The 144,179-nt window shown below is 48.5% G+C and overlaps 1 long non-coding RNA gene across 1 annotated transcript; it reads right to left on the bottom strand.

Annotated features, from left to right (window-relative positions):
* Positions 1 to 18,899: 18,899 nt before the first annotated feature.
* LOC135058265 (uncharacterized) lies at positions 18,900 to 119,430 on the bottom strand. Its single transcript, XR_010244714.1, has 4 exons — positions 119,342 to 119,430; positions 75,042 to 75,208; positions 27,672 to 27,788; positions 18,900 to 20,071 (listed from the first exon to the last, which is right to left on the bottom strand). It is a non-coding gene; the product is annotated as an uncharacterized LOC135058265 (long non-coding RNA).
* Between the last annotated feature and the right edge of the window lie 24,749 nt (positions 119,431 to 144,179).

Here is a 144,179-nt window from a genome sequence, read left to right on the forward strand (position 1 = left end):
TGTGTCACCTTGTGTGACTGTCTGTGTGTCTCCTGTGTGCATCAGTCTGACTGTCTGTGTGTCCCCTTGTGTGTCTCCTGTGTGCATCTGTCTGACTGTCTGTGTGTCCCATTGTGTGTCTGTCTGTGTGCATCTGTCTGTGTGTCCCCTTGTGTGACTGTCTATGTGTCCCCTTGTGTGTCAGTCTGTTTGTCTCCTGTGTGTCACCTTGTGTGACTGTCTCTGTGTCTCATGTGTGCATCAGTCTGACTGTCTGTGTGTCCCGTTGTGTGACTGTCTGTGTGTCTCCTGTGTGCATCAGTCTGACTGTCTGTGTGTCCCCTTGTGTGTCTGTCTGTGTGTCTCCTGTGTGCATCTGTCTGACTGTCTGTGTGTCCCCTTGTGTGACTGTGTGTCTCCTGTGTGACTGTCTCCTGTGTGCATCTGTCTGACTGTCTGTGTGTCCCCTTGTGTGACTGTCTGTGTGTCTCCTTTGTGCATCTGTCTGACTGTCTGTGTGTCCCCTTGTGTGACTGTCTGTGTGTCTCCTGTGTGCATCTGTCTGACTGTCTGTGTGTCCCATTGTGTGTCTGTCTGTGTGCATCTGTCTGTGTGTCCCCTTGTGTGACTGTCTATGTGTCCCCTTGTGTGTCTGTCTGTTTGTCTCCTGTGTGTCACCTTGTGTGACTGTCTGTGTGTCTCCTGTGTGCATCAGTCTGACTGTCTGTGTGTCCCCTTGTGTGTCTGTCTGTGTGTCTCCTGTGTGCATCTGTCTGACTGTCTGTGTGTCACCTTGTGTGTCTCCTGTGTGCATCTGTCTGACTGTCTGTGTGTCCCCTTGTGTGACTGTCTGTGTGTCTCCTGTGTGACTGTCTCCTGTGTGCATCTGTCTGACTGTCTGTGTGTCCCCTTGTGTGACTGTCTCTCTGTCTCCTGTGTGCATCTGTCTGACTGTCTGTGTGTCCCCTTGTGTGACTGTCTCTCTGTCTCCTGTGTGCATCTGTCTGACTGTCTGTGTGTCCCCTTGTGTGTCTGTCTGTGTGTCTCCTGTGTGCATCTGTCTGTGTGTCCCCTTGTGTGACTGTCTATGTGTCCCCTTGTGTGTCTGTCTGTTTGTCTCCTGTGTGTCACCTTGTGTGACTGTCTCTGTGTCTCCTGTGTGCATCTGTCTGACTGTCTGTGTGTCCCTTTGTGTGTCTGTCTGTGTGTCTCCTGTGTGCATCAGTCTGACTGTCTGTGTGTCCCCGTGTGTGACTGTCTCTGTGTCTCCTGTGTGCATCAGTCTGACTGTCTGTGTGTCCCCTTGTGTGACTGTCTGTGTGTCTCCTGTGTGCATCTGTGTGACTGTCTGTGTGTCCCCTTGTGTGTCTGTCTGTGTGTCTCCTGTGTGCATCAGTCTGACTGTCTGTATGTCCCCTTGTGTGACTGTCTCTGTGTCTCCTGTGTGCATCTGTCTGGCTGTCTTTGTGTCCCCTTGTGTGACTGTCTGTGTGTCTCCTGTGTGCATCTGTGTGACTGTCTGTGTGTCCCCTTGTGTGACTGTCTGTGTGTCTTCTGTGTGCATCTGTCTGTCTGTGTGTCCCCTTGTGTGACTGTCTGTGTGTCCCCTTGTGTGTCTGTCTGTGTGTGACATGAGTGAGGTGGGAGGCACAGCCATCATTCTATTTGCTTTTTTAAAATATTTAGCACCCTAAAAAGACACATTAAGCTCGACCTCTTTAAAATTGTATATTGTGTATTCTATTAAAAATGAGCATCTACAATTAGAATTACAGCTCATTTAAACCTTGCAAAATCCCCAAAACTTTGGGACCTTGGCGGCCACCATCCATCAGGTACATTTACCATTGCGCCATGTTGGCCACTGCGCATATCTCTGTGCGACCATTCCCAGATGGGCTAGCTGCATCATCACGTGGAGAGAGATAAAATGGTAAGTGATAAAGTACCAGCCAACCAGCTCCTAGCTGTCATTAAACACTGTCTGTAACATGTAAGTTAGGAGCTGATTGGCTGGTACTTTATCTCTCTATTTTATCACTCTCCACGCGATGATGCATCTAGAATCTCTCCCCCGCATCAGTATGTGGAAGAGATCGTGCAGTGAAACCGTCCAATGGGGGTAATTCAGACCTGATCGCTAGGCTGCATTTTCGTACAGGTCTAAACTGCGCATGCGTATGCACCGCAATGTGCAAGCGTGTCGCACGGGTACAAAGCGGATCGCCGCTCAGCGATGGGTTTGTGCGAAGAATCCATTCGCACGGCCGATCGCAAGGCGATTGACAGGAAGAAGGCGTTTATGGGTGGCTACTCACCGTTTTCTGGGAGTGGTAGGGAAAACGCAGGCGTGTCCAAGCGTTTGCAGGGCGGGTGTCTGACGTCAATTCCGGCCCCGGACAGGTTGAAGTGATCGCAGCGGCTGAGTAAGTCCAGAGCTACTGAGAAACTGCACAAAAATGTTTTTGCACAGCTCGGCTGCACATGCGATCGCACACTTGCAAAGCTAAAATACGCTCCTCTGTGGGCGGCGACTATGCGTTCGCACAGCTGCAAAAAACAGCGAGTGATCAACTCAGAATGACCCCCCAGAGTTAGATTTGGGTGGGTTTGTTTCTGTGCAGGGTAAATACTGTCTGCTTTAGTTTTACACTGCAATTTAGATTTCAGTTTGAACACACCCCACCCAAATCTAACTCTCTCTGCACATGTTATATCTGCCCCACCTGCAGTGCACATAGGGGGTCATTCCGAGTTGTTCGCTCGTTGACGATTTTCGCTATACTGCGATTAGTCGCTTACTGCGCATGCGCAAGGTTCGCAGATCGCATGCGCTTAGTTATTTTACACAAAAGTTAGGTATTTTACTCACGGCATAACAAAGCTTTTTCATCACTGTGCTGATCGGAGTGTGATTGACAGGAAGTGGGTGTTTCTGGGCGGAAACTGGACGTTTTATGGGAGTGTGCGGAAAAACGCAGGCGTTCGAGTTGCAAAATGCAGGAGTGGCTGGAGAAACAAGGGAGTGGTTGGAGAAACGGGGGAGTGTCTGGGCGAACGCTGGGTGTGTTTGTGACGTCAAACCAGGAACGAAAAGGACTGAGCTGGTCGCAATGGCTGAGTAAGTCTGGAGCTACTCAGAAACTGCTAAGAAATTTCTATTCGCAATTCTGCGAATCTTTCGTTCGCACTTCTGCAAAGCTAAGATTCACTCACAGAGGGCGGCGGCTTAGCGTGTGCAATGCTGCTAAAAGCAGATAGCGAGCGAACAACTCGGAATCACCCCCATGGTTTTGCCCATCTGCTAACAAATTTGCTGCTACGATCAGGTCTGAATTACCCCCCATGTGCGTCACTGCGCAGCTTCTGTCCGCCAAGTGTGAAAGTCCCTGAACCAACAATTATTGTACTTGAAGTTTAGGCCACGCTGGCAATAACTTTTCATTGTCCCGGCATTATACTGTAACTAATGGCAGTAGGACTATGGGTGTGATTCCGAGATGGACGCAATGGCAATGTTTTACGTGGAGCGATTTTTGGCTTCGTACACGAGCGGCGGATCTCAGACTCCTCCAGTGGCTGTGTCAATGCGAATCCCGGCGACTGAGACATTTGCACATTTTTTTACACAGCCACTGCGTGCTAAATCGCAGCTGCGGCGGCATTTACGTACATCCCTATGTGACTGCAGCACCAAGAGCTTCTATTCAGGAATCAGGGACCTGGCATGACAGAGGAGCGGGCAGTGGCAAACGCAGGAGTTGCATGAGGGGGGTTTCCAGAACTGGGTGGAGCCAAGCACGGGGGTGGGGACTGAGGTGACCCAGTATATGCAGGGTCCGTAAAACTAGTGTGTGTGTATATATATATAAATATATATACATATGTACACATATATATACACCGTATACACACACACACACACACACACACACACACACACACACACACACACACACACACACACACACACACACACATATATACATATACATATTCACATAGCATATTAAACATGCATGCATATATATATATATATACATACATACAGTACACGTATATATATACATGTGTGTGTTTATATGTATGTATATACATGTGTATATATGTATGCACATGGATATATATGTACTATAATTAAAATAAAGTAAACTTTCATTAAGCACTTACAAGTGCCACCAGGAAGACACCCTTTTTGTGGAGGAGTGGGGGGGTTCTGGGTGCTCGGAAACCCCCCCTGCGTGCGCCACTGGCGGGGTACCAATGCATTGCCACAGTTCAGGTAATTTTGCTGGAGAAACTCACCCACAGTATACGGTCTGGGACGGGTGTGACCGCACCGCCGTAAATCCTTTCATAATAAGTAGTTTGCTTCTTTAAACAATAGTTTCAATTTAAAGTTTATTACTCTGCAATGAACCTTAAGGCCCAACACGGAGAGCTTCCCGGCTATAAATCACCATTGCTTTGCTGGAAGAGACACCGCGGACGGCTTTCCCTTCATTCCTGTCCTCCGTATTAATTAGGATAAGTGTCGTCGAGGAAATATGTTTTCCATTCAGCTCCGAGCGATAGCACCGTTATCCGTGGTCCTTAATAAATTCCCCCAAAACAAGCTAATAAATGTAAGTATCTCAGAATGTGCCAGATTATCCGGTGCCATCAGGTTCACATTACTCTGCTGCTCCGGCACACCTGGACTGTATTACAGTTTAATACAAACTAAACAGTCCCTGGGAGAGGCCACAGAGAGGGCTCGGCGTAAAATAATATACTGACTAAATAGCAGTAAGTGACCTTTTCTTCTCATTACAAAAACATGGCTTTAGGAACTCGCAGCAGACTGACCCCCAGAACCCAGGGCAACGATCTGACCACAAATTGTTTAGGGTCATCCGATGTACCCGTGAACTAATGTGATGTTCTTAGTGCTTTGTACAATACATGCTCCCATGCCCATCAGAGCTGCTCGTTTCAGGTCAGCAGGAGGAACCGGTAAACTTACTGACGCTCTGTGGGGATGTGTGTCAGTAAATGCGTACACCGCTCCGTGAGCTGTGCTCCTCTGTGATGGGGTCACCGACACTCTAATGTTAAGTGAAGAGAAGAAGGTTTGGTCATAGGTCACTCTGCTATTACGCCTGTTAGGAGAAGACTGGAACTGACGCGTTTCATGACGGAACAGATTAATGGATCAAACAGGCTGCACCGGTAACACGATGCTACATAAATCTTTTATTAACCTTTGCCCTCACATCTCCTTGCGTGGCATAATTACTGTACTATAGATGCTTTTGTCATCCTGCCAGGAATCTTGTACGGGAGAAATAGGAATCAGAGCTGGTCAAGTGATTTCATCTGGGGGAGGAACCAGTATAGTTACTCTGTATGGGTGTGTGTGTGTGTGCGCGCGCGCGCGTGTGTGTGTGTGTGAATAAATGCTTACACACTCTGTGCTGTGTCGTGACACTTGATGGGGTGCTTCCGGCTGGGGTCCAGGACCAATTCAAATTATGTTCAGTGTAATAGGTAAAACCAGAGCCGGTGGCTGCAGTGCCAATCATAACATATGTGGACAAACAGAAGTGAATCCTGTCCCTCACCACACAACTGACCCTAAAGATGACATAGAAACACAATTCACTAAAATTAATATTTTATTCGGAATTTCACAATAAGAGACTTTTAGCCTAGGGGCGCCGTGAAAAAAAATTCTGATACTCTAGGGGGGGCGTAAGTCCAAAACGTTTTGGGAACCACTAACGTAGACATTGTTAAAATGCTGGGAAGCTATGTGTCGGCATTCTCAGAATATTGGGGGTCATTCCGAGTTGATCGCTAGCTGCCGTTGTTGGCAGTGCAGCGATCAGATCAGGCAAAAAATCGGCTGTTCTGCGCATGCGTATGGGCCGCAGTACGCACGCGCAAAGTACTTTCACACAAAACTATGCAGTTTCACACAAGGCCGAGCGACTCTTTTCAGTCGCTCGGCTGATCGGTGAGTGATTGACAGGAAAGGGGCGTTTCTGGGAGGTAACTGACCGTTTTCCGGGAGTGTGCTAAAAACCGCAGGCATGTCAGAAGATAACGCAGGCGTGCCTGGTGAAACGGGGGAGTGGCTGGCTGAACGCAGGGCGTGTTTGTGACGTCAAAGTAGGATCTAAACTGTCTGCAGTGATCGCAAGATAGGAGTAGGTCTGGAGCTACTCAGAAACTGCATGAAAAGATTTTCGAGCAGTTCTGCTAACCTTTCGTTTGCACTTCTGCTAAGATAAGATACACTCCCAAAGGGCGGCGGCCTAGCATTTGCACTGCTGCTAAAAGCAGCTAGCGAGCGATCAACTCGGAATGAGGGCCATTGACAGATGACTGTGGGGAGAGGGGAGGTAACGGGGGGGGGGGGGGGATGGTTAGGGATAGGCTGTGGTGGAAGGGTAGGGTTAAGATGTGGTGTTAGGGGTTAGGTTTAGGCTGCGGGGGTGGGGGAGGGGGTTAGGAGGTAGGGATTAAGTTTAGGGATAGTGGAGAATTAGTTGCCAGAGGAGGAATGGAGATCTGACCCGGAAGTGATGTCACAGAATCGCCAGGACTATTTCAAGATTAAGTGTTACTATATGTTGGTAAATACTTGATGCACATAGAGGGCAATCCTCAGCCGCAAGGAGGTTTATGTGTCGACATTCTATCATATTGATGTTACCTCACTGTCTACATGATGAAATTCGGCGATATGACTGATGACATTTTGGGCCTAATTGAGGTAGGATCGCAAAATTTGCGATTCACAATCAGGGAGATTATCAAACAACTGCACATACATTGTGCATGCGCTAGCAAATACAGCGACAGAAAATGCGCACACATTGTGACCGAAATGCAGCTGCTGTTTGAGTGATAGGAGGCGGGCGTTTCTGGCCCAGTCTTAAAAACGCAGGCGTGCCCAGGCGTTTTTAAGGAGATACTCTGACGTCAGCGATGACCACTTCCAGCCTCTTGTTTAGCAAAAATTGAGGACGACCTCGCCTGGTGCAGATAGAAAAAGCTTCAGTGTTCCAGTAATTGCGTATGGTTTTACGATCAGCCCACATATTGCGATGCATTCGCAATTTTTACGATGGGTGGTTTTTCTGGGCGGCGACTAATTGATCGCAGAAACTGCTTTTTAGCAGAAACTTACTGAATCGGTCCTTTACACCCATCACATGAAATTGGACATAACGTTTAACAACAAATGTGCTGAACTAATTGGCTCTGATGCCGCATATTGCGTACAACACATTAAAAAGTAAAAAATATCATTGCTTCAGAGAGAGAAAAGAATAATAAAAATGTAATAACCGTTACATCACTAATAACGATATGGCCAATCAGATTGTTTGCTTAAGAGTCAGGCCTGAGAACAATTGGATGAAAGTCAAACAGTGCCAGATTGTGCAGATGTGGTGGTTCTTCTGGAGGTTGGTCTTATGCGCTGGGTAACAAAGGCGGCTGGTTCCGTTTAGCTGATACAGACGTCAGCGCAGCCCTTGGTCACCATTACAGATGGGTCATTCATTATGGGGCTGTTTGGTTTGTCAGGCCAGATTGTTTGACCAAATTGCCACTTGGCCGGCATCGAGCAGAACATACAGTACATACACTAAATATTATTCACAGAAAGGGCCTGCTTCAGAGCTGCACGTTACGTCAGGACCTGCACGTGGCTGATGCTTCCGGTCTGTGCAAGAGTCCCGTCACGATGCACATCCTGATGCCTAGCGCACAATGACGCCGATCGGAATTGCGCACCTATCCGTACAGTTTTAGTGAGCGTTTCTGGGTGGTAACAGGAAGGTGGCCAATGATGTAGTGACACTGACTCCGGCAGCCATTTTTCAGATTTGGCGCCTCCATATGGCGGGTGCATTCTCCGATGGTACGTCTTAATACGCAGAGCGGCATCTCAGTAGAAAACTCGTTGCTTGCGGAATTAACATAAATATGCATTATCGGCTGCGTCAAAAGATGTTCTCTCACCTTCTCCCAGAGGCTCTAGCGCAGCTTTCGGGATCCGGCAGTAATGTGACCAGCACCTCCCCTCCCCCTAGTACCTATCCCTAACCTTTACCACCCGCAAACTAACCCTGACCTCCTGCCGCAACCTAACCCTGACTTCCTGCCGCAGCCTAACCCTCCCAGTGCCGGCTGGCCCTAACCGTCTGCATCCTCAGACATATCACATGGCGGCATGGTGTCTTTGACTGTTTGACCATGTCTACAGTCTAATGACAACTTGGTGTCGACATTGTGAATATCAGAAAGGTTACCGTCGACCGTGTGGCTGGATACCCCCCCTTAAAGTGTACCAGGTTTGAACAATCTAACAATCAGAGCCTAAGTAAATATATATATAAACACATACAATTCTAGTGCAAATATATGACCCTCCTATGCGCAAATTAGTTGTTGGCGAGGGTCGACCTGTGGGCTTACGATCATATTTGGTCCTTGTGAGTTTAGTAATGGTCTGATCAAGCTTCTCATGAGGTCAGGGAGCGTGCTTCTGCCGGTATGTGGGGGGTTCTTAAGCTCATTTATACGTTTAAACATGGCCTAAAAGATGAGTCTTCTTCTGTTGCAGGTACTGTATGTCACTTGTGAGTACAGAAGAAATGATGAAGCTCTTGTAAATAATGAATAAACATTGTTTGGTTACGTGCGGTTATCGGTTACGTACGGTTTTAATAAACTGGCCCCTCAGTGCAGTGAGGAATCCCTGACCAGCAAGAATGGGGTTTGAGCATGAGGAATAAGACCCACAATATCACAAAGTTTTCTATTCAGACGCTCAGCAAAAATAATCAAAATCAAAACATTGAGCTTATGGGTTGGGTCTGCACAATACCGACAGCGGTATCCCGGCATATAGACGCCCAGTGGAGTGGAGAGCGCAGCAAAGACCCTTGCGGTTTAGTCCCTGTTGGTCGGCATGCCATAGTGAGGGCCCGGTCACATAACTACATCCCAAGCTTATCTGTCACTGTTAGGTTCAGTTGTGGCTTTGGATGTGGTTGTGTCTCTGCTCGCTCACGTCACTTCTGCTGGCCGCCGCCACCAGCACTGGTTCTCCCTGCCGCATCCACTCCTGCAGAAGAGGAGGAAGGAAAGGCGTCCGGGCGGAGTAAGTGGAAGACAAGTGGGAGAAGCTGTGGCGCAAAGGGAGAGAGGCCAGAAAAAGGAACAGATGAGAGTGGGACAGTGGGAGACACACATACAAACAGGGAGAAGAACTGGGACAGGCACCCATTACCTGATGTGACCACTGCAATGATGGAACTAGTGAGTGGTGGGCCAAGGTGTAAAAATATAATTTGAGGACCCCTTCCTCCACCCCAGCTCAACTTCACAGTATGTCACATGACAATGGCTGACAGGGAGAGGCACAGGGTGACAGCGTAAGGGAGGGCGTAGACAGAGGGTAATGAGAGGCAGAGAGTAACAGGGGGAGTCAGTGGGTGACAGGGAGAGGCAGAGGATGACGGCGTAAGGGAGGGTGTAGGCAGAGGGTAATGAGAGGAAGAGAGTGACAGGTAGAGGCAGAGAGTGAGAGGGGGAGTCAGTGGGTGACAGGGAGAGGCAGAGGGTGACAGCGTAAGGGAGGGCGTAGGCAGAGGATAATGAGAGGCAGAGAGTGACAGGTAGAGGCAGCGAGTGACAGGGGGAGGTAGTGAGTGACAGGGGGAGTCAGTGGGTGACAGGGAGAGGCAGAGAGTGACAGGGAGAAGCAGCGGGTGACAGGAGGAGGTAGTGAGAGACAGGGGGAGTCAGTAGATGTCAGGGAGAGGCAGTAGGTGATAGGGGGAGATAGTGAGTGACGGGGAGTCAGTGGATGTTAGGGAGAGGCAGTGGGTAGAGGGTACAAACACAATGTCCTGAGTGGTTCGGAGAACAGGGGGAATGTACTTTGGTGGAGATCAAGTCATTGCTGGTCTGGGCAGCAGTGGGCCCCTTAGTTCTCAGGGGCCCCAGTGCAATGCACCTGCTGCACCAATGGTAGTTCCGCCTCTGGACGGCTGAGATAAACACATGTAGGCACACAGGGACAGTTGTGGAGACATTGATACTTAAACAGAATTGGAGAATGGGGGACAGTCCGGCAATCAAAGAGGGGAGTAGACACACACATGTGGAGGCAGTTAAGGAGTAATGTACACATACAAACTTGGAGACAGACACACGGGGGAGGGGAGGGATAGGGGAGGCGGACACATACACACTGGGGGGGGAGCAAAGAGCAACAGGCACAAACAGCAGATGCTTGCCCCAGCCAATGGAGAAAGGTGCAGGGAAGCAGAGAATGGAGGGGAGGATGGGGCGGGGGTGGGGGAGGTCAGGGCACACTGATAAGCGGCGCAACCTGCGCTGCCTCTTTAAGACTACACTCAGCGCAAACTACAACAGTACCAGCCCAAATCATTGAGTTTGGTACAAGTACAACCTGCCATTATGCAGGTGGGGGAGGGGATTTCCACTCCTGCTGGGAAAACTCCCAGTATACTATGGCAAGTCTTCCCCTATTGTCACACATGCACTTACATTATACACAATGATGCGGACAGTTTCCCTTTAAACAACTTATATCCCTCCGTCACCCCCAGGGAAATAACATTGAGTTATAGCAACAATCTCTCTAACCCCAGCCTGATACAGTGTATGTATCATTATCCCCAAACACATTGTAAAGCCAAGGGCCACAAAATATCTACGTTATATCTTCATTTTAATTGTACACGGAAGCTTTTACGAGAGAGGCGTGTGGGAGAAGCTTCGGCCCGTCCTTCTACGACGCTCAATGCGAGGTTGCTGGGAAATTGGCTTCTCTGTGATTCCTGAGGACCGCCACTCTCCCTGATGTTCTCCAGGACTGGACGGATAATGGTGTGAACATCATATCTTCCCTGGCGCTATCCCCATTCTCTCACTTATCCCAGGCCCTTAACTCTTACCTGTAAGAGCCATCATTTATTTATTCCAATGAATGTGCTGCACATAGAAGCCAGTATTGATTCATAATACCTCCGTTATGTATTTGCCTCCTATTTAATGTGTAGATGAGCGGGTTCGGTTCCTCAGAATCCGAACCCGCCCGAACTTCATTTTTTTTTACACGGGGCCGAGCGACTCGGATCTTCCCGCCTTGCTCGGTTAACCCGAGCGCGCCCGAACGTCATCATCCCGCTGTCGGATTCTCGCGAGGCTCGGATTCTATCGCGAGACTCGGATTCTATATAAGGAGCCGCGCGTCGCCGCCATTTTCACACGTGCATTGAGATTCATAGGGAGAGGACGTGGCTGGCGTCCTCTCCGTTTATAGAGAAGAGAGTGAGACTAGAGTAGAGAGAGACACAGTAGTAATTTTGGGGAGCATTAGGAGGAGTACTACTACTTGCTGAAGTGATAGATAGTGTGACTGTATAATGTATATCTGACTTGTGGGGGAGACACTGACAGTGGGGAGCAGTTAGAGTCTGAGAGCAGGACTCAGGAGTACATATAACGTACAGTGCACACTTTTGCTGCCAGAGTGCCACACTGCCATTGTGACCACACTGACCACCAGTATAATATATATTGTGATTGTCTGCTTAGGAGTACTACTTGCAAGTTGCTGATAGTGTGACCAGTGACCTGACCACCAGTTTAATAATCACCACCAGTTTAATATATATATATATATATATAATTGTATATAATATATATATAATATTGTATACCACCTACCCGTTTTTTTTTTTCTTTCTTCTTCTTTATACATACTACTATAGTAGCTTACTGTAGCAGTCTGCGGTGCTGCTGAGCTGACAGTGTCCAGCAGGTCCGTCATCAGTCATTACATAATAAATATATATACCTGTCCGGCTGCAGTACTAGTGATATTATATATATATATATTGATTTCATCTCATTATCATCCAGTCTATATTAGCAGCAGACACAGTACGGTAGTCCACGGCTGTAGCTACCTCTGTGTCGGCAGTCGCTCGTCCATCCATAATTGTATACCACCTACCCGTGGTTTTTTTCTTTTTCTATTTCTTCTTTATACATACTACTATAGTAGCTTACTGTAGCAGTCTGCGGTGCTGCTGAGCTGACAGTGTCCAGCAGGTCCGTCATCAGTCATTACATAATAAATATATCTACCTGTCCGGCTGCAGTACTAGTGTGATATTATATATATATATATATATTGATTTCATCTCATTATCATCCAGTCTATATTAGCAGCAGACACAGTACGGTAGTCCACGGCTGTAGCTACCTCTGTGTCGGCAGTCGCTCGTCCATCCATAATTGTATACCACCTACCCGTGGTTTTTTTTTTTCTTTCTTCTTTATACATACTACTATAGTAGCTTACTGTAGCAGTCTGCGGTGCTGCTGAGCTGACAGTGTCCAGCAGGTCCGTCATCAGTCATTACATAATAAATATATCTACCTGTCCGGCTGCAGTACTAGTGTGATATTATATATATATATATTGATTTCATCTCATTATCATCCAGTCTATATTAGCAGCAGACACAGTACGGTAGTCCACGGCTGTAGCTACCTCTGTGTCGGCAGTCGCTCGTCCATCCATAATTGTATACCACCTACCCGTGGTTTTTTTTTTTCTTTCTTCTTTATACATACTACTATAGTAGCTTACTGTAGCAGTCTGCGGTGCTGCTGAGCTGACAGTGTCCAGCAGGTCCGTCATCAGTCATTACATAATAAATATATCTACCTGTCCGGCTGCAGTACTAGTGTGATATTATATATATATATATTGATTTCATCTCATTATCATCCAGTCTATATTAGCAGCAGACACAGTACGGTAGTCCACGGCTGTAGCTACCTCTGTGTCGGCAGTCGCTCGTCCATCCATAATTGTATACCACCTACCCGTGGTTTTTTTTGTCTTTCTTCTTTATACATACTACTATAGTAGCTTACTGTAGCAGTCTGCGGTGCTGCTGAGCTGACAGTGTCCAGCAGGTCCGTCATCAGTCATTACATAATAAATATATATACCTGTCCGGCTGCAGTACTAGTGATATTATATATATATATATATATTGATTTCATCTCATTATCATCCAGTCTATATTAGCAGCAGACACAGTACGGTAGTCCACGGCTGTAGCTACCTCTGTGTCGGCAGTCGCTCGTCCATCCATAAGTATACTAGTATCCATCCATCTCCATTGTTTACCTGAGGTGCCTTTTAGTTGTGCCTATTAAAATATGGAGAACAAAAATGTTGAGGTTCCAAAATTAGGGAAAGATCAAGATCCACTTCCACCTCGTGCTGAAGCTGCTGCCACTAGTCATGGCCGAGACGATGAAATGCCAGCAACGTCGTCTGCCAAGGCCGATGCCCAATGTCATAGTACAGAGCATGTAAAATCCAAAACACCAAATATCAGTAAAAAAAGGACTCCAAAATCTAAAATAAAATTGTCGGAGGAGAAGCGTAAACTTGCCAATATGCCATTTACCACACGGAGTGGCAAGGAACGGCTGAGGCCCTGGCCTATGTTCATGGCTAGTGATTCAGCTTCACATGAGGATGGAAGAACTCAGCCTCTCGCTAGAAAAATGAAAAGACTCAAGCTGGCAAAAGCACCGCAAAGAACTGTGCGTTCTTCGAAATCCCAAATCCACAAGGAGAGTCCAATTGTGTCGGTTGCGATGCCTGACCTTCCCAACACTGGACGTGAAGAGCATGCGCCTTCCACCATTTGCACGCCCCCTGCAAGTGCTGGAAGGAACACCCGCAGTCCAGTTCCTGATAGTCAGATTGAAGATGTCAGTGTTGAAGTACACCAGGATGAGGAGGATATGGGTGTTGCTGGCGCTGGGGAGGAAATTGACAAGGAGGATTCTGATGGTGAGGTGGTTTGTTTAAGTCAGGCACCCGGGGAGACACCTGTTGTCCGTGGGAGGAATATGGCCGTTGACATGCCTGGTGAAAATACCAAAAAAATCAGCTCTTCGGTGTGGAAGTATTTCAACAGAAATGCGGACAACATTTGTCAAGCCGTGTGTTGCCTTTGTCAAGCTGTAATAAGTAGGGGTAAGGACGTTAACCACCTCGGAATATCCTCCCTTATACGTCACCTGCAGCGCATTCATAATAAGTCAGTGACAAGTTCAAAAACTTTGGGCGACAGCGGAAGCAGTCCACTGACCAGTAAATCCCTTCCTCTTGTAACCAAGCTCACGCAAACCACCCCACCAACTCCCTCAGTGTCAATTTCCTCCTTCCCCAGGAATGCCAATAGTCCTGCAGGCCATGTCACTGGCAATTCTGACGATTCCTCTCCTGCCTGGGATTCCTCCGATGCATCCTTGCGTGTAACGCCTACTGCTGCTGGCGCTGCTGTTGTTGCTGCTGGGAGTCGATGGTCATCCCAGAGGGGAAATCGTAAGACCACTTTTACTACTTCCACCAAGCAATTGACTGTCCAACAGTCCTTTGCGAGGAAGATGAAATATCACAGCAGTCATCCTGCTGCAAAGCGGATAACTGAGGCCTTGGCATCCTGGGTGGTGAGAAACGTGGTTCCGGTATCCATCATTACTGCAGAGCCAACTAGAGACTTGTTGGAGGTACTGTGTCCCCGGTACCAAATACCATCTAGGTTCCATTTCTCTAGGCAGGCGATACCGAAAATGTACACAGACCTCAGAAAAAGAGTCACCAGTGTCCTAAAAAATGCAGCTGTACCCAATGTCCACTTAACCACGGACATGTGGACAAGTGGAGCAGGGCAGGGTCAGGACTATATGACTGTGACAGCCCACTGGGTAGATGTATGGACTCCCGCCGCAAGAACAGCAGCGGCGGCACCAGTAGCAGCATCTCGCAAACGCCAACTCTTTCCTAGGCAGGCTACGCTTTGTATCACCGGTTTCCAGAATACGCACACAGCTGAAAACCTCTTACGGCAACTGAGGAAGATCATCGCGGAATGGCTTACCCCAATTGGACTCTCCTGTGGATTTGTGGCATCGGACAACGCCAGCAATATTGTGTGTGCATTAAATCTGGGCAAATTCCAGCACGTCCCATGTTTTGCACATACCTTGAATTTGGTGGTGCAGAATTTTTAAAAAAACGACAGGGGCGTGCAAGAGATGCTGTCGGTGGCCAGAAGAATTGCGGGACACTTTCGGCGTACAGGCACCACGTACAGAAGACTGGAGCACCACCAAAAACAACTGAACCTGCCCTGCCATCATCTGAAGCAAGAAGTGGTAACGAGGTGGAATTCAACCCTCTATATGCTTCAGAGGTTGGAGGAGCAGCAAAAGGCCATTCAAGCCTATACAATTCAGCACGATATAGGAGGTGGAATGCACCTGTCTCAAGCGCAGTGGAGAATGATTTCAACATTGTGCAAGGTTCTGATGCCCTTTGAACTTGCCACACGTGAAGTCAGTTCAGACACTGCAAGCCTGAGTCAGGTCATTCCCCTCATCAGGCTTTTGCAGAAGAAGCTGGAGACATTGAAGGAGGAGCTAACACGGAGCGATTCCGCTAGGCATGTGGGACTTGTGGATGGAGCCCTTAATTCGCTTAACAAGGATTCACGGGTGGTCAATCTGTTGAAATCAGAGCACTACATTTTGGCCACCATGCTCGATCCTAGATTTAAAGCCTACCTTGGATCTCTCTTTCCGGCGGACACAAGTCTGCTGGGGTTCAAAGACCTGCTGGTGAGAAAATTGTCAAGTCAAGCGGAACGCGACCTGTCAACATCTCCTCCTTCACATTCTCCCGCAACTGGGGGTGCGAGGAAAAGGCTCAGAATTCCGAGCCCACCCGCTGGCGGTGATGCAGGGCAGTCTGGAGCGACTGCTGATGCTGACATCTGGTCCGGACTGAAGGACCTGACAACGATTACGGACATGTCGTCTACTGTCACTGCATATGATTCTCTCACCATTGAAAGAATGGTGGAGGATTATATGAGTGACCGCATCCAAGTAGGCACGTCACACAGTCCGTACTTATACTGGCAGGAAAAAGAGGCAATTTGGAGGCCCTTGCACAAACTGGCTTTATTCTACCTAAGTTGCCCTCCCACAAGTGTGTACTCCGAAAGAGTGTTTAGTGCCGCCGCTCACCTTGTCAGCAATCGGCGTACGAGGTTACATCCAGAAAATGTGGAGAAGATGATGTTCATTAAAATGAATTATAATCAATTCCTCCGTGGAGACATTGACCAGCAGCAATTGCCTCCACAAAGTACACAGGGAGCTGAGATGGTGGATTCCAGTGGGGACGAATTGATAATCTGTGAGGAGGGGGATGTACACGGTGATATATCGGAGGATGATGATGAGGTGGACATCTTGCCTCTGTAGAGCCAGTTTGTGCAAGGAGAGATTAATTGCTTCTTTTTTGGTGGGGGTCCAAACCAACCCGTCATTTCAGTCACAGTCGTGTGGCAGACCCTGTCACTGAAATGATGGGTTGGTTAAAGTGTGCATGTCCTGTTTATACAACATAAGGGTGGGTGGGAGGGCCCAAGGACAATTCCATCTTGCACCTCTTTTTTCTTTAATTTTTCTTTGCGTCATGTGCTGTTTGGGGAGTATTTTTTGGAAGGGCCATCCTGCGTGACACTGCAGTGCCACTCCTAGATGGGCCCGGTGTTTGTGTCGGCCACTAGGGTCGCTTATCTTACTCACACAGCTACCTCATTGCGCCTCTTTTTTTCTTTGCGTCATGTGCTGTTTGGGGAGGGTTTTTTGGAAGGGCCATCCTGCGTGACACTGCAGTGCCACTCCTAGATGGGCCCGGTGTTTGTGTCGGCCACTAGGGTCGCTTATCTTACTCACACAGCTACCTCATTGCGCCTCTTTTTTTCTTTGCGTCATGTGCTGTTTGGGGAGGGTTTTTTGGAAGGGACATCCTGCGTGACACTGCAGTGCCACTCCTAGATGGGCCCGGTGTTTGTGTCGGCCACTAGGGTCGCTTATCTTACTCACACAGCTACCTCATTGCGCCTCTTTTTTTCTTTGCGTCATGTGCTGTTTGGGGAGGGTTTTTTGGAAGGGCCATCCTGCGTGACACTGCAGTGCCACTCCTAGATGGGCCCGGTGTTTGTGTCGGCCACTAGGGTCGCTTATCTTACTCACACAGCTACCTCATTGCGCCTCTTTTTTTCTTTGCGTCATGTGCTGTTTGGGGAGGGTTTTTTGGAAGGGCCATCCTGCGTGACACTGCAGTGCCACTCCTAGATGGGCCCGGTGTTTGTGTCGGCCACTAGGGTCGCTTATCTTACTCACACAGCTACCTCATTGCGCCTCTTTTTTTCTTTGCGTCATGTGCTGTTTGGGGAGGGTTTTTTGGAAGGGCCATCCTGCGTGACACTGCAGTGCCACTCCTAGATGGGCCCGGTGTTTGTGTCGGCCACTAGGGTCGCTTATCTTACTCACACAGCTACCTCATTGCGCCTCTTTTTTTCTTTGCGTCATGTGCTGTTTGGGGAGGGTTTTTTGGAAGGGACATCCTGCGTGACACTGCAGTGCCACTCCTAGATGGGCCCGGTGTTTGTGTCGGCCACTAGGGTCGCTTATCTTACTCACACAGCTACCTCATTGCGCCTCTTTTTTTCTTTGCGTCATGTGCTGTTTGGGGAGGGTTTTTTGGAAGGGACATCCTGCGTGACACTGCAGTGCCACTCCTAGATGGGCCCGGTGTTTGTGTCGGCCACTAGGGTCGCTTATCTTACTCACACAGCTACCTCATTGCGCCTCTTTTTTTCTTTGCGTCATGTGCTGTTTGGGGAGGGTTTTTTGGAAGGGACATCCTGCGTGACACTGCAGTGCCACTCCTAGATGGGCCAGGTGTTTGTGTCGGCCACTAGGGTCGCTTATCTTACTCACACAGCTACCTCATTGCGCCTCTTTTTTTCTTTGCGTCATGTGCTGTTTGGGGAGGGTTTTTTGGAAGGGCCATCCTGCGTGACACTGCAGTGCCACTCCTAGATGGGCCAGGTGTTTGTGTCGGCCACTAGGGTCGCTTATCTTACTCACACAGCTACCTCATTGCGCCTCTTTTTTTCTTTGCGTCATGTGCTGTTTGGGGAGGGTTTTTTGGAAGGGCCATCCTGCGTGACACTGCAGTGCCACTCCTAGATGGGCCAGGTGTTTGTGTCGGCCACTAGGGTCGCTTAGCTTAGTCATCCAGCGACCTCGGTGCAAATTTTAGGACTAAAAATAATATTGTGAGGTGTGAGGTATTCAGAATAGACTGAAAATGAGTGGAAATTATGGTTTTTGAGGTTAATAATACTTTGGGATCAAAATGACCCCCAAATTCTATGATTTAAGCTGTTTTTTAGGGTTTTTTGAAAAAAACACCCGAATCCAAAACACACCCGAATCCGACAAAAAAAATTCGGTGAGGTTTTGCCAAAACGCGGTCGAACCCAAAACACGGCCGCGGAACCGAACCCAAAACCAAAACACAAAACCCGAAAAATTTCAAGTGCACATCTCTAGTATTTACCCTGCACAGAAACAATATAACCCACCCAAATCTAACTCTCTCTGCACATGTTACATCTGCCCCTCCTGCAGTGCACATGGTTTTGCCCATTAATATGCTTTTCTGGTTTGCTAACAAACCTGAATAACCCCCAATTATGGCACCTTTAGCACTAACAAACCATTTGTCGGCGGCTGTAATTGTCTGAGGCGCATGTTTGCCATAGATGTGTATGCTACTGTGGCTTAACAGAACACATTGAGCTCTGCGTATCGACATAAAGGCGCTACTTCTGTGCGCAACTTTTAAAATGTCTATCATAGACTGTTCTTCATTCATGCGCATACACCAACATCCATAAAAGAAATAACTGACACTGACACCAGAATAATGTTTGCCAATAACATTGTCAGCTTTTATTAAACAAATGGTATGGTGGCAAGGAGGGACGGCCTATTTAAATAAAGTCCCTATTTATTCTAACCTTTTAAAACCTTTTTACTGTGGCTGACCAAAACACAAGAGGAGGCAAGGGCCCAACTTCAGCCCGGCTTTCATTGCATCACAAGGGGAGGCTTTAAAGGGCCCAATTTCAGCCCAGCCCCCATCACATCACAAGGGGAGGCTTTAAAGGGCCCAATTTCAGACCAGCCCCCCACACATCACAAGGGGCCATAATGGGCCATTTGCCACCCCTTGTGTTACTTGCTCTTTTCCGGGAATACCGTGGCCAACTCTCCACTCAAGGTATTCCCCAACTCCAAACCAAAAGGTGCTCAGGTGTGTACCAACTCCACCGGAGACCGAAGCCCACCTGGTCCGATGGAACTCCGGCCCCGTAATGTATCAAACTCCACCACCTTCACATCTCCTGAGCACCTATAAAACTCTTTAAATTACAGCCACAATTTCAGGCCATCCCAACCCACCACAGTTTCAACGAAACCCCCGCCACCATACCTCTACCTTAAAACTCCTCTTCTACTCCTAAACTCCTTCTACCTATCAATAAAATTCCTGACTACATACAGATCCTCCATAAAAAATTTCATACCCATCAAATTCAGATGGACACCATCGGCCATGTAAGGATGAGGGGCAAAAACTATAATTGAGGGATGTGGGACCACAAACCCCCACTTTTCACTAACAGCCCTGTCCACCACAGAATTGATCCGGCGCCGGACCAACTCTATGGCAGCCGGTCTGTCCGCATCTCTCCAAACCAAACGTGGGATAATGTCCGACCATCCCACACTCAGAAAACACAACCTGTTCTGCAAGCTAACTAAGTCCCTGACTATAGTTTTGCGAAGATCGAGACCCGTACTTCTGGTCAAATCATTTCCAGCAGCATGGAACACCACCCTCAGCGGGTATCCCGACCTCTCCGACTGTTGCCAAAATAGGGGCATGACTTGCTCCCAGCGAAGTCCCCTCACACGATCCATCTGATAAGATTAGCTTCAAGGGACTGAAGGCACTCCACACCAGACCTCTCACCATAGTAAACATATGAGTGCCCAATAATCCATATCGGACACTCGTCCAAGCGCAAATCTGAAAGTACAAAAAAACATATTCACAGAACCTTATCATACAAAAAACCCTTAACACAAAATTCTGGAAACAACATTACCCAAAACATCCCATTATAAACTTACTAAAATAGTTTTTTTTTTTAGTTTTTTTTTTTAAAACTAGTTTAATTTGGCCACTAAGGTGAGAATTTTTTGTAGCGGGGATGAAAAGGGGGATGGGTATGAGGGATCAGACTTGACGAGAGGCGAAAAACACACCTGCCAAGCGGGCATGAACCCCAAGGCTTAAGGCACTTGACAGGATAAAAAATTCCTCAAGACCCCCAAATATGGCGAGTGGCTGAAACCTCAAGTCTGATTTTGAATCCACCAGGTCAAAACCTGATATATTTCCGAAATACATCAGACTTCCACCTCCCCAGAGCTCTAATTTGACCGCTCGAACAGCCTTCAGCGGCTGCTGTTGTCGCCGCACCTATACGAAACGAATGGGTACCGTATCTCGATACCGGCAAACCCATCGTGCAAATACAACATTCCAGCACCCATCTAAATTGAAATTGAGTAATCGGCATACTATCCATATGCTGCAACCATGGACCTGGCATATCAGCCCTTGTTCTCAAATAAACCTTCGCCAGGGACACTGGACAAATCTCCTTGTTGTCTACACATCTCAACACAACCCAACAACCTTTACCTAATTGGTCCGTTTTGGAACGTTGTACTTTGCACCATAAGCCTCCATCTTCCAGTGACACATGTTCACGAAGCATAGGTGACATTGCTGTTTTCGAAGCTGACACCAGTTCACTGACTCTAAAGGCCCCGAAAAAGTAGAGATGAGCGGGTTCGGTTCCTCGGAATCCGAACCCGCCCGAACTTCATGATTTTTTACACGGATCCGAGCGACTCGGATCTTCCCGCCTTGCTCGGTTAACCCGAGCGCGCCCGAACGTCATCATGACGCTGTCGGATTCTCGCGAGGCTCGGATTCTATCGCGAGACTCGGATTCTATATAAGGAGCCGCGCGTCGCCGCCATTTTACACGTGCATTGAGATTGATAGTGAGAGGACGTGGCTGGCGTCCTCTCCGTTTAGAGAAGAAATAGATAGGAGAGTGAGAGTGAGACAGTGACACTCCATTTACTGGAGCTTAGGAGGAGTACTCAGACAGAGAGTGCAGAATTTTGCTGATAGTATTAGTTAGTTATACTAGTGACTGACCAGTGACCACCAGTGCAGTTTTATATTATTTAATATAATCCGTTCTCTGCCTGAAAAAACGATACACAGTGACTCAGTCACATACCATATCTGTGCTCAGCCCAGTGTGCTGCTGCATCATCTATGTATAATATCTGACTGTGCTCACACAGCTTAATTGTGGGGGAGACTGGGGAGCAGTTAGGTTATAGCAGGAGCCAGGAGTACATATTAAAATTAAACAGTGCACACTTTTTTTCTGCAGGAGTGCCACTGCCAGTGTGACTGACCAGTGACCTGACCACCAGTATATAGTATACTATATTGTATTGTGAATGTCTGCCTGTAAAAGTTAAACACACGTCGTGTGACTTGTGTGGTGTTTTTTTATTCTATAAAATAAAAAACTCATTCTGCTGACAGACAGTGTCCAGCAGGTCCGTCATTATATAATATATACCTGTCCGGCTGCAGTAGTGATATATATATATTTTTTATATCATTATTTATCATCCAGTCGCAGCAGACACAGTACGGTAGTTCACGGCTGTAGCTACCTCTGTGTCGGCACTCGGCAGTCCATCCATAATTGTATACCACCTACCCGTGTTTTTTTTTTCTTTCTTCTTTATACATACTACATCTCATTATCATCCAGTCTATATTAGCAGCAGACACAGTACAGTACGGTAGTCCACGGCTGTAGCTACCTCTGTGTCGGCACTCGGCAGTCCGTCCATAATTGTATACCACCTACCCGTGGTTTTTTTTTTCTTTCTTCTTTATACATACTACATCTCATTATCAACCAGTCTATATTAGCAGCAGACACAGTACGGTAGTCCACGGCTGTAGCTACCTCTGTGTCGGCACTCAGCAGTCCATCCATAATTGTATACCACCTACCCGTGGTTTTTTTTTCTTTCTTCTTTATACATACTACATCTCATTATCATCCAGTCTATATTAGCAGCAGACACAGTACAGTACGGTAGTCCACGGCTGTAGCTACCTCTGTGTCGGCACTCGTCAGTCCGTCCATAATTGTATACCACCTACCCGTGGTTTTTTTTTTCTTTCTTCTTTATACATACTACATCTCATTATCAACCAGTCTATATTAGCAGCAGACACAGTACGGTAGTCCACGGCTGTAGCTACCTCTGTGTCGGCACTCGGCAGTCCATCCATAATTGTATACCACCTACCCGTGGTTTTTTTTTCTTTCTTCTTTATACATACTACATCTCATTATCAACCAGTCTATATTAGCAGCAGACACAGTACGGTAGTCCACGGCTGTAGCTACCTCTGTGTCGGCACTCGGCAGTCCATCCATAATTGTATACCACCTACCCGTGGTTTTTTTTTCTTTCTTCTTTATACATACTACATCTCATTATCATCCAGTCTATATTAGCAGCAGACACAGTACAGTACGGTAGTCCACGGCTGTAGCTACCTCTGTGTCGGCACTCGGCAGTCCGTCCATAATTGTATACCACCTACCCGTGTTTTTTTTTTTCTTTCTTCTTTATACATACTACATCTCATTATCAACCAGTCTATATTAGCAGCAGACACAGTACGGTAGTCCACGGCTGTAGCTACCTCTGTGTCGGCACTCGGCAGTCCATCCATAATTGTATACCACCTACCCGTGGTTTTTTTTTCTTTCTTCTTTATACATACTACATCTCATTATCATCCAGTCTATATTAGCAGCAGACACAGTACAGTACGGTAGTCCACGGCTGTAGCTACCTCTGTGTCGGCACTCGGCAGTCCGTCCATAATTGTATACCACCTATCCGTGGTTTTTTTTTCTTTCTTCTTTATACATACTACATCTCATTATCATCCAGTCTATATTAGCAGCAGACACAGTACAGTACAATAGTCCACGGCTGTAGCTACCTCTGTGTCGGCACTCGGCAGTCCATCCATAATTGTATACTAGTATCCATCCATCTCCATTGTTTACCTGAGGTGCCTTTTAGTTGTGCCTATTAAAATATAGAGAACAAAAATGTTGAGGTTCCAAAATTAGGGAAAGATCAAGATCCACTTCCACCTCGTGCTGAAGCTGCTGCCACTAGTCATGGCCGAGACGATGAAATGCCAGCAACGTCATCTGCCAAGGCCGATGCCCAATGTCATAGTACAGAGCATGTCAAATCCAAAACACCAAATATCAGTAAAAAAAGGACTCCAAAACCTAAAATAAAATTGTCGGAGGAGAAGCGTAAACTTGCCAATATGCCATTTACCACACGGAGTGGCAAGGAACGGCTAAGGCCCTGGCCTATGTTCATGGCTAGTGGTTCAGCATCACATGAGGATGGAAGCACTCAACCTCTCGCTAGAAAACTGAAAAGACTCAAGCTGGCAAAAGCACCGCAAAGAACTGTGCGTTCTTCGAAATCCCAAATCCACAAGGAGAGTCCAATTGTGTCGGTTGCGATGCCTGACCTTCCCAACACTGGACGTGAAGAGCATGCGCCTTCCACCATTTGCACGCCCCCTGCAAGTGCTGGAAGGAGCACCCGCAGTCCAGTTCCTGATAGTCAGATTGAAGATGTCAGTGTTGAAGTACACCAGGATGAGGAGGATATGGGTGTTGCTGGCGCTGGGGAGGAAATTGACCAGGAGGATTCTGATGGTGAGGTGGTTTGTTTAAGTCAGGCACCCGGGGAGACACCTGTTGTCCGTGGGAGGAATATGGCCACTGACATGCCTGGTGAAAATACCAAAAAAATCAGCTCTTCGGTGTGGAAGTATTTCAACAGAAATGCGGACAACAGGTGTCAAGCCGTGTGTTGCCTTTGTCAAGCTGTAATAAGTAGGGGTAAGGACGTTAACCACCTCGGAACATCCTCCCTTATACGTCACCTGCAGCGCATTCATAATAAGTCAGTGACAAGTTCAAAAACTTTGGGCGACAGCGGAAGCAGTCCACTGACCAGTAAATCCCTTCCTCTTGTAACCAAGCTCACGCAAACCACCCCACCAACTCCCTCATTGTCAATTTCCTCCTTCCCCAGGAATGCCAATTGTCCTGCAGGCCATGTCACTGGCAATTCTGACGATTCCTCTCCTGCCTGGGATTCCTCCGATGCATCCTTGCGTGTAACGCCTACTGCTGCTGGCGCTGCTGTTGTTGCTGCTGGGAGTCGATGGTCATCCCAGAGGGGAAGTCGTAAGCCCACTTGTACTACTTCCAGTAAGCAATTGACTGTTCAACAGTCCTTTGCGAGGAAGATGAAATATCACAGCAGTCATCCTGCTGCAAAGCGGATAACTGAGGCCTTGACAACTATGTTGGTGTTAGACGTGCGTCCGGTATCCGCCGTTAGTTCACAGGGAACTAGACAATTTATTGAGGCAGTGTGCCCCCGTTACCAAATACCATCTAGGTTCCACTTCTCTAGGCAGGCGATACCGAGAATGTACACGGACGTCAGAAAAAGACTCACCAGTGTCCTAAAAAATGCAGTTGTACCCAATGTCCACTTAACCACGGACATGTGGACAAGTGGAGCAGGGCAGGGTCAGGACTATATGACTGTGACAGCCCACTGGGTAGATGTATGGACTCCCGCCGCAAGAACAGCAGCGGCGGCACCAGTAGCAGCATCTCGCAAACGCCAACTCTTTCCTAGGCAGGCTACGCTTTGTATCACCGCTTTCCAGAATACGCACACAGCTGAAAACCTCTTACGGCAACTGAGGAAGATCATCGCGGAATAGCTTACCCCAATTGGACTCTCCTGTGGATTTGTGGCATCGGACAACGCCAGCAATATTGTGTGTGCATTAAATATGGGCAAATTCCAGCACGTCCCATGTTTTGCACATACCTTGAATTTGGTGGTGCAGAATTTTTTAAAAAACGACAGGGGCGTGCAAGAGATGCTGTCGGTGGCCAGAAGAATTGCGGGACACTTTCGGCGTACAGGCACCACGTACAGAAGACTGGAGCACCACCAAAAACTACTGAACCTGCCCTGCCATCATCTGAAGCAAGAAGTGGTAACGAGGTGGAATTCAACCCTCTATATGCTTCAGAGGTTGGAGGAGCAGCAAAAGGCCATTCAAGCCTATACAATTGAGCACGATATAGGAGGTGGAATGCACCTGTCTCAAGCGCAGTGGAGAATGATTTCAACGTTGTGCAAGGTTCTGATGCCCTTTGAACTTGCCACACGTGAAGTCAGTTCAGACACTGCCAGCCTGAGTCAGGTCATTCCCCTCATCAGGCTTTTGCAGAAGAAGCTGGAGACATTGAAGGAGGAGCTAACACGGAGCGATTCCGCTAGGCATGTGGGACTTGTGGATGGAGCCCTTAATTCGCTTAACAAGGATTCACGGGTGGTCAATCTGTTGAAATCAGAGCACTACATTTTGGCCACCGTGCTCGATCCTAGATTTAAAGCCTACCTTGGATCTCTCTTTCCGGCAGACACAAGTCTGCTGGGGTTGAAAGACATGCTGGTGAGAAAATTGTCAAGTCAAGCGGAACGCGACCTGTCAACATCTCCTCCTTCACATTCTCCCGCAACTGGGGGTGCGAGGAAAAGGCTCAGAATTCCGAGCCCACCCGCTGGCGGTGATGCAGGGCAGTCTGGAGCGACTGCTGATGCTGACATCTGGTCCGGACTGAAGGACCTGACAACGATTACGGACATGTCGTCTACTGTCACTGCATATGATTCTCTCAACATTGAAAGAATGGTGGAGGATTATATGAGTGACCGCATCCAAGTAGGCACGTCACACAGTCCGTACTTATACTGGCAGGAAAAAGAGGCAATTTGGAGGCCCTTGCACAAACTGGCTTTATTCTACCTAAGTTGCCCTCCCACAAGTGTGTACTCCGAAAGAGTGTTTAGTGCCGCCGCTCACCTTGTCAGCAATCGGCGTACGAGGTTACATCCAGAAAATGTGGAGAAGATGATGTTCATTAAAATGAATTATAATCAATTCCTCCGCGGAGACATTGACCAGCAGCAATTGCCTCCACAAAGTACACAGGGAGCTGAGATGGTGGATTCCAGTGGGGACGAATTGATAATCTGTGAGGAGGGGGATGTACACGGTGATATATCGGAGGATGATGATGAGGTGGACATCTTGCCTCTGTAGAGCCAGTTTGTGCAAGGAGAGATTAATTGCTTCTTTTTTTGGGGGGGTCCAAACCAACCCGTCATATCAGTCACAGTCGTGTGGCAGACCCTGTCACTGAAATGATGGGTTGGTTAAAGTGTGCATGTCCTGTTTATACAACATAAGGGTGGGTGGGAGGGCCCAAGGACAATTCCATCTTGCACCTCTTTTTTCTTTTATTTTTCTTTGCGTCATGTGCTGTTTGGGGAGGGTTTTTTGGAAGGGCCATCCTGCGTGACACTGCAGTGCCACTCCTAGATGGGCCCGGTGTTTGTGTCGGCCACTAGGGTCGCTTATCTTACTCACACAGTCAGCTACCTCATTGCGCCTCTTTTTTTCTTTGCGTCATGTGCTGTTTGGGGAGGGTTTTTTGGAAGGGACATCCTGCGTGACACTGCAGTGCCACTCCTAGATGGGCCCGGTGTTTGTGTCGGCCACTAGGGTCGCTTATCTTACTCACACAGTCAGCTACCTCATTGCGCCTCTTTTTTTCTTTGCGTCATGTGCTGTTTGGGGAGGGTTTTTTGGAAGGGACATCCTGCGTGACACTGCAGTGCCACTCCTAGATGGGCCCGGTGTTTGTGTCGGCCACTAGGGTCGCTTATCTTACTCACACAGCGACCTCGGTGCAAATTTTAGGACTAAAAATAATATTGTGAGGTGTGAGGTATTCAGAATAGACTGAAAATGAGTGTAAATTATGGTTTTTGAGGTTAATAATACTTTGGGATCAAAATGACCCCCAAATTCTATGATTTAAGCTGTTTTTTAGGGTTTTTTGAAAAAAACACCCGAATCCAAAACACACCCGAATCCGACAAAAAAAATTCGGTGAGGTTTTGCCAAAACGCGGTCGAACCCAAAACACGGCCGCGGAACCGAACCCAAAACCAAAACACAAAACCCGAAAAATTTCCGGCGCTCATCTCTACGAAAAAGGCCATGGCGAAACACAATTTAAATAAGAGTGCTTCATAATCAGATGCACAGACCTCATGCAACACGACCGCCATGCGCCGCAATATTGAAATGGTTATTGGCCTTTGTGCATCTTGTACAGGGGGCATCACTCGAGCCCACCCTTTTAGAATCCTTGCTAAAAAGAAAGATTTAGTAAAATCATGCCGGCCTTCAAGTCTCAAGAAATAAGAAAGAGCAGACAGTAAACGTGTTACAAACCCTCTTGACCTGCCTGCGCTAAAACATTCCCAAACGTAATTCAATAACATTGCATAATCAGTCTTACCTTGGTCCTGATGTAAACGGACATATCTCTCCCACTCTCCCATAGCGTTTCTGTACCCTCGAAGGGTGGAAGGTGCCAAGGATCGTAGAGCTAAGCCCTCCAATCCGGGCGTATCACCTGCCAGGCATAAGACGGGCAAGGGTCACCAGATACATTCGCATTCGCAGCTAGCACCCTAAACCTGCGCCACTCGAAACGCAAAAGCGCATCTGCCACACCGTTTTCAATGCCTGGAACATGCCTAGCGCGAAAACTTATATTCGATTGAAGGCAACGCAAAACAATCTGACCCAACAATCGCAGCACAGGAAGGCCAGCAGCTTTCTGACTATTAATCGCATGGACCACACCCAAATTGTCACACCAAAAAACTACTGACAGATTGGCCAAGACCTCATGCCATAACTCCAGAGCTACCATGATAGGGAATAATTCTAATAATAACATATTACTAGTAAGTCCCTCATCAAACCAGGTTTTAGGCCATGGGTGTTAGGCGCCGGGGTCCGCTCGTCGCTGCGGCCCGGCGCCTAGCAACCAGGGACGCCGTGCGCGTACAGCCGCCGGCTCCCTGGCAACGCTAGACGCCGGGCGCACGGAGCCGCACGGACCCTAGCAACGGGGACGCCACTTACGGACTGCGTTCCCCGTTGCTGGGTTCAATTTAAATTATGAGATGTCTGTTTTCCTGGCCATGCAGCTTGGCAGCTGTATGGCATTTAATCCAATCAGCCTCCAAACAGCTGATTGGAGGACTCCCTGTTAAATACACTTCCTGGGCTTCTCACAGACGCCGGTAATAGCTTCCTGAATGCTGAATCTGTTTGCTGAAAGTGTTTCCAGTCCTGCTGTATCCGGTCGTTCCTGTTCTCAGTTGTCCTGTACTCGGAAGTCGTCATCTGTTCCTGGAGTCCTGACTGAGCACCTTTGAACATCCTGTGGTGTTCGTGAGTCACGGCGTAGCCGTGTGTTGCGGCTTGGGCCGCTTAATTATTTATCATTTATTATTTGTGTTCCGGAGCTTTTGCGGAGGATTCCGCTCCCACAGATCCACTCTGGTATCCAGCGGTGCTGGGTAGGAGTACGGACTAGTGGATTTTGGTTGTCCTTTTCCCTGGCGGGTTACCGCACATACCTCAGGTTTAGTCAGTTAGCTTGTAGCCCCTGGCCTGGTTGTTTAGTCAGAGGGCCCCTTGTTATCACCCTGTCTCGGATTTCCCTTTGTCTCCCATTAAGACCTGAGGGGGCATCGGAGTTGGGCAGACATAATCCGCCCTTCAAACGCGGCTGCCATGGGCTCAAGCAACCATAGTCTCGCAGGGGATTTCTGACCACACGGGCGAGACAACGGAGTTAGGGCGCCAGGGGCTACTTTCTATTCCCGCTCCCTTCCCCAGCATTCCGTTCCAGTGCTCCGGTCCTTGCAATAGGACCACCTCAGACCAGAGTGCTGGAATCATAACATTATTACCGGCCACACCAAAACTTAAAATTAAACAGGGTTTGATTTTTTCCCTTATTCAGTTTTGTAAGGTTTGTCGGCCTCATGAATCCCACTGGTTTAGGGCCAAATCCTGGCCAGCTTCTAGTTAGCCAGATTCAAGAACTTACTCAAATGGTTCAGGATCTTTCCCTTCGGGTGAAGTCGCAGGAAGATCTTTTACGAACTTCCCCGAGGGTAGTTCCTGAACCGAAAATGCACTTGCCTGACCGTTTTTCTGGTGATAGGAAGCAGTTTTTTAATTTTAAAGAGTCCTGTAAACTTTATTTTCGTTTAAGACCTATCTCCTCAGGTACTGAATCTCAGCGGGTCGGAATTATTATTTCTTTGCTCCAGGGGGATCCCCAGACCTGGGCTTTTGGTTTAAAAGCAGAGGATCCGGCATTGTTGTCTGTAGACGCCTTTCTGGGGTCTTTAGGGCTTTTGTATGATGACCCTGATAGAGAGGCATCCGCCGAGAGTCAGTTACGCGCTCTCAGACAAGGTAGAAATCCTGCAGAGGTTTATTGTACAGAGTTTCGCCGTTAGTCGAACGACTGTGGCTGGAATGACCCAGCCCTGCGCAGTCAGTTTCGCCTCGGCTTATCTGAGTCTATAAAAGACAGTCTCCTTCAGTATCCCGCTCCTGAGACTCTCGATAAACTCATGGAGCTTTCTATTAAGATTGATCGTCGTCTCAGAGAGCGGAGGGCTGAAAAAGGAGCACCTGTCAGATCTACTCCGTGTGTATTTTCCATTCCTGAGGACATAGAGGAGCCCATGCAGATGGGTCTCTCCAAACTGTCTCCTGAAGAAAGAGCCAGAAGGCAAAACTCTGGTCTTTGTTTGTACTGTGGGGGTAAGGGACATTTTGCCCGTAATTGTCCGAACAAGTCGGGAAACGCCTCGACCAAGTGAATTGTGAGGGGGTTCACTTTGGTCTACAGCTTATCTCCTCGAATAACTCCCTGTTAGTCCCAGCTAAAGTTTCCTTTGGCAGCCTCAGTTCTTCGGTGTCGGCTTTTGTTGACAGTGGAGCTGCAGGGAACTTTATGGACTTAACGTGGGCCAAGGCCTTAGGTATTCCTCAGTTAAACTTGGGTAGGTGTGTCACCATGCATGGTTTAGACGGGAGTCCCTTGTCCAATGGGGTTATTTCCCTCTGTACACCCCCTGTACTACTTACGGTAGGAGCTCTTCATTCCGAAAAGATTGAGTTTTTCCTTACCCATTGCCCAGCAGTTCCAGTGGTTCTGGGTCACCCTTGGCTGGCCTTTCATAATCCCATCATTGATTGGCAGTCGGGGGAGATCTCACAATGGGGTACCATCTGTAATAAGGAATGTATTACGTTTCCCGTCAGAATAGCTGCTGCCATTCCCGAACCCATTCCCGTGGAATACCAGGACTTTGTTGATGTATTTTCCAAGGGCAATGCGGACAATCTGCCTCCCCATCGGCCTTATGATTGTGCTATTGAGCTAATTCCTGGTGCCACATTGCCAAAGGGAAGGTTATATGCATTGTCCGGACCAGAAACTGCGGCCATGAATGAGTATGTTAAGGAGAGCCTAGGGAAAGGATTTATTAGGCCATCTAAATCCCCTTTAAGTGCAGGCTTCTTCTTTGTGGAGAAGAAAGATGGATCACTCAGACCTTGCATCGACTTTAGAGCCCTGAATAAGATCTCAGTTAAAAATACTTACCCTCTGCCGCTGATTTCTGTCCTCTTTGATCAGCTGCGTTCGGCTGTGATCTTTTCTAAGATTGACCTGAGGGGAGCGTATAACCTCATCCGAATCAAGTCGGGAGATGAGTGGAAAACGGCGTTCAGTACTCAGTCGGGTCACTACGAGTATCTGGTGATGCCGTTCGGCTTGTCTAACGCTCCGGCAGTTTTCCAGGATCTCATTAACGATGTGCTCCGTGATTTTCTTGGAAGATTCGTGGTCGTTTACTTAGACGATATCCTGATCTATTCTGACTCTATTGAACAACATGTTACCCAGGTGCGTCAGGTTCTTCAAAAATTACGTGAAAATCACCTATATGCCAAGCTGGAGAAGTGTGAGTTTCATGTCACGGAGGTATCCTTTTTAGGGTACATTATTTCCCCTCGGGGATTCTGTATGGAACCAAAGAAGCTCCAAGCCATCCTTAGTTGGGCGCAACCCACCAACTTAAAAGCAATTCAGCGCTTTTTAGGGTTTGCGAATTATTATAGAAGATTTATTCATTCTTTTTCCGACCTGGTTGCTCCCATTGTGGCACTGACTAAGAAGGGAGCGGATCCTACCAACTGGTCACGTGAAGCTGAGTTATCCTTTCAGGCCTTGAAACAAGCTTTCGTCTCAGCCCCAGTCCTCAGACATCCCAACCCAGAATTGCCCTTCATTGTTGAGGTTGATGCCTCGGAGGTTGGAGTGGGGGCTATCCTATCCCAGAAGGATCCAGACTCTCTAGAATTACATCCTTGTGCCTTTATGTCCAGGAAATTCTCATCCGCTGAATCCAACTACGATGTTGGTAACCGGGAGTTACTGGCTATTAAATGGGCTTTCGAGGAGTGGAGGCATTGGCTTGAGGGAGCAACACATACCATTTCAGTATTGACTGACCACAAAAATCTTCAGTACATCGAATCAGCTAAGCGGCTGAATGCCCGGCAGGCTCGTTGGGCTTTATTTTTTACTCGTTTCAAGTTTATTATCACCTTCAGGCCAGGTTCCAAGAATACCAAGGCGGATGCCCTGTCACGCAGTTTTCTTCCAGTTCATAATAACAGTCCTGTTACTCCCATACTTTCGTCTTCAGCCATTTGGGCAGGCCTCACACAAGATTTATTTACCCAGTTAAAGCAGCTTCAACATCAAGCTCCTGGGAATACTCCTGCTGGTCGTCTTTATGTCCCTGAGTTTTTGAGAGCTACTGTTTTGACTGAGTTTCACGATAGCAAAGTTGCCGGGCATCCGGGGATCTCTAAGACTTTGGAATTAGTCTCCCGCTCAGTATGGTGGCCTGGTCTTTCTAAAGACATTAAGGAGTTTGTTTTTTCTTGTCAGGTCTGTGCACAGCATAAAGTTCCCCGTTCCTTGCCTATCGGGCAACTTATGCCCTTAAATGTTCCTCTCAGGCCATGGTCTCATATTTCCATGGATTTTGTGGTAGACCTCCCTCTGTCAGCCGGATTCCGAGTCATATGGGTGGTAGTGGACCGTTTTAGCAAGATGGCCCATTTCATTGCTCTTCCCCGACTGCCATCTGCCCAGGGATTGGCAGTTTTGTTTCTCCGCCATGTTTTCAGACTTCATGGGTTACCCACTGATATTGTTTCTGATCGGGGTCCACAATTCATTGCACAATTTTGGAAGTCTTTTTGTGCCTCATTAAAGATGAAATTGTCTTTAACGTCCGGCTACCATCCCCAATCCAACGGGCAGACCGAGCGAGTTAATCAATCATTAAAACAGTATTTGCGTTTGTACTCAGCCAAACTCCAGAATGATTGGTCCGAGTTTCTTCCTTTGGCGGAGTTTGCGTACAACAATTCTTGTCATTCCTCCACTAATGTGTCTCCATTCTTTTCAGTTTTTGGTTTTCACCCCAGAGCTAATTCTTTTTTTCAACATTCCTCTGTCTCCTCGCTAACCTTAACCTCTCATCTCAGACTCATTTGGAGAAAAGTGCACCTTGCTCTCAGAAAAGCGGCATTTCGAGAGAAAAATTTTTCTGACAGGCTCCGGCGGCCTTGCACTTTTAAGGTGGGAGATAGGGTATGGTTGTCGACTCGTAACATTAAACTTTGACAAACCTCAGCTAGATTGGGCCCCAAATTTATTGGACCATTTCATATTATTAAAAAAATCAATCCAGTTGCTTTCCGGTTACGTTTACCAAGAGCTCTCCGGATCGGAAATACGTTCCATTGCTCCCTGTTGAAACCATACGTTTCATCCAGTAGATTTCCTCGGAAGATCTCTCAGGGGAAATCACCAGTAGATGTACAGGGTCATCAGGAGTTCTTGGTAGAGAAGGTTCTCGATTCCAAATTGTCCCGGGGTCGGCTTTATTTTCTGGTGCACTGGAGAGGCTATGGTCCAGAAGAAAGGTCTTGGGTCCTGGATAAGGATCTCCATGCCCCGAGGCTCAAGAGGGCATTTTTTCGGGAATTTCCTCGGAAACCTGGCTTTAGGGGTTCCTTGACCCCTCCTCAAGGGGGGGGTACTGTTAGGCGCCGGGGTCCGCTCGTCGCTGCGGCCCGGCGCCTAGCAACCAGGGACGCCGTGCGCGTACAGCCGCCGGCTCCCTGGCAACGCTAGTCGCCGGGCGCACGGAGCCGCACGGACCCTAGCAACGGGGACGCCACTTACGGACTGCGTTCCCCGTTGCTGGGTTCAATTTAAATTATGAGATGTCTGTTTTCCTGGCCATGCAGCTTGGCAGCTGTATGGCATTTAATCCAATCAGCCTCCAAACAGCTGATTGGAGGACTCCCTGTTAAATACACTTCCTGGGCTTCTCACAGACGCCGGTAATAGCTTCCTGAATGCTGAATCTGTTTGCTGAAAGTGTTTCCAGTCCTGCTGTATCCGGTCGTTCCTGTTCTCAGTTGTCCTGTACTCGGAAGTCGTCATCTGTTCCTGGAGTCCTGACTGAGCACCTTTGAACATCCTGTGGTGTTCGTGAGTCACGGCGTAGCCGTGTGTTGCGGCTTGGGCCGCTTAATTATTTATCATTTATTATTTGTGTTCCGGAGCTTTTGCGGAGGATTCCGCTCCCACAGATCCACTCTGGTATCCAGCGGTGCTGGGTAGGAGTACGGACTAGTGGATTTTGGTTGTCCTTTTCCCTGGCGGGTTACCGCACATACCTCAGGTTTAGTCAGTTAGCTTGTAGCCCCTGGCCTGGTTGTTTAGTCAGAGGGCCCCTTGTTATCACCCTGTCTCGGATTTCCCTTTGTCTCCCATTAAGACCTGAGGGGGCATCGGAGTTGGGCAGACATAATCCGCCCTTCAAACGCGGCTGCCATGGGCTCAAGCAACCATAGTCTCGCAGGGGATTTCTGACCACACGGGCGAGACAACGGAGTTAGGGCGCCAGGGGCTACTTTCTATTCCCGCTCCCTTCCCCAGCATTCCGTTCCAGTGCTCCGGTCCTTGCAATAGGACCACCTCAGACCAGAGTGCTGGAATCATAACAATGGGGAAGCACACCGCCTACCCTCCAGGTACGCTCCAAAACCCGTAGAACCTGCCGCGTCAGTGAATAATTGCAACTCTACATTGGATCTGGGTATAGACTGCCAAAAGCGAACACCATTAAAAGTAGCCAATACCTCATCCCAAATGAGCAGATACCTACGAATTTCTTTGGATAATCTTATGAAATGACTAGGTTTTTTAACACCCGCTGTAGCTCTCTCCAACTTCCTGCTGAAAACCTTATATATAACTCGGCAAGCAAAATTGAGAGACCCCAATAATGACTGAGCTTGTCTCAACATCAACTTGCCATTTGCCACGAATATCTCTCCTTTTAATTCATCTATTTTTTCAATGGGTAAACGGCAGCAACCCTCAATAGTATCAATTTTGATTCCCAAAAAAGTCAACACCGATATAGGACCTACCGTCTTCTCCTCAGCTACTGGGACCCCAAATTCCTTAAACAATGACAAGGCATTTGGTAAAATATTGCCACACATGTCAGACCCGGCTGGACCCATGAACAAAAAATCATCTAAATAATTAACAATTCCAGACTGACCTGAATTTTCAGAAATGCACCAATGCAAAAAACTGCTAAATTTTTCAAAATATGAACAAGATATAGAGCAACCCATTGGGAGACATCTATCAACATAAAAACCATCATTCAGGCGGAAACCTAAATAACGAAAAAATTCCGGATCAATAGGCAAAAGCCTAAAAGCCGACTCTATATCAATTTTACTCATCAACGCCCCTCTACCGAACGATCTAACCTTAGCCAACGCATCCTCAAAAGACTGATAAATTACCATGGACAGATACTCAGGAATTGCATCATTAACTGAAGACCCTTTTGGAAAGGATAAGTGCTGAATTAATCTGAATTTACCCGGAGTCTTTTTTGGAACAACCCCCACTGGGGACAAAATTAAATTAGACACTGGGGGACAACTGAAAGGCCCTACCATCCTACCCAAAGCAACCTCCTTATCTACTTTTTCTTTCAAAATTGCTGGAAACTCCTCAGCCAAGCGTAAATTGCAAACCGAACCACAGTTTACTTGTCCTTTAATAGGCAACGGAAAACCTAACCTTATCAACTCAGCGTCTTCTCTATTTGGAATTAATAATCCAACCAATGCAATAATTTGTCCAATTTCACTGGAGTGGGGGCCCTACTTAGCTCCAGCAGCTGCCAGGACTCGTTGCTGCTGCTTGTGCAAACCCCTTCTACCACCGGCAGTCTGCTGGCAGTTTTTGATGGGGTGGAATCCCTCACAGCGGATACAAACATGCTGAAAACGACACCTGAACCCTAGGCTACATTGACTATTATTAAAGGCATAGCATATGCCTGATTTATTCTTACCCGCCATCCATCTGTTACTGGTATTGCCTCGCTTCTCAGCCAAACCCTCTGAACCACTTTTTAGAGGTTGAGTAACATCTACAAAAATCTCTACATCTTTTTTTACCAAAATCTATGATTTCCTTGCCATTCTGTTTTCTACGAAACTCCTCATCATAGGACCTCCATCCTGTTCCGCGCCCAGATCTGGCCAATTCGTGAAGCAAATACATGCATTTAATTATATTCATGTGCTCCTGAGATCTAGATTCCAAATAACAAGCCGCAAAGATAAGCATGCCCTTCTGCCAATTAGAGTAAGACTTATAAGCCTCCTCACCAATGCCCGATTTCTTAAACCTCACACGTCAGATGCATCCATGCGCCACTCAAGCACACTTATCTTATAAAATAAAGACACAACAACTGTAATTGGCGTGAAAGGGGTCAGCTTTTATTTTCTGACTGAGAGGGAGGCCTATTAACTACTAAAAATAAGAATTTACTTACCGATAATTCTATTTCTCGGAGTCCGTAGTGGATGCTGGGGTTCCTGAAAGGACCATGGGGAATAGCGGCTCCGCAGGAGACAGGGCACAAAAAGTAAAGCTTTAGGATCAGGTGGTGTGCACTGGCTCCTCCCCCTATGACCCTCCTCCAAGCCTCAGTTAGGATACTGTGCCCGGACGAGCGTACACAATAAGGAAGGATTTATGAATCCCGGGTAAGACTCATACCAGCCACACCAATCACACTGTACAACCTGTGATCTGAACCCAGTTAACAGTATGATAACAGCGGAGCCTCTGAAAGATGGCTCACAACAATAATAACCCGATTTTTGTAACTATGTACAAGTATTGCAGATAATCCGCACTTGGGATGGGCGCCCAGCATCCACTACGGACTCCGAGAAATAGAATTATCGGTAAGTAAATTCTTATTTTCTCTATCGTCCTAGTGGATGCTGGGGTTCCTGAAAGGACCATGGGGATTATACCAAAGCTCCCAAACGGGCGGGAGAGTGCGGATGACTCTGCAGCACCGAATGAGAGAACTCCAGGTCCTCCTTAGCCAGGTTATCAAATTTGTAGGATTTTACAAACGTGTTTGCCCCTGACTAAATAGCCGCTCGGCAAAGTTGTAAAGCCGAGACCCCTCGGGCAGCCGCCCAAGATGAGCCCACCTTCCTTGTGGAATGGGCATTTACATATTTTGGCTGTGGCAGGCCTGCCACAGAATGTGCAAGCTGAATTGTATTACACATCCAACTAGCAAAAGTCTGCTTAGAAGCAAGAGCACCCAGTTTGTTGGGTGCATACAGGATAACAGCAAGTCAGTTTTCCTGACTCCAGCCGTCCTGGAACCTATATTTTCAGGGCCCTGACCACATCTAGCAACTTGGAGTCCTCCAAGTCCCTAGTAGGCGCAAGACACCACAATAAGCTGGTTCAGGTGAAACACTGACACCACCTTAGGGAGAGAACTGGGGACGAGTCCGCAGCTCTGCCCTGTCCGAATGGACAAACAGATATGGGCTTTTTTGAGAAAAAAAAACACCAATTTGACACTCGCCTGGTCCAGGCCAGGTCCAAGAGCATGTTCACTTTTCATGTGAGATGCTTCAAATCCACAGATTTGACTGGTTTTAAACCAATGTGTTTTGAGGAATCCCAGAACTACGTTGAGATCCCACAGTGCCACTGGAGGCACAAAAGGGGGTTGTATATGCAATACTCCCTTGACAAACTTCTGGACTTCAGGAACTGAAGCCAATTCTTTCTGGAAGAAAAATCGACAGGGCCGAAATTTGAACCTTAATGGACCCCAATTTGAGGCCCATAGACACTCCTGTTTGCAGGAAATGCAGGAATCGACCGAGTTGAAATTTCTTCGTGGGGCCTTCCTGGCCTCACACCACGCAACATATTTTCGCCACATGTGGTGATAATGTTGTTGTTAGGAATATTTGTGTTTTGTTTTGCCTTGCATTACCTCATTCCTGCCTCTAGGGGTCTCACTTGTTGCCTCAGGTCTGAATGGCAGTTGCACACTGCCTCTGCAGGGTAATTACCTGATTGTGTGCACCTGGAGCCCAACACCCTGCTGCTATTTAACTCCAGCTCACAGGCACTTAGTTGCAGATCATTGCGGTTCCGTATGGAGTGAGACTGGGCTCTCTCCAGTAACCCTGTCCAGATTCTGCCTTATTTGCTTCTTGGAGACTTCCCTGCAGTTTGCTAAAACGCATGTGCCTTGCTTCTGGACTTCTTACCCTGCCAGTTCAACATCTACATTTCTGGACTATTATTTGCAGTTTGTTTCCATTCCTGCCTGATCACTTCATTTTTGGTATGTTATTTTTCCCCTGCTTGATTTAAACCCAGATTTCTTCATGTTTATTTTGCATCTATGTTTAACCTGAAATATTCCATTTATCGTGTTTTGTTCCATGTAATCAAGCATCCAGTTTATATTTATTTTTACCACCACTTTTTCCACAATAAACTTTACTTAATTTTCACCTGGCTTCAGCTGACATCTTTCCAAGCACGCACACACAGAGAACTCTAGAAATCGTTACAGAATGATCTGCCAAAATAAACGTGTGCAGGAGTTTTGTTTTGATTCAGCTGAATCTCATAAAATGGCTTCACTTCAGAAAGGTTCCCTGCCTCTCAAGTTTTTGCCGTTTTTGAGTTCTGCATTGCTGGTGGATTTCAGAGAGAAACTGGAGGGTATTCAAATCCTATCTTCAGAGATACTGTCTGCTCTGCCTGAAGATTCAGTAAGGTTACCTGCTCCCTTTAAGGAGACGCAGGAAAAAAGGGGAAAAGATCAGTCTGGTACTCTCAATTCTGGCTGCTGTTTTTCTAGCGTAAGCAAAGGCAAGTTTTGGAGTTTTCCACGACCCAGTCTCTCTGAGGAAGAAAGGAGACATAGAAGGGATAAGAAGCTCTGTTTTTATTGCGGCAGGTCGGGACATTTTATTCAGTTATGTCCTGCTCGCAAACATAAAAAGAGCTTTCCTCATTCTGCCATAGTGCCAAATTCTGCTCAGTTATGCCACTGTGGTGCTCAAATTTCGAAAGGAGGGGTGTCCGGCCAAGCGACCCCAGGAGGGGTGTCCGGCCAAGCGACCCCAGGAGGGGTGTCCGGCCAAGCGACCCCAGGAGGGGTGTCCGGCCAAGCGACCCCAGGAGGGGTGTCCGGCCAAGCGACCCAGGAGGGGTGTCCGGCCAAGCGACCCCAGGAGGGGTGTCCGGCCCAGCGACTCCAGGAGGGGTGTCCGGCCCAGCGACTCCAGGAGGGGTGTCGGTCCCTGCTGCCCTTGCCTTCGGGCATGAGGTCCCTGCTGCCCTTGCCTTTGGGCATGAGGTCCCTGCTGCCCTTGCCTTTGGGCATGAGGTCCCTGCTGCCCTTGCCTTTGGGCATGAGGTCCCTGCTGCCCTTGCCTTCGGGCATGAGGTCCCTGCTGCCCTTGCCTTCGGGCATGAGGTCCCTGCTGCCCTTGCCTTCGGGCATGAGGTCCCTGCTGCCCTTGCCTTCGGGCATGAGGTCCCTGCTGCCCTTGCCTCACGGCATGAGGTCCCTGCTGCCCTTGCCTCACGGCATGAGGTCCCTGCTGCCCTTGCCTCACGGCATGAGGTCCCTGCTGCCCTTGCCTCACGGCATGAGGTCCCTGCTGCCCTTGCCTCACGGCATGAGGTCCCTGCTGCCCTTGCCTCACGGCATGAGGTCCCTGCTGCCCTTGCCTCACGGCATGAGGTCCCCGTTGCCCTTGCCTCACGGCATGAGGTCCCCGTTGCCCTTGCCTCACGGCATGAGGTCCCCGTTGCCCTTGCCTCACGGCATGAGGTCCCCGTTGCCCTTGCCTCACGGCATGAGGTCCCCGTTGCCCTTGCCTCACGGCATGAGGTCCCCGTTGCCCTTGCCTCACGGCATGAGGTCCCCGTTGCCCTTGCCTCACGGCATGAGGTCCGAGAGGTGTCCGCTTCGCCAGAGGTCCGAGAGGTGCCCGCTTCGCCAGAGGTCCGAGAGGTGCCCGCTTCGCCAGAGGTCCGAGAGGTGCCCGCTTCGCCAGAGGTCCGAGAGGTGCCCGCTTCGCCAGAGGTCCGAGAGGTGCCCGCCTTGCCAGAGGTCCGAGAGGTGCCCGCCTTGCCAGAGGTCCACGCCTTGCCAGAGGTCCGAGAGGTGCTCGCCTTGCCAGAGGTCCGAGAGGTGCCCGCCTTGCCAGAGGTCCACGCCTTGCCAGAGGTCCGAGAGGTGCCCGCCTTGCCAGAGGTCCGAGAGGTGTCCACCTTGCCAGAGGTCCGGCCAAGGCCTGTCCAGCCCCAGGAGGGGGCTCTGCCTGTCCAGCCCCAGGAGGGGGTTCTGCCTGTCCAGCCCCAGGAGGGGGTTCTGCCTGTCCAGCCCCAGGAGGGGGTTCTGCCTGTCCAGCCCCAGGAGGGGGTTCTGCCTGTCCAGCCCCAGGAGGGGGTTCTGCCTGTCCAGCCCCAGGAGGGGGTTCTGCCTGCCCAGCCCCAGGAGGGGGTTCTGCCTGCCCAGCCCCAGGAGGGGGTTCCGCCTGCCCAGCCCCAGGAGGGGGTTCCGCCTGCCCAGCCCCAGGAGGGGGTTCCGCCTGCCCAGCCCCAGGAGGGGGTTCCGCCTGCCCAGCCCCTGGAGGGGGTTCCGCCTGCCCAGCCCCTGGAGGGGGTTCCGCCTGCCCAGCCCCAGGAGGGGGTTCCGCCTGCCCAGCCCCAGGAGGGGGTTCCGCCTGCCCAGCCCCAGGAGGGGGTTCTGCCTGTCCAGCCCCAGGAGGGGGTTCCGCCTGTCCAACACCAGATAGAGGTGCCTGCCATGCCCGAGATCCAAGATTTGCCCGAGGATCTGCCTTACTTTTATGGAAATATCTCTCACTGTTTAGCTCTCTTCAGATATTATCTGAGTTTTGATGACTTGTCCCCTATTGATATCATTGCTAACGTATGTATGAGATTCAGAGGGAGGGCCTTGAAGTGGGTAAATGGTCTTATAGATAAGGGAGATCCAGTGTTACAAGATTTGCCCGGTTTCCTCAAGGCTGTGACCGAAAGATTCAGTCCACCAACTGTCCTCACGCTCCTAGATGAATCTACTAAGGTGTGCCCCTCTGAGAACCTGCCTTTGCAGTCTGGGGAGCACCCTCAGTTTTTCAGATGTGGGCAGGTATCTCTAGGTGTTCACGCAGATTGCTCGGCAAGTTTAACATCTACAAGTTTACCATCCGCTCTTGATTCCATCCAGGAAAATAAGAGGTCAGTTCTACCGCTGGGTGGTGGCTCCGACTCTGAGAGTGAGCTTCTGGATGATCCGAGACTCGTTTTTGATGGACCTGTATTGCCTAATAGTGTCTTTGTGACACCTTCAAATAGGGTTAGGCAACCCAGAAAGAAAAAAGGAAAAAAGAAGAGAAGGTGAACTTTGAGGCGTCTGGAATCCGCCTGTTTAAGGGGGGGAAATTGTTAGGAATATTTGTGTTTTGTTTTGCCTTGCATTACCTCATTCCTGCCTCTAGGGGTCTCACTTGTTGCCTCAGGTCTGAATGGCAGTTGCACACTGCCTCTGCAGGGTAATTACCTGATTGTGTGCACCTGGAGCCCAACACCCTGCTGCTATTTAACTCCAGCTCACAGGCACTTAGTTGCAGATCATTGCAGTTCCGTATGGAGTGAGACTGGGCTCTCTCCAGTAACCCTGTCTAGATTCTGCCTTATTTGCTTCTTGGAGACTTCCCTGCAGTTTGCTAAAACGCATGTGCCTTGCTTCTGGACTTCTTACCCTGCCAGTTCAACATCTACATTTCTGGACTATTATTTGCAGTTTGTTTCCATTCCTGCCTGATCACTTCATTTTTGGTATGTTATTTTTCCCCTGCTTGATTTAAACCCGGATTTCTTCATGTTTATTTTGCATCTATGTTTAACCTGAAATATTCCATTTATCGTGTTTTGTTCCATGTAATCAAGCATCCAGTTTATATTTATTTTTACCACCACTTTTTCCACAATAAACTTTACTTAATTTTCACCTGGCTTCAGCTGACATCTTTCCAAGCACGCACACACAGAGAACTCTAGAAATCGTTACAGTTGTGCGGTCACCTCCTTTCTGGCTTTGACCAGGGTAGGAATGACCTCTTCCTGAATGCCTTTTCCCTTAGGATCCGGCGTTCCACCGCCATGCCGTCAAACGCAGCTGCGGTAAGTCTTGGAACAGACATGGTACTTGCTGAAACAAGTCCCTTCTTAGCGGCGGAGGCCATAAGTCCTCTGTGAGCATCTCTTGAAGTTCCGGTTACCAAGTCCTTCTTGGCCAATCCGGAGCCATGAGTATAGTTCTTACTCCTCTACGTCTTATAATTCTCAGTACCTTAGGTATGAAAAGCAGAGGATGGAACACATACACCGACTGGTACACCCACGGTGTTACCAGAACGTCCACAGCTATTGCCTGAGGGTCTCTTAACCTGGCGCAATACCTGTCCCGTTTTTTGTTCAGACGGGACGCCATCATGTCCACCTTTGGTAATTCCCAACGGTTTACAATCATGTGGAAAACTTCCCCATGAAGTTCCCACTCTGCCGGGTGGAGGTCGTGCCTACTGAGGAAGTCTGCTTCCCAGTTTCCATTCCCGGAATGAAACACTGCTGACAGTGCTATCACATGATTTTCCGCCCAGCGAAAAGTCCTTGCAGTTTTTGCCACTGCCCTCCTGCTTCTTGTGCCGCCCTGTCTATTTACGTGGGCGACTGCCGTGATGTTTTATCCCACTGGATCAATACCGGCTGACCTTGAAGCAGAGGTCTTGCTAAGCTTAGAGCATTATAAATTTACCCTTAGCTATATTTATGTGGAGAAAAGTCTCCAGACTTGATCACACTCCCTGGAAATTTTTTCCTTGTGTGACTGCTCCCCAGCCTCTCGGGCTGGCCTCCGTGGTCACCAACATCCAAAACTGAATGCCGAATCTGCGGCCCTCTAGAAGATGAGCACTCTGTAACCACCACAGGAGAGACACCCTTGTCCTTGGATATAGGGTTATCCGCTGATGCATCTGAAGATGCGATCCGGACCATTTGTCCAGCAGATCCCACTGAAAAGTTCTTGCATGAAATCTGCCGACTGGAATTGCTTCGAAGGAAGTCACCATTTTTTTACCATGGCCCTTGTGCAATGATGCACTGATTTTAGGAGGTTCCTGACTAGCTCGGATAACTCCCTGGCTTTCTCTTCCGGGAGAAACACCTTTTTCTGGACTGTGTCCAGAATCATCCCTAAGCACAGGAGACTTGTTGTCGGGATCAGCTGCGATTTTGGAATATTTAGAATCCACCCCTGCTGTTGTAACAGTATCCGAGATAGTGCTACTCCGACCTCCAACTGTTCCCTGGACTTTGCCCTTATCAGGAGATCGTCCAAGTAAGGGATAATTAAGACGCCTTTTCTTCGAAGAAGAACCATCATTTCGGCCATTACCTTGGTAAAGACCCGGGGTGCCGTGGACAATCCAAACGGCAGCGTCTGAAACTGATAGTGACAGTTCTGTACCACGAACCTGAGGTACCCTTAGTGATAAGGGCAAATTTGGGACATGGAGGTAAGCATCCCTGATGTCTCGGGACACCATATAGTCCCCTTCTTCCCGGTTCGTTATCACTGCTCTGAGTGACTCCATCTTGACTTGAACCTTTGTAAGTGTTCAAATTTTTTTAGATTTAGAATAGGTCTCACCTAGCCTTCTGGCTTCAGTACCACAATATAGTGTGGAATAATACCCCTTTTCTTGTTGTAGGAGGGGTAATTTAATTATCACCTGCTGGGAATACAGCTCGTGAATTGTTTCTCATACTGCCTCCTTGTCGGAGGGAGACCTTGGTAAAGCAGACTTCAGGAGCCTGCGCAGGGGAAACGTCTCGACATTCCAATCTGTACCCCTGGGATACTACTTGTAGGATCCAGGGGTCCTGTACGGTCTCAGCGTCATGCTGAGAGCTTGTCAGAAGCGGTGGAACGCTTCTGTTCCTGGGAATGGGCTGCCTGCTGCAGTCTTCTTCCCTTTCCTCTATCCCTGGGCAGATATGACTCTTATAGGGACGAAAGGACTGAAGCTGAAAAGACGGTGTCTTTTTCTGCAGAGATGTGACTTAGGGTAAAAAACGGTGGATTTTCCAGCAGTTGCCGTGGCCACCAGGTCCGATGGACCGACCCCAAATAACTCCTCTTCCTTTATACGGCAATACACCTTTGTGCCGTTTGGAATCTGCATCACCTGACCACTGTCGTGTCCATAAACATCTTCTGGCAGATATGGACATCGCACTTACTCTTGATGCCAGAGTGCAAATATCCCTCTGTGCATCTCGCATATATAGAAATGCATCCTTTAAATGCTCTATAGTCAATAAAATACTGTCCCTGTCAAGGGTATCAATATTTTTAGTCAGGGAATCCGACCAAGCCACCCCAGCTCTGCACATCCAGGCTGAGGCGATCGCTGGTCGCAGTATAACACCAGTATGTGTGTATATACTTTTTATGATATTTTCCAGCCTCCTGTCAGCTGGCTCCTTGAGGACGGCCCTATCTATAGACGGTACCGCCACTTGTTCTGATAAGCGTGTGAGCGCCTTATCCACCCTAAGGGGTGTTTCCCAACGCGCCCTAACTTCTGGCGGGAAAGGGTATACCGCCCATATTTTCTATCGGGGGGAACCCACGCATCATCACACACTTCATTTAATTTATCTGATTCAGGAAAAACTACGGTAGTTTTTTCACATCCCACATAATACCCTCTTTTGTGGTACTTGTAGTATCAGAAATATGTAACACCTCCTTCATTGCCCTTAACGTGTGGCCCTAATAAGGAATACGTTTGTTTATTCACCGTCGACACTGGATTCAGTGTCCCTGTCTGTGTCTGTGTCGACCGACTAAAGTAAACGGGCGTTTTAAAACCTCTGACGGTGTTTTTGAGACGTCTGGACCGGTACTAATTGTTTGTCGGCCGTCTCATGTCGTCAACCGACCTTGCCGCGTGTTGACATTATCACGTAATTCCCTAAATAAGCCATCCATTCCGGTGTCGACTCCCTAGAGAGTGACATCACCATTACAGGCAATTGCTCCGCCTCCTCACCAACATCGTCCTCATACATGTCGACACACACGTACCGACACACAGCACACACACAGGGAATGCTCTGATAGAGGACAGGACCTACTAGCCCTTTGGAGAGACAGAGGGAGAGTTTGCCAGCACACACCAAAAACGCTATAATTATATAGGGACAACCTTATATAAGTGTTTTCCTTTATAGCATCTTTTTTATATATTTCTAACGCCAAATTAGTGCCCCCCCTCTCTGTTTTAACCCTGTTTCTGTAGTGCAGTGCAGGGGAGAGCCTGGGAGCCTTCCCTCCAGCCTTTCTGTGAGGGAAAATGGCGCTGTGTGCTGAGGAGATAGGCCCCGCCCCTTTTTCGGCGGCCTCGTCTCCCGCTCTTAACGGATTCTGGCAGGGGTTAAATATCTCCATATAGCCCCCGGAGGCTATATGTGAGGTATTTTTAGCCAAAAATAGGTTTTCATTGCCTCCCAGGGCGCCCCCCTTCCAGCGCCCTGCACCCTCAGTGACTGCCGTGTGAAGTGTGCTGAGAGGAAATGGCGCACAGCTGCAGTGCTGTGCGCTACCTTAAGAAGACTGAGGAGTCTTCATGCCGCCGATTCTGGACCTTCTTCTTGTTTCAGCATCTGCAAGGGGGCCGGCGGCGAGGCTCCGGTGACCATCCAGGCTGTACCTGTGATCGTCCCTCTGGAGCTAATGTCCAGTAGCCAAAGAAGCCAATCCATCCTGCACGCAGGTGAGTTCACTTCTTCTCCCCTAAGTCCCTCGTTGCAGTGATCCTGTTGCCAGCAGGACTCACTGTAAAATAAAAAACCTAAGCTAAACTTTTCTAAGCAGCTCTTTAGGAGAGCCACCTAGATTGCACCCTTCTCGGCCGGGCACAAAAATCTAACTGAGGCTTGGAGGAGGGTCATAGGGGGAGGAGCCAGTGCACACCACCTGATCCTAAAGCTTTACTTTTTGTGCCCTGTCTCCTGCGGAGCCGCTATTCCCCATGGTCCTTTCAGGAACCCCAGCATCCACTAGGACGATAGAGAAACTAAAATGCAGACTTCCCTCTCTAACTAAGGTGGCGGGGAGAAGAACGGTTAAGCATGATAAACGTAACATGGGTGATCAATGTTATAATACAGAAAAACAAGCAATAAAAACATATGTGTGAGGGAGCCTTCTGCCCCAGATGTTCCGGGATCGGCCTCCTGCCTCCATCCCTGACATCGAAAATCAAAAATCCAAGGACAGGGGTCGACCTTCTGCCACTACCCCTGCCCACCAACAGTTGCAGGGACGGAGGTACGCTCCGCCCCTACATGGTAAAAATTGGGCCACCGGCCCCACCATCCACATATGTTTATACCAGTTATATGGACCCACTTGGTAAAGCGATGCCCGTAAACTAATTATGAAACTATAAAATTTTCCTAAAAGTACACCCAAACTTACTAACCTTGAACTCATAATTAAAATTAAGTAACCGTTCAGAAACCGGCCACCAAAAGCCGACACAATGAACCCGACTGTAGAACAAATGAAATAAAAACAAAACCAAGTCCCCAGGGCGGGAGGGCGGGACACGAGAAGAGCTGAAAAGAGGGAGGAAGTACCCTGTCAGCAGCCTATATGTATGACAGGCCAGCCCCTATACATGATCCAGCCAATCAGCCCCTCGGACACTCTGTCCACGTTCCTCCCACCACAAAACATTAACCCCTTCCAAGCCAAGGTGATGCACTGAGCGGCGCTGCGGAAGCCCCGACGGTGCGTTTATGCTGCTGCGGTCACAGTATGTTCCCTACGCAGTCTTAAACCTCACACGTCAGATGCATCCATGCGCCACTCAAGCACACTTATCTTATAAAATAAAGACACAACAACTGTAATTGGCGTGAAAGGGGTCAGCTTTTATTTTCTGACTGAGAGGGAGGCCTATTAACTACTAAAACTAAAATGCAGACTTCCCTCTCTAACTAAGGTGGCGGGGAGAAGAACGGTTAAGCATGATAAACGTAACATGGGTGATCAATGTTATAATACAGAAAAACAAGCAATAAAAACATATGTGTGAGGGAGCCTTCTGCCCCAGATGTTCCGGGATCGGCCTCCTGCCTCCATCCCTGACATCGAAAATCAAAAATCCAAGGACAGGGGTCGACCTTCTGCCACTACCCCTGCCCACCAACAGTTGCAGGGACGGAGGTACGCTCCGCCCCTACATGGTAAAAATTGGGCCACCGGCCCCACCATCCACATATGTTTATACCAGTTATATGGACCCACTTGGTAAAGCGATGCCCGTAAACTAATTATGAAACTATAAAATTTTCCTAAAAGTACACCCAAACTTACTAACCTTGAACTCATAATTAAAATTAAGTAACCGTTCAGAAACCGGCCAACTGCCAGGTTACCAACCTGCCACCGCCACCTACTCCGAAAAGACTAACTAAAGGGATCCAAAAAGCAGAATGAAACTAACCAAAGAGACCTAAAAGTAGGACACGGACTAACGCAACGGAAACCCAAGAAAAAACTACCTAAAGGGGCCTAAGAATGTGAATAATGACCTCCAAGAAGATCAGCATACCAGCCGACGACAAGATGCACCCCGTCATACCAGTACTGTGACGGATCATGGAAGGAGATACCACCGAGCTGCACGACCAGGCCGCCATGCTGGAGGACAGCACGACCGACAACCGCATTGACCCGCCTCCGAACTAGGTCAATCGCCCCGGGGTTAAAGGCTCCACGCAAAGACCGCCGAGGGACGATGTCTTACCAGAGGATCAGGCAAAACGGCCAGTCAGCCCTAAGTTTCGACAGCTGACGTCTGATCTCGAGGCGAAGGTCGAGCCCAGTGCGGCGCACCAGATCAATGCCACCTAGATGCAAAACCAGAAACCGCGGGTATCCAAATCGGCCAACTGCCGCCCGAAGCCAGTCCAGCAGGCCGTCCCCAGCGGAGGCCTCTACGCCTCCACCAGCGCACAGCCTGCAGCTCCGGCCGGGTTGTGTCACAGACCAGAGCAGACACGAACAGCCCGTAGATGTATGAATGGCCGTCAAATCATATAAAGTGCGGATCTAACCGCCGTCCTGCAATAGAAGGGTGTGACGCAGGTTAATAAACAAACTAAAGATAAAATGAGTGGTAGATGGGCAACCTAACTGCTTCCCTAACGGGGAGGATGTTTTGGGGGGAAGGGTCGCCCAATTTGACTTGAGGCAAAAACACAAAACTTCGTTAGCCGGCAAAAGCCGTAATTAAAACCAACGATAAAACAAAAATTCCTCAAGGCCCCCGCAATCGCAAAGTGCAACTGCGACGAGCGGCTAGTCCTCAAAGGGGCGCACTGGGAGGAAAGAGCCTGATACAGCATACCAGACCCCCACCTACCCAGTGCCCGGACTTCGACTTCGGACCAACCCGCTGCAGCGGCTGCTGACGCAGCGCCGATGCGGAAAGAGTGAGTCCCAGTGTCGGCCGGAGATAGACCCAGGTACAAAAGACAACGCTCCAAAACCGACCGGGAGAGATATCTGGACAACGGGGAACCATCACGATGGACGAGCAACCCGGTGGGCGTTGGAGGCCGAAGGGACGAATAAGCCTAGGCCGCGGCACTGGACAAATGCCCCGCGCACGAGTCTGACCCACTCGAACCCACTGCCCCCTGCCAACTACGTCCGTCTTGGAGCGCTGAATCCGACACCACAAACCGTCGGGGCATACGACGACGCGGGCCGCCAGCATGGGCGAGGCTGAAGTCCGAGAGACGGACCCCAGCTCACCCACCCCTGAGGGCACCATGGAAGGCCATCGTAAAGGCCACCATGAAGAGGCGAACCTTGAATCCCCATATCGTATCCCCGTATCCTTGTATCGTGAGCGCTGAATCCCACACCCCAAACCTTCGGGGCGTACGTCGACGGCCTTTATTGACTGAAAGGAAGGCCTATTAAATCTAAACTCGGATGAAAAACTCCCTGTCGAACTAAGGGACGGGTGAAAATATTTATCACCCATAGCCGAAAGCAGACAGCTCATGAAAATAAAATATCTCAAAATTATAATTTAAATAATATCCTAAATGTTGGAGGGCCGTCTGCCCCGATGTTCTGGGATCGGCCTCCTGCCACCATCCCTGAGGGCCTGCTACCCCGATGTTATGGGATCGGCCTTCTGCCACCATCCCTGAGGGCCTGCTACCCAGATGTTATGGGATCGGCCTTCTGCCACCATCCCTGAGGGCCTGCTACCCAGATGTTGTGGGATCGGCCTTCTGCCACCATCCCTGAGGGCCTGCTACCCAGATGTTATGGGATCGGCCTTCTGCCACCATCCCTGAGGGCCTGCTACCCAGATGTTGTGGGATCGGCCTTCTGCCACTATCCCTGAGGGCCAGCTACTCAGATGTTATGGGATCGGCCTTCTGCCACTATCCCGGAGGGCCTGCTACCCAGATGTTATGGGATCGTCCGTCTGCCACCATCCCAGACATCCCGAATCCAATGCAAATGTGGGCCAACTGTCCGTAAAAGTTGCAGGAACCAAAGACCTTTGGGCTAAATCCTCCAATCCGCACGCAGAAGCAGGACAGAAGTCCCCTTGGATTAGAGCTGCAGGAGCTAACTGCCGAAACCACTGCAAGTCGCCGCAAGAAAGGGTATCATCAATGTTGTTGCGCTCGGCCGGGACATGCTTGTCTCGCAACGTAATGTTGGTCAACCAGCATACCAATACTATCTCGCGAAGACCCGCAGTCCAGCAAGGATGTGGACTCCTGCCTAATGATGGCAAAAAACCAAGCCCAAATTGTCGCACCAGAAGACCACCCGTTTGTTACGCAGGGCATAGCGCCAGAGCGCCACCGCGCCCAGCATGGGAAAATATACAGCAACCGCAAGAATCGCAAGCACCAGAGGCGTCCGTGAAAAACTCCAAAGAGGAGGTGAAACGAACTAGAAATCCGTCCCAAATACATAAGCCCCTCGAATGCTAAACTAAGAAAATTATGAGGGCGTATAATCCCAACTGTCGCCCGTTCCAATTTTCCACAGAAAAACTCTACTCATTGGGATAACCTTCCAAGCAAAAAGAAGCGGGCCCAAGAAGGATTGAGCCTGTTGTAGAGTAAGCTTGTCCGCGGCAAGCTCATAGAGGAAACCATCAGGAAGACGCAACACCTTGTCCCCAAGGAGCCTACAGAGACCATCATCTGAATCCCGAGGTAAACAAGGAGGCGGAGGGACCCTGCCAATGGTCACCGCAGTAAGACGATGCAGCGAACAAAGCCAGGTGGGCCGAGCAAAAGAAAATCCCCCAAGTAGTGCGACATACCCCGCTCGCCCGTCGCCTGCTGCAGACCCCAGCGGAGGAAAGAACTGCACCTTGCAAAGTCAGCGCACGAGAGAGAAAAACCCCACAGGGAGGCAGCGATGGATGTATTAGCCATCATCCAGTTGAAAACCCATAAATCGAAAGGCGAAAGGGTGCAGCGGGAGGAGCAAAATGCTGACGCGATGTCCAATTCGCACATCACCGCCCCCAAACCAAACGACCGAATGGCATCTATGGCCGAATCAAACATACCGATAGGTAAACGACCCTACCTGATAATAGGGATAGCCTCATAAACCGATGACCCGAGAGGACAGGAAAGATAGATGAGAAAGCCTATCATCCCGGCCAACGACAATGCAGCCGCAACCTTCTGCCGGAGGACGCCCGGAAACTCCCGAGCCGAATGCAAGTTCGTACTAGCCCCGGGACCCGCCAGTCCATGTATCGGCAAGAGGAAACGAGGTGCGCAAACCCGAGTGTAAGAATAGGGCGTCCACTGGCCGCGGGAAACCGTCGCAGCCAGGGTATGAGCGCCCGAAGTCTAATTGGGGTGGGGGCCGGAATTACCCCTGCGCCGTGTACTGGGGCAGTCCTTGATCCCGAGGCCTCCGCCACAGCTGATCAGGAGTGACGAATGTGACACCGCCGCCCCAAACCGCATTGGGCAGGATTGAAAGTGAAGCATTAACCATGCCCCGTGCGCCATGAACCCCCTCCAAAGCCGGCAGAATGAGAGGCAGGTCGTGGAACCCGTCGTTCCTGCTGTACCGACTGAACCCTTCGGCAGCTCCGAGCACAATACCATATACTTCTAACCGAAGGTATAGATTTGCCGCCCATGCCGTTCGCGACGGAAGTCCTCGTAGTAACGCCGCCAAGGATGGTACCGCACATGTATATGGAATTGATGGCGCATGATGTTCATGTGTTCGTCCGGGCGCGTCTCTGATTAACACGCCGCAAAGATAGACATGATCTAACTCAAGTCGGGTAGGAGCGCAGAGCGTCCTCGCTGCCCCGGTCCTTTGCTTAGTTGAAAGCAAGGCTATACGAGCATCGCTAGTAATGGCAAAATATACAGATAGGCCCTTACGGATCCAGTCTTGGACCCGGGGCCGGAGACCACTGTGCATTTCCATGTTGGCGTAGTAACGTAGTCCGACTCCGCCAACACGTGCGAGGCGGAAGAGGTGGAATGCCATCGCTGCCGCCGTTTTTTTGACGCTTGACCCTGTCCCAACCATCGTCTTAGGAGGACACCCTCTGAGGACGTGGAGGCAAGGGAAGAGTCCGTGCCCCGATGCCTGCGCCTATCGCGCCTGCCGTTACCCCTACGCGCTGCTATAGGAGCGGGACTGAGTACTAGCTTCCCCCCCCCACTATGGGGGGGAAAGTGCGCTCCCCTTGGACCAGTCAGGGTCCGAGGAAGACTCACCAGTACGAGGGGGAACTCCATCCTTCCCAGCAGCCGACGTACGACTTGTGGATGCGCCGACTGACTACATTCCTGGCCCAACGTCTGCGGCTGGGGAAGCAAAAGAGAGACAATGTTCCCCTGTTCCCCTATCGAACCAGCAGCCGCCGGGAGTGGGGTAGGCGGGGCGACCGACGAGGCAGAGGACAGGGGCGGGATAAGAGATTGCGCAATGCTATCCTCCAAAGAAGCGGTGGCCAGACACGGTCCCCCGGGTACGGAGGATAACAAGGGCGCCACCGCCGACACGACAAAGGCACAAATGGCTCGAAGATCAGACCCGGACGCGAGTCGCGCGCCCCACGGGAGGGTTGCAAACCTCCCGTCGGGAGCAAGGACTCCGATGATCCCTCACTGTCATGTACAATGGCACGTCCGCTCCGCTGCGATAACCCCCGACCGAAAAGCCCGCGCCGCGACCTCTTCCCATCCCGAGCAGTAGCCCCAGGAGGAGAAACCGGAGAATCGCCAGAACTAGAAGGAGGCATGTCCACGTCGGACTGAGGGCTATCCGTTGCAGCGATGGAAGCCGACAACCGGACGCGGGGCGGGACAGAACGCACGCCTCCCGCCGTCCCCGTATGAGACCGGTAGGGGCCACACGGTCACGGCTGGCGGTAGTACGAAGCGGCCTGCGAGCAGACCCGGAAGGGGCTGGCACCACGGGTCCAGCCATGGCAGGAGAGGCCAGGTAGCCCGTCACACCGCGGGCGGACGCGGCACGCCCCTGGGCGACAGATTATTACAATGGCCGTCGCCAGCACCAGGCCATCCGAAGCCGCAGAGTGTGTGTTGCCCCGCCCTGCCACAGGAGGGAGCCTGCCGGCGAGCGTGTCACCCGGGGCGCAGTAACAGGCCTCATATGGGTCCCTGTAGTCCCCGTGGAGGTAGTGGCACGCGCGCGCTGGCCAGACCCCTGGCGTCTGGCAGCCGCGCGGTCCCCCCTCCCTCCTGCTGAAACCATATATTGCCTATAATATGGGTCCCCCCTTGCTTACCACAACCCCCCCTCCCCCCCGGGCGGCCGAAGCGCAGGGCGGGAGACTGTTTCCCGGCCCCCACGTGGCCAGGCCGTCCAGCAGCAGCCTCGAGCGGATCCAGGGACGGCAGGACACCGTCACTGGCAGGCCGCATCAGACAGCCGCGGACCCCCCGTCGCTCCGTCTAGCGCCGCAGCCAGCGGCGGTGACGGAAAGGAGAGTGAGGCCTCAGGGAGCGCGGGCGGGTGCCGTGCACAGCCACGCGCGCCGGAGCTCCAGCACAGCAGGGAGCACAGGTCTACCCCGTGACGGCCGGACACCATCAGAGTCCATAAGCCGTGCGGGGAGCCGTGCGGGGAGCCCTGCGCTGCGCCTTGGGAGGAATTCATGAGGAGAAAAGCAGGGGGGGGGGGGGGGTAGGGGAGCCTGAACATGCAAGGACAGGAATAGAGGTAGGAGAAGGTGAGATAAAGGGAAAGCAGAGGGAGGATAGAAGGAATAATATAGGGAGAAAAAGGAATAAAGTGGCTGGAAAAAGGAAAGACTTTTAGTAATTAAATTGATAACAAAAGGAGTTACTTATCAGTGTCACGAGAAGAGCTGAAAAGAGGGAGGAAGTACCCTGTCAGCAGCCTATATGAATGACAGGCCAGCCCCTATACATGATCCAGCCAATCAGCCCCTCGGACACTCTGTCCACGTTCCTCCCACCACAAAACATTAACCCCTTCCAAGCCAAGGTGATGCACTGAGCGGCGCTGCGGAAGCCCCGACGGTGCGTTTATGCTGCTGCGGTCACAGTATGTTCCCTACGCAGTCTTTCTAGCCGCTACAAATGCTTTTTTCGCTTTACTAGTTAAAGCAAACATATTCACAAATTTGCCCTGTCGAATACATTCCCTAATTCTGGGCCGTACCCCTCTCAAAACAGCAGTATTAGCACATTGCAAAGAATCCTCGGGACCCTCCTCCGAGGACATGCTAGAGCTGCTGTGTCTGCGCCTTCTTTTATGTCTTTTCTTGCAACCACTGCAGCTGCTGTCATCTGAATATGAGGACTCAGAGGAAGAAGTGGATGAACCCCTGTAACTTCTGCACCTATGTTTACGTTTTTGCGAAGCTTTTTTCTTGCATGATTTTTCCTTAACTGCGCCCATATTGCCTGAGCTGACCACTGCATCCTTTTGACGCGCTGCAGGGTGCACATCCGACTCACCGTAAAGACCTCCCTCGTCCAGGGCGGACTCTACCACAGCCACCCACTCCCCAGAATCCTCCTGTAATTTAGGGGCTGCCAAGGACTCTGCTGGAGAAATGCAAGGAGAACCATCTACCAGAAACTCATTAGGATTCATATTGTCCCTATTCCTTACACCCGTTCTGGCCCGTGAAACAGCGGCCGCTAAATCACTTACGCCATCCCCATTCAAACCGGAGGAATTCTGCTCACCCAAAAAATTCCCTTCAGTATGATTAGCAGTCAGCACCGGGACCAGTGCTGATATAACTGAAGTGCATATAGACGCTACCTCAGACGAGTTCCATCCAGCGCCATTACGTCCAAAACGCACAGCATCAGCGTATAACCTCCCCGTCACTGTGCCCCTCATACTATGTACCTCAGGCACCCCTTTGTACCCCTAATATTCACACTGGCGGGCCTTCCTGGCTGCCTTTCAGCATTTCTCATGCCCGAGGTACCCGCGCGCTGGCCCACTACGACCGTGTCAGCCCCGGTATCTCTTGATCTAACCGGACCCCTGTTAATTCCTCTGTTAGGTGCTCCCTCTCCTTGCACCAACAATTGTTCCCTTGTATCTCTTTCAGTTTGCTCACCTCTAGAAAGAACAGTGCTGCGACGACCACCTCTGGCAGCCACGGTCCCCCGCGGGCCCACGGGTCGACCGCGGTGTACCTCCGGCACGTGCACTCCTGAGGTAACTCCCCGAGATGTTACCGCTCTCCTCAACACCCTGCTCCGCGACTCCACCATAGCACCAACGCTTCGAGACATTGTACTATCGGTAATTAAGTTCCGTAGAACAAATTCCCACAGCACGAGTTGAACCAACAGCTCGTGACACAGACACGCTGCTGACCCGGCCTCTGCGTGATGCAGCTTCGCCCGCCAAAAGCCTCTCAGGCGGTCGAGCCCGACCCCTGGTGGCGGCATTACCCACATTATTCCTGGCTTGACCCCGTCCTTGTACTGACAAATGCTGTCCACTACCTGACACTAACAGGGCAGCGTCCCTGTCACCGCTTTCAATCAAACGGATAGGGGGACGCACAGCACGACTGGGCCTCGGCATGTTACAAGGTAAAAAAGATAAAGAGTCAAAGAACAAAAGGGGGTGAAAAGATTAAAGATTAGTAAAAGATTAAAAAGAAATAAGAAGAAAAAATAAGAATTTACTTACCTATAATTCTATTTCTCATAGTCCGTAGTGGATGCTGGGAACTCCGTAAGGACCATGGGGAATAGCGGCTCCGCAGGAGACTGGGCACAAAAGTAAAAGCTTTATGACTAGCTGGTGTGCACTGGCTCCTCCCCCTATGACCCTCCTCCAAGCCTCAGTTAGGATACTGTGCCCGGACGAGCGTACATAATAAGGAAGGATCTTGAATCCCGGGTAAGACTCATACTAGAGATGAGCGCCTGAAATTTTTCGGGTTTTGTGTTTTGGTTTTGGGTTCGGTTCCGCGGCCGTGTTTTGGGTTCGACCGCGTTTTGGCAAAACCTCACCGAATTTTTTTTGTCGGATTCGGGTGTGTTTTGGATTCGGGTGTTTTTTTCAAAAAACCCTAAAAAACAGCTTAAATCATAGAATTTGGGGGTCATTTTGATCCCAAAGTATTATTAACCTCAAAAACCATAATTTACACTCATTTTCAGTCTATTCTGAATACCTCACACCTCACAATATTATTTTTAGTCCTAAAATTTGCACCGAGGTCGCTGTGTGAGTAAGATAAGCGACCCTAGTGGCCGACACAAACACCGGGCCCATCTAGGAGTGGCACTGCAGTGTCACGCAGGATGTCCCTTCCAAAAAACCCTCCCCAAACAGCACATGACGCAAAGAAAAAAAGAGGCGCAATGAGGTAGCTGTGTGAGTAAGATTAGCGACCCTAGTGGCCGACACAAACACCGGGCCCATCTAGGAGTGGCACTGCAGTGTCACGCAGGATGGCCCTTCCAAAAAACCCTCCCCAAACAGCACATGACGCAAAGAAAAAAAGAGGCGCAATGAGGTAGCTGTGTGAGTAAGATTAGCGACCCTAGTGGCCGACACAAACACCGGGCCCATCTAGGAGTGGCACTGCAGTGTCACGCAGGATGTCCCTTCCAAAAAACCCTCCCCAAACAGCACATGACGCAAAGAAAAAAAGAGGCGCAATGAGGTAGCTGTGTGAGTAAGATTAGCGACCCTAGTGGCCGACACAAACACCGGGCCCATCTAGGAGTGGCACTGCAGTGTCACGCAGGATGTCCCTTCCAAAAAACCCTCCCCAAACAGCACATGATGCAAAGAAAAAAAGAGGCGCAATGAGGTAGCTGACTGTGTGAGTAAGATTAGCGACCCTAGTGGCCGACACAAACACCGGGCCCATTTAGGAGTGGCACTGCAGTGTCACGCAGGATGTCCCTTCCAAAAAACCCTCCCCAATCAGCACATGATGCAAAGAAAAAGAAAAGAAAAAAGAGGTGCAAGATGGAATTGTCCTTGGGCCCTCCCACCCACCCACCCTTATGTTGTATAAACAAAACAGGACATGCACACTTTAACCAACCCATCATTTCAGTGACAGGGTCTGCCACACGACTGTGACTGATATGACGGGTTGGTTTGGACCCCCCCCAAAAAAGAAGCAATTAATCTCTCCTTGCACAAACTGGCTCTACAGAGGCAAGATGTCCACCTCATCATCACCCTCCGATATATCACCGTGTACATCCCCCTCCTCACAGATTATCAATTCCTCCCCACTGGAATCCACCATCTCAGCTCCCTGTGTACTTTGTGGAGGCAATTGCTGCTGGTCAATGTCTCCGCGGAGGAATTGCTTATAATTCATTTTAATGAACATCATCTTCTCCACATTTTCTGGATGTAACCTCGTACGCCGATTGCTGACAAGGTGAGCGGCGGCACTAAACACTCTTTCGGAGTACACACTTGTGGGAGGGCAACTTAGGTAGAATAAAGCCAGTTTGTGCAAGGGCCTCCAAATTGCCTCTTTTTCCTGCCAGTATAAGTACGGACTGTGTGACGTGCCTACTTGGATGCGGTCACTCATATAATCCTCCACCATTCTATCAATGTTGAGAGAATCATATGCAGTGACAGTAGACGACATGTCCGTAATCGTTGTCAGGTCCTTCAGTCCGGACCAGATGTCAGCATCAGCAGTCGCTCCAGACTGCCCTGCATCACCGCCAGCGGGTGGGCTCGGAATTCTGAGCCTTTTCCTCGCACCCCCAGTTGCGGGAGAATGTGAAGGAGGAGATGTTGACAGGTCGCGTTCCGCTTGACTTGACAATTTTGTCACCAGCAGGTCTTTCAACCCCAGCAGACTTGTGTCTGCCGGAAAGAGAGATCCAAGGTAGGCTTTAAATCTAGGATCGAGCACGGTGGCCAAAATGTAGTGCTCTGATTTCAACAGATTGACCACCCGTGAATCCTTGTTAAGCGAATTAAGGGCTCCATCCACAAGTCCCACATGCCTAGCGGAATCGCTCCGTGTTAGCTCCTCCTTCAATGTCTCCAGCTTCTTCTGCAAAAGCCTGATGAGGGGAATGACCTGACTCAGGCTGGCAGTGTCTGAACTGACTTCACGTGTGGCAAGTTCAAAGGGCATCAGAACCTTGCACAACGTTGAAATCATTCTCCACTGCGCCTGAGACAGGTGCATTCCACCTACTATATCGTGCTCAATTGTATAGGCTTGAATGGCCTTTTGCTGCTCCTCCAACCTCTGAAGCATATAGAGGGTTGAATTCCACCTCGTTACCACTTCTTGCTTCAGATGATGGCAGGGCAGGTTCAGTAGTTTTTGGTGGTGCTCCAGTCTTCTGTATGTGGTGCCTGTACGCCGAAAGTGTCCCGCAATTCTTCTGGCCACCGACAGCATCTCTTGCACGCCCCTGTCGTTTTTTAAAAAATTCTGCACCACCAAATTCAAGGTATGTGCAAAACATGGGACGTGCTGGAATTTGCCCATATTTAATGCACACACAATATTGCTGGCGTTGTCCGATGCCACAAATCCACAGGAGAGTCCAATTGGGGTAAGCCATTCCGCGATGATCTTCCTCAGTTGCCGTAAGAGGTTTTCAGCTGTGTGCGTATTCTGGAAAGCGGTGATACAAAGCGTAGCCTGCCTAGGAAAGAGTTGGCGTTTGCGAGATGCTGCTACTGGTGCCGCCGCTGCTGTTCTTGCGGCGGGAGTCCATACATCTACCCAGTGGGCTGTCACAGTCATATAGTCCTGACCCTGCCCTGCTCCACTTGTCCACATGTCCGTGGTTAAGTGGACATTGGGTACAACTGCATTTTTTAGGACACTGGTGAGTCTTTTTCTGACGTCCGTGTACATTCTCGGTATCGCCTGCCTAGAGAAGTGGAACCTAGATGGTATTTGGTAACGGGGGCACACTGCCTCAATAAATTGTCTAGTTCCCTGTGAACTAACGGCGGATACCGGACGCACGTCTAACACCAACATAGTTGTCAAGGCCACAGTTATCCGCTTTGCAGCAGGATGACTGCTGTGATATTTCATCTTCCTCGCAAAGGACTGTTGAACAGTCAATTGCTTACTGGAAGTAGTACAAGTGGGCTTACGACTTCCCCTCTGGGATGACCATCGACTCCCAGCAGCAACAACAGCAGCGCCAGCAGCAGTAGGCGTTACACGCAAGGATGCATCGGAGGAATCCCAGGCAGGAGAGGAATCGTCAGAATTGCCAGTGACATGGCCTGCAGGACTATTGGCATTCCTGGGGAAGGAGGAAATTGACACTGAGGGAGTTGGTGGGGTGGTTTGCGTGAGCTTGGTTACAAGAGGAAGGGATTTACTGGTCAGTGGACTGCTTCCGCTGTCACCCAAAGTTTTTGAACTTGTCACTGACTTATTATGAATGCGCTGCAGGTGACGTATAAGGGAGGATGTTCTGAGGTGGTTAACGTCCTTACCCCTACTTATTACAGCTTGACAAAGGGAACACACGGCTTGACACCTGTTGTCCGCATTTCTGGTGAAATACCTCCACACCGAAGAGCTGATTTTTTTGGTATTTTCACCTGGCATGTCAACGGCCATATTCCTCCCACGGACAACAGGTGTCTCCCCGGGTGCCTGACTTAAACAAACCACCTCACCATCAGAATCCTCCTGGTCAATTTCCTCCCCAGCGCCAGCAACACCCATATCCTCCTCATCCTGGTGTACTTCAACACTGACATCTTCAATCTGACTATCAGGAACTGGACTGCGGGTGCTCCTTCCAGCACTTGCAGGGGGCGTGCAAATGGTGGAAGGCGCATGCTCTTCACGTCCAGTGTTGGGAAGGTCAGGCATCGCAACCGACACAATTGGACTCTCCTTGTGGATTTGGGATTTCGAAGAATGCACAGTTCTTTGCTGTGCTGCTTTTGCCAGCTTGAGTCTTTTCATTTTTCTAGCGAGAGGCTGAGTGCTTCCATCCTCATGTGAAGCTGAACCACTAGCCATGAACATAGGCCAGGGCCTCAGCCGTTCCTTGCCACTCCGTGTCGTAAATGGCATATTGGCAAGTTTACGCTTCTCCTCCGACAATTTTATTTTAGGTTTTGGAGTCCTTTTTTTTCTGATATTTGGTGTTTTGGATTTGACATGCTCTGTACTATGACATTGGGCATCGGCCTTGGCAGACGACGTTGCTGGCATTTCATCGTCTCGGCCATGACTAGTGGCAGCAGCTTCAGCACGAGGTGGAAGTGGATCTTGATCTTTCCCTAATTTTGGAACCTCAACATTTTTGTTCTCCATATTTTAATAGGCACAACTAAAAGGCACCTCAGGTAAACAATGGAGATGGATACTAGTATACAATTATGGACTGCCTGCCGAGTGCAGACACAGAGGTAGCCACAGCCGTGAACTACCGTACTGTACTGTGTCTGCTGCTAATATAGACTGGTTGATAAAGAGATGTCTATGTAACTATGTATGTATAAAGAAGAAAGAAAAAAAACCACGGTTAGGTGGTATACAATTATGGACGGACTGCCTGCCGAGTGCAGACACAGAGGTAGCCACAGCCGTGAACTACCGTACTGTACTGTGTCTGCTGCTAATATAGACTGGTTGATAAAGAGATGTCTATGTAACTATGTATGTATAAAGAAGAAAGAAAAAAAAACCACGGTTAGGTGGTATACAATTATGGACGGACTGCCTGCCGAGTGCAGACACAGAGGTAGCCACAGCCGTGAACTACCGTACTGTACTGTGTCTGCTGCTAATATAGACTGGTTGATAAAGAGATGTCTATGTAACTATGTATGTATAAAGAAGAAAGAAAAAAAAACCACGGTTAGGTGGTATACAATTATGGACGGACTGCCTGCCGAGTGCAGACACAGAGGTAGCCACAGCCGTGAACTACCGTACTGTACTGTGTCTGCTGCTAATATAGACTGGTTGATAAAGAGATAGTATACTCGTAACTAGTATGTATGTATAAAGAAAGAAAAAAAAACCACGGTTAGGTGGTATATACAATTATGGACGGGCTGCCGAGTGCCGACACAGAGGTAGCCACAGCCGTGAACTACCGCACTGTACTGTGTCTGCTGCTAATATATAGACTGGTTGATAAAGAGATAGTATACTCGTAACTAGTATGTATGTATAAAGAAAGAAAAAAAAACCACGGTTAGGTGGTATATACAATTATGGACGGGCTGCCGAGTGCCGACACAGAGGTAGCCACAGCCGTGAACTACCGCACTGTACTGTGTCTGCTGCTAATATATAGACTGGTTGATAAAGAGATAGTATACTCGTAACTAGTATGTATGTATAAAGAAAGAAAAAAAAACCACGGTTAGGTGGTATATACAATTATGGACGGGCTGCCGAGTGCCGACACAGAGGTAGCCACAGCCGTGAACTACCGCACTGTACTGTGTCTGCTGCTAATATAGACTGGTTGATAAAGAGATAGTATACTCGTAACTAGTATGTATGTATAAAGAAAGAAAAAAAAACCACGGTTAGGTGGTATATACAATTATGGACGGGCTGCCGAGTGCCGACACAGAGGTAGCCACAGCCGTGAACTACCGCACTGTACTGTGTCTGCTGCTAATATAGACTGGTTGATAAAGAGATAGTATACTCGTAACTAGTATGACTATAAAGAAAGAAAAAAAAACCACGGTTAGGTGGTATATACAATTATGGACGGGCTGCCGAGTGCCGACACAGAGGTAGCCACAGCCGTGAACTACCGCACTGTACTGTGTCTGCTGCTAATATATAGACTGGTTGATAAAGAGATAGTATACTCGTAACTAGTATGTATGTATAAAGAAAGAAAAAAAAACCACGGTTAGGTGGTATATACAATTATGGACGGGCTGCCGAGTGCCGACACAGAGGTAGCCACAGCCGTGAACTACCGCACTGTACTGTGTCTGCTGCTAATATAGACTGGTTGATAAAGAGATAGTATACTCGTAACTAGTATGTATGTATAAAGAAAGAAAAAAAAACCACGGTTAGGTGGTATATACAATTATGGACGGGCTGCCGAGTGCCGACACAGAGGTAGCCACAGCCGTGAACTACCGCACTGTACTGTGTCTGCTGCTAATATATAGACTGGTTGATAAAGAGATAGTATACTCGTAACTAGTATGTATGTATAAAGAAAGAAAAAAAAACCACGGTTAGGTGGTATATACAATTATGGACGGGCTGCCGAGTGCCGACACAGAGGTAGCCACAGCCGTGAACTACCGCACTGTACTGTGTCTGCTGCTAATATATAGACTGGTTGATAAAGAGATAGTATACTCGTAACTAGTATGTATGTATAAAGAAAGAAAAAAAAACCACGGTTAGGTGGTATATACAATTATGGACGGGCTGCCGAGTGCCGACACAGAGGTAGCCACAGCCGTGAACTACCGCACTGTACTGTGTCTGCTGCTAATATAGACTGGTTGATAAAGAGATAGTGTCAGGAATCGACTTACCAGGCTGACATCCGTCCGCCGCTGCGGACTCCGTCCTGGCTCCCTGCGGTCACCGGTCGCCTATGCCCCTGCCATGGGTCATCATCTGGATCCTGGGGGCACTGCTGAGACAGCAGGCGTGTAGCGCGCCGCGTTCCCGCTGGGCCGCGGCGTGGGCGCCGCCATGACAGTCTGCAATAGCCAGTATGCTGCGGCCAATCCGGTGCGTGGCCGCACCCACCTTTCCTGCACTCATCCAATCCCTGCGTACCATGGGGTATATAGGAGGCTACAGGTACAGCTCACAGGCATCCTGGACTTTGTGTCTATCTGCGACCTACATGAAAGGATCGGTTCCTGTCTCTCCTGAGTTCCTGGTTCTCTGCTAAGAACATTATACTCCTGGTTACTCTGCATTCTCCCGTGGAACTTCAAGGCTCAGCAATACCTGCAACCTGCATAAGGCCTCACACTCATCACCACCTTGTGTGCTTCAGCCTGCAGTTGAAGACAAACTCCAGGTGCGTTCATTTCCTCCACCTGTGACACAGCTTGCTGCTGCCAGTGCCCATCACCTGCACTGTGAGTCGGTCTCCTGCTTATGCTCAGGTTTGCCATATCATCTACTGCCTAGTTTCCCGTTTTAACCCTGCACTGGTTTCCAAGCCAGAACCATTCCATAAGACATTCTGCTCTTCTGATTTATATTCTGTATATTATTTCTCAAATTCATTTATCATTCATTTGCCATAGACTTTCAGATTCATTACTGAGTGATTGACTTCTTTCACCTGTTATTATTATTTCTGCTGCAATAACTGTTATACATCTGCCTAATAAAAATACCTTTGCGCTCATGCGCAGGAACGTTATTCAACCTCCTCGTTTCCTTCCTTCCACCTCCACTGACCCACTAGCGCCCCCTCCGGGGACACAGACCAAAAACACAATCTGACAGTAAGTCCAGGATCGATGGACTCGGATGGTGGACGGAGTGTGGGGTCAGAGGCCTTGCAAGATCTGGTCTCCCGTCTGGATGGTCAAGAGGTTGCGCAGCAGCAGATGCTTCACTTTCTACAAGGGATGTCCTCCCGATTGGATACACTGCAGCAATCCCTGCCCAGTGTACTTTCACCTACTGTTCCAGTTACTCCAGCACCTGCCAGTGCTGTAAATTCTTCTACGTCGGCTGCATCAGTTCCAGTATCACGCCTGCACCTGCCCGTGCCGAGCAAATATGATGGCAGTCCTAAACTATGTCGCGGCTTTCTCAATCAGTGTGAAATACAGTTTGAGTTATTGCCACATAACTTTCCCACACCAAGGTCCAAGGTTGCCTACATCATTTCCTTACTCTCTGGTTCTGCTCTGAGTTGGGTGTCTCCTCTGTGGGAACGTGCTGACCCTCTGATCAACAACTACTCAGACTTCGTGTCAACTTTTAGACGGATCTTTGACGAACCTGGTCGAGCAACATCAGCTTCGGCAGACCTGATCCAACTTCGTCAAGGTAACCGAAGCATGGGACAATATGTCATCCAGTTCCAGACGTTGGCTGCAGAGATCCAGTGGAACAACCAAGCTCTGGTAGCAGCCTTCTGGCACGGACTTTCGGATCGGATCAAGGACGAATTGACAACCCGTGACATTCCTGTTCAACTGCCTGATTTGATCTCCCTATGTATTAAGCTGGACTCTCGCATCCGCGAACGCAATAATGAACGCGCTCGGAGTGAGTCTCGCAGACCAAGGTACATACCTCCTGTACAGTTCCAGTCTCCCTCTTCTGACGAGCCTATGCAGATTAATAGGTCCCGCCTATCTCCTGAAGAGCGGGCAAGAAGAATACGGGAGAGGCTCTGCCTGTACTGTGCTGCTGCGGGTCATCAAATTAACTCCTGCACGATGCGTTCGGGAAACGCCAGATCCTGACTTGTAAGGGAGGAGTCAAGTTAGGATCTCTCAGTCAAGCTCCTTCCCAACAAGACCTCATTCTTCCAGTGACGCTAGAAACCTCCGTTGGGCTCCAGTCTGCGTCAGCATTAGTGGACTGCGGTGCTGCAGGAAATTTTATCACCCAAGCTGCCGTAAATAAATTTCGTCTGTCTACCTGTGAACTTTCTTGTCCTGTATACATTACTGCTGTGGATGGTAGTAGAATCTCTAAGGGGAACATTTCACATCAAACTACCCCAGTGGTTCTGGGAGTTGGATTTCTTCATTCAGAACTGATCAAGTTCCTGGTCATCCCTCAGGCCACCCAGGAGATTGTCTTGGGCATGCCTTGGCTCCAGCTACATAACCCACAGTTCAACTGGACAACGTTGCAGCTTACCTCATGGGGTTCACATTGTCACCAATCCTGCTTAGCCCAAGTGTGTCCCATTAAATCAACCGAAGTAAAGTCACAGCTAAGTCTTCCAGCAGTTTATCAAGACTTCGCAGACGTCTTCTGTGAAAAGGCTGCTGATATTCTGCCGCCCCATAGGGAATGGGATTGTCCCATCGATCTCCTTCCTGGCAAGAAGCCACCTAGGGGGCGCACCTACCCTTTATCTGTTCCTGAAACAGAGGCGATGAGTAATTACATCAGAGAGAATCTCCAGAAAGGATTCATCCGTCCGTCATCATCACCCGCTGGTGCAGGTTTCTTCTTTGTCAAAAAGAAGGATGGAGGACTGCGTCCATGCATTGACTATCGGGGTCTCAATGACATTACCATCAAGAATAGTTATCCTTTACCACTCATTACCGAACTTTTTGATAGAGTTAAGGGGGCCCGCATTTTCACCAAGTTAGATCTCCGCGGTGCCTATAATCTCATCAGAATCCGGAGTGGTGACGAGTGGAAAACAGCTTTCAACACTCGAGATGGCCATTATGAATACCTGGTAATGCCATTTGGGTTGAGTAATGCTCCAGCGGTATTCCAACACTTTGTGAATGAAATTTTTCGAGATGTGCTGTATAAATACCTCGTTGTCTACCTAGATGATATTCTTATCTTTTCTCAAGACCTTCCATCTCATCGCCTACAAGTCTGTGAAGTTCTCCGACGTCTTCGTGAGAATCGTCTCTACGGGAAACTATCTAAATGCACCTTTGAAGTTCCCTCTATACCCTTTCTGGGTTATATAATCTCCGGATCGGATCTTCAGATGGACCCGACGAAATTGGAAGCCATTGCCAACTGGTCCATTCCAACTTCCCTCAAAGCTATCCAGCGGTTCCTGGGTTTCGCCAACTACTATAGAAAATTTATTCGAGGATTCTCCACTCTCATCGCTCCTATTACCAACCTGACTCGGAAAGGGGCAGATCATTCCAACTGGTCAGAAGAAGCCTTGGCAGCCTTCCGGAAAATCAAGCTAGCCTTTATGTCTGCTCCAGTGCTGTCACAGCCAGATGTCGACAGACCATTCGAGTTGGAGGTAGACGCCTCTACAGTTGGGGTAGGTGCTGTTCTCTCCCAGAAGGGATCTGATGGGAAAGTCCACCCGTGTGGATTCTATTCTCGCAAGTTTCTTCCTGCAGAAGCTAACTACTCCGTGGGAGATCAAGAGTTACTGGCAATCAAGCTGGCTCTCGAGGAATGGAGATATCTCCTAGAAGGGGCCAAACATCCGTTTAACATCTTCACGGATCATAAGAACTTGCTTTATTTAAAAGCAGCCCAGTGCCTTAACCCTCGCCAGTCTAGGTGGGCTATGTTTTTCTTACGTTTTAATTTTAAGCTTCATTTCCGCCCAGGTTCACAGAATGTGAAAGCCGATGCATTATCCCGATCCATGGAATCTGAAGAAGGAACATCTGACTCTGTGCCACATTCCATCCTGAGTCCCGTGGTTTTCGCTGCCTCTCAAGTCTCCCCAGCTCCTCCTCCTGGTAAGACTTTTGTTTCCTCAGAGCTCCGTCCCAAGTTGCTACCTTGGGCCCATCAGTCCAAGTTCACTGGTCATCCTGGTGTCCTGAAGACATTCAAGTTCCTTTCCGCATCATATTGGTGGCCAAAGATGAAAATGGACATCCAGGATTTCGTGGCATCCTGTCCTAAATGTGTGCAGCACAAGACTCCTCGTCAGTCACCAGCAGGTCAGTTACAACCCTTGTCTGTCCCTAGTCGTCCTTGGTCTCATCTGTCCATGGATTTTATCACTGACCTTCCATCTTCTCAGGGACATAATACCATTTGGGTTGTAGTGGACAGATTCACCAAGATGGCTCATTTCGTTCCCCTCCAGGGTCTCCCTTCTGCCCCGAAACTTGCCCAAATCTTCATACAGGAGATTTTCCGCTTACATGGTTTACCCTCTGAAATAATATCTGATCGGGGGGTACAGTTTGTAGCGAGGTTTTGGAGGGCCCTCTGTTCTGCCATGCAGGTAAAATTGAAATTCTCGTCATCATACCATCCTCAGACGAATGGGCAGACAGAGAGAGTCAATCAAGAACTTGAGACTTTTTTAAGGTTATATGTGTCATCTTCCCAGGATGATTGGTTCAATCTGCTCCCGTGGGCCGAGTTTGCCCATAACTTTCGATATCATACTGCCACTGATACGACACCATTCTTTGCAGTTTATGGGCAACATCCCCGTGTACCTGAATTCCAAGAGCTTCCTCATATGGATGTTCCAGCTGCCACTTCTGCACTAACTCAGTTTTCAACCATTTGGAAAAAGATTCACGTTTCCCTCAAAAAAGCCTCCAGTCGATATAAGATCTTTGCCGACCGCAAGAGACGTGCGGTTCCCTATTTGAAACCTGGGGATCGAGTTTGGTTATCAACCCGCAACCTTCGTCTCAGGGTTCCTTCCATGAAGTTTGCACCACGCTTCATTGGTCCTTACCCTATTGAGAGTGTCATCAACCCAGTGGCTTACAAGTTGAAATTACCATCTTCACTTCGTATACCTAATGCCTTTCACATTTCTCTCCTCAGACCTTTAGTTCTAAACCGCTTTCAGAATACTCTTCCAGCAGGTCCCAAGATCCGAACTCAGCGGGGCGTGGAATTTGAGATCAACAAGATTCTGGACTCCCGTTGCCGGTATGGACGTCTCCAGTACCTGGTCGATTGGTGCGGTTATGGCCCAGAGGAGAGAAGCTGGGTGAATTCATCTGATGTCCATGCTCCTAGGTTGGTCCGTGTTTTCCACAGCACTCATCCCTCCAAACCACGTGGGTGTTCGGTGTCCACCCCTAAAGGAGGGGGTACTGTCAGGAATCGACTTACCAGGCTGACATCCGTCCGCCGCTGCGGACTCCGTCCTGGCTCCCTGCGGTCACCGGTCGCCTATGCCCCTGCCATGGGTCATCATCTGGATCCTGGGGGCACTGCTGAGACAGCAGGCGTGTAGCGCGCCGCGTTCCCGCTGGGCCGCGGCGTGGGCGCCGCCATGACAGTCTGCAATAGCCAGTATGCTGCGGCCAATCCGGTGCGTGGCCGCACCCACCTTTCCTGCACTCATCCAATCCCTGCGTACCATGGGGTATATAGGAGGCTACAGGTACAGCTCACAGGCATCCTGGACTTTGTGTCTATCTGCGACCTACATGAAAGGATCGGTTCCTGTCTCTCCTGAGTTCCTGGTTCTCTGCTAAGAACATTATACTCCTGGTTACTCTGCATTCTCCCGTGGAACTTCAAGGCTCAGCAATACCTGCAACCTGCATAAGGCCTCACACTCATCACCACCTTGTGTGCTTCAGCCTGCAGTTGAAGACAAACTCCAGGTGCGTTCATTTCCTCCACCTGTGACACAGCTTGCTGCTGCCAGTGCCCATCACCTGCACTGTGAGTCGGTCTCCTGCTTATGCTCAGGTTTGCCATATCATCTACTGCCTAGTTTCCCGTTTTAACCCTGCACTGGTTTCCAAGCCAGAACCATTCCATAAGACATTCTGCTCTTCTGATTTATATTCTGGATATTATTTCTCAAATTCATTTATCATTCATTTGCCATAGACTTTCAGATTCATTACTGAGTGATTGACTTCTTTCACCTGTTATTATTATTTCTGCTGCAATAACTGTTATACATCTGCCTAATAAAAATACCTTTGCGCTCATGCGCAGGAACGTTATTCAACCTCCTCGTTTCCTTCCTTCCACCTCCACTGACCCACTAGCGCCCCCTCCGGGGACACAGACCAAAAACACAATCTGACAGATAGTATACTCGTAACTATTATGTATGTATAAAGAAAGAAAAAAAAACCACGGTTAGGTGGTATATACAATTATGGACGGGCTGCCGAGTGCCGACACAGAGGTAGCCACAGCCGTGAACTACCGCACTGTACTGTGTCTGCTGCTAATATATAGACTGGTTGATAAAGAGATAGTATACTCGTAACTAGTATATATGTATAAAGAAAGAAAAAAAAACCACGGTTAGGTGGTATATACAATTATGGACGGGCTGCCGAGTGCCGACACAGAGGTAGCCACAGCCGTGAACTACCGCACTGTACTGTGTCTGCTGCTAATATATAGACTGGTTGATAAAGAGATAGTATACTCGTAACTAGTATGTATGTATAAAGAAAGAAAAAAAAACCACGGTTAGGTGGTATATACAATTATGGACGGGCTGCCGAGTGCTGACACAGAGGTAGCCACAGCCGTGAACTACCGCACTGTACTGTGTCTGCTGCTAATATAGACTGGTTGATAAAGAGATAGTATACTCGTAACTAGTATGTATGTATAAAGAAAGAAAAAAAAACCACGGTTAGGTGGTATATACAATTATGGACGGGCTGCCGAGTGCCGACACAGAGGTAGCCACAGCCGTGAACTACCGCACTGTACTGTGTCTGCTGCTAATATAGACTGGTTGATAAAGAGATAGTATACTACTAATATTATATATACTGGTGGTCAGGTCACTGGTCACTAGTCACACTGGCAGTGGCACTCCTGCAGCAAAAGTGTGCACTGTTTAATTTTTATATAATATTATGTACTCCTGGCTCCTGCTATAACCTATAACTGGCACTGCAGTGCTCCCCAGTCTCCCCCACAATTATAAGCTGTGTGAGCTGAGCACAGTCAGATATATATATACATTGATGCAGCACACTGGGCTGAGCAGTGCACACAGATATGGTATGTGACTGAGTCACTGTGTGTATCGTTTTTTTCAGGCAGAGAACGGATATATTAAATAAAACAAACAACTGCACTGTCTGGTGGTCACTGTGGTCGTCAGTCACTAAACTCTGCACTCTCTTCTACAGTATCACAGCCTCAGGTCAATCTCTCTCTCTCTCTCTCAACCCTAATCTAAATGGAGAGGACGCCAGCCACGTCCTCTCCCTATCAATCTCAATGCACGTGTGAAAATCGCGGCGACGCGCGGCTCCTTATATAGAATCCGAGTCTCGCGAGAATCCGACAGCGTCATGATGACGTTCGGGCGCGCTCGGGTTAACCGAGCAAGGCGGGAGGATCCGAGTCTGCTCGGACCCGTGAAAAAAACATGAAGTTCGTGCGGGTTCGGATTCAGAGAAACCGAACCCGCTCATCTCTAACTCATACCAGCACACCGTACAACTTGTGATCTGAACCCAGTTAACAGTATGATAAACGTAGGAGCCTCTGAAAAGATGGCTCACAACAATAAACAACCCGATTTTTGTAACAATAACTATATACAAGTATTGCAGACAATCCGCACTTGGGATGGGCGCCCAGTATCCACTACGGACTATGAGAAATAGAATTATCGGTAAGTAAATTCTTATTTTCTCTGACGTCCTAGTGGATGCTGGGAACTCCGTAAGGACCATGGGGATTATACCAAAGCTCCCAAACGGGCGGGAGAGTGCGGATGACTCTGCAGCACCGAATGAGAGAACTCCAGGTCCTCCTCAGCCAGGGTATCGAATTTGTAAAATTTAGCAAACGTGTTTGCCCCTGACCAAGTAGCTGCTCGGCAAAGTTGTAAAGCCGAGACCCCTCGGGCAGCCGCCCAAGATGAGCCCACCTTCCTTGTGGAATGGGCTTTTACAGATTTTGGCTGTGGCAGGCCTGCCACAGAATGTGCAAGCTGAATCGTACTACAAATCCAACGAGCAATCGTCTGCTTAGAAGCAGGAGCACCCAGCTTGTTGGGTGCATACAGGATAAACAGCGAGTCAGATTTTCTGACTCCAGCCGTCCTGGAAACATATATTTTCAGGGCCCTGACTACGTCCAGCAACTTGGAGTCCTCCAAGTCCCTAGTAGCCGCGGGCACCACAATAGGCTGGTTCATGTGAAACGCTGAAACCACCTTAGGGAGAAATTGAGGGCGAGTCCTCAGTTCTGCCCTGTCTGAATAAAAAATTAGGTAAGGGCTTTTATATGATAAAGCCGCCAATTCTGAGACACGCCTGGCTGAAGCCAGGGCTAACAGCATGACCACTTTCCATGTGAGATATTTTAATTCCACAGTGGTGAGTGGTTCAAACCAATGTGACTTTAGGAGACTCAACACTACATTGAGATCCCAAGGTGCCACTGGAGGCACAAAAGGAGGCTGTATATGCAGTACCCCTTTGACAAACGTCTGAACTTCAGGCACTGAAGCCAGTTCTTTTTGGAAGAATATTGACAGGGCCGAAATTTGAACCTTAATGGACCCTAATTTTAGGCCCATAGATAGTCCTGTTTGCAGGAAATGCAGGAAACGACCCAGTTGAAATTCCTCTGTAGGGGCCTTCTTGGCCTCACACCACGCAACATATTTTCGCCAAATGCGGTGATAATGTTTCGCGGTTACATCCTTCCTGGCCTTGATCAGGGTAGGGATGACTTCATCTGGAATGCCTTTTTCCTTCAGGATCCGGCGTTCAACCTCCATGCCGTCAAACGCAGCCGCGGTAAGTCTTGGAACAGACAAGGTCCCTGCTGGAGCAGGTCCTTTCTTAGAGGTAGAGGCCACGGGTCCTCCGTGAGCATCTCTTGAAGTTCCGGGTACCAAGTCCTCCTTGGCCAATCCGGAGCCACGAGTATAGTTCTTACTCCTCTCCTTCTTATGATTCTCAATACTTTGGGTATGAGAGGCAGAGGAGGGAACACATACACTGACTGGTACACCCACGGTGTTACCAGAGCGTCCACCGCTATCGCCTGAGGGTCCCTTGACCTGGCGCAATATCTGTCTAGTTTCTTGTTGAGACGAGACGCCATCATGTCCACCTTTGGTTTTTCCCAACGGTTTACAATCACGTGGAAGACTTCTGGGTGAAGTCCCCACTCCCCCGGGTGGATGTCGTGTCTGCTGAGGAAGTCTGCTTCCCAGTTGTCCACTCCCGGAATGAACACCGCTGACAGTGCTGTCACATAATTTTCCGCCCAGCGAAGAATTCTTGCAGCTTCTGCCATTGCCCTCCTGCTTCTTGTGCCGCCCTGTCTGTTTACGTGGGCGACTGCCGTGATGTTGTCCGATTGGATCAATACCGACTGACCCTGAAGCAGAGGCCTTGCTTGACTTAGGGCATTGTAAATTGCCCTTAGTTCCAGGATATTTATGTGAAGAGACGTTTCCATGCTTGACCACAAGCCCTGGAAATTTTTTCCCTGTGTGACTGCTCCCCAGCCTCTCAGGCTGGCATCCGTGGTCACCAGAATCCAGTCCTGAATGCCGAATCTGCGGCCCTCTAGAAGATGAGCACTCTGCAGCCACCACAGGAGAGACAGCCTGGCCCTGGGAGACAGGGTGATCAAATGATGAATCTGTAGATGTGACCCGGACCACTAGTCCAGTAGGTCCCATTGGAAGGTCCTCGTATGGAACCTGCCGAAGGAATGGCCTCGTACGATGCCACCATCTTACCCAGGACTCGAGTGTGTGATGCACCGACACCTGTCAATAGGTCCCTGACCAGAGTCATGAGTTCCTGGGCCTCTTCTATCGGAAGATAAACCTATTCTGGACCGTATCCAGAATTATGCCTAAGAAGGTCAAACGAGTCGCAGGAATCAACTGTGACTTCGGGATACTGATAATCTAGCCGTGTTGCTGTAACACCTTCAGTGAAGGTGACACGCTGTTCAACAACTGCTCTCATGATCTCGCTTTTATGAGGAGATCGTCCAAGTACGGGATAGTTCTGAAATTGGGAATGACAATCCTGTACTGCAACCCTCAGGTACGCCTAATGAGGTGTATAAATGGGAACATGAAGGTATACATGCTTTATGTCCAGGGATACCATAAAATCCCCCCCTTCCAGGCTGGCGATGACCGCTCTCAGCGATTGCATCTCGAACTTGAACCTTTTCAAGTATAAGTTCAAGGATTTTAAATGTAAAATGGGTCTGACCGAACCGTCCGGTTTCGGGACTACAAACAGGGTTGATTAATAATACCCCTTCCCATGTTGAAGTAGGGGAACTTTGACCACCACCTGTTGAAGATACAATTTGTGAATTGCATTTAACACTATCTCCCTTTCTGGGGGAGAAGCTGTTAGGGCCGATTTGAAAAAAACCAGCGAGCAGACACCCCTTCGAATTCCTGTAACCCTGGGAAAAAATTTCTATTGTCCCGGGATCCACCTGTGAGTGAACCCAGACGTGGTTGACAATTCGAAGACGTGCCCCCCCTGGGGCGGGCTCCCTCAGCTGAGCTCCCGCATCATGCTGCGGATGTTGTAGAGGCCGGGGAGGACTTCTGCTCCCGGGAACCAGCTGTAGTTGGCAGCTTGCTTCCCCTGCCCTTACCTCTGGCAAGAAAAGACGATCCTCGTACTCTCTTGTTTCTATTTAACCGAAAGGACCGCATTAGATAATGTGGCGCTTTCTTAGGCTGTGAGGGAATATATGGCAAAAATTTTTTATTCAGTTGCAGTGGTTGTGGAGACCAGGTCCGAGAGACCTTCCCCAAACAATTCCTCACCCTTGTAAGGTAAAACCTCCATATGCCTTTTTGAGTCGGCATCAACTGTCCATTGCCGGGTCCATAGGACTCGTCTAGCAGAAATCGACATAGCGTTGATTCTAGAAACCAGTAGGCTAATGTATCTTTGAGCATTTCTCATATATAAGACAGCATCTTTAATATGACCCAGAGTCACTAAAATGGTATCCTTATCCAGGGTATCAATCTCCGTCGATAAGGTACCTATCCATGCTGCTACAGCGCTACAAACCCAAGCCGACACTATCGCCGGTCTGAGTAAGGTACTAGAATTGTGTGACTGGACTTCAAGGTAGCCTCCTGTTTGCGATCAGCAGGATCCCTGAGGGTAGCCATATCTTGGGATGGCAGCGCTACCTTTTTGGATAAGCGTGCGCTTATTTTTCTCTTGGGGAAGATTCTCACCGTCTCCTGTCCTTAGTCGGGAAAGGATACGCTCTAAGAATCCATTTTGTGAATCTGCAGTTTCTTGTCTGGAGATTCCCAAGCTTTTTCAATAACTCGTTCATGAGATGGGGGAAAGGTTACCTCAGGTTTCTTTACCCTATACATGTGTACCCTCGTATCAGGGACAGGGGGTTTGATATGCAAATCATCTTTTATTACAATAATCATATATTGAATACTTTTAGCCAATTCTGGCTGTAACTTTGCATCATCGTAGTCGACACTGGAGTCAGAATCCGTGTCGGTATCAGTGTCTACTATTTGGGATAGTGGGCGCTTTTGAGACCCCGAAGGTCCCTGTGACATAGGGGAAAGGCAGGGTTTGACTCCCTGTACATTCCCTAGATTCAGTGCAATAAATTCACATTAGCACTTAAACATTCCACATATCCAACCAGTCAGGTGTCGGTGTTGCCGACGGAGACACCACAGTCATTTACTCCACCTCCTCCCTATGAGAGCCTTCTACCTCAGACATGCCGACACACGCGTACCGACACACCACACACTCAGGGAATCCTCTTATCTGAAGACAGTTCCCCCACAAGGCCCTTTGGAGAGACAGAGAGAGAGTATGCCAGCACACACCCAGCGCCAATGACCCAGGAAAAAACACACAATATGTTTACCCAGATAGCGCTGTAATCTTTATTTTGCGCCAAATTATGTGCCCCCCCCTTCTTTAAAACCCTCTTTCACTGTGGATAAGCAGGGGAGAGTCCGGGGAGCTTCCTCTCAGCGCTGTGCTGTGGAGAAAATGGTGCTGGTGAGTGCTGAGGAAGAAGCCCCGCCCCCTCAGCGGCAGGCTTCTGTCCCGCTCAAATAATGAAAAAACTGGCGGGGGCTCTTTATATATACAGTGCCTAGCTGTATATATGTCTTTTTGCCAGTAAAAGAGGTTAATATGCTGCCCAGGGCGCCCCCCCTGCGCCCTGCACCCTTACAGTGACTGCCGTGTGTGAGGTGTGTGGGAGCAATGGCGCACAGCTTTACTGCTGTGCATTACCTCAGTGAAGATCTGAAGTCTTCTGCCGCCTCTGAAGTCTTCTTTCTTCTCATACTCACCCGGCTTCTATCTTCCGGCTCTGTGAGAAGGACGGCGGCGCGGCTCCGGGACAAACTCCAGGGTGAGACCTTTGTTCCGACTCCCTCTGGAGCTAATGGTGTCCAGTAGCCTAAGAAACAGAGCCTAACATTAAAGTAGGTCTGTTTCTCTCCCCTCAGTCCCTCGCTGCAGGGAGTCTGTTGCCAGCAGAGCTCCCTGAAAATAAAAAACCTAACAAATATACTTTCTTTTCAGGAAACTCAGGAGAGCTCCCTGTAATGCACCCAGTCTCCTCTGGACACAGTAGTAAACTGAGGTCTGGAGGAGGGGCATAGAGGGAGGAGCCAGTGCACATCCATACCTAAAGTTCTTTCTTAAAGTGCCCACGTCTCCTGCGGAGCCCGTCTATCCCCGTGGTCCTTACGGAGTCCCCAGCATCCTCTAGGACGTAAGAGAAATTATGCTGAATAAAAAATACTAGCCTAACACTTTCTTCCAGCCCTGGTCGTATGTAAACCAATGGGAAACGGAATAAAAGCCGTTGGAACGGACTAACTGGCCAGTAGAATTAAGGTTTGGCCACATAGTATCATGACAGCCAATCAGCAGAGGTCTCTTGTGACAGGTATGGTAATTATTTGTATACATTTACGTGTATTTTAATTGTCATAAACCAGCAATTTTCTCTGGAAAAATAAAGCAGGAGATTTATCAAAGCTTGGAAAACGATAAAGTGGAGAGAGATAAAGTACCAGCCAATTAGCTCCGGTCATTTTTAAAACACAGGGGGAATGCACTGAGTCTTGGAGGCAGTGGAGGCAGCCATTTTGTCATCACGATTTTCTGTGTAAGTATCCAGTCCTGTCAGAGATCCTATCCTGTGTAACACAGCTCCCTCACAGAGGCTCTGATGGACAGTCTGTAGGGAGATACATACTCATGTTACAGCAGGAAACTCTGAGCAGCAATTACAAACGAGGGCTATTAATTAAGAATACATTTCTTTGTGAAACTGATCTGCTCTGTCAGGTCTGTGGTATTAAATTAATAATGACAAATGGAAGCTCTGGAGATGTGAGGGCTGTTCTGCTCTTCAGTCTCTGCAATAAGATTCACATTTCAAATGGCCAACCAGTGTACTGCTTGTTGTGACCCTTATTCCCTACAGTATGCAGCCCTTATACGTACCTCCCAACATGACCCTCTCCAGGAGGGACAGAATGCTCTGCTCCTGGACTTCCCTCTTAATTGATGATTGCCATCACCTGTGCTGAAACACTTTTCTTAACCATTAACCTGTTAAAAACAGGTGCCGGTAATCATCATACATTAAGACAAAAGTCCAGAAGCAGAGCATTGTGTCCCTCCTGGAGAGGGTGATATGGGGAGGTATGCTTATAACTAGAGATGAGCGGGTTCGGTTCGCCGAGATCCGAACCCCCCCGAACTTCACCTATTTTACACGGGTCCGAGGCAGCCTCGGATCTTCCCGCCTTGCTCGGTTAACCCGAACGCGCCCGAACGTCATCATCTCGCTGTCGGATTCTCGCGAGATTCGTATTCTATATAAAGAGCCACGCGTCGCCGCCATTTTCACTTGTGCAATGGAGATTGAACGGAGAGGACGTAGCTGTGTTCTCTCCCTGAAAAGCTGCATATCTGTGCTCAGTGTGCTGAAAATATCTGTGCTCAGTGTGCTGCAAATATCTGTGCTGCTCAGTGTGCTGTATTGTGGGGACCACCAGTATATAATTACAGTACATTAGTTATAATTACAGTACAGTAGGCCATTGCTGTATCTTGCAGCTCTGTGTCAAGTATACTATCCATATCTGTGCTGCATTGTTGTGATCAGTATATAGTAGGACAGTGCAGCATTTTGGCCATTGCTGTATCTTGCAGCTCTGTGTCACTTCTAGTATCCTGATCAGTGCTCAATATCTGCTGCATTGTTGTGACCAGTATGTATACTGTTCAGTGCGACGTGTGTTATACACCTGGTGATTTTATCCATCCTGTAATCTGTACTGAGCGATGTGTGAGATACACCTGGGGATTATACACCCTGTATACTGTACTGTGCGGCGTGTGATACACCTGGTGATTATACACCCTTTATACTGTACTGTGCAACGTTTGTGATACACCTGGTGATTATACACCCTGTATACTGTACTGAGCGATGTGTGAGATACACCTGGGGATTATACACCCTATATACTGTACTGTGCGATGTGTGAGATACACCTGGGGATTATACACCCTATATACTGTACTGTGCGATGTGTGTGATACACCTGGTAATTAATTATACACTCTCCTATACTGTACTGTGCGACGTGTGTTATACACCTGGTGATTATACATCCTGTAATCTGTACTGAACGATGTGTGAGATACACCTGGGGATTATACACCCTGTATACTGTACTGAGCGATGTGTGAGATACACCTGGTGATTATACATCCTGTAATCTGTACTGAGCGATGTGAGATACACCTGGGGATTATATACACCCTATATACTGTACTGAGCGATGTGTGAGATACACCTGGGGATTATACATCCTGTAATCTGTACTGAGCGATGTGAGATACACCTGGGGATTATACACCCTATATACTGTACTGAGCAATGTGTGAGATACACCTGGTGATTATACATCCTGTAATCTGTACTGAGCGATGTGTGAGATACACCTGGGGATTATACACCCTGTAATCTATACTGAGCGATGTGAGATACACCTGGGGATTATACACCCTATATACTGTACTGAGCAATGTGTGAGATACACCTGGGGATTATACACCCTATATACTGTACTGAGCGATGTGTGAGATACACCTGGGGATTATACACCCTATATACTGTACTGAGCGATGTGTGAGATACACCTGGTGATTATACACCCTGTATACTGTACTGAGCGATGTGTGAGATACACCTGGTGATTATACACCCTTTATACTGTACTGTGCAACGTTTGTGATACACCTGGTGATTATACACCCTGTATACTGTACTGAGCGATGTGTGAGATACACCTGGGGATTATACACCCTATATACTGTACTGAGCGATGTGTGAGATACACCTGGTGATTATACACCCTATATACTGTACTGTGCGATGTGTGTGATACACCTGGAAATTAATTATACACCCTGTATACTGTACTGTGCGACGTGTGTTATACACCTGGTGATTATACATCCTGTAATCTGTACTGAGCGATGTGTGAGATACACCTGGGGATTATACACCCTATATACTGTACTGTGCGATGTGTGAGATACACCTGGGGATTATACACCCTATATACTGTACTGAGCGATGTGTGAGATACACCTGGTAATATCTGTGCTCAGTGTGCTGCATTGTGGTGACCACCAGTATATTATAGTAGTACAGTACAGTAGACCATTGCTGTATCTTGCAGCTCCGTGTCAGACTCAGTTCTAGTATCCTGATCAGTGCTCAATATCTGCTGCATTGTTGCGACCAGTATATCTGCACCAGTACAGTGCAGCATTGTGGTGACCACCAGTATATAGTAGTACAGTACAGTAGGCCATTGCTGTATCTTGCAGCTCTGTGTCACTTCTAGTATCCTGATCAGTGCTTAATATCTGTGCTCAGTGTCAGTGCTGCATTGTGGTGACCAGTATACTACAGTACAATAGTCCAGTGCTGTTCTTGCTGCTCAGTGTCAGTTCTCCGTAGTATCATCAGTGATCAGTATAATCAGTTCTCAGTATAATCAGTGCGCTGTTAGACGTGTGCCCGTTTTCCACCATTAGTGCAGTGGGATGTAGACAATTGATGAAGAATTGTGTCCCCGGTAAAAAATACCATCTAGATTCCACTTCACTAGGCAGGCGATAGCGAGATTTTACCATTTAATATCAGTGAGTTATAATTATTAATTACAGTGATGTTGCCAAATAATTCCAGTGATTTTGTCATTTTCTTCCAGTGGTTTGGACCAATAATACCATTGATTAGAATGAATAATTCCTGTGATTTTGTCATTTTCTTCCAGTGATTTGGACCAATAATACCATTGATTAGAATGAATAATTCCAGTGATTTTGTCATTTTCTTCCAGTGATTTGGACCAATAATACCATTGATTAGAACGAATAATTCCAGTGATTTTGTCATTTTCTTCCAGTGATTTGGACCAATAATACCATTGATTAGAATGAATAATTTCAGTGATTTTGTCATTTTCTTCCAGTGATTTGGACCAATAATACCATTGATTAGAATGAATAATTCCAGTGATTTTGTCATTTTCTTCCAGTGATTTGGACCAATAATACCATTCATTAGAACGAATAATTCCAGTGATTTTGTCATTTTCTTCCAGTGATTTGGACCAATAATACCATTGATTAGAATGAATAACTCCTGTGATTTTGTCATTTTCTTCCAGTGATTTGGACCAATAATACCATTGATTAGAACAAATAATTCCAGTGATATTGAGGTGTTTGTGTCGCTTAGCTTAGCCATCCAGCGACCACAGTGCACCTCTTTTTCTCTTTTCTTTGCATCATGTGCTGTTTGGGGCCAATTTTTTTAAGTGCCATCCTGTCTGAGACTGCAGTGACACTCCTAGATGGGCCAGGTGTTTGTGTCGGCCACTTGTGTCGCTTAGCTTAGCCATCCAGCGACCACAGTGCACCTCTTTTTCTCTTTTCTTTGCATCATGTGCTATTTGGGGCCAATTTTTTTAAGTGCCATCCTGTCTGAGACTGCAGTGCCACTCCTAGATGGGCCAGGTGTTTGTGTCGGCCACTTGGGTCGCTTAGCTTAGTCATCCAGTGACCTCACTGCAAATTTTAGGACTAAAAATAATATTGTGAGGTGTGAGGTGTTCAGAATAGACTGGAAATGAGTGGAAATTATGGTTATTGAGGTTAATAATACTATGGGATCAAAATTACCCCCAAATTCTATGATTTAAGCTGTTTTTGAGGGTTTTTTGGAAAAAAAACCCACCCGAATCCAAAACACACCCGAATCCGACAAAAAATGTTAAGGGAGGTTTTGCCAAAACACGTCCGAATCCAAAACACGGCCGCGGAACCGAATCCAAAACCAAAACCCGAAAAATTTCCGGTGCACATCTCTACGTTATAACTAGAGATGAGCAGGTTCGGTTCCTCGGAATCCGAACCCCCCCGAACTTCACCCATTTTACACGGTTCCGAGGCAGACTCGGATCCTCCCGCATTACTCGGTTAACCCGAGCGCGCCCGAACGTCATCATCCCGTTGTCGGATTCTCGCGAGATTCGTATTCTATTTAAGGAGCCGCGCGTCGCCGCCATTTTCACTTGTGCTTTGGAGATGATAACGAGAGGACGTGTCTGCGTCCTCTCAGTTCTTTCTTTGTACAGTGTGCTGCAAATATATGTGCTCTGGGTTCTGCAAATATCTGTGCTCAGTGTGCTGCAAATATCTACGGTCTCTGCCTGGAAAACGCTCCATATCTGTGCTGCATTGTAGGAGGACAGTGCAGAATAGCAGTGCGGTACTGTAGTCCACTGCTCTACCTACCTCTGTGTCGTCAAGTATACTATCCAACCATACCTGTGGTGCATTTTAGTTGTGCGCAGTATATATAGTAGGAGGACAGTGCAGAATTTTGCTGACCACCAGTATATAATATATGGCAGTACGGTACAGTAGGCCACTGCTCTACCTACCTCTGTGTCGTCAAGTATACTATCCATCCATACGTGTGGTGCATTTTTTAGTTGTGCGCAGTATATATAGTAGGAGGACAGTGCAGAATTTTGCTGACCACCAGTATATAATATATAGCAGTACGGTACAGTAGGCCACTGCTCTATCTACCTCTGTGTCGTCAAGTATACTATCCAACCATACCTGTGGTGCATTTTAGTTGTGCGCAGTATATATAGTAGGAGGACAGTGCAGAATTTTGCTGACCACCAGTATATAATATATAGCAGTACAGTACAGTAGGCCATTGCTATTGATATATTACTGGCATATAATTCCACACATTAAAAATTGGAGAACAAAAATATGGAGGGTAAAATAGGGAAAGATCAAGATCCACTTCCACCTCGTGCTGAAGCTGCTGCCACTAGTCATGGCCGAGACGATGAAATGCCATCAACGTGGTCTGCCAAGGCCGATGCCCAATGTCATAGTAGAGAGCAAAATCCAAAAAACAAAAGTTCAGTAAAATGACCCAAAAATCTAAATTAAAAGCGTCTGAGGAGAAGCGTAAACTTGCCAATATGCCATTTACGACACGGAGTGGCAAGGAACGGCTGAGGCCCTCTCCTATGTTCCTCATGACTAGTGGGTCAGCTTCACATGAGGATGGAAGCACTCATCCTCCTGCTAGAAAAATGAAAAGACTTAAGCTGGCAAAAGCACAGCAAAGAACTGTGTGTCACGATCCGGGTATCTGGACGCCATTTCTTACCCATCAGATGCCTCCTAAGGCTGGCTCAGCGCTCCAGGACCGGATCCCATCTGTTATCCTAATGTTCACATTCCTGCATCCTCTCCTGTCTCTCTGAGACGCTGTCACAGTAACGCCTTATTACATCTGGCATGGCGTCTCCCGCGGCCTCCGCCGCCGTCCCTGAGCTTCTGCATGCAGAGTGTCAGAGTGGCGATTACGTCAGCCGCGGCCTCCGCTGTGTCCGCGTGGTTGGATGTGCACTTGTCAGCCTGGCGTCTCCTGTCTCCAGTGGCCGGCGCCGCCATTACTGTTTTCATTACCACATGGATTACAAACCAAACTTCCCTCCAAGTGTCTGCATGGGCGCAGCCATCTTGGATTCTGTCAGCTGATCATTTCCTCCAATCTGTTGTCAGTATTGTTAATCTGCATAATTGCCTAGCCAATCCCTTCCTTGCTGCAGGTATAAATACACTGTGCCTGAGCAAGGAAGGCGTCAGTGCTTTGGTTGTCAAACCTAGTTCCTGTTTGTCTCTCTCCTGTGATTGTCTTCCAGGTTCCAGCTCCTGTCTCAAGACTTCCACCATAGAGACCCGCACCAGCATTCCACCTGCGGTGTAGCCTGACTCTCCAATCCATTGTGGATTCATCTGTTTCCAGCTACAACATTTCCTGCTTCCAGCTCAGCTTCCAGCAGAGTACAGCTTCCCTTAAAGGGCCGGTGTCCTTTCTACACTTTACCACTCTCCACCGGTATTATTATTTCTCCGCTCTCAAGTTCTACATTTCAGTTCATATTTCATCGCTCCCAAGTTCATTTATTATTTAACTGGTTCCAGCCAGTATCCACTCCGTGCTAACAACAGTCTGGTTCCAGCCAGTATCCACAGCAGCTGTTTTACCTTCAGCAACCCAGCTTTTCCTGGAACACCAGCTGGCACAATCCTGGGTTATCTCCATTGCTACAGTCGGGCCTGGTAAGGACTTTCCATCTAGAAGATCATAAGAACTATCTCACACTACCAGTGCCCTGTGGCTCCTGCCATCCTGTAGTACCCAGGAACTGTATTTATTATTTGCTGACTTTTACGTTTTCTTTTACTGCTGCTGTGTTGCGGAGTTGTCATAATAAACATCATTGACTTTTATCCAAGTTGTCGTGGTCACGCCTTCGGGCAGTTATTATTCATGTTACTTACATGTCCAGGGGTCTGATACAACCTCCCAGGTTCCGGTACATCTCAGCCCCTACAACTGAGGCTGCCTCCCATCAGCTCAGGCCCTCAGTTGTGACAGTAAGCACTGACCTAATGAATCCAGCCGGAGACCAGGATCAAGCGGCCAGGCCGATGCAAGAACTGGCAGCCCGACTAGAACATCAGGAGGCTGCACAGGGCCACATCATCCGCTGTCTCCAGGATCTCTCTACTCGGCTGGATGGGATTCAGACAACTCTCCGTGGATCAGGCGCATCTGGTGCGTCAACCACAGTGACTCCAGCTATAACCCCACCCACCTTACCCATTTCTGCTCCACGTCTTCATCTTCCAACGCCAGCAAAATTTGACGGATCTCCAAGATTCTGCAGGGGATTTCTCAACCAGTGTGAGATTCAGTTTGAGCTACAACCTGGCAATTTTCCCAGTGACCGTACAAAAATTGCCTACATCATCTCTCTTCTCAGTGGCTCCGCCCTTGACTGGGCATCACCGTTATGGGAGAGGTCCGACACCCTGCTATCTTCTTACACTGCATTCGTGTCAACATTCAGGCGCATCTTCGACGAGCCAGGCCGGGTAACCTCAGCTTCATCCGAGATTCTCCGTTTACGCCAGGGGTCACGTACTGTAGGACAATATCTGATACAGTTCCAGATCCTGGCATCCGAACTGGCATGGAACGACGAGGCCCTGTATGCTGCATTCTGGCATGGCTTATCTGAGCTTATTAAAGATGAGTTAGCTACCAGAGACTTACCTTCTAAGTTAGATGAGCTAATCTCACTCTGCACGAAAGTTGATTTACGTTTCAGAGAGAGAGCAACTGAGCGTGGAAGATCATCTGCTCCAAAATCTTCTGCTCCTCCTCCTCGTCAACTGTCACCATCTAAAGATGAGCCCATGCAAATTGGCCGTTCCCGTTTAACTCCTGCTGAGCGCCGAAGACGTCTCTCTGAGTCTCTTTGTCTTTACTGTGCAGCTCCGTCTCACACCATCAATGCCTGTCCCGAACGTCTGGGAAAACTCCAAACCCTAGCTCGCCCAGGAGAGGGCCGGCTAGGAGTAATGATCTCCTCTCCATCTCCTCATGATTGTAATCTCCCAGTCTCGCTTCAAGTTGCTCAACGTTATCGGAACGTCATTGCTCTCCTTGATTCCGGAGCAGCTGGGAACTTTATTACTGAAGCCTATGTTAAACGGTGGTCCCTACCCACCGAGAGACTTCCTTCCTCCTTTTCCTTAACTGCCGTGGATGGCAGTAAAATTTTTGATACTGTTATTGCTCTAAGGACTCTACCAGTTCGTCTGAGAGTGGGAGTTCTTCATTCCGAACTTATTTCACTTTCAGTGATTCCAAGAGCCACACATCCTGTGGTCCTGGGCCTTCCATGGCTCCGTCTTCACAATCCTACAATTGATTGGACGACTACGCAAATCCTGGCATGGGGTTCCTCCTGTGCAGAGACATGTTTGTTTAAAGTATTGCCTGTCTGTTCTTCCTCCCCCAGGTCGTCTGATGTTCCACCTCCTCCATATCAAGATTTCACGGATGTGTTCAGTAAAGCTTCTGCTGATATCCTTCCTCCTCATAGAGAATGGGACTGCCCGATTGATCTCGTTCCAGGGAAGGTTCCACCTCGAGGCCGAACTTATCCGTTGTCCCTGCCTGAGACGCATTCTATGGAGGAATACATTAAAGAGAACCTAGCAAAGGGGTTCATTCGACCTTCTTCTTCCCCAGCCGGCGCAGGCTTCTTTTTTGTAAAAAAGAAAGATGGTGGTCTGCGGCCATGCATCGACTACAGAGGTTTGAACGACATTACCATCAAGAACCGTTATCCTTTACCCCTGATTACTGAGCTCTTTGACAGAGTTAGCGGAGCTACCATCTTTACAAAGCTGGACTTGCGAGGTGCATACAATCTCATCCGGATCCGTGAGGGTGACGAGTGGAAGACCGCCTTTAACACCCGTGACGGACATTATGAGTACCTCGTCATGCCCTTCGGATTGAGCAATGCTCCAGCTGTCTTCCAGCATTTTGTCAATGAGATTTTCAGAGACATTCTATACCGTCATGTCGTGGTCTATCTAGACGATATCCTCATTTTTGCCAACGATTTAGAGGAACATCGTTTTTGGGTTAAAGAGGTTCTGTCCCGTCTCCGTGTCAATCATCTCTATTGCAAATTAGAAAAATGCGTCTTTGAAGTCAAGTCCATTCCGTTTCTAGGGTACATTGTGTCCGGTTCCGGACTAGAGATGGATCCTGAGAAACTACAAGCAATTCAGAATTGGCCGGTACCCTTAACCCTCAAAGGGGTCCAGAGGTTCTTAGGGTTCGCCAATTATTACCGAAAGTTTATACGAGACTTTTCCACCATTGTGGCGCCTATTACTGCTTTCACCAAGAAGGGTGCTAACCCGTCCAAGTGGTCTGAAGAAGCCATGCAAGCTTTTCATCTTTTAAAACAGAGGTTCATCTCTGCGCCTGTCCTGAAACAGCCTGACATCGACTCTCCTTTCATCCTAGAGGTGGATGCCTCCTCCGTTGGAGTAGGAGCGGTGTTATCTCAGAGGGCTAAAGATGGCCATTTACATCCTTGCAGTTTCTTCTCCCGGAAGTTCTCCCCAGCTGAGCGCAACTATGCCATTGGCGACCAGGAGTTGCTAGCCATCAAGCTCGCTCTAGAAGAGTGGAGGTATCTGTTGGAGGGAGCTTCTCATTTAATCACCATACTTACAGACCACAAGAACCTTTTATACCTGAAGGGCGCACAATGTCTCAACCCTCATCAGGCCAGATGGGCACTTTTCTTTTCCAGGTTCGACTTTAAACTCCAGTTCTGTCCGGGCTCTCAGAATCGCAAGGCCGATGCCCTTTCCCGCTCATGGGAGCAAGAAAATGAGTCAGAGTCTTCAGACAAGCATCCTATTATAAATCCGTTGGCATTCTCCACGGTAGGGATGGACTCTACGCCCCCATCAGGGAAAAGTTTTGTGAAGCCGATGCTAAGGAAGAAGCTCATGCATTGGGCCCATGCTTCCCGTTTTGCCGGACATACAGGTATCCAAAAAACCCTGGAGTTTATCTCTAGGTCCTATTGGTGGCCAACTCTGAAAAAGGACGTCTTGGAGTTTATTGCATCTTGCCCAAAGTGTGCCCAACATAAAGTATCCCGCCAGTCGCCTGCGGGGCAACTGGTTCCACTATCCGTTCCCCGTCGACCATGGACCCACTTGTCGATGGATTTCATTACAGACTTACCCATGTGCAACAAGTTCAATACCATCTGGGTGGTAGTTGACCGGTTCACCAAGATGGCACACTTCATTCCTCTCACCGGTCTTCCGTCAGCTTCCAAGTTGGCTCAAGTATTCATACAAGAGATCTTCCGACTCCACGGTCTTCCTGAAGAAATTATCTCAGATCGAGGAGTTCAATTCACAGCCAAATTCTGGCGAAGTTTATGTCAAGTCCTCCAAGTCAAGCTAAAGTTTTCCACGGCTTACCATCCTCAGACCAATGGTCAAACCGAGAGGGTGAATCAGGACTTGGAGGCCTTCCTCCGCATCTATGTGTCCTCCTCTCAAGATGACTGGGTTCAATTACTTCCCTGGGCCGAGTTCTGTCATAACAACCAGTATCATTCTTCATCTGCTTCAACACCATTCTTCACTAACTTTGGATTCCACCCTAAAGTTCCTGAGTTCCAACCGCTTCCAGCAACTTCTGTTCCCGCAGTGGATATCACCTTGCATCAGTTTGCCAATATCTGGAAGAGCGTACGATCAGCTCTGCTCAAGGCATCGTTCAGGTACAAGAAGTTTGCGGATAAGAAGCGTCGAGCAGTTCCTGCTCTCAAGGTGGGTGATCGGGTATGGTTATCCACGAAGAATTTGAGGTTAAGAGTTCCCAGTATGAAGTTTGCACCTCGCTATATCGGTCCTTTCAAGATTGAACAAGTCATCAATCCTGTTGCTTACAGACTCCAGTTGCCTCCCTTCTTAAAAATACCCAGGACATTCCATGTTTCCCTGTTGAAACCGCTGATCTTGAATCGGTTTCATTCCTCACTTCCTCCAACTCCGAAAGTCCAAACTCAACGAGGCGTTGAGTATGAAGTGGCCAAGATCCTGGACTCACGTCACCGTTACGGTCAACTACAATATCTTATTGACTGGAAGGGCTATGGTCCTGAGGAACGTTCATGGACCAATGCTTCTGATGTCCATGCTCCTGCCTTGGTCCGGAGATTCCATTCCAAGTTTCCTCAAAAGCCAAAGAAGTGTCCTGGGGCCACTCCTAAAGGGGGGGGTGCTGTCACGATCCGGGTATCTGGACGCCATTTCTTACCCATCAGATGCCTCCTAAGGCTGGCTCAGCGCTCCAGGACCGGATCCCATCTGTTATCCTAATGTTCACATTCCTGCATCCTCTCCTGTCTCTCTGAGACGCTGTCACAGTAACGCCTTATTACATCTGGCATGGCGTCTCCCGCGGCCTCCGCCGCCGTCCCTGAGCTTCTGCATGCAGAGTGTCAGAGTGGCGATTACGTCAGCCGCGGCCTCCGCTGTGTCCGCGTGGTTGGATGTGCACTTGTCAGCCTGGCGTCTCCTGTCTCCAGTGGCCGGCGCCGCCATTACTGTTTTCATTACCACATGGATTACAAACCAAACTTCCCTCCAAGTGTCTGCATGGGCGCAGCCATCTTGGATTCTGTCAGCTGATCATTTCCTCCAATCTGTTGTCAGTATTGTTAATCTGCATAATTGCCTAGCCAATCCCTTCCTTGCTGCAGGTATAAATACACTGTGCCTGAGCAAGGAAGGCGTCAGTGCTTTGGTTGTCAAACCTAGTTCCTGTTTGTCTCTCTCCTGTGATTGTCTTCCAGGTTCCAGCTCCTGTCTCAAGACTTCCACCATAGAGACCCGCACCAGCATTCCACCTGCGGTGTAGCCTGACTCTCCAATCCATTGTGGATTCATCTGTTTCCAGCTACAACATTTCCTGCTTCCAGCTCAGCTTCCAGCAGAGTACAGCTTCCCTTAAAGGGCCGGTGTCCTTTCTACACTTTACCACTCTCCACCGGTATTATTATTTCTCCGCTCTCAAGTTCTACATTTCAGTTCATATTTCATCGCTCCCAAGTTCATTTATTATTTAACTGGTTCCAGCCAGTATCCACTCCGTGCTAACAACAGTCTGGTTCCAGCCAGTATCCACAGCAGCTGTTTTACCTTCAGCAACCCAGCTTTTCCTGGAACACCAGCTGGCACAATCCTGGGTTATCTCCATTGCTACAGTCGGGCCTGGTAAGGACTTTCCATCTAGAAGATCATAAGAACTATCTCACACTACCAGTGCCCTGTGGCTCCTGCCATCCTGTAGTACCCAGGAACTGTATTTATTATTTGCTGACTTTTACGTTTTCTTTTACTGCTGCTGTGTTGCGGAGTTGTCATAATAAACATCATTGACTTTTATCCAAGTTGTCGTGGTCACGCCTTCGGGCAGTTATTATTCATGTTACTTACATGTCCAGGGGTCTGATACAACCTCCCAGGTTCCGGTACATCTCAGCCCCTACAACTGAGGCTGCCTCCCGTCAGCTCAGGCCCTCAGTTGTGACACTGTGCGTTCTTCTAAATCACAAATCTCCAAGGAGAGTCCAATTGTGTCGGTTGCGATGCCTGACCTTCCCAACACTGGACGGGAAGAGGTGGCGCCTTCCACCATTTGCGTGCCCCCTGCAAGTGCTGGAAGGAGCACCCGCAGTCCAGTTCCTGATAGTCAAATTGAAGATGTCACTGTTGAAGTACACCAGGATGAGGATGTGGGTGTTGCTAGCGCTGAGGAGGAAATTGACAAGGAGGATTCTGATGGTGAGGTGGTTTGTTTAAGTCAGGCACCCGGGGAGACACCTGTTGTCCGTGGGACGAATATGGCCATTGACATGCCTGGTCAAATTACAAAAAAAATCACCTAGTCGGTGTGGAATTATTTTAACACAAATACGGACAACATTTGTCAAGCCGTGTGTTGCCTTTGTCAAGCTGTAATAAGTAGGGGTACGGACGTTAACCACCTAGGAACATCCTCCCTTATACGTCACCTGGAGCGCATTCATCAGAAGTCATTGACAAGTTCAAAAACTTTGGGTGACAGCGGAAGCAGTCCACTGACAACTAAATCCCTTCCTCTTGTAACCAAGCTCCTGCAAACCACACCACCAACTCCCTCAGTGTCAATTTCCTCCTTAGACAGGAAAGCCAATAGTCCTGCAGGCCATGTCACTGTCAAGTCTGACGAGTCCTCTCCTGCCTGGGATTCCTCCGATGCATCCTTGAGTGTAACGCCTACTGCTGCTGGCGCTGCTGTTGTTGCTGCTGGGAGTCGATCGTCATCCCAGAGGGGAAGTCGGAAGACCACTTGTACTACTTCCAGTAAGCAATTGACTGTCCAACAGTCCTTTGCGAGGAAGATGAAATATCACAGCAGTCATCCTGCTGCAAAGCGGATAACTCAGGCCTTGGCAACCTGGGCGGTGTTAAACGTGTTTCCGGTATCCACCGTTAATTTACAGGGAACTAGAGAATTGATTGAGGTACTGTGTCCCCGGTACCGAATACCATCTAGGTTCCATTTCTCTAGGCAGGCGATACCGAGAATGTACACAGACGTCAGAAAAAGAGTCACCAGTGTCCTAAAAAATGCAGTTGTACCCAATGTCCACTTAACCACGGACATGTGGACAAGTGGAGCAGGGCAGACTCAGGACTATATGACTGTGACAGCCCACTGGGTAGATGTATTGCCTCCCGCAGCAAGAACAGCAGCGGCGGCACCAGTAGCAGCATCTCGCAAACGCCAACTCGTTCCTAGGCAGGCTACGCTTTGTATCACCGCTTTCCAGAAGAGGCACACAGCTGACAACCTCTTACGGAAACTGAGGAACATCATCGCAGAATGGCTTACCCCAACTGGACTCTCCTGGGGATTTGTGACATCGGACAATGCCACCAATATTGTGCGTGCATTACATGTGGGCAAATTCCAGCACGTCCCATGTTTTGCACATACATTGAATTTGGTGGTGCAGAATTATTTAAAAAACGACAGGGGCGTGCAAGAGATGCTGTCGGTGGCCCGAAGAATTGCGGGCCACTTTCGGCATTCAGGCACCGCGTGCCGAAGACTGGAGCACCAGCAAACACTCCTGAACCTGCCCTGCCATAATCTGAAGCAAGAGGTGGTAACGAGGTGGAATTCAACCCTCTATATGCTTGAGAGGATGGAGGAGCAGCAAAAGGCCATTCAAGCCTATACAGCTACCTACGATATAGGCAAAGGAGGGGGAATGCACCTGACTCAAGCGCAGTGGAGAATGATTTCAACGTTGTGCAAGGTTCTGCAACCCTTTGAACTTGCCACACGTGAAGTCAGTTCAGACACTGCCAGCCTGAGTCAGGTCATTCCCCTCATCAGGCTTTTGCAGAAGAAGCTGGAGCGATTGAAGGAGGAGCTAAAACGGAGCGATTCCGCTAGGCATGTGGGACTTGTGGATGGAGCCCTTAATTCGCTTAACCAGGATTCACGGGTGGTCAATCTATTGAAATCAGAGCACTACATTTTGGCCACCGTGCTCAATCCTAGGTTTAAAGCCTGTTGGATCTCTCTTTCCGGCAGACACAAGTCTGCAGAGGTTCAAAGACCTGCTGGTGAGAAAATTGTCAAGTCAAGCGGAACATGACCCATCAACAGCTCCTCCTTCATATTCTCCCGCAACTAGGGCAGCGAGGAAAAGGCTAATAATTCCGAGCCCACCCGCTGGCGGTGATGCAGGGCAGTCTGGAGCGAGTGCTGACATCTGGTCCGGACTGAAGGACCTGCCAACGATTACTGACATGTCGTCTACTGTCACTGCATATGATTCTGTCACCATTGAAAGAATGGTGGAGGATTATATGAGTGACCGCATCCAAGTAGGCACGTCAGACAGTCCGTACGTATATTGGCAGGAAAAAGAGGCAATTTTGTGGCCCTTGTACAAACTGGCTTTATTTTACCTAAGTTGCCCCCCTCCAGTGTGTACTCCGAAAGAGTGTTTAGTGCAGCCGGTAACCTTGTCAGCAATCGGCGTACAAGATTACTTCCAGAAAATATGGAGAAGATGATGTTCATCAAAATTAATTATAATCAATTCCTCCGTGGAGACATTCACCAGCAATTGCCTCCAGAAAGTACACAGGGACCTGAGATGGTGGATTCCAGTGGAGACGAATTAATAATCTGTGAGGAGGGGGATGTACACAATGAAAGGTGTGAGGAATTGGACGATGAGGAGGAGGTGGACATCTTGCCTCTGTAGAGCCAGTTTGTGCAAGGAGAGATTGATTGCTTATTTTTTGGTGGGGGCCCAAACCAACCAGTCATTTCAGCCACAGTCGTGTGGCAGACCCTGTGGCTCAAATGATGGGTTTGTTAAAGTGTGCATGTCCTGTTTATACAACATAAGGGTGGGTGGGAGGGCCCAAAGACAATTCCATCTTGCACCTCTTTGTTTTATTCATCTTTGCATCATGTGATGTTTGGGGCTAATTTTTTGAAGTGCCATCCTGTCTGACACTGCAGTGCCACTCCTAGATGGGGCAGGTGTTTGCGCCGGCCACTTGGGTCGCTTAGCTTAGTCACACAGCTACCTCATTGCACCTCTTTTTTTCTTTGCATCATGTGCTGTTTGGGGACTATTTTTTAAATCTGCCATCCTGTCTGACACTGCAGTGCCACTCCTAGATGGGCCAGGTGTTTGTGTCGGCCACTTGGGTCGCTTAGCTTAGTCACACAGCTACTTCATTGCACCTCTTTTTTTCTTTGCATCATGTGCTTTTTGGGGACTATTTTTTAAACCTGCCATCCTGTCTGACACTGCAGTGCCACTCCTAGATGGGCCAGGTGTTTGTGTCGGCCTCATGGGTTGCTTAGCTTAGTCACACAGCTACCTCATTGCACCTCTTCTTTTTTTCTTTGCATCATGTGCTGTTTGGGGACTATTTTTTAAATCTGCCATCCTGTCTGACACTGCAGTGCCACTCCTAGATGGGCCAGGTGTTTGTGTCGGCCACTTGTGTCGCTTAGCTTAGCCATCCAGCGACCTCGGTGCAAATTTTAGGACTAAAAATAATATATTGAGGTGTTCAGAATAGACTGGAAATGAGTGGAAATTATGGTTATTGAGGTTAATAATACTATGGGATCAAAATGACCCCCAAATTCTATGATTTAAGCTGTTTTTGAGGGTTTTTTGTAAAAAAACCCTCTAATCCAAAACACACCCGAATCTGACAAAAAAATTTCAGGGAGGTTTTGTCAAAACACGTCCGAAACCAAAAAACGGCCGCGGAACCGAATCCAAAACACAAAACCCGAAAAATTTCCGGTGCACATCACTACTTATAACTAGGCTGGGTGGCGCAGTGTAGGTGGTTACATCTCCCTATGACCATAGGTTTTCTCCAAGAGCATAGCTACCATAGGTGCAGGAAGCACAGCTGCTATGTGCTATGGGGCCCGGAGCTGAGAGGGGCCACCTTCCCTGTCACAGTTACATGTGTTATATATAAGGGTGTAGCTACCATAGGTGCAAGGAGTGCAGCTGCTATGGGGCCCAGAGCTGAGAGGGGCCACCTTCCCTGTCACAGTTACATGTGTTATATACAAAGCGTAGCCACCATAGGTGCAGGGAGTGCAGCTGCTATGGGGCCCAGAGCTGAGGAGAGCCCGCCTACCCTGTCCCAGTTACATGTGTTATATATAGGGTATAGCTACCATAGGTGCAGGGAGTACAGCTGCTATGGGGCCCAGAGCTGAGAGGGGCCACCTTCCCTGTCACAGTTACATGTGTTATATACAAGGGTGTAGCTACCATAGGTGCAGGGAGTGCAGCTGCTATGGGGCCAGAGCTGAGAGAGGCCACCTTCCCTGTCACAGTTACATGTGTTATATACAGGGTGTAGCTACCATGGGTGCAGGGAGTGCAGCTGCTATGGGACCCAGAGCTGAGAGGGGCCACCTTCCCTGTCACAGTTACATGTGTTATATACAGGGTGTAGCTACCATAGGTGCAGGGAGTGCAGCTGCTATGGGGCCAGAGCTGAGAGGGGCCCACCTTCCCTGTCACAGTTACATGTGTTATATACAAAGCGTAGCCACCTTAGGTGCAGGGAGTGAAGCTGCTATGGGGCCCAGAGCTGAGGAGAGCCCGCCTACCCTGTCCCAGTTACATGTGTTATATATAGGGTATAGCTACCATAGGTGCAGGGAGTACAGCTGCTATGGGGCCCAGAGCTGAGAGGGTCCACCTTCCCTGTCACAGTTACATGTGTTATATACAAGGGTGTAGCTACCATAGGTGCAGGGAGTGCAGCTGCTATGGGGCCAGAGCTGAGAGAGGCCACCTTCCCTGTCACAGTTACATGTGTTATATACAGGGTGTAGCTACCATGGGTGCAGGGAGTGCAGCTGCTATGGGACCCAGAGTTGAGAGGGGCCACCTTCCCTGTCACAGTTACATGTGTTATATACAGGGTGTAGCTACCATAGGTGCAGGGAGTGCAGCTGCTATGGGGCCCAGAGCTGAGAGGGGCCATCTTCCCTGTCACAGTTACATGTGTTATATACAGGGTGTAGCTACCATAGGTGCAGGGAGTGCAGCTTCTATGGAGCCCAGAGCTGAGAGAAGTCTCCTTCCTTGTCACAGTTACATGTGTTATATACAGGGTGTAGCTACCATAGGTGCAGGGAGTGCAGCTGCTATGGGGCCCAGAGCTGAGAGGAGCCACCTTCCCTGTCACAGTTACATGTGTTATATACAGGTCGTAGCTACCATTGGAGCAGGGAGTGCAGCTGCTATGGGGCCAGAGATGAGAGGGGCCACCTTCCCTGTCACAGTTACATGTGTTATATACAGGGGTGTAGCTACCATAGGAGCAGGGAGTGCAGCTGCTATGGGGCCAGAGCTGAGAGGGGCCACCTTCCCTGTCACAGTTACATGTGTTATATACAGTTCGTAGCTACCATAGGTGCAGGGAGTGCAGCTGCTATTGGGCCCAGAGCTGAGAGAGGCCACCTTCCCTGTCACAGTTACATGTGTTATATACAGGGTGTAGCTACCATATGTGCAGGGAGTGCTGATGCTATGGGGCCCAGAGCTGAGAGAGGCCACCTTCCCTGTCACAGTTACATGTGTTATAGATAAGGGGGTAGCTACCATAGGTGCAGGGAGTGCAGCTGCTATGGGGCCAGAGCTGAGAGAGGCCACCTTCCCTGTCACAGTTACATGTGTTATATACAGGTCGTAGCTACCATAGGTGCAGGGAGTGCAGCTGCTATGGGGCCCAGAGCTGAGAGAGGCCACCTTTCCTGTCACAGATTCATGTGTTATATACAGGGTGCAGCTACCATAGGTGCAGGGAGTGCAGATGCTATGGGGCCCAGAGCTGAGAGAGGCCACCTTCCCTGTCACAGTTACATGTGTTATAGACAGGGTGTAGCTACCATAGGTGCAGGGAGTGCAAGTGCTATGGGGCACAGAACTGAGAGAGGCCGCCTTCCCTGTCGCAGATAGATGTGTTATATACAGGGCGTAGCTATCATAGGAGCAGGGAGTGCAGCTGCTATGAGGCCAGAGCTGAGAGGAGCCACCTTCCCTGTCACAGTTACATGTGTTATATGCAGGGTGTAGCTACCATAGGTGCAGGGAGTGCATCTGCTATGGGGCCCAGAGCTGAGAGGGGCCACCTTCCCTGTCACAGTTACATGTGTTATATATAAGGGTGTAGCTACCATAGGTGCAGGGAGTGCATCTGCTATGGGGCCCAGAGCTGAGAGGGGCCACCTTCCCTGTCACAGTTACATGTGTTATATACAGGGTGTAGCTACCATATGTGCAGGGAGTGCTGATGCTATGGGGCCCAGAGCTGAGAGAGGCCACCTTCCCTGTCACAGTTACTTGTGTTATAGATAAGGGGGTAGCTACCATAGGTGCAGGGAGTGCAACTGCTATGGGGCCCAGAACTGAGAGAGGCCGCCTTCCCTGTCGCAGATACATGTGTTATATACAGGGTGTAGCTACCATAGGTGCAGGGAGTGCAGCTGCTATGGGGCCAGAGCTGAGAGAGGCCACCTTCCCTGTCACAGTTACATGTGTTATATACAGGTCGTAGCTACCATAGGTGCAGGGAGTGCAGCTGCTATGGGGCCCAGAGCTGAGATAGGCCACCTTCCCTGTCACAGATTCATGTGTTATATACAGGGTGCAGCTACCATAGGTGCAGGGAGTGCAGATGCTATGGGGCCCAGAGCTGAGAGAGGCCACCTTCCCTGTCACAGTTACATGTGTTATAGACAGGGTGTAGCTACCATAGGTGCAGGGAGTGCAAGTGCTATGGGGCACAGAACTGAGAGAGGCCGCCTTCCCTGTCGCAGATAGATGTGTTATATACAGGGCGTAGCTATCATAGGAGCAGGGAGTGCAGCTGCTATGAGGCCAGAGCTGAGAGGAGCCACCTTCCCTGTCACAGTTACATGTGTTATATGCAGGGTGTAGCTACCATAGGTGCAGGGAGTGCATCTGCTATGGGGCCCAGAGCTGGGAGGGGCCACCTTCCCTGTCACAGTTACATGTGTTATATACAGGGTGTAGCTACCATAGGTGTAGGGAGTGCAGATGCTATGGGACCCAGAGCTGAGAGAGGCCACCTTCCCTGTCACAGTTACATGTGTTATATAGAAGGGTGTAGCTACCATAGGTGCAAGGAGTACAGCTGCTATGGGGCCCAGAGCTGAGAGGGGCCACCTTCCCTGTCACAGTTACATGTGTTATATACAAGGGTGTAGCTACCATAGGTGCAGGGAGTACAGCTGCTATGGGGCCACCTTCCCTGCCACAGTTACATGTGTTATATACAGGGTGTAGCTACCATAGGTGCAGGGCGTGCAGCTGCTATGGGGCCCAGAGCTGAGAGGGGCCACCTTCCCTGTCACAGTTACATGTGTTATATACAGGGTGTAGCTACCATAGGTGCAGGGAGTGCAGCTGCTATGGGGCCAGAGCTGAGAGGCGCCACCTTCCCTGTCACAGTTACATGTGTTATATACAAGGGTGTAGCTACCATAGGTGCAGGGAGTGCAGCTGCTATGGGGCCCAGAGCTGAGAGGGGCCACCTTCCCTGTCACAGTTACATGTGTTATACACAGGGTGAGGCTACCATAGGTGCAGGGAGTACAGCTGCTATGGGGCCCAGAGCTGAGAGGGCCCACCTTCCCTGTCACAGTTACATGTGTTATATGCAGGGTGTAGCTACCATAGGTGCAGTAAGTGCAGCTGCTATGGGGCCCAAAGCTGAGAGGGGCCACCTTCCCTGTCACAGTTACATGTGTTATATACAGGGTGCAGCTACCATAGGTGCAGGGAGTGCAGATGCTATGGGGCCCAGAGCTGAGAGAGGCAACCTTCCCTGTCACAGTTACATGTGTTATAGACAGGGTGTAGCTACCATAGGTGCAGGGAGTGCAAGTGCTATGGGGCACAGAACTGAGAGAGGCCGCCTTCCCTGTCGCAGATAGATGTGTTATATACAGGGCGTAGCTATCATAGGAGCAGGGAGTGCAGCTACTATGAGGCCAGAGCTGAGAGGAGCCACCTTCCCTGTCACAGTTACATGTGTTATATGCAGGGTGTAGCTACCATAGGTGCAGGGAGTGCATCTGCTATGGGGCCCAGAGCTGAGAGTGGCCACCTTCCCTGTCACAGTTACATGTGTTATATACAGGGTGTAGCTACCATAGGTGTAGGGAGTGCAGATGCTATGGGGCCCAGAGCTGAGAGAGGCCACCTTCCCTGTCACAGTTACATGTGTTATATACAAGGGTGTAGCTACCATAGGTGCAAGGAGTACAGCTGCTATGGGGCCCAGAGCTGAGAGGGGCCACCTTCCCTGTCACAGTTACATGTGTTATATACAAGGGTGTAGCTACCATAGGTGCAGGGAGTACAGCTGCTATGGGGCCCAGAGCTGAGAGGGGCCACCTTTCCTGTCACAGTTACATGTGTTATATACAGGGTGTAGCTACCATAGGTGCAGGGCGTGCAGCTGCTATGGGGCCCAGAGCTGAGAGGGGCCACCTTCCCTGTCACAGCTACATGTGTTATATACAGGGTGTAGCTACCATAGGTGCAGGGAGTGCAGCTGCTATGGGGCCAGAGCTGAGAGGCGCCACCTTCCCTGTCACAGTTACATGTGTTATATACAAGGGTGTAGCTACCATAGGTGCAGGGAGTGCAGCTGCTATGGGGCCCAGAGCTGAGAGGGGCCACCTTCCCTGTCACAGTTACATGTGTTATACACAGGGTGTAGCTACCATAGGTGCAGGGAGTACAGCTGCTATGGGGCCCAGAGCTCAGAGGGCCCACCTTCCCTGTCACAGTTACATGTGTTATATGCAGGGTGTAGCTACCATAGGTGCAGTAAGTGCAGCTGCTATGGGGCCCAAAGCTGAGAGGGGCCACCTTCCCTGTCACAGTTACATGTGTTATATACAGGGTGCAGCTACCATAGGTGCAGGGAGTGCAGATGCTATGGGGCCCAGAGCTGAGAGAGGTCACCTTCCCTGTCACAGTTACATGTGTTATAGACAGGGTGTAGCTACCATAGGTGCAGGGAGTGCAAGTGCTATGGGGCCCAGAGCTGAGAGAGGTCACCTTCCCTGTCACAGTTACATGTGTTATAGACAGGGTGTAGCTACCATAGGTGCAGGGAGTGCAAGTGCTATGGGGCACAGAACTGAGAGAGCCCGCCTACCATGTCCCAGTTACATGTGTTATATATAGGGTATAGGTACCATAGGTGCAGGGCGTGCAGCTGCTATGGGGCCAGAGCTGAGAGGGGCCACCTTCCCTGTCACAGTTACATGTGTTATATACAAGGGTGTAGCTACCATAAGTGCAGGGAGTACAGCTGCTATGGGGCCCAGAGCTGAGAGGGGCCACCTTCCCTGTCACAGTTACATGTGTTATATACAGGGTGTAGCTACCATAGGTGCAGGGAGTGCAGCTGCTATGGGGCCCAGAGCTGAGAGGTGCCACCTTCCCTGTCACAGTTACATGTGTTATATACAGGGTGTAGCTACCATAGGTGCAGGGAGTACAGCTGCTATGGGGCCAGAGCTGAGAGGGGCCACCTTCTCTGTCACAGTTACATGTGTTATATACAGGGTGTAGCTACCATAGGTGCAGGGAGTGCAGCTGCTATGGGGCCCAGAGCTGAGAGGGGCCACCTTCCCTGTCACAGTTACATGTGTTATATACAGGGTGTAGCTACCATAGGTGCAGGGAGTGCAGCTGCTATGGGGCCCAGAGCTGAGAGGGGCCACCTTCCCTGTCACAGTTACATGTGTTATACACAGGGTGTAGCTACCATAGGTGCAGGGAGTACAGCTGCTATGGGGCCCAGAGCTGAGAGGGCCCACCTTCCCTGTCACAGTTACATGTGTTATATGCAGGGTGTAGCTACCATAGGTGCAGTAAGTGCAGCTGCTATGGGGCCCAAATCTGAGAGGGGCCACCTTCCCTGTCACAGTTACATGTGTTATATACAGGGTGCAGCTACCATAGGTGCAGGGAGTGCAGATGCTATTTGGCCCAGAGCTGAGAGAGGTCACCTTCCCTGTCACAGTTACATGTGTTATAGACAGGGTGTAGCTACCATAGGTGCAGGGAGTGCAAGTGCTATGGGGCCCAGAGCTGAGAGAGGTCACCTTCCCTGTCACAGTTACATGTGTTATAGACAGGGTGTAGCTACCATAGGTGCAGGGAGTGCAAGTGCTATGGGGCACAGAACTGAGAGAGCCCGCCTACCATGTCCCAGTTACATGTGTTATATATAGGGTATAGGTACCATAGGTGCAGGGCGTGCAGCTGCTATGGGGCCAGAGCTGAGAGGGGCCACCTTCCCTGTCACAGTTACATGTGTTATATACAAGGGTGTAGCTACCATGGGTGCAGGGAGTACAGCTGCTATGGGGCCCAGAGCTGAGAGGGGCCACCTTCCCTGTCACAGTTACATGTGTTATATACAGGGTGTAGCTACCATAGGTGCAGGGAGTGCAGCTGCTATGGGGCCCAGAGCTGAGAGGTGCCACCTTCCCTGTCACAGTTACATGTGTTATATACATGGTGTAGCTACCATAGGTGCAGGGAGTGCAGCTGCTATGGGGCCAGAGCTGAGAGAGGCCGCCTTCTCTGTCACAGTTACATGTGTTATATACAGGGTGTAGCTACCATAGGTGCAGGGAGTGCAGCTGCTATGGGGCCCAGAGCTGAGAGGGGCCACCTTCCCTGTCACAGTTACATGTGTTATACACAGGGTGTAGCTACCATAGGTGCAGGGAGTGCAGCTGCTATGGGGCCCAGAGCTGAGAGGGGCCGCCTTCTCTGTCACAGTTACATGTGTTATATACAGGGTGTAGCTACCATAGGTGCAGGGAGTGCAGCTGCTATGGGGCCCAGAGCTGAGAGGGCCCACCTTCCCTGTCACAGTTACATGTGTTATATACAGGGTGTAGCTACCATAGGTGCAGGGAGTGCAGCTGCTATGGGGCCCAGAGCTGAGAGGGGCCACCTTCCCTGTCACAGTTACATATGTTATACACAGGGTGTAGCTACCATAGGTGCAGGGAGTGCAGCTGCTATGGGGCCCAGAGCTGAGTGGGGCCACCTTCCCTGTCACAGTTACATGTGTTATATAAATTTTTCACCATTGGGTGGTACATAGGGGCCCATACAAACTTTAGTTTTGGGACTTGCATTATATCTAGTGACGCCCCAGGTGTTCTCACTGTAATGTGTTCTAAAATGAACTGGAGGGAATTATAATGTTACATAATATGAACTAGGGCACTGTAATGTGGCACTATAAACCCAATTTGAATTTGGAAGCAAAGCAAAAAATCAAGCAACTGGGTAAAACCATGTTGCACTGCAGGTGGGGCTGATGTAACATGCGCAGAGAGATTTAGATTCGGGTGGGTGGTATTTTTTTCTGTATAGGGTAAATACTGCCTGCTTTTGCATGTAGCACCACAAATACTAGACAGTTTTATTTTTACACTATTTAGATTTCAGCTTGAACACACCCCACCTGAATCTAACTCTCTCTGCACATGTTACATCTGCCCCACCTTCAGTGCAGCATGGTTTTGCCCAGTTGCTTGCTTTTTTTGTTTTTCTTACAGCCATGAATCAGGCCCAGTAAATGCTGCACACATCTTGACGTGTTTCCAGCAGGACATATGCAAGTACTTTTTCTTGTGTTCATCTTTCCTTTTGCACTGTCTGGGTGTCCATCAGCCTCTAAGGCTTTAACGAGTGGCGGAATTAACAAAACATTGCAGAAAATACACCCAAAAAGCGGACTCTAGCAAGACATTTTAAGCTCCATATACAGTATAGTCTGGTGGTGTCCTGGGATTTATGCCACCTGTCAATATTTATATTGCAATTACACTTTAAGTGTTATTAAACACAGTGTTCCCGTAATACATGGCACGCCACCTATAGTAACGATAACAGCAGCATTCCAGAACCATTCCAACTACAAGCTCAACAAACAGAAATCATTCCATGGAAGTCACACGTGCATTGAGCGAAACAGCTTAAATGATGTCATCCATCAGGCCGGACACTGCAATCTGTCATAAATCAGACCCCGCTTCCCAGGAGGCTCTCCGGGAGAGTGAATGTGCAGAAGTTATCACCCTACCTGGGGAAACTCTCCCCTCAGTATACAGTAATTAGTTTTACTCATTTAGAGAAAAAAAAAAAAAAACAACAGAATAAGGAGCAATGCCAGAAGCGGGCTGCAGAGCGTTTACCTCACCTCATTACTGTCCTCCAGACAAGAGGCCAACATGTGTTTTGCGTTCACAGCCCAATAATTCTGATAGTGGGGACAGGTGAAAAACTAAACGACATTTGCAAACCTTGATTTATTCCGCAGCTTAACTCCGGAACATGCTCTGTGTTTTCCCAGATATATTTCCGTAGGTCAGCGGTCAATCTATTGAGCGAAGCTGGATATTGATTCCCCTTTGTATATTTCTGCAGTTTCTGCAGTTATATAATGCGACGTCTCTTCTCGCTTTTTATTTGTACGCACATTTTTGCACCGTCGTCGTGTTGTGTTGTGTATTGCTCGCTCCTCTGGCTCCCTGGAATTCTCATTAAAATATATTTATGGGCTGAGAGCCATTCTGGAAGGATTACACCTAATTTGGCCGGCATGGCTCTTAAATTACATTGCCTCTCAGTGCTGGTCTTGCTTTAACCGTTGCAATCCCGGGCCTGCGTTCCTGGTTTAGCGCGCTCCCGTAGTTATCAGTAGGGGAAACAAGGCAGCTAGGCCCCATAAAGCCGCCACTACTTAGTTTATGACGGGGTTTGGTCGCCTACCAAGAGACTTAGCAAGTGAAGCTTAGAGGAGAGACGGATGGGACAGGGAATTTTAATGCAATAATGGACGTCTGTTTAAGAATAATTCCCTCTTACGGGGAAATTTGTTTTTGCAGGCGTTTCTTGCAGCGGGAAACGTACAAAGCGCAAGCTGTACTGGATCGTGTCATTTTAGAATATAGTGACGTCTAAGAATATACATCTATAATACATTTACTTAATTGGGAAGAATATATTGTTAAAAAAAAAATGTTTAATTGTCAATGGAGTTCAACAGGTGGGAATTACAATTTTTAAACATTTACTTATATAGCTAGCGCCAGATTACTGTGTGAGCCGGACGCAGAGGCTGACGTGCGCCTATCTTGCATATTTTTTAAACTGTGGCGCTCGGAATCCAAGTGTACAGTATGTAGGCGTGTTTCCAGGGGCATCTTTAGAGAGTGGAGGAGGACCGTGTGCAGCCTCCTGCGTTCGGGCTCCCTCCTCTCTGCCGGAGAGTCTGAGCAATAGAGGGCTCAGACTCTACTGCGCATGCACAGCTCTCCGATAAAATGCGCGGCGGCTATTTTCCCAGTGATCTCTCTACTGCGCATGCGTGATTATGCCCGCTGTGCCATTTTGACGGTGATTTAACAGCACTGCTGACGTCGGTGCGGGACTCCAGAGGGGTGTGTATTCAAAAACTGGGTCAGCAAGTGCGGTGTGGGCCCCCCCTGGACTCAGGGGCCCCTCTGCACCACACACACTGCACCCATTATAATTAAGACTTTAAATAGGATTTTAATTACCTACTGGTAAATCCTTTTCTCGTAGTCCGTAGAGGATGGGGTATAGACGGGTCCACTAGGAGCCATTGGCACTTTAAGAGTTTAACAGTGTGAGCTGGCTCCTCCCTCTAAGCACCTCCTACCAGACTCCTCCCTCTATGCCCCTCCTATCAGTCTAGAAACTGTACCCGAGGAGACGGACAACTTCGAGAGAAGGATTTTACACAGATAGTGGCGAGATTCACACCAGCTCACACATACCAGGCAAACTAAGCTAACCAGCTTGAAAACTCAGCAACGGCTAAACAATATTACTTAACCAAGTAACAAACAGTACTTTAACCAAGAACCAAGCAGTACTGAACTAAGTAACCACTGCAGGATCACGATGCGCTACGACTACGGACTACGAGAAAAGGATTTACCGGTAGGTACAGTAATTAAAATCCTATTTTCTCTTACGTCCTAGAGGATGCTGGAGTCCACATTAGTACCATGGGGATGTACCAAAGCTCCCAGAACGGGAGTGAGAGCACGGAGGCTCCTGCAGAACTGATTGACCAAACTTCAGGTCCTCAGAGGCCAAAGTATCGAACTTGTAAAACTTAGCAAACGTGTTCGACCCAGACCAGGTAGCCGCTCGGCAAAGCTGTAAAGCCGAGACACCGCGGGCAACCGTCCAGGAAGAACCCACCTTACAAGTAGAGTGGGCCTTAACAGATTTTGGACACGGCAGTCCTGCCGTAGAATACGCATGCTGGATAGTGAACCTGATCCAGCGAGAGATTGTCTGCTTAGAAGCAAGACACACAGAGAGTCCGATTTTCTGTGACGAGCAGTCCTCTTCACGTAGATTTTCAGAGCCCTTACAACATCCAAGGACTTTGACAAAATTAAGGAGTCATTAGCAACTGGCACCACAATAGGTTGGTTGATATGAAAAGCCGACACAACCTTTGGAAGGAACTGCTGACGTGTCTGGAGCTCAGCCCTATCTTCATGGAAGATCAAGTAGGGACTTTTGCAAGACAAAGCCCCCAACTCCGACACACGTCTAGCAGAAGCTAAGGCCAACAAAAAGATAGCCTTCCACGTGAGAAACTTGACCTCAACTTCCTGTAGAGGCTCAAACCAATCCGACTGGAGGAACTGCAACACCACGTTAAGATCCCAAGGAGCCGTAGGTGGCACAAAGGGAGGCTGGATGTGCAGAACCCCTTTCAAAAAAGTCTTAACCTCAGGGAGGAGAGCCAGCTGTTTCTGGAAGAAAATGGATAAGGCGGAAATCTGGACCTTTACGGATCCCAACCTCAGGCCCATATCCACACCTGCTTCCAGGAAGAGGAGAAACCATCCCAGTTGAAACTCCACCGTAGGAAACTTCTTGGATTCACACCAAGATACATACTTTTTCCAAATGCGATGGTAATGTTTAGACTTTTTTCTAGCCTGTATAAGGGTAGGAATGACTTTGTTTGGAATGCCCTTCTGAGCTAATATCTGGCGTTCAACCTCCATGCCATCAAACGTATCCGCTGTAATTGGTAACGTAGCCGCGGTAAGCGAACGGCCCCTGTTGTAACAGGTCCTCCCGAAGAGGAAGAGGCCTTGGATCTTCCAGCAGTAGATCCAGAAGATCTGCGTACCAAGCCCTTCTTAGCCAGTCCGGAGCAATGAGGATTGCCTGAACTCTTGTTCTCCTTATGAGCTTTATAATCCTTGGGATGAGTGGAAGTGGGGGAAACACGTACACCGACTGGAACACCCACGGAGACACCAGAGCGTCCTTCGCCACTGCTTGTGGGTCTCTCGACCTGGAACAGTACCTCCGAAGCTTCTTGTTGAGGCCATCATGTCTATTTGAGGAACCCTCCAAAGATTTGTCACCTCCGTGAACACCTCTGGATGGAGGCCCCACTCTCCTGGATGCAGATCGTGTCTGCTGAGGAAGTCCACTTCCCAGTTGTCCATTCCCGGAATGAAAATTGCTGACAGCGCCAACGCATGTTTTTCTGCCCAGAGGATGATTCTTGTTACCTCTGACATTGCAGCTCTGCTCTTCGTTCCGCCCTGGCGGTTTATGTAGGCCACCGACATTACATTGTCCGACTGTATTTGAATGGATCGATCTCGCAGAAGATGTGCCACTTGGAGAAGACCGTTGTAAATGGCTCTTAGTTCCAGAATGTTTATTGGAAGACTGGATTCCAGACTTGACCACCTTCCTTGGAAGGTTTCCCCTTGAGTGACTGCGCCCCAACCCCAGAGGCTTGCATCCGTGGTTAGAAGGATCCAGTCCTGAATCCCGAACCTGCGGCCCTCCAGAAAGTGAGACCCTTGCAGCCACCAGAGGAGTGAAATACTTGCTTTCGGCAACAGACGAATCCCCAAGTGCAAATGTAGATGAGACTCCAACCACTTGTCCAGGAGATCCAGTTGGAAACATCGAGCACGAAAACTTCCGTACTGTAGAGCCGCGTAGGAGGCAACCATCTTCCCCAGAAGGCGAATGCACTGATGAACCGATACCCGGGCTGGCTTCAGGACATCCCGGGCCATTGTTTGAATCACCAACGCTTTCTCCTCCGGTAGAAACACCCTCTGCACCTCTGTGTCGAGTATCATCCCCAGGAAAGACAATCTCCTTGTCGGCTCCAAATGTGACTTTGGAAGGTTCAGGATCCAACCATGTTTCCTGAGCAGACGAGTCGTGAGGGCAATAGACTGCAACAACCTTTACCTGGTCGATGCCTTTATCAGCAGATCGTGCAGATATGGAATTATGTTCACCCCCTGTCTGCGGAGGAGAATCATCATCTCCGCCATCACCTTGGTGAACACCCACGGTGCTGTGGAGAGGCAACAGTGCAGATCTGAGATAAGCCTGGTGCGGCAGCCAAATCGGAATGTGGAGGTATGCATCCTTGATATCCAGAGATACCAGAAACTCTCCATCCTCAAGACCTGAGATCACCGCTCTCAGAGACTCCATTTTGAATTTGAACTCCCTCAGATAGGGGTTTAACGATTTCAAGTTCAAAATCGGTCTGACCGAACCATCCGGTTTCGGTACCACGAAAAGGTTTGAATAATAACCCTTGTCTTGCATAAAATTCAGAACTGGGACAGTGACCTGTGACATTTCCAATTTTTGGATGGCTTCCTGTAGGACAGCCCTGTCTGCCAGCAAAGCTGGCAAGCCTGATTTGTCCAGGTCGGACGACACCCAGATGTGGCTGAAACGTCTGAGTCTCGAACCCACCAGCCCGTCCTCCAGGCTTCGCGGTCCACCGTCATGCTGAGGATTTTGAGGTGCCAGAAGCAGATTTCTGGTCCTTGGAGCCTGCAGGTGCAGGTTTATTGGATTTTGCACATCCACCTCTGAAGAAAGTGGAAGTAGGTTTGGACTTTTTTGTTTTAGCGGTCCGAAAGGACTGCGATGTCGATGAAGAAAAGGGTTTCTTCGTAGAAGGTGTAGCTGAGGGAAGAAAAGGTGACTTACCCGCGGTTGCCGTGGAAATCCACACGCTTTCCCAAATAGAGCCTGACCTGTGTAGGGTCGGTTCTCCACACTTCTCCTGGATTCCGCGTCTGCAGACCATTGGCTTAGCCAGAGTCCCCTGCGAGCTGAGACCGACATGGAAGATATCCTTGCATTCAGCGTACCCAGGTCCTTCATGGACTCCATGATGAACCCCGCAGAATACTGTATATTACGCAAAAAGAGTTCAATGTCACTTCTATCAATTGTATCTAACTCTTCTAGTAATGTGCCTGACCACCTTACTATAGCTTTAGAAATCCATGCACAGGCAATAGTAGGCCTTAACGCCACCCCTGAAGCAATGTATATGGATTTGAGCGCAGTGACAATCTTACGATCAGCCGGTTCTTTTAACGCGGTAGATCCAGGGACAGGTAACACCACCTTTTTTGACAGTCTGGACACAGATGCGTCAACTATAGGCAGGTTTTACCATTTTTTTCAATCCTCAGGGAAAGGGAAAGCAACCAGAACCCTTTTGGGAATCTGGAATTTTTTCTCTGGGGTTTTCCAGGATTTTTCAAATAAAGCGTTTAATTCTTTAGATGCAGGGAAGGTTAGCGAGGCTTTCTTATTATCTGTGATGTAAGCCTCCTCAACCTGCTCAGGTGGTGTGTCCGCAATGTTTAACACATCTCTCATGACCTCTATCATGAGCTGCACCCCCTTTGCAAGAGATGCCGCCCCCCTCAGCACATCCCCATCACCGTCTGCCATGTCAGAATCGGTATCCATGACGGCTTGCACAATCTGGGCAAGTGCACGTTTCTTTGGGTATATGCTAGGGGATTTAGAAGGAATAGGAACAGAACCTGACCAAACTGCCATAGAATTCTTTAAAACCTGAGTTTAAGTCTCAGTATGAGCTACCCTAGTAGAAATCTGAGAGATCATTCCCTAATAGAGGTTAACCATTCTGGCTCAGTAATGGGAATCTGAGACAAGACATTACATTCCTGGGTACAAGGAATTGATTCCTCTGGAGAAGACATGTCCTCAGCAGCATAAGACACCAAATCCCTTGACATGGTTATGTTGTGAGAAATGTACACACACACACAAACACACACACACACACACACACACACACACACACACACACACACACACACACACACACAGGAAAATATCAGACACAGTTTCCCCCCAAGTATGTACAAAGAAACACAGAGCTTTGAGCCAGCACACACAGCGCTTCCCTAGCTACAGTAGATATAATACAACTACCTGGCGCTGACTGTGTACCTTAATAGACTACACAGTATTTACACAGCCTCCCCCTCCTTCTACAACCCCCTGCTACCGCACAGGATAGCTGGAGGTGGGTGGAGGGACAGCTCTCCCTGTCAGCGTCTCTGTAGCTGGATCTGCAGGCAGGAAAATGGCGCTAAAAGCTGCTGAGGAGAAGCTCCGCCCCCTGAAGATGGCGCTGCTTCCTGCACGTTATATCTTTATACTGGCCTGAGGTATGGTCCTGGCAGCGTTACCGATGACCCTGACAGCCTGAGTGACCAGTGTAGGGTATAGGCCTTGGCTCAGGGCGCCCCTCATAGCGCTGCACTGTGTACCGCTGAGCTTCCGGAGCGCAGTTAGTACTGCGCTCCCCCCGTTGCCGCCATCTTCACACCGGCTCCCCGCTTGCCAGGGGGGCCGTCGAGTTACTCGTCACCGGAATCTTCTGGCTCTGTTAGGGGGTGGCGGCATGCTGCGGGAGTGAGCGGTCGTCTGGGGCGGCTAACGATCATCACCCTCAGGAGCTCAGTGTCCTGTCAGCGGAGATAGTGGCCATTAACCTCTCAGGGTTGGACACTACTCTCCCTGTTGCCAGCAGCCTCCGTGTGCCTAACTCTAAGAAAAAATAATAAAACTAGAAAAACTCCTAGGAGCTCCCCTAGCTGTGACCGACTCCTCCGGGCACATTTTCTAAACTGAGTCTGGTAGGAGGGGCATAGAGGGAGGAGCCAGCCCACACTCTCAAACTCTTAAAGTGCCAATGGCTCCTAGTGGACCCGTCTATACACCATGGTACTAATGTGGACCACAGCAACCTCTAGGACGTAAGAGAAAGACTCAAGTTTTTTTGAAACTGGAAAACAACCATAAAGCCTTGCTTACAAGGAAAATGCATTTGCAAACACCTGTATACTGTATATGTTTGTGCTTATCACCGATTTGCTCCAAAATAACTAGCTCATTTCGCTGGACCGAAGCTGCTACCAGAGCCATCTTAACGTGTAGGCATACTGGGCATCTGCCCAGGGCCCCACAATTTTAGGGGCCTTTGAGCAGTGGGCAGTGGTGGCTGGTGGTCACACATCCAGAGCAGGAAAGCAGCAATATAGTGAATAGCTGTCAGCATGCTGATTGGTGGATGGCTGGAGCTATCCACCAATCATAGCATCGACAGCCACTCACTGTATGGAAGCATGTGAAGTGATTGGTTCCAGTGGATGGGTGTGTAGGGGCCTCAGTGCATTGCTTTGCCCAGGCTGTTAAGACTAGACAGCCCTGACTAATTGACTACCGATGCATACCAGCGTTATTTTCACCCAATAAGTGTTGCATACAAAATACCTCCTGTGGCACTAAGTGCGTGAAAGTCCTAGGTCCTGTTTTGGTAGCATCTGTCCAGCCTTCCAATCCGATGAAGCCTCTATGGGTGTAATAAGCACTATGTAGAAGGGGCATGGTCTAGAAATAACCACCGGCGTAAAAAATCTAGCGGGAGGTGGTGACACAAAATGGCATTTTATGGAGACCACAGATTGGCCTGTTACTGTAACTCAAACTCAAGAAACTGTGAACCTGCCTCCAAAGATGCCGAAACACAAGAGGTCGTCCACGCTCATATCACCGTTATAATGACTAAGAAAAAGTTCTGACGCATATTTGCTGCCAATTGCTATTTTCTCCCTATAATCAACTGGTACCGCCCCCTCCCTGCCGCAAAGCGGCTGCAGACTGTCAATCACTCGATGTCTGCAGCCGTACGGCGTCCTAAAATGCAGGACCCATACTGCATGTGCACAGTAGAGGTCCGACGCATGTGCAAAGTTGCGGCCAACGGTACGTTGCGACATTGCCCTTACTGCCTCGGGACCTAGCTATCATTTATCGAGCACATTCTATAAAATAAGAGCTAAAATCTGATTTGTTGCTATGGGCAACTTCTCCTCTTGTTACATCTCGCCCGAGTTACATTTTTGCATACAATATAGAAAACAGCGGTTGTGGAAACTGATCATCTTTTAATTTTTTGAAACACCCGATTCAGATCTGATTGCTGTTGTGCAAAATCGCAAGCGCAAGGCCAAATAGCGTCAGGATGGTGCGAAAATTCCGATCGCTAGGCGTACACAAGGTGATTGGCAGGAAGCAGGCGTTTGGGGGTGGTAACTGGCCGTTTTCTGGGAGTGTCAGGAAAAACGCAGCTGTGGCCAAGCCTTTTTTAGGGCGGGTGTGTGACGTCAGCTCCGGCCCCGATCAGCCTGTTCTCATCGCACTGTAGGAGTAAGTCCTGGGCTGCGCACAGACTGGAAAAATCATTCGCTGGTGAGTGAGTTGCAAACGGATTTGCAGATGTCCGCTGTCTGGCGGAATTTTTGCACAACGTACACATGCATTCGCACACTTGCACGAGGTGGGTTTTCAGTCTCTGTGGGTGGCGACTATCTGATCACAGACCGCTGCAAAAACGCACAGAGGAGATCAGGTCTGAATCGGGCCCATAATCTGGTAGCAGATGGGTGGAGCTTCTTTTTTTTTACTTCGCATCTGCTTTAAGAGTAATCTTGTGAAATTAAAGGGATTGGTGAAAAGATCTGGGAACCCTTTATTGCTTTGGTGCTGCAAGAGCCAATGGGGGTCATTCCGAGTTGTTCGCTCGCTAGCAGTTTTTCGCTGCCGTGCAAACGCTATGCCGCCTCCCACTGGGAGTGTATATTAGCTTTGCAAGAGTGCGATCGCTTTCATCGCAGAGCGGCTACATAAAAAAATTGTGCAGTTTTAGAGTAGTACCAGACTTACTCAGCGCTTGCGATCACTTCAGACCATTCAGTTCCGGATTTGACGTCACAAACACGCCCTGCGTTCACCCAGCCACGCCTGCGTTTTTTCTGGCAAGCCTGCGTTTTTTCGAACACTTCCTGAAAACGGTCAGTTGGCACCCAGAAACGCCCACTTCATGTCAATCACTCTGCGGCCAGCAGTGCGACTGAAAAGCTTCGCTAGACCTTGTGTGAAACTGCATCGGCTTTTGTGAAAGTATGTCGCGCGTGCGCATTGTGCCGTATACGCATGCGCAGAAGTGCCTTTTTTTGGCATCATCGCTGCGCAGCAAACATTTTCAGCTAGCGATCAACTCGGAATGACACCCAATGAAAGGTCGATGCAGGGCGATATTACGTATGGAAGAAGCCTGCAAACTGCAACTGTTTGAGGCGCCCCTACCGTTACTGGTGGACGCTGAGGGCCTGACATACAAGAGAAACGTAGAGGCTTCTCATCCAATAAACTCAGCAGCAGAACATCCCGGACACATCCGCTCATGTCAGTGATAGATCCTGACTGTTTGCACTTTAAACACCCGCTTGGGGGCTTATTAAATAATTCCTCAGTGGGGACAAGGTAAAAAAAAAAAGGAGTACTAAGCCCAGGCTTTATCAGTGGTGGTGAAAGACACATGTCCGTGTTTCAAACACTACATAAAACTATTGGAGTTGCTTAATTCTCCTTCAGGACAGAGTGATGGAGTTCTGGATGTGGGGCGGAGAGGATGTGCGCAGCATAGCGTGATTGAGGCCTGGCAGGTCTCTCTCAGAGCTCATCATTTTGGAAATGGTTTTCTCCTGAGGCGTTTAAGGTAAAGCCACCGCATTCCTCGTTTGCCTTCAGCGTTTCTGTTTAACGTCAGGAGTTTACGATGACTTCTTCTGCATTGTGCTTCTTTTCACTTGTCAAGTAGTTTTATATATATATATATATATATATATATATATATATATATATATATATATATATACTGTATGTATTTTTTTATAGCTTTCCTCTCGAGATGAGCAAGTTATTTCTGCAATTACAGTCTTGTCAATGAGTCGTGCCCCTTTGGCACAATGTAAATGTAGATGTAAAATTAGAAAATGTTTTGCACGTCGTCTTCTTTTTTTTTTTTACAATTTTCTTTAATTTTACAGAACTGATTTGTTTCTGAATTTTCCGACCGCGATGCCGTTGCCCGGAACAACTGGAGCAAGTCTGACGCGTCAACGCGAGATGTTATATATATATATTTTTAATGCTTATAGTTAATTAACTCTGGTCTATCTTTGCTCTGACTCACGAGCAGGGTATTCAAAACTCAGCCGAGCGTTCATCCTTTCATTGATCCAGCCCGCATCCTAGCCATGCTAATCCGGCGCTTAACAAAACGACACAACTGGGGGGGGATGGATGGAAGTTGCTCGTATCTCTCTTCATAAGCAAGCAGGGGGGGAGGGGGTTTGCAAACAGCGAATGCGCAGAAACAACCTTGCGCTTTTTTTTTGGGCGTATCCCTGTCCTATTGTGAGTTGACCGGATCTAGACCGGATTTCCGTGAAATAGGACATTTTGTAACGGGAACTGGGCAATTCTGTATCAAATAACATGACAATTATATGGATTAGCACAAAATACATGTGTAGCAGAACAAATACATTACTTAACAATGACCATCGGATAATTGTCAGTACGTAAGTGTTATACTGTACATAACTAATGATCGGCATATGATAATTAGAGATGGGCGAATTGATTAAGCCATGCTGAAACTCAGTTATTCCCAATTTCTCAAAGAATGAAGCAAGTCACACGCCGGGTTCTGCCATTAATGACAGTGCTATATTATTAACAATGGCTGGTAAATTTACGCTGAGTACGGTTACCCCCGATTATGCAGATAAGAGACATCTGTGACTGGCGTGCCACATACAGAAGGTGTGAGAAATGTATTCTTGTGCGGAAGACACTGGAAAATGATGTATAGACCACTGGGCAGCTGCACAGGGCCCCACAATTCTAGGGTCCGTCGAGCAGAGATGGGTGCTGGTCACACAATCAGAGCAGCCAGGCAGCATTCTCTACCAGCCTCCAAGCCTGCAGCCAGACAGTGGGTGACCGACAGCATGCTGATTGGTGGATGGCTGGAGCTATCCACCAATCAGAGTGCAGAGTTCTCCACCTGCCTTCCAGATTGCAAAAAGACAGTGAATGGCTGTCAGCATTCTGATTGGTGGATGGCTGGCGCTATCTACCAATCAGATTGCAGCATTGGTGAATTTCTGGAGCTATCCACCAATCAGAGTGCAGCATTCTCCACCTGCCTTCCAGATTACAAAAAGACAGTGAGTGACTGACAGCATGCTGATTGGTGGATGGCTGGAGCTATCCACTAATCAGAGTGCAGAATTCTCTACCTGCCTTCCAGATTGCAAAAAGACAGTGAATGGCTGTCAGCATGCTGATTGGTGGATGGCTGGAGCTATCCACCAATCAGAGTGCAGCATTGGCGAATGGCTGGAGCAATCCACTAACCAGAGTGCAGCATTCACTACTTGCCTTCCAGTTGCCCATAGCAACTATCAGCTACTAACTCTCATTTCAAATACTGTGTTAGATAAATGACAGAAGTTGATTGGTTGATTTGTTTAGCTTCCCTACTCTCTCTCTCTCTCTCTCCAAGACTTGATACATCTCCCCTTTTGTGAGTTAACCTACCCTCCCTCCCGATCCCTGTTTTATTTGTCGGTTTATGAAAGAAGTCATGAAGTGATCAGAATGGAACGCAGATACGGTGACGGATTGGCAGTCATGGCAACAGGTATATGCAATAAGAACGTGTGTTGGAACTTGGAAGTATCATATACGATCAGAACTCACACTGGGCCCTACCACAATGGGCCCCGTTCTATGCTGCCTCTGGGGGTTTATGCCAGTGGCATAGAAAGGGTCGGTGACGGGCCTATCTGGGTGGCCTGGGCAGTCAGTGTGGCATAACCACGCCCTAGCCACATGCCCTTCAGGGGCGAGCAGCCCCCTAGTACCGGGGAATTCCCCGTTTCTTGGCGGGTCTGGCATCCACTCATTCCTACTGCAAAACTACTAGATATGTCAATTTGATTTACCAATGTAAGCTGTGACGCCGGCGGGTATACCACTGTATGGTGCCGCACTCGTTCTACACAATTACTGAGCTATGGTATTATAAATTGATAAGAAAGTGCCCAGTCTTTTTTTTCTATAGTTACCTTGTTTAGCAATATTACTGCATATTCAGATTTCCCTGTTTTAGCCTATCGGCCTGTGTGTATTTATTATTAGTGATGTGCACCGGACATTTTTCGGGTTTTGTGATTTGGTTTTGGCCGCGGCCGTGTTTTGGATTCGGACGTGTTTTGGCAAAACCTCCCTGAAAATTTTTTGTCGGATTCGGGTGTTTTTTTTTACAAAAACCCCTCAAAAACAGCTTAAATCATAGAATTTGGGGGTCATTTTGATCCCATAGTATTATTAACCTCAATAACCATAATTTCCACTCATTTTCAGTCTATTCTGAACACCTCACACCTCACAATATTATTTTTAGTCCTAAAATTTGCACCGAGGTCGCTGGAAGGCTAAGCTAAGCAACCCAAGTGGCCGACACAAACACCTGGCACATCTAGGAGTGGCACTGCAGTGTCACGCAGGATGGCACTTCAAAAAAAATAGTCCCCAAACAGCACATGATGCAAAGAAAAATGAAAGAAAAAAGAGGTGCAAGATGGAATTGTCCTTGGGCCCTCCCACCCACCCTTATGTTGTATAAACAGGACATGCACACTTTAACAAACCCATCATTTCAGCGACAGGGTCTGCCACACGACTGTGACTGAAATGACTGGTTGGTTTGGGCCCCCACCAAAAAAGAAGCAATCAATCTCTCCTTGCACAAACTGGCTCTACAGAGGCAAGATGTCCACCTCCTCCTCATCGTCCGATTCCTCACCCCTTTCACTGTGTACATCCCCCTCCTCACAGATTATTAATTTGTCCCCACTGGAATCCACCAACTCAGGTCCCTGAGTACTTTCTGGAGGCAATTGCTGGTGAATGTCTCCACGGAGGAATTGATTATAATTCATTTTGATGAACATCATCTTCTCCACATTTTCTGGAAGTAACCTCGTACGCCGATTGCTGACAAGGTGAGCGGCTGCACTAAACACTCTTTCGGAGTACACACTGGAGGGTGGGCAACTTAGGTAAAATAAAGCCAGTTTCTGCAAGGGCATCCAAATTGCCTCTTTTTTCTGCCAGTATACGTACGGACTGTCTGACGTGCCTACTTGGATGCGGTCATTCTTTCAATGGTGAGAGAATCATATGCAGTGACAGTAGACGACATTTCAGTAATCGTTGGCAGGTCCCTCAGTCCGGACCAGATGTCAGCACTCGCTCCAGACTGCCCTGCATCACCGCCAGCGGGTGGGCTCGGAATTCTTAGCCTTTTCCTCGCACCCCCAGTTGCGGGAGAATGTGAAGGAGGAGCTGTTGACGGGTCACATTCCGCTTGACTTGACAATTTTCTCACCAGCAGGTCTTTGAACCTCTGCATACTTGTTTCTGCCGGAAAGAGAGATCCAACATAGGTTTTAAATCTAGGATCGAGCACGTGGCCAAAATGTAGTGCTCTGATTTCAACAGATTGACCACCCGTGAATCCTGGTTAAGCGACTTAAGGGCTCCATCCACAAGTCCCACATGCCTAGCGGAATCGCTCTGTTTTAGCTCCTCCTTCAATGTCTTTAGCTTCTTCTGCAAAAGCCTGATGAGGATAATGACCTGACTCAGGCTGGCAGTGTCTGAACTGACTTCACATGTGGCAAGTTCAAAGGGTTGCAGAACCTTGCACAACGTTGAAATCATTCTCCACTGCGCTTGAGTCAGGTGCATTCCCCCTCCTTTGCCTATATCGTAGGCAGATGTATAGGCTTGAATGGCCTTTTGCTGCTCCTCCATCCTCTGAAGCATATAGAGGGTTGAATTCCACCTCATTACCACCTCTTCCTTCAGATGATGGCAGGGCAGGTTCAGGACTGTTTGCTGGTGCTCCAGTCTTCGGCACGCGGTGGCTGAATGCCGAAAGTGGCCCGCAATTCTTCGGGCCACCGACAGCATCTCTTGCACGCCCCTGTCATTTTTTAAATAATTCTGCACCACCAAATTCAATGTATGTGCAAAACATGGGACGTGCTGGAATTTGCCCAGATGTAATGCAAGCACAATATTGCTGGCGTTGTCCGATGTCACAAATCCCCAGGAGAGTCCATTTGGGGTAAGCCATTCTGCGATGATGTTCCTCAGTTTCCGTAAGAGGTTGTCAGCTGTGTGCCTCTTCTGGAAAGCGGTGATACAAAGCGTAGCCTGCCTAGGAACGAGTTGGCGTTTGCGAGATGCTGCTACTGGTGCCGCCGCTGCTGTTCTTGCTGCGGGAGGCAATACATCTACCCAGTGGGCTGTCACAGTCATATAGTCCTGAGTCTGCCCTGCTCCACTTGTCCACATATCCGTGGTTAAGTGGACATTGGGTACAACTGCATTTTTTAGGACACTGATGACTCTTTTTCTGAGGTCTGTGTACATTTTCGGTATCGCCTGCCTAGAGAAATGGAACCTAGATGGTATTTGGTACCGGGGACACAGTACCTCAATCAAGTCTGTAGTTGCCTGTGAATTAACGGTGGATAACGGAAACACGTTTCTCACCGCCCAGGCTGCCAAGGCCTGAGTTATCCGCTTTGCAGCAGGATGACTGCTGTGATATTTCATCTTAATCACAAAGGACTGTTGGACAGTCAATTGCTTACTGGAAGTAGTACAAGTGGTCTTCCGACTTCCCCTCTGGGATGACGATCGACTCCCAGCAGCAACAACAGCAGCGCCAGCAGCAGTAGGCGTTACACTCAAGGATGCATCGGAGGAATCCCAGGCAGGAGAGGACTCGTCAGACTTGACAGTGACATGGCCTGCAGGACTATTGGCTTTCCTGTGTATGGAGGAAATTGACACTGAGGGAGTTGGTGGTGTGGTTTGCAGGAGCTTGGTTACAAGAGGAAGGGATTTAGTGGTCAGTGGACTGCTTCCGCTGTCATCCAAAGTTTTTGAACTTGTCACTGACTTATGATGAATGCGCTCCAGGTGACGTATAAGGGAGGATGTTCCGAGGTGGTTAACGTCCTTACCCCTACTTATTACAGCTTGACAAAGGCAACACACGGCTTGACACCTGTTGTCCGCATTTGTGTTAAAATAATTCCACACCGAAGAGGTGACTTTTTTTGTAATTTGACCAGGCATGTCAATGGCCATATTCATCCCATGGACAACAGGTGTCTCCCCGGGTGCCTGACTTAAACAAACCACCTCACCATCAGAATCCTCCTTGTCAATTTCCTCCCCAGCGCCAGCAACACCCATATCCTCATCCTGGTGTACTTCAACAGTGACATCTTCAATTTGACTATCAGGAACTGGACTGCGGGTGCTCCTTCCAGCACTTGCAGGTGGCGTGCAAATGGTGGAAGGCGCCACCTCTTCCCGTCCAGTGTTGGGGAGGTCAGGCATCGCAGCCGACACAATTGGACTCTCCTTGGGGATTTGTGATTTCGAAGAACGCACAGTTCTTTGCTGTGCTTTTGCCAGATTAAGTCTTTTCATTTTTCTAGCGAGAGGATGAGTGCTTCCATCCTCATGTGAAGCTGAACCACTAGCCATGAACATAGGCCAGGGCCTCAGCCGTTCCTTGCCACTCCGTGTCGTAAATGGCATATTGGCAAGTTTACGCTTCTCCTCAGACGCTTTTAATTTAGATTTTTGGGTCATTTTACTGAACTTTTGTGTCTTGGATTTTACATGCTCTCTACTATGACATTGGGCATCGGCCTTGGCAGACGACGTTGATGGCATTTCATCGTCTCGGCCATGACTAGTGGCAGCAGCTTCACCACGAGGAGGAATTGGATCTTGATCTTTCCCTATTTTACCCTCCACTTTTTTGTTCCCATTTTTTAATGTGTGGAATTATATGCCAGTATCAATAGCAATGGCCTACTACTATATATACTGCGCACAACTGAAATGCACCACAGGTATGGATGGATAGTATACTTGACGACACAGAGGTAGGTAGAGCAGTGGCCTACTGTACCGTACTGCTATATATTATATACTGGTGGTCAGCAAACTGTGCAAAACTGAAATGCACCACAGGTATGGATGGATAGTATACTTGACGACACAGAGGTAGGTAGAGCAGTGGCCTACTGTACCGTACTGCTATATATTATATACTGGTGGTCAGCAAACTGTGCAAAACTGAAATGCACCACAGGTATGGATGGATAGTATACTTGACGACACAGAGGTAGGTAGAGCAGTGGCCTTCTGTACCGTGCTCCTATATATTATATACTGGTGGTCAGCACAATTATGCACTGTACTCCTCCTATATACTACAATGCAGCACAGATATGGAGCGTTTTTCAGGCAGAGAACGTATAATACTGGTGGTCACTGGTCAGCAAAACTCTGCACTGTACTCCTCCTAAATAATACTGCTGGTCCCCACAATAAAGCAGTGTGAGCATAGATATATGCAGCACACTGAGCACAGATATGGAGCGTTTTTCAGGCAGAGAACGTATAATACTGGTGGTCACTGGTCAGCAAAACTCTGCACTGTACTCCTCCTATATAATACTGCTGGTCCCCAGTCCCCACAATAAAGCAGTGTGAGCACAGATATATGCAGCACACTGAGCACAGATATGGAGCGTTTTTCAGGCAGAGAACGTATAATACTGGTGGTCACTGGTCAGCAAAACTCTGCACTGTACTCCTCCTATATAATACTGCTGGTCCCCAGTCCCCACAATAAAGCAGTGTGAGCACAGATATATGCAGCACACTGAGCACAGATATGGAGCGTTTTTCAGGCAGACAACGTATACTGGTGGTCACTGGTCAGCAAAACTCTGCACTGTACTCCTCCTATATAATACTGCTGGTCCCCAGTCCCCACAATAAAGCAGTGTGAGCACAGATATATGCAGCACACTGAGCACAGATATGGAGCGTTTTTCAGGCAGAGAACGTATAATATTGGTGGTCACTGGTCAGCAAAACTCTGCACTGTACTCCTCCTAAATAATACTGCTGGTCCCCACAATAAAGCAGATTGAGCACAGATATATGCAGCACACTGAGCACAGATATGGAGCGTTTTTCAGGCAGAGAACGTATAATACTGGTGGTCACTGGTCAGCAAAACTCTGCACTGTACTCCTCCTATATAATACTGCTGGTCCCCAGTCCCCACAATAAAGCAGTGTGAGCACAGATATATGCAGCACACTGAGCACAGATATGGAGCGTTTTTCAGGCAGACAACGTATAATACTGGTGGTCACTGGTCAGCAAAACTCTGCACTGTACTCCTCCTATATAATACTGCTGGTCAGGGCCGGTGCAAGGTTCTTGGCACCCTAGGCAAAACTTCAGCCTCCACCGCCCCCCCAAAAAAAATAAACACCCCGCCATTGGCCACCACAGGAATATATAATAACAAACACATTCGCCCCTTTCAGGAAAAAAAGAAAATAACACTTTGGGCTCCACAGCGTAAAAAAAACACACATTGAGGCAGACGCACACTCACAATGACACTCATACTGAGGCAGAGGCACACATACACACTCATACTGAGGCAGAGGCACACACACACTCATACTGAGGCAGAGGCACACACACACTCATACTGAGGCAGAGGCACACACACACACACACACACACACACACACACTCATACTGAGGCAGAGACACACACACACACACACACACACACACACACACACACACACACACACACTGACACTCATACTGAGACACACACACTGATACTGAGACACACACACACACTGACATTCATACTGAGGCAGAGGCACACACACTCGTAATGAAACACACACACTGATACGGAGACTCACACACTGACACTCATACTGAGGCAGAGGCACACACACTCGTACTGAAACACACACACTGATACGGAGACACACACACTGACACTCATACTGAGGCAGAGGCACACACTGAAACACACACACACTGATACGGAGACACACACACTGACACTCATACTGAGGCAGAGGCACACACATTCGTACTGAAACACACACACTGATACGGACACTCATACTGAGGCAGAGGCACACACATTCGTATTGAAACACACACACTGATACGGAGACACACACACTGACACTCATACTGAGGCAGAGGCACACACATTCGTACTGAAACACACACACTGATACGGACACTCGTACTGAGGCAGAGGCACACACATTCGTATTGAAACACACACACTGATACGGAGACACACACACTGACACTCATACTGAGGCAGAGCCACACACACTCGTACTGAAACACACACACTGATACGGACACTCATACTGAGGCAGAGGCACACACATTCGTATTGAAACACACACACTGATACGGAGACACACACACTGACACTCATACTGAGGCAGAGGCACACACACTCGTACTGAAACACACACACTGATACGGAGACACACACACTGACACTCATACTGAGGCAGAGACACACACACACTGATGCTGAGACACACACACACTGACACTCATACTGAGACACACACACTGATACTGAGACACACACACACACTGACATTCATACTGAGGCAGAGGCACACACACTCGTAATGAAACACACACACTGATACGGACACTCATACTGAGGCAGAGGCACACACACTCGTAATGAAACACACACACTGATACGGACACTCATACTGAGGCAGAGGCACACACACTCGTATTGAAACACACACACACTGATACGGAGACACACACACTGACACTCATACTGAGGCAGAGGCACACACACTCATACTGAAACACACACACTGATACGGAGACACACACACTGACACTCATACTGAGGCAGAGGTACACACACTCGTACTGAAACACACACACTGATACGGACACTCATACTGAGGCAGAGGCACACACACTCGTATTGAAACACACACACACTGATACGGAGACACACACACACTGACACTCATACTGAGGCAGAGGCACACACACTCATACTGAAACACACACACTGACACTCATACTGAGGCAGAGGTACACACACTCGTACTGAAACACACACACTGATACGGAGACACACACACTGACACTCATACTGAGGCAGAGGCACACACACTCATACTGAAACACACACACTGATACGGAGACACACACACTGACACTCATACTGAGGCAGAGGCACACACACTCATACTGAAACACACACACTGATACGGAGACACACACACTGACACTCATACTGAGGCAGAGGCACACACTGAAACACACACCCTGACACTCATACTGGGACCGAGGCACACACACTCATATTGGAGGCACACACCTGGCACTACCACAGTAGTTACCTCCAGCTCTGATCACAGGAGCCAGTTTCCCAAAGAGCAGGCAGATCCACAGACAGACCGCGGGGAGAACTGGCAAAGTCGGGGGGCGTGGCCTAATCGCGGATTATGTGGCCACGCCCCCTTAAACACAAAAGCATCAAAAAAATCCAAAGCAGCAGTCTATGGAGCCGGCAGAGAGGGGACACGGAAACGGGAATGGCGGAGGGGGAAACCACCTCTCTGCTGCCACTGCATATCTTCTACAGAGAGGTGGTGAATTAAAGAAAAACGGTGGTGGATCCCGGGACACTGAGTAGGGTATAGTGGCCTGGAATGGCCAAAAAGCATCAGTTGCTGTCACTTGGTTTAGTAGCGTTGCAGGACTACCCCCGCAGCGTTGCTACTAGTGTGTCCAATGTCCATGCCGCCTGGTACCCTGCTGCTGCTGCTGCTGCTGGCCTGCTATTTCATGGGGGATACAGGGAGGGGGTCTAACCACTAGAATGACCAGGGCTCCTGACAGCCTCAGTGTGCCGCCCCCTCAGTTCCCTGCGCTCATAGGCAGCTGCCTAAAGCTGCCTAGTGGAAGCGCCGGCCCTGCTGCTGGTCCCCAGTCCCCACAATAAAGCAGTGTGAGCACAGATATATGCAGCACACTGAGCACAGATATGGAGCGTTTTTCAGGCAGAGAACGTATAATACTGGTGGTCACTGGTCAGCAAAACTCTGTACTGTACTCCTCCTATAATACTGCTGGTCCCCAGAATAAAGATATTTGCAGCCCCCTGAAAGTTCTGAAACAAAGTGAGAGGACGCCAGCCACGTCCTCTCACTATCATTTCCAATGCACGAGTGAAAAATGGCGGCGACGCGCGGCTCCTTATATAGAATCCGAATCTCGCGAGAATCCGACAGCGGGATGATGACGTTCCTGCGCGCTCGGGTTAACCGAGCAATACAGGAGAATCCGAGTATGCCTCGGACCCGTGTAAAATGGGTGAAGTTCGGGGGGGTTCGGATTCCGAGGAACCGAACCCGCTCATCACTATTTATTATTAGTCGTTTCATGTACTGTATAAGGCTTAATCAGCTCTTAAAACAGAGGCTGGCAGACTAGTGTGAATTATACACTCAGTCGCAGCAAGTAATGGCGATTGTGCGGCCACCCCATGGTTAATGTAATGCCATTTTCTATATGGATTATCCGCTACTCGCTAGAACAGAAACATTCCCTTTGTTGAAGAATATTTGTGGACTGAGTCTGCTTGTCGGGATAGATACAATACTGGCTGTTGATATCTATATATCTATATATCAATCTATCCATACCTCCCAACATTTTGCAGTTTCAAATCCGGAACTCCGACAAAAGAGCGCGGTCTCCCAGGAAAGGGCATGGCCTAACCTCCCCCTACCCCACCCCATTTACTTCACTCTGGGGGCGTGCCCAGCTCTCCCGCACATGAGCCTAACCCGTCCCTAACCCACCCTTCTGTATGGAGGCTGCACATGAGTCCCATCCTCGACTAATCTGTCCCTGCCCGCACACTCTAAAGGCAATGAGGGACACCGAGAGGTTGTGGGGGGGAGATGAGTGGAGCCATTCTGTGCAAAAATGTATAGAATTAGGAGATAATCATTATTTTTTTGACCTCAGCAGTTGAGGGTCTCACCAGACGTCGCTCTAGCAACGTGAGGAGCTATACTGTAATTATAGGTGTAACGCCTATGGATGCTGCAGTGCCAAGGGGGTTACTAATATCCTTTGCCCCAGTAAGAATAGAGATGGACACTGTCTTTTACCAGTCAAGGTAGAGAAACTGCATCTCACAGAAAACTGCTGTGAAACGGAGGAGGAGCCAAACAAGTCTGTGTGTTTGGAGACTGGGAAAACCCGGAGCATATGGGGAAACACCCTGAGAGAGGCTGAGCTGTATGACCAGCCCAGACAGGGTGACCCTAGGAAGCAGGGCACTGGATTGGTGGTCTGGGCAGAGAGAGCTGACAGTCTAGAGGGATTCCAGAGCAGGAGGAGCTGTGAGCAGAACCTGCTGGGAAGTCACAGTTTGGAGGTGAGCGGAGGAGGCTTGCATGCACCTCTGAGGCGGGATATTCAGCAAGTCAGCCATTTTGGAGGAGAACTCGAGTTCAGGTTCTGGGAACCGCACTGGTGCAGATAAATACAGGAAGTGTGGTTCATTTATGTATAAGTAGGGTTTGGACTATGGGCCTAATTCAGACCTGATCGCTAGGCTGCGTTTTCGTACAGCCTGCGATCAGGTCTGAACTGCGCATGCGTATGCACCTCAATGCGCAGGCGCGTCGGTCCGCAGCGCCGGGGAGCATTGGGATGCTGCGAGAAAAGCGATCGCACAGGCGATCACAAGGTGACTGACAGGAAGAGGACGTTTTAGAGGAGTGTCCGGAAATACGCAGGAGGGTCCAGACGTGTGAAGGGAGGGTTTCTGACGTCAGCTCCGGCCCCGATCATCGCACTGGAAGAGTAAGTCCTGGTCTGTGCAGAGGCTGCACAAATGTCTGTTTGTGCAGCTCTCCTGCACAGTGTTTTCCCCCTCCCCCTGTAGGCGGCGACTACCTGATCGCAGGGATACAAAAACACGCACCCTAGCGACCAGGCCTCAATTAGGCCCTATATCTGGCCAGTAGGGCTGAATTGTAAGGGGTAGATGTGCCCCCTCCTCTCTACAGCACCGTAGACTCTGGCATTATATCAGAGTGTACTGCGCATGCGCAGGTCTCCGTAAACATAGTTCCCGCCATGTTCTGGCAACTGAACACTGCTGCGCATGCGTGGCGGCCATTTTCCAAGTGATTTTTTGCTACAGCGGGACTCTGGAAAAGTAAGTATTTAAACATGGGTGCGATGTGGCCCCCGATCTGGACCCAGGGACCCGTGGGCACAGCACACACTGTACCCATTAAAGAAATGCCAGTGGCACCCGGTGCCTGACAGAGCTATTCAGTTGTCGGTTGGGCACGCATGCAGCGGGCGGCCATATTTCTGCTGGCATCTTTTTGAGGTGGCGAGCAACAATGTGCGAGATGTCCGGCATGACAGGAGGGGCTACATGGGAAATAACGCTGAGGGTGACACAGAACAGACATCTCTCTCAGGGGCTCTTACACCCTGTCACCAACTGATCACTTCCTTACAGCTGAGAGCCGCACTATAGAGGATGTCAGCCATTCATGTGGAGGTGACAGAGGTCGCGGCCCTGACCCCTTCATTTACCAAGTCATGATCAGCCCTCACAAATGACTGGAATCCCCCTGCCGCCTCCTGACACTCTCAATATTGGTGGAAGCGATGAGAGCTGTTTGTGACGGGTGAAAGCTGCAGGGAGCTGGGATTCCGTCATTGGGTGACAAGAAGTTATTAGTGGGGTCACGCGGACAATTTGGCCCGGAAAGGAACCCGAGAGCGAGATCTATCCTTGGTGTGACCCCGGCATACGGTTGTTAAATTGTTAAAATAAAGAAATGCTAAGTGTAATACCAGGATAACAGATCCGTCACACTGGTGTCTGGGCGCTGCTTTATAGTGCGTGACAAATGCCCAACAACTAACACAAAGTGCAAGTGTACATAGGGCCTGATTCAGTAAGGATTGCAAGTTCAGCTGATTAGCAGAATTTGCAAACCTTCTGGTCAGGGCCGGTTCTGGCGCTCTGAGCGCCCCGGGCGGCAATAGGGGGCGTGGCTTCGTACAGGGGGCGTGGTCATTTACGCCCCCTGTACAGACTGAAATGATGTGCGGTGCGCGATGACGTCAGGCGAAGGCGGCGCCCCGGGCAAAAGTCCTGCTTGCCCGTAGCAAGATCCGCTACTGCTTCTGGTCACATGCTGGGGGCCGCCCATCGCAGGGCAAGGCCGCGCAGCATACTGACCGCCCCCCCCCCACACACACACAATAAGCAGAAATTGCAGAACGCGACGGCTGCATGTGACGTCATGCAGCCGCCGCCATCACACCCCGTCACGGCCACCGTTTCTCCGTCGATGCCCCCGCTTCTCTGTCGCCACTCCCGCATCGCTCCATCTCCATCCTGGAAACGGAGCGTTGCCGCCCCACCCGCCCCGCGACTGCGGCGAACGCATTTTCTGCAGTCCCCAGCAGAAAATGCGGGCGCATGTGCAGGACGGGCAGTGCTCATGCGCCTGCATCTTTTTTGTATTTTTTGAGGTTGGATCACACACTGCTACAGGTATATCAGGTATATATTGGTATATAGAGTTGTATCAGTGTATACAGATGTGTAGAGATGCATCAGGTGGGAAGAGATTTGCCAGGTGTGTGTATGTGTTTAAAGACGTGTTGGGTGTATTACACACCTGTACACACCTAAACCATCTGTATATACCTGACACATCAGAACACACCTGTACACACCTAAAGCATCAGTATATACCTGACACATCAGTACACACCTGTACACACCTAAAGCATCAGTATATACCTGACACATCAGTACACACCTGTACACACCTAAACCATCAGTATATACCTGACACATCAGTACACACCTGTACACACCTAAAGCATCTGTATATACCTGACACATCAGTACACACCTGTACACACCTAAAGCATCAGTATATACCTGACACATCAGTGCACACCTGTACACACCTAAAGCATCTGTATATACCTGACACATCAGTACACACCTGTACACACCTAAAGCATCAGTATATACCTGACACATCAGTGCACACCTGTACACACCTAAACCATCTGTATATACCTGACACATCAGAACACACCTGTACACACCTAAACCATCTGTATATACCTGACACATCAGAACACACCTGTACACACCTAAACCATCTGTATATACCTGACACATCAGTGCATACCTGTACATACCTAAACCATCTGTATATACCTGACACATCAGAACACACCTGTACACACCTAAACCATCCGTATATACCTGACACATCAGAACACACCTGTACACACCTAAACCATCTGTATATACCTGACACATCAGTACACACCTGTACATACCTAAACCATCTGTATATACCTGACACATCAGTACACACCTGTACACACCTAAACCATCTGTATATACCTGACACATCAGTACACACCTGTACACACCTAAACCATCTGTATATACCTGACACATCAGAACACACCTAGAATATCTGTATATACCTAACATATCAGTACACACCTGTACACACCTAAAGCATCAGTGTATACCTGACACATCAGTACACAATTGAAACATCTGTATAATATACCTGATACAACAGTACACACCTGTACTCATCTGAAATCTCTATACCTGACACATCAGTGCTGTATACACCTGAAACCTCTCTATATACCTGACACATCAGTACACACCTGTATACACCTGAAACCTCTCTATATACCTGACACATCAGTACACACCTGTATACACCTGAAACCATCTGTATATACCTGACACATCAGTACACACCTGTATACACCTAAACCATCTGTATATACCTGACACATCAGTACACACCTGTATACACCTGAAACCTCTGTATATACCTGACACATCAGTACACACCTGTATACACCTGAAACCTCTGTATATACCTGACACATCAGTACACACCTGTATACACCTGAAACCTCTGTATATACCTGACACATCAGTACACACCTGTATACACCTGAAACCTCTGTATATACCTGACACATCAGTACACACCTGTATACACCTGAAACCTCTGTATATACCTGACACATCAGTACACACCTGTATACACCTAAACCATCTGTATATACCTGACACATCAGTACACACCTGTATACACCTGAAACCTCTGTATATACCTGACACATCAGTACACACCTGTATACACCTGAAACCTCTGTATATACCTGACACATCAGTACACACCTGTATACACCTGAAACATCTGTATATACCTGACACATCAGTACACACCTAAACCATCTGTATATACCTGACACATCAGTACACACCTGTATACACCTGAAACCTCTGTATATACCTGACACATCGGTACACACCTGTATACACCAGAAACCTCTGTATATACCTGACACATCAGTACACACCTGTACACACCTGAAACATCTGTATATACCTGACACATCGGTACACACCTGTATACACCTGAAACCTCTGTATATACCTGACACATCAGTACACACCTGTATATACCTGACACATCTGTATATACCTGACACATTAGTACACACCTGTATACACCTGAAACCTCTGTATATACCTGACACATCAGTACACACCTGTATACACCTGAAACCTCTGTATATACCTGACACATCAGTACACACCTGTACACACCTGAAACATCTGTATATACCTGACACATCAGTACACACCTGTACACACCTGAAACATCTGTATATACCTGACACATCAGTACACACCTAAACCTCTGTATATACCTGACACATCAGTACACACCTGTATACACCTGAAACATCTGTATATACCTGACACATCAGTACACACCTGTACACACCTAAACCTCTGTATATACCTGACACATCAGTACACACCTAAACCTCTGTATATACCTGACACATCAGTACACACCTGTATACACCTGAAACATCTGTATATACCTGACACATCAGTACACACCTGTACACACCTAAACCTCTGTATATACCTGACACATCAGTACACACCTGTATACACCTGAAACATCTGTATATATCTGACACATCGGTACACACCTGTATACACCTGAAACCTCTGTATATACCTGACACATCAGCACACACCTGTACACACCTGAAACCTCTGTATATACCTGACACATCAGCACACACCTGTATACACCTGAAACCTCTGTATATACCTGACACATCAGCACACACCTGTACACACCTAAACCTCTGTATATACCTGACACATCGGTACACACCTGTATACACCTGAAACATCTGTATATACCTGACACATCAGTACACACCTAAACCATCTGTATATACCTGACACATCGGTACACACCTGTATACACCTGAAACCTCTGTATATACCTGACACATCAGTACACACCTGTATACACCTGAAACCTCTGTATATACCTGACACACCTGTACACACCTAAACCTCTGTATATACCTGACACATCAGTACACACCTGTATACACCTGAAACATCTGTATATACCTGACACATCAGTACACACCTGTATACACCTGAAACCTCTGTATATACCTGACACATCAGTACACACCTGTATACACCTGAAACATCTGTATATACCTGACACATCAGTACACACCTGTATACACCTGAAACCTCTGTATATACCTGACACACCTGTACACACCTAAACCTCTGTATATACCTGACACATCAGTACACACCTGTATACACCTGAAACATCTGTATATACCTGACACATCAGTACACACCTGTATACACCTGAAACATCTGTATATACCTGACACATCAGTACACACCTGTATACACCTGAAACCTCTGTATATACCTGACACAACAGTGCTGTGTACGGGATGTAGTTATGTGACCGGCGGTCAGGAGACGGTCGGTCACATGACCTCCCCCTATATCCTGCATCGTCACTATCCCAATGGTCGGCATGCCGACCAACAGGAACTATTCCCACTCGTGGGTGTCCACAACACCCATAGAGTGAGAACAGAACCCTTGGCGACAACCGGACGCCACGGAGCCCGCAAGGGGCTTGTTGCACTGTGAGTACAGGTGCTTCATAAATAAGGGAATAACGGCACTGATGCAGGGGACAGGTGGCTTACTGTGCTGCGCCCACCGGGTGGTGCCCCTAGGCATATGCCTCACTTGCCAGTTACCTAGTGGGAAACCCAGCACTGGGTCACATGATACATGTGTCACATGATCCGATCACTTTCAGTCTATTTCTAGGCTATATAACACACAGCGTTTCATGTATGGCTACTGCTCTTATTCTAGGTCCCAGCGCTGTAACTATTCTCAGCTGAGACAGTAAGTGAGCGCCTGAAATTACAGCGCCACCGAATGACAATACAGCACCATTGTTTTTTACAAAGTTTGATTCAAAGGTAAAACACGTTAAAGAATTAATATTTATACTGCTATACAGCGATATACAGGGCCAGTATCCGATTTAGGATCAAATTTAAAAAAGCAAACAAGGAGGAATTTGCTCCTGGAACAACCATGTTGCCGCTTTTGCATGCAGGGTAAATACTGGCTGCTTTTGCATGTAGCGAACAAATACAGGTCAGCTTTGTTTTTACATCAAAACTTTGTGCCTGGACCCACCCCTTGCCAACTCTAGGGGCCGGAATCAGAGCCGGATGGAACGCTGAAGTTCACATCGTTGAGCAATTATTTTCAACTACGCGTGCGCAAACATTTCTGAAAACGCTATGGAGCGGGGTCCTGTGGTGGCGACTATAAATGTGCAAACACCCCATTTGGGTGCCCTCACCAGCTGTTTAGACGGTTTTAGCCGCTATATGCGGCTTGTTTTGGGCTCAACAAGCATGAAAATTAATGAAAGCATTTATAGTGCTCTGTCGTGCGGCCATTAATTAGCGCCGCCCATAAAACAAATGATTGCCCCTCCCCCAACCCCCCCCCCCCCCCGCAATTTTTTTTTTTAAGCTGGTATACAATATCAGTTTCACAGTTTCAGGCATTTTTTTAGGGAAAATAAGTAATGGGTTAAGAACTTACAGCTGTTCTGTAGACATGATGAAGAAGCTGCTTGATACATGAGGACTGGAAGAAGGTCTTATAGAGCGATGTATCCAAACTGGAATATTTACTTCCTTACACAGCAGTGGCAGAACTTGTGAGTGGTGGGCCCAGGTGCAAAAATATGACCTGGGCCCCCTTCCTACACTCCAACACAAGTTCACAATATGTCACATGGCAGTGGGTGATAGGGAAAGGCAGGGTGAGGCAAAGGTTGATATAGAGAGGTAGGGGATGACAATGTAAGGCGGGGGAGGCAGAGGTTGTCAGAGATGACATTGGATTGGAAAGCAATTAGCTCTGTTTTTTTATCACCATGGCAAAAAACCCCATAGCTTTTCACTATATTTAGGGCGAATGGGGATTCGCCTTATGCAATAGCAGGGCCAGATTTTCACCTAGGCGAAAAATGCGGCAGTGGCGGAAAACACGTGGATCGGCAAAACTATGTGTTTTCCGTCAAAAACACGGCCCATTTTTGCACATTTTGAGGCATTTTTCACCAATGCCTTTTCACTTTAAAAAAAAAAGACGAAAGGGCATTGGCGAAAATGCCTTCAAAACGAACAAAAATGGCCCGCAATTGAATACTCAGTGGGCCAATTTATTAGCTCCGAAATGATCGGAGCTAATTGCATGCTCCCCTATGAGAGTGCCAGTTACACCGGGTGTGAGCTGCCTGTAATTCAGACAGCGGTGAATCAGAAATAATGTACAGCTGTCTTTTAATTAAAGGCAGTAAGTGTCTGTGATAATCAGCGCTGGTAGGTGACAGGACCCCTCTATCAGCCCGGCACACACAAGGTCAGCCCCTCCTACCTGAGGTAAAGAGCAGGTCCCTCAGACAGTGGGACTCACCCTGGTCTCTGTACTGGGCCAGAGGATCACTCACTGTTAGTCTGGGCAGCAGTGGACCCCTTAGTCCTCAGGGGCCCCGCTACAATACACCTGCTGCACCAATGGTATTTCCACCTCTGTCACGCAGGGTTTATGTACAGTATGCCATTGAGCAGGTGAAATGATGATTCCTCAGTGTGTGGGATCTATTTACGAAGCAGTGGCTTTTCTCAGGGATTATAAAATTAAAACTGCAATCTATTTAATAGCAAAACACACCATGACCATGTTATTCTATTAAAAGCTTTTCCCTTTAACATTTCCTCCTTAGACGCACTGGGAAGCAGGGGAATTAAATAATCCCCTCATGACCCAACCATCAAATGTGGAGTAGGAGGAAGCCTGATGGTCTGGGGCCCTTTTGCTGGATCCAGAGTTGAGACTTGCACCCGGAGCCAAATGGGCTAACACATTATACTACAGCGCCATGCATAGGCAAATGCAGGGGGGGGGGGGGGGGGGGGTTCTGGTTGCCCGTAAACCTCCCTCCTCTTGGCAAGTGGCTCAAATTATGACAATAGCAATGATATGTAATGAGATTACTAGAGCTGACACCACATCATGCAGTGTAAGGGACAGAGCAGAGCTGCTACACATGCTCAGTGGTAGCAGCTTCTTCTACCAAGTTTGCTGTGTGTGTGGATCTGAGTCCTCAATCAGTGCACTGGATCAAAGAGTAGCTACCAGGAAGAAGAGACAGGAGCCTTACCATGAGGTGGGAGAATGTGTACTTATAAAGTACAGTACTGGTTCTATTATGTTTGTGTATTTATTATGGTATGTGTAACATTTTCCTGACCATTTTTAATATTATGTAAATGTTTGATACACCCTATACTATAGACCAGTGATTTTCAACCTTTTTCAACTCGCGGCACACCTACAAGACTTTAAAATTGCCAAGGCACACCATCAGTGCCCTACGGGATAAAAACCCCATGCACACACATTGGCCCCCACAGCAATTAAACAAACACACTGGCCCCCACAGAAGTGCAAACACATTGCCCCCCACAGTACTAAAACTAATTTATAATAATGCCACACACTGTCCCCCAGAATAATTCAACCACACACTGCCTCCCCAACTAATTTCACCTGCAACTTAACCTGGTCACTATATTTACTCCTTATTTATAACTGTATAATGCAGAAGGAGTCATCAGGACCACGTCTAAAATTCCCCACCAGCAGTACAAAATTGCAACTTCATATATGCACAACTCCATATTGCATAAACATTGTCCCCCACAGTAATGTCACACTGCCCCCCCAATAGAAATACCACTCACTGCACCCCCCCCCCAGTAATTCCACACACTGCCCCCCCATAGTAATTCCACGCAATGTCTGCCCCCACCCCACAGTAATTCCACACATACATAATGAAAGTGAAATAACATAAATAACCTATAGCTGTTAAATCTTTCCCATGGGTGGGTAGCGGAAGTGCACAGCACTGCCGAACCGGCTACTGATTGCAGCGGCAGCTGTGCTGGCAACACTGGCGGGCGGCGCTGGTCTCCCTGGTGGGCGGCGCTGGTCTCTCTGGCGGGCGGCAGCGGCATCTCCGGCAGACGGCGGCACACCTGGCAACCGCTCTGCCGCGGCACAGCGGTTGAAAAACACTGCTATAGACCATCTATAGTGTTAAATATTAATACTGTCTTCCATACAGCATCCAGTGTATAAAAAGACCAATGTTTACATTAATGTCTAGGTCATCATTACTAGGATCGTCTACCGCTCCCCCAGACTCCTGCACTTGCTCCAATGTTCCGCAGAGTGGTAGATTGTGGACTATATTTGGAAACCCCCCTCTAGAAATCCTGCGTTTGCCACTGCCATGCAATACCCTCTGGGTTACACTTAGCTGGTCAAGGGTTCATCCTACAGCAACATAATGACCCAAAACAGACCTCCAGACTACAGTATGGGGGTAATTCCAAGTTGATCACAGCAGGAAATTTTTTAGCAGCTGGGCAAAACCATGTGCACTGCAGGGGAGGCAGATATAACATGTGCAGAGAGAGTTAGATTTGGGTGTGGTGAGTTCAATCTGCAATCTAAATTGCAGTGTAAAAATAAAGCAGCCAGTATTTACCCTGCACAGAAACAAAATAACCCACCCAAATCTAACTCTCTCTGCAAATGTTATATCTGCCCCCCCCCCTGCAGTGCACATGGTTTTTGCCCAACTGCTAAAAAATTTCCTGCTGCAATCAACTTGGAATTACACCCCATGTGCACTGCAGGTGTGGCAGATGTAACATGTGCAGAGAGAGTTAGATTTGGGTGGGTTATATTGTTTCTGTGCAGGGTAAATACTGGCTGCTTTATTTTTACACTGCAAATTAGATTGCAGATTTAACTCTTCCCACCCAAATCTAGCTCTCTCTGCACATGTTACATCTGCCTCCCCTGCAGTGCACATGGTTTTGCCCAACTGCTAACAAAGTTCCTGCTGCAATCAACTCAGAATTACCCCCTATGTCAGAACTACCTTCAAAATAAAGAACAAGACAGTAGGCTTCAATAAGGGCCGGTTCTAGACCTTGTGGCGCCCAGGGCGAAAGTTTCCATTGGCTCCCCCCCCCCACCCCCCAGCGGCGAAACAGGGTCAGTGCGTGCAGCAGGTGCGCGTAAAAATGGGGGGGGGGGGGGGGTGTGACTTCATAGGAAAGGGGCGTGGTCAGTTTTGCTCCCTGTAGTTTTGCCCCCTGTAGAGTTGTGCACCCTGTAGAGCTCTGCCCCCTGCAGCTGTTGTGCCCCCTGCAGCTGTGCCCCCAGTAGCTGTTATGCCCCCTGCAACTGTGCCCCCTGCAGCTGTGCCCCCTAGTAGCTGTTGTGCCCCCAGTAGTTGTGCCCCCTGCAGCTGTGCCCCCTTTAGTTGTGGTTCCAGTAGTTGTGCCCCCCTTAGTGTGCCCACCAGTAGCTGTGCCCCTAGTAAAAAAATAAAAAATACTCACCAGCCCCGTTCCTGCTTCCCGACCACTGCACTCCGTCTCCGCCGCCGGCGCCGCTCCTCTGATCTATGGGAGAGACGTCATGATGTCTCTCCCATAGCGCCGCACAGAAAGATCCTCTCCGCGAAGGGAAACTAGATGCTACCTCACTTCGCATCTAGATTCCCTTCGCGGAGAGGACCTTTTCATAACCGGGACAGCGGCGCCCCGGTCAAAAGTCTTGCTTGCCCGTGACAAGAGCCGCTACTGGCTTCAATCATGGACCAGCCGCACAGTCTCCAGACTTACACCCCATCCAGTTGGTTTGCGATGAACTGGACAGAAGGGGGAAAGCAGCTTTACAGGTGCAGCACATTTGTGGGAACTTCTGCAGCAGGGCTGAGAAGAACTTCCTGAAAAATGGGGGTCATTCCAACCTGTTCGCACGCAGCGGTTCTTTGCTGCGGTGTGAACGTGTTCGGGACTGCGGCTGCACGCGCCCGCAATGCGCCCGCGCATCATTGCCGTCACCGGGCAACTACGCCACCAGCGCAGAAAGTGATCGCAGCGGCGATCGCATGAAGACTGACAGGCAGGAGGTGTTCCGAGGCGTTGACTGATCGTTTTCAAGGCGTGGTGAGGCGAATGCAGGCGGATCCAGGCGTTTTGAGGGCGGATGTCTGACGTCAATCCCGGGACCTTCGTCGCTGGATCCGTCGCACAGGGTCAGTAGGTGGTCTGACCTTGTTCTTGTTTTGTAGGAAACATTTTTAGCATAGCGGGGCTGCACAAGCGATCGCAGCCCTGCTATGCAGAAATACACTCCCCCATAGGCGGTGTGTAGTTGATCGCACAAGCAGCAAAAAGTTGCTATGTGCGATCAACTCGGAATGAGGGCCAATACATGATTTCCATGGGTGTGTCTGCAAAAGGCGGCTCCTTTGAGGAATCAATGATTGAATTTGGTTGAATAAAATGTTTCTATGATTTTTATTGTTTTATCTCCAAGGTATAAATTTATTATATGTTGGTTTTAGGACGAATATTTGGTCTATAGTTTGGTCGATTTTGTGTTAGATTTTCAGTCAATTTTTGGTCGGTTTACAAACCGACTGTTAATAAAGGTCCGATTTGCATTGCACCAATGAGCAAACATCACTTTATTCCCCGATGTTCAGTTTTAATCGCAAGTTGATTTTTCAGTCAATTTCTTGGGTCAATTTTGCCTTTAGTAATTCTCCGATTTGCAAACAATAAAAACTTTAAACAACACAAGGGGGGTCATTCCGAGTTGTTCGCTCACTGCCGATTTTCACAGTGCAGCGATCAAGTGAAAAAACGGCAAAAATGAGCATGCGCATGGTAACACAAAACTTTGGAGATTTACACAAGCTCGAGCAATGTTATTTCAACGCTCAAGTGATCGTAGTGTGATTGACAGGAAGTGGGTGTTTCTGGGCGGAAACTGGCCGTTTTCAGGGAGTATGCTAAAAAACGCAGGCGTGCCAGGTAAAAACGCAGGAGTGGCTGGAGAAACGGGGGAGTGGCTGGCCGAATGCAGGGCGTGTTTGTGACGTCAAACCAGGAACTAAACAGACCGAGGTGATCGCAATCTGTGAGTAGGTCTTGAGCTACTCAGAAACTGCAAAGAATTATTTAGTAGCAGTTCTGCTAATCTTTCGTTCGCTATTCTGCTAAGATAAGATACACTCCCAGAGGGCGGCGGCCTAGCGTGTGCAATGCTGCTAAAAGCAGCTAGCGAGTAAACAACTCGGAATGACCACCAAAATCGGTCAAAAATTAGCTTTAGTAAATATCCCCCCAAGTGTTTATTTGCGCTGTGCTTTCTTTTCAGCATTTTATATGCATGCAGAGAAAGGGTTAAGAGAAGTTGATAGTAAGTGGTAAACGCATGTCTTCCAAAGTAGCGTCTGCTTCCAGTTTTAAAACCCCAGTCTAAATAACGCCTGCAGTAATAGCTGCTTCACCCCTAATTACTGGCTGCCAACTGATAATTATATTGTGAAACGTCCTAATCATACACTGCAGCTGAGAAAGTGTAAACACGGGATGGAAAAAGTATTGTTTGTGAGTACAGACACTAAACCGCCAGGACGCTGCGCTCCGGGGGGAGACAGATGAAGTTAAGGGCTCATTTAGTGGCGACAGGATAACTATATATAAATATATATATATATATTAACCTCTTAATTGTCACATTCTACAACTCATAGAATGTGTTTTGTATTTTTAATCTTCTCTGGGAAATCACATGTTTTGCGGCTGCAAGAGAATGACTGCAGTGGGAGGAGGCCGCCAAATCCTCAAGTGACCGGTCAGAGGGGAAACATCATCCAGAGAGTGTTTGTTTATGTGTTGTATAAAACTCATCTTTTCAAGTGTTCCACTAAGAGTAAATATATACAGATGTGCGTATACGGTATCTGTTTCCAAACTCCTAATGAGACACAGAACAGAACATGTTGGTCATTTAATTAGTAAACATACGTACACAAATCAGAGTTCTTGGTTAAAAATAATACCCATAAGGGGTAATTATTAAACGTTCATCCATGCAGATAATGGGGATCTTGATAAACATTGAGAGACATAGAGCCACTTTTGTTGCATAATGTGTATAAATGTTCGTTTCAGCCTTTTTCTGATAAACCGGAAAAATCTTGCATACAAGCGCAGACCCTCAATTATCCGATTGGTCGACCAAGACAGAAAATCTCTGCCTCAATCTCCCGATATCGTGCAGTGTGTGGGCATGCTTGATAATTTGACCACATGTCCCATGTTTTTCCGTGACTACGTCTTCCTCCTTGTGGGCGGACATAGACAAATTGAGTGCGGTGTAGCAGAAAGAAAAATCTGCCTGTGCTAGCACTAATACACCTGCGTGAACCAGGATTCACACCTGCACACAAGCACCCGGCTTGTTCATTTTCAACTACTTATGTAGAATTTAAGTGATGATGAATATGACACCATGTCACTGCCCCATCACATTCTGCCCTGTCCTCACTGACACATCACTCATCTCCTGATATACTCTGTGCTGCTGGGGACCCTGCTCCTCAAACTATATAACTCTCAGTCTGTGGCTTCCTGCTGCCTCCATTCCCCTCCTCACATCATGTCACTGCCCGTGTCACATGCAGCCCTGTCCTCACTGACTCATCACTTGTCTCCTGATATATTCTGTGCTGCTGGGGGACCCTGCTCCTCCCATTATATAATTCTCAGTCTGTGACTTCCTGCTGCCTCCATTCTCCTCCTCACATCATGTCACTGCCCCTGTCACATGCAGCCCTGTCCTCACTGACACATCACTCATCTCCTGATATACTCTGTGCTGCTAGGGACCCTGCTCCTCCCACTATATTACTCTCAGTCTGTGGCTTCCTGCTGCCTCCATTCCCCTCCTCACATCATGTCACTGCTACTGTCACATGCAGCCCTGTCCTCACTGACACATCACTCATCTCCTGATATACTCTGTGCTGCTGGGGACCCTGCTCCTCCCACTATATAACTCTCAGCCTGCGGCTTCCTGCTGCCTCCATTCCCCTCCTCACATCATGTCACTGCCCCATCACATTCTGCCCTGTCCTCACTGACACATCACTCATCTCCTGATATACTCTGTGCTGCTGGGGACCCTGCTCCTCCCACTATATAACTCTCAGTCTGTGGCTTCCTGCTGCCTCCATTCCCCTCCTCACATCATGTCACTGCCCCATCACATTCTGCCCTGTCCTCACTGACACATCACTCATCTCCTGATATACTCTGTGCTGCTGGGGACCCTGCTCCTCCCACTATATAACTCTCAGTCTGTGGCTTTCTGCTGTCTCCATTCCCCTCCTCACATCATGTCACTGCCCCTGTCACATGCAGCCCTGTCCTCACTGACACATCACTCATCTCCTGATATACTCTGTGCTGCTGGGGACCCTGCTCCTCCCATTATATAACTCTCAGTCTGTGGTTTCCTGCTGCCTCCATTCCCCTCCTCACATCATGTCACTGCCCCTGTCACATGCAGCCCTGTCCTCACTGACACATCACTCATCTCCTGATATACTCTGTGCTGCTGGAGACCCTGCTCCTCCCATTATATAATTATCAGTCTGTGGTTTCCTGCTGCCTCCATTCCCCTTCTCACATCATGTCACTGCCCCTGTCACATACAGCCCTGTCCTCACTGACACATTACTCATCTCCTGGGTATACTCTGTGCTGCTGGGAGACTCTGCTCCTCCCATTATATAATTCTCAGTCTGTGGTTTCCTGCTGCCTCCATTCCCCTCCTCACATCCTGTCACTGCCCCTGTCACATGCAGCCCTGTCCTCACTGACACATCACTCATCTACTGATATACTCTGCACTGCTGGGGACCCTGCTCCTCCCACTATATAACTTTCAGTCTGTGGCTTCCTGCTGCCTCCATTCCTCCCCTCACATCATGTCACTGCCCCTGTCACATGCAGCCCTGTCCTCACTGACACATCACTCATCTCCTGATATACTCTGTGCTGCTGGGGACCCTGCTCCTTCCACTATCTAACTCTCAGTCTGTGGCTTCCTGCTGCCTCCATTCCCCTCCTCACATCATGTCACTGCCCCTGTCACATACAGCCCTGTCCTCACTGACACATCACTCATCTCCTGATATACTCTGTGCTGCTGGGGACCCTGCTACTCTCACTATATAACTCTCAGTCTGTGGCTTCCTGCTGTCTCCATTCCCCTCATCACATCATGTCACTGCCCCTGTCACATGCAGCCCTGTCCTCACTGACACATCACTCATCTCCTGATATACTCTGTGCTGCTGGGGACCCTGCTCCTCCCACTATATAACTCTCAGTCTGTGGCTTCCTGCTGCCTCCATTCCCCTCCTCACATCCTGTCACCGCCCCTTTGTGCTTCTGTGTGCTGTGAGCAGGTGTGTGCAGGAGAGTTCCATCTGTGGAAGCTGTGATATCGTGCTGCAGGGAGTTTCCCTGCTGGCTTCCCCAGGGGGATGGATCCTCCTGGGGGAGAGAGCTCCCTGAGTGCAGGCCATGGCTCGGGCCCTAAACCAGCAGCCAGACTAAAGACTTCCGGTGCCCTGACAGATTGTGCGGCTGGCCAGTCGGGGACATCCAGAAGAGGCAGCAGTGGCAGTGCTAATGGTGCGGATTCAGTGAGGCAACTGGAGTCGCAGTCAGTTCCCCATAACATACCGGAGGGTGCAGCTCTCCTGTGTGAGGAAACACAGGATCGAGCGGTGGTGGCTGCTGATAAAGCCAAATATTTATCTTATTTAAAACCCTTTAAGAGGTCTAAGAACACTGTACGCTATTGACGTATGGAGTACCGTAAGGGTACGCACTTTGCGTAGCAATCGCTTAGCCGTAGTCGAGACGCTCAAGCGTCACGTTCGCTCACGGCCAAGAGATCACAGGCAGGCACGCTATTGGCTGCCGACTAACGTAATGGTTCGCTATAGCGTAGCGGACGCTCGGGACCACGAGGAGATCACCAGCGGCGCTGACGCTCACAATGTTAAACCTTTATATGTAAACCATGAACAATGTATTATACAGGAAAACCTTAGTGTAGTGATAGAGTGTAGATGCAACACAGTGTAACCTTATTAACTTAAAAGCTGTTCGAGCGTCACTGACGCTCTGAGAATACTTAACACTATAAGAAATACACAAATACCGGGCTTAGGGTCTAACGCCTTATATGAATGTTATACTTGAAAAAGAATAATACAATACAAGTCATACACTACAATATAACATAGACTAACTAACCAGATAACTACACAGGAAATACAATACAATACAATTACGTTTAAGGGAAAATGAGAGAGAAAGAGGAGGAGAGAGAGAGATATGGCTCACAATAACAATAAAGACAATATGATTGCGGAGAAAACTTACGCACAAGGGGAACGATCGCATGCGCCTTTCTGAATATCCAGCTCCCGATTATCAGTGATGAGAACCGTTGAAGAGAGTGAGCTGGATATGATCGGCTTGTCTATTTATGCCCCACACACAATACAATTCAATGGTCCCTACAATCTCATTGTTCATTGGACACAGGAATTCGTCTTCGCATTATAACAAAAGGTCATAGGTTGATTCATACAGGTGGGCTGAGACCATTTCCAACTGCTCAGGTGGGTGGGAAACTAGGTTTCCCACCGCATGGATAAGTAAGTGCAAAGAATAGTAAAAGTACATAAACTTCTTATGTCCATAACTATTCGCACGAGCGATTAATCCGCTTCAAACCAACACCGGAATATTGCTAATTAAATACTCTTCCGATGGATACTAAACACCACTGTATGACCCATGTCTGACCCTTCGTATCAAACAAAGAGGGATCTCTTTGTCCATGAACATGCTATATTAACTAAACTTTCAGAATCTATCAAGGGGACCATGATCTACAAAATACATTATATAATTAAAATATGTAACGATTGAGTCGCACGCTGGGCACACAGAAACTCTACCGTAAATGCGCATACCATGCGCCTGCGGGTGCACGTAACAGCGGGTATGCGCACGCACGGGAGAGCGCACGCATGCGCAGCGCGGACCTGTATGAGGTGCAAATATGGTAGTGTGCATCGTGATATTTTTCTGACTTTGACAGTCCACCCTTTGGCAGTCAACAATAACTGCCACTTCCTAAAACATTTCAAAACGAGAAAAATATATGTCAGGTGTAAATACATTTCCATGGTTGGGTAAGGGAGGAGAGAAGAAGGTGTGAAAAGGGTATGACATAGCGAGATAGCAGTAGCATGTGTGTATGAATCCATGTTTGGGGGGTCATGTATCATCGTGCCGTACGTGTTTTAAATCAAGCTTCGAGGTATTGCGAAGTATACATTTGAATTCCTTCTTATCCCGCGGTACGGGTCTGTGGATGGGCTGTCAAACTTTACCGAGCTCTTTTCGGATTTTGGTTGCAACAAAATGGGGGAGCACATTTTAGTTGATGATACATGAATGGGGGAATATGTGATTGCTGATATCTGTGCCTGTGTTCCCTATCGACTATGTGTGTCATTACCTGAAGGTTGTAGAAATGAAGATAAAGAACAATTATGGTAAATGCAGTGGTATTCTATGTCAGGTTAATGAACATTTGCCGATTGAGGTCTTGTATGGTGTCTGTTGAATGCAGTCTTCTTTGGGCTTTTGCCAAAAAGTGTGGGCAAAAGCTTTGTCAATGTCCATAGACTTACAAAAGTGTTGGGCTAGCGTAATTTTAAAATTTCTAGGGAAACTGGGGGTCTATGGCATAGTTCATCAAATATCTGTGTATAAGGATGTCAAAACTTCTTCTTTAATCCATTAGTTGTCTGTATACAGGTTCATCAAATTCCTTGTCCAAGTGGGTCTTTTTTTTTCCTTGGAGAAAACGGAAAAACAGGTGAAAGAAACGGACCGTATAATCGCATTTTCATCACATCATTGTTTCTACCGTTGGGTCATAAATCAAATCCATTGGAATTACAATTTCCTCACTCCTTAGACTCATTACCCTGGTACTACGTTTGCACTTCATTAAAGCCTGACCGCATCTAAATATCAAGCCAATCGATATGACAACACCTAAGATACATAGAAGAAACTTCCCTACATCCATTATGACTCCTTGAGCCCATTCTCCTAAACCAGAGAACCAATTTCGCGGGTTCAACCATGACACCCAACCAGTCAGCTCATTACCCACAGCAGCAAGGGTGAGATTGTGTCTCCTGCGAAATTCCCACTTTAATTGGAGAATGTCGTCCATCTTTTGGTCTATGACCTCGACCGGGTCCTCGGTACTATTCGTAATATATGTGCAGCATTTCACGCCGTACTGCGTTGCCAGTGTGACACAATATCCACCCGTTACTGCTGTGAGATAATTAAGAACCATTCTATGCTGAACCAGTTCTGTTTTATAAGCTTGAAGCTCTCTTCCAGTATACCTAAAAGTGTCATCATACATTTCTGTGATATTATCTAACAAATTTGCAAGCGCAGAGATATATCTATAGTTCATCACTCCTCTAGCGGTGCGAGTGAAATCTAGCGCAAGTAGAACCTGAATCCCGGTGGATTCATGGATCATGTCAGAGGCCGAATGCTCTGTCCTTTCTGTCAGTTGCCTTTTAACTACGTGCTCGTAGTGGGTGTGAGTATAAGGAGCTTGGGCACCACGGTGTATATCTTTCATTTTGGCATGTGATACAGTCATTACTTCAGGCAGTACTTTTCCAATATAACACAATCCTTCAGAGTTTGGGGCAAGCCACTTATACGCCTTCCTCCCGCATATGAAATATGCATCATCGGGGAGAACATATGGGACGGAGTAGGACATAACCATATTACACATCCTCCATGTGAAATCTCCTACCCCTAATTCTCCCATCTGTCTAGTACACGTATCAGTTTGTACGATATCCTGGTGATACCTCTCCAACTCTCGTAATCCCACTTCCTAGGGTATACCTATATCGGAAAGATTTTTCTCTACTGGCTATGTGGCGTATAAGCTCTGTATCTGTGGGCATTCTATCTGCTCTATATGAAAAGGTCATGGTTTGGTTACTCCATGACACTTCCCAATTTCCCGGCTTTCGGGGATTGGTAATGTTAAAACATATTAGGGATCTATCCACATGATATTGGTGGAGCTTCAAACTAGGAGGACTGGAGATATTAAACCTCCTGTCCACCGGTCTCCCACCCTTTAGCTCAAGTACCTCTCCTACCGTTAAAGGGAATGGTACTAGTCCTGATTTGCTATGACCTTGAGGTACTTGAGAGCATACCCAACAATCTGTTTGATTTAACACACTACCCACTAAGGAGTGATAGTCACTCAATGGATGCCGGTCCATGTGGATATTAAAACTGGATTGGCATTTCTTAATGCACCCATCCTCAACTACATTGTCACAGAGCCTACAGATACAGTTTTCTTCAGCTAACAATCCTTCACAATTCCTTCTATTGTCAATGCTATCGGATCGTTTTCTGATACTCGCCTTTACTTGTTGGTTAAGTTGTTCTTGGAAAACTACGCCTCCATCTTTGTCATCAGAACCCATTCCAGAACCTCTCTCGACCTCCATGGTACTCTCGCCGGAACAGACTGCTCTGGTCAACATCATGGTCAACAGGAAAATCCGGATCACAGTCTCTTGGGGCAAGTCCATCTTATAGGAGGAAACGGAGAAAAATGAGAAGGGGGAAAAAAATAGTTGAGGGAGAGGGGATGGGAAGTGGAGAAAAACAATAAAAGGGAACAGGAAATCGACAACTGCTTTTGATCTTGTGATCTTCAATGCTCAGGTGCCGCCTCAGTCCTCCTGGAACAGACACTCCAGTGATACAACTTCCTCTACCGTCTGTTCCTTATCACGGGACCTCTCTGGATCAGCAACCTTCTTACAATGGGACGAATGAACCCAAGTCTCTCTCTCGGCAACCTTCAATGCTGTAGTGCTAGTCAATAAGACTTGGTATGGTCCTTCCCATCTGTCAATAAGGCAACCTGAGCGTAGAAAATTCCGTATCATTACATAATCCCCAGGTTCAATGTCATGACAATTACTATCTGGTAAATCAGGAATCATTAACTTCAAATTATCATTTTGATTCCTTAGCTGTCTACTCATGTTAACCAGGTACTTTACAGTCACTTCATTGTTACACTTCAAATCATCCTGAGGGTTAATCATAACATGCGGTTGTCGACCAAACAAGATTTCAAAGGGAGACAGATTAAGAGGGGACCTGGGAGTGGTTCTGATGCTGTATAGTACAATGGGTAAAGCTTCTGGCCATGTCAATCCTGTCTCTGCCATAACTTTGCTCAGTTTATTTTTAATAGTGCTGTTCACTCTTTCCACCTTCGCACTCGCCTGGGGGCGGTACGGAGTGTGCAGCTTACTATCAATTCCCATCAACTTACACATTCCTTGAAAGACATCACCTGTAAAATGGGTACCCCTATCACTTTCAATTATTCTAGGGATACCATATCTACATACAAATTCCTGCACAATTTTCTTAGCAGTAAACATAGCGGTGTTTGTGGCCGCAGGAAATGCTTCGACCCAATTTGAGAATACATCTATACAAACAAGTACATATTTCAAATTTCGACAAGGGGGTAATTGAATAAAGTCAATCTGTATTACCTGAAAAGGGCCGCCTGTAGGTGGGATATGAGATGGTTCTGTTGGTATTGCCTTTCCGATATTCTTTCTCAAGCAGGTAAGGCATGACATTGCTCTCTTACTCGCATGAGATGAAAATCCTGGGGCGCACCAATATGCTCTTACCAACTTGCACATTCCCTCCTTGCCCAGATGAGTCAGCCCGTGTGCTGCCTCAGCTAAACATGGCAGATATGCTCTGGGGGCCACTGGTTTACCTTGTCCATCCGTCCAGAGTCCTAAGGACTCCTGGCCATATCCCTTTGCCTTCCAGACTGCCTTTTCCTGTGTGGAACACAAATTTTGCATTTCACACAGCTTCTGTGTGTTGATGGTATTAAATACCATCAATTGTGTGGTGTCTGTCTGTCTGGGGGTACCAGCTGCTAACTTAGCAGCTTCGTCTGCTCGGCTGTTACCAAGTGATACTGGGTCCTGGCTATATGTGTGTGCTTTACACTTGATAACAGCCACTCTGTCGGGTTCCTGTATTGCTGTTAGAAGCCTTTCGATGTGAGCTGCATGCGCTACCGGTGTACCAGCTGCCGTCATGAAATTTCTGAGGCGCCATAGGGCTCCGAAATCATGGACTACCCCGAAGGCGTATCTAGAATCGGTGTAGATATTGGCTGACTTGCCCTTAGCCAATTCACATGCTCTGGTTAGGGCGACCAGTTCAACAACCTGGGCTGAGTGAGGTGGGCCTAGCGGTTCAGCTTCTATGGTGCCTTGGTCGTCTACGACTGCGTATCCAGTACACAAGTCTCCCGAGTCTGACTGTCTGTGACAACTACCGTCAGTGTAAAAGGTAAGATCTACCTCTTCCAGTGGGTTGTCACTGATGTCAGGCCTTGCGGTAAAATTTTGGGTCAAATATTCCATACAATCATGTGTGTCCTCCTTTGTATTAAATCCTCCTTCCCCACCACTCTCATCCTCCACCCTTTGTGCCTGTCCAGGCACACCTGGGAGATATGTTGCAGGATTTAATGCACTGCATCTCCTTATGGTGATGTTTACGGGAGCCATTAGTGCCAATTCCCATCTTGTAAACCGCGCTGATGAGACGTGCCTGGTTTGTGCAGAATTTAACAAGGCTGACACTGCATGTGGTGTATGAATTGTGAGGTTGTGACCTAGCACTACATCTTCGCTTTTCGTTACTAGTAATGCTATCGCAGCAACGCTTCGCAAGCATGTGGGGAGGGATCGCGCTACCGTATCTAGCTGAGCGCTGTAGTATGCTACCGGCCTGCTGGCATCACCATGCTTTTGGGTTAGGACGCCTGCCGCGCAACCAGCACTTTCTGTTCCGTACAGCTCAAAGGGTTTCCCATAGTCTGGCATACCTAATGCTGGCGCCTGCGTTAGGCACTGTTTAAGTCTCTCAAATGCCATTTCGGGCTCGTCTGTATGCGAAATCCGATCAGGTTTGTTTGAGGAGACCATCTCCTGCAAAGGTAACGCTAGAATGGAAAATCCTGGGATCCAGTTACGGCAATACCCACACATTCCTAAAAACGTTCTGATCTGTTGCTGGGTTTGTGGCAGAGTCATGTCTCTAATTGCTTGAATTCTATCAGCGGTCAGGTGTCTCAGTCCTTGTGTTAGACAGTGTCCCAAATATTTTACTTTAGTTTGGCATAATTGCAACTTGTCTTTGGAAACCTTGTGTCCTGTGTCTGAAAGATGAAACAGGAGCTGTTTCGTATCCTTCAGGGACGCTTCCAGTGAATCTGAACACAGTAGTAAATCATCCACATACTGTATCAATACTGATCCACTCTCTGGTTGGAAAGACTGTAAACAATCATGCAAAGCCTGGGAAAATATACTTGGGCTGTCTATGAATCCTTGTGGTAATCGAGTCCATGTGTATTGGACTCCTCTGTATGTAAATGCGAACAAATATTGGCTGTCAGGGTGTAGAGGTACCGAGAAGAAAGCGGAGCAGAGGTCAATAACAGTGAAAAATTTCGCAGTGGGAGGGATTTGCATAAGGATGACAGCTGGATTTGGCACTACGGGG

Source organism: Pseudophryne corroboree, chromosome 3, assembly GCF_028390025.1.
Source record: "Pseudophryne corroboree isolate aPseCor3 chromosome 3, aPseCor3.hap2, whole genome shotgun sequence".
Classification (NCBI taxonomy): Eukaryota; Metazoa; Chordata; class Amphibia; order Anura; family Myobatrachidae; genus Pseudophryne; species Pseudophryne corroboree.